At 43.6% G+C, this 129,581-nt stretch overlaps 2 protein-coding genes and 1 long non-coding RNA gene across 8 annotated transcripts; 2 read left to right on the top strand and 1 right to left on the bottom strand.

Annotated features, from left to right (window-relative positions):
• The first annotated feature begins 31,197 nt into the window (after positions 1-31,197).
• On the top strand, positions 31,198-58,486 carry LOC143146908 (transmembrane reductase CYB561D2). Of its 2 annotated transcripts, XM_076311650.1 has the most exons (4): positions 31,198-31,352; positions 33,054-33,309; positions 34,682-34,822; positions 58,334-58,486. In XM_076311650.1, exons 2-4 carry the CDS (start codon positions 33,067-33,069, stop codon positions 58,469-58,471), a joined length of 522 nt encoding a protein of 173 aa, XP_076167765.1. In that variant the 5' UTR covers positions 31,198-31,352; positions 33,054-33,066; the 3' UTR covers positions 58,472-58,486. The 2 variants fall into 2 exon arrangements, with proteins under 2 accessions (XP_076167765.1, XP_076167764.1); XM_076311649.1 differs by lacking the exon at positions 58,334-58,486 and having other exon boundaries at positions 31,199-31,352; positions 34,682-39,346.
• On the bottom strand, positions 57,899-116,631 carry LOC143146907 (lachesin). 5 transcript variants are annotated; one of them, XR_012992112.1, is made up of 6 exons: positions 116,090-116,631; positions 101,384-103,900; positions 88,513-88,715; positions 72,071-72,284; positions 60,603-66,662; positions 57,899-60,202 (listed from the first exon to the last, which is right to left on the bottom strand). XR_012992112.1 is itself a non-coding variant. In XM_076311647.1 (5 exons), the coding sequence occupies exons 2-5, from the start codon at positions 101,514-101,516 to the stop codon at positions 66,250-66,252; spliced, it is 963 nt and encodes a 320-aa protein (XP_076167762.1). In that variant the 5' UTR covers positions 101,517-103,900; positions 116,090-116,631; the 3' UTR covers positions 57,899-66,249. The 5 variants fall into 5 exon arrangements, 2 of the variants coding, with proteins under 2 accessions (XP_076167762.1, XP_076167763.1); XR_012992113.1 differs by having other exon boundaries at positions 57,899-60,964; positions 66,018-66,662; XR_012992114.1 differs by having other exon boundaries at positions 57,899-60,960; positions 66,018-66,662.
• Positions 116,632-123,300: 6,669 nt separating this feature from the next.
• LOC143147292 (uncharacterized) lies at positions 123,301-124,215 on the top strand. The gene is made up of 3 exons (XR_012992226.1): positions 123,301-123,626; positions 123,694-124,019; positions 124,116-124,215. It is a non-coding gene; the product is annotated as an uncharacterized LOC143147292 (long non-coding RNA).
• Positions 124,216-129,581: the final 5,366 nt, after the last annotated feature.

Genomic DNA, 129,581 nt, shown 5'->3' with positions numbered 1-129,581 from the left:
AAGAAACAATATAAATATCGTTCAAAAGTTCCAGAACACAGCACTGAGAACCATTGCTGCTGTCTCATGGTACGTCAGCTCAGATTCTTTACATAAAGACTTGGGTCGTACATAATATCGAAAAACATACATCGTCGAGAATCTAAATCATACATCGCGACACAAAAGACTGAAAAGGAACAAACCAACCGATTTGTGGAATTATTGAGTTGTTCGAAAAGTCATTTCGTTATTTTTGATGAAAAAGAAACACGTTTTTTTTTAAAAGTGTATAAACATTTTATTGAATTCTATATTCTCCATTTTGGAAAACGAAATGACTTTCCGAACAACCCAATAAATTAAAGAAGGAACATCACGTATATAATGTTAGCAGCAACGTTACGGAGCGTCTACCGCATTTACCATATTTTTAATTCATCAAATTTTCTGGTCAGCTCAATGAAGCTAACCCAACGAATATATCAAGAATCTAAATCATACATCGCAACACAAAAGACTGAAAAAGAACAAACCAACCGATTTGTGGAATTATTGAGTTGTTCGGAAAGTCATTTCGTTATTTTTGGTGAAAACGAAACACGATTTTTTTTAAAAGTGTATAAACATTTTATTGAATTCTATATTCTCCATTTTGGAAAACGAAATGACTTTCCGAACAACCCAATAAATTAAAGAAGGAACATCACGTATATAATGTTAGCAGCAACGTTACGGAGCGTCTACCGCATTTACCATATTTTTAATTCATCAAATTTTCTGGTCAGCTCAATGAAGCTAGTTGTAGACGTAATTTGGTATTAAGAAAAAAAAAAAAGAAAAACAACTTTTCACAACGTTGTTACGCAACGATCGGTGCGCGACGACTGTATCCCGATTGCGTAACTCCGCGAGGATCTTCGAGTTGCGTAATTCGATATAAGATCGTTACGCAAAGCGCAATCGTGCAACGAGCATCGAGGGATTCGAGACCGCGGTACTCCTTACGAGGAAACTCGAACGAAACGAGGGAAACCCTTTCGTAGCGAGGAAGAGGTTTAGAGCCAAGGAAAGGAGTAAAGCTTCGCATTGTCGACGCGAAATCCTCGAGGTTTCAGCGTCAATTAAAGCAAGCGGGCACACTCAATGCCCAACGAGTATCAATGGCGAGATCTGGTACGTGTATAGGCGCGGCAGACCAACGAAACCCAAAAACGATCGCCGCGTCGACGAACTTGACGATAAAGGATACCGACGTTCTTCGAGTAGACTTCGCAATGGCCGGGATTAAAGGACCCCGACCGTCGACGGCAATCGTAACAACAAGGCGGAGTGACGACAATGGAGGCGTAGCCGAGATTATGACCAATAAATTGGACTACGGTTCATTTCACTAATTCCCATAATAATCTAATAGATTAACGATTATCTGTTTAGTGCGGCTCGTTTACGTTCCACCTACCTTCCACCGTGGGCCGGTTCGTTCGAAATTCTGAATGAACGACGGGTATTCCCGTCCAGAACCGGATTACCGTGAACGGCGAAAGGAACGCGTCGTGTGAACGAAGTTTCTCTTTTTTTTTTTTCCTTTCCTTTTTCTTTCTTCCGAAGATCCTGTCGCGTTACAGAGTCGAGACACTCCGTCTCGAATATCTTATTTACCTCGTAGTCGCGATTGGTAACATCTTGTTTCGAAAACGAGATTCAATAGCAGAGTTTCGATGATTCCACGGGTAGTAAATCGGTTCTCGATAGGTGTTAATGGTATTCTAAAGAATACGTGGATCGTGGGTGTAAAAATCTACAGGTACGTGGATCAACGGGTGTAAAAATTACTCCTGTCGTTGAGTTAATGTTTTGTCCACCCTTCGTAATAGATTCTTGGTTTATTTTGGTTTTTCAAACGGTAACGGACGAGTGTTTGCAGAATTTGCGCGCGTATTATTGTCACTGTACAGTTGATAGAAGAAATACAATGTGGTATCATATTCACGTTGAAGTGTTTTGTTCAGCAATACTCTTATTGGATACGAGTTGTCCAAATACCGAAGAGTTGTTTGTCGGATACGGAGCTGTATTTAACGAACCGGAGTTAGACTCGATTTTATTTTTCGTGACGGAATTCTTTCGCTGTATTTCTTGGCGCGGTGTTTTGCTCAAAAATTTATGTGTTTCCGAGGACGTAGCACGGAATATTTTTGTTTTCTTGAAAATCGAAGGAAATATACATGGAAAATGTTGCGACGAAGCTAGAGCCAATATCGAACAGACATTTAATATCAGGCTGTAAGCTTTCCACCATTTGCGAGAAGAAATATTAACTTGTGCTTTCTTACTTTCTACGTTATTCCACATTGATGGTACACCATCGAATATTATTGGATCGAAAACCTCCCGTGATAAAATGTCCTTTCACCGACAGTCTCGATTCCAAAACTACCAATGTCCAAAGAGTATCGTTCCATTGATCGAGTAATTATCACACGAAAGAAACGTTATCGGTTTCCATTCCAGATGTCGAATAGAGTCACCGGCGAGAGTGTATTTTAACGAGTCAATAGCGAAAAACCGAATCGTAAGATACGTATCCGGACATATTGTGTAAATTTTATCGGTGTGTTTTGTAAAAACATCGACGCTGCCGCGACGGTGCTATTTCAATTAATCGAACGAGACGATGCCGTTAAAGAGAAAAGTGGGAATACGCGCTGTTCGATGGCTGTTGTCCAATCAAAATAACAGGTGCTTATTTGCGGGGGATGAATCAATGATACGAAAAATGGTGGAGAGCGCCGGTCTCTTTGTCACGGGGAAGAGGCGGCAATTTTAGGGTCCAATTTAATTTAATAACAGCAAGGGAGTGAACGATGGGGAGGGGGGTGAACCGTCGGCGTATCGAGAGGGAGTGGTGGCGGTTTGAAACGAGCAAAGACCGTCGATCGGTATTTAATGCCTTCTGCGATTGACACGTAAGAGTTAACCGTCACCCCATTCGTATTTTGGATAATCCGATGAGCACCGCAGATGCGTTTCACCTCGTAACGAAGGTCGCCCGCGGTACGCCTATGGGTGCGCGATCGCGCGACGCGCGTTGAACACTTAAAGAAATTGCGTTTCCATGTGAAACTTTCCGCCCGATTTGCACCGTTATCGCGATGCGTCACCTGCGTCCGTGGGCGAAAGAGCGACCTCTTTGAAAAGAACCGGTGATTTCTAAAAAAAAAGAAAAGAAAAGGAAGAAAGAAAAAAACAGAAGAGAAAAAGAAGGAAAAAGAAAAAGGAGGGAAACGAACAAAACGAAAGGAGAACGAAGGGTTGGGCGATGGAGAGAGGAGCATCAGCCGCCGCGACGATCGCGAACGAAACGGAGGGAAACAAAACGAACGCAAGCGACGTCGCGCGGTTCGACGGTGCCGATTGCGGGTGCACACCAAAAGAACAAAAAAGTGCTCTCCGCGGCGGAGGGTGGGCCATATTCTTGAAATCAAGCAGCCGCGCGTGTCGCGGTGCGCGAGGGCTCTGTGTGCACGCGGGATGTGCGTGACGTGGGTGGACAGGTTAACGCGCACGAGGGATTTCTGTGTCCCTGTGAAACGCTTAGCGAGATTGCGCCCGACAATACAACAATACAACGTGCATGACACGCCCGACGGGGATTTCGTGGGGTGAAGAGGCGGCAGAGCAGGAGGAGGCAGAGCGGAGACCAGGAGGAGGAACACCGGGGGAACCAGAAGGGGTGGATTTCGTGCAGACACTGAAATCTCGCCAATTCCGGAGGGATGGTTCGCCACACCCCTGTGCGGTGTGCACGCGTGTGCGACCGTGTAACGCCGCGAGGGGGCAGCGTTTCCATCCCGCGAACTTCTCATCTTCCGTGGATCGCGATCGTCACTCTTGTTTCCCTTCTCGGCCGTGATCCACGGTTTCTTACGAAATCGTTCTTCGCGACGGGCCATCGGCTAATCATTCCAAGCAAAAATGGGCTACGTAACGACCCGTGTTCGAATCACCGACGATATTCGATTCTGCGCTCGCTGCGCGGATAGAGAGAATCAGGGGTGTGTCCCGATCATCACCGGTCGATTTACTTTCAGGATTAAACGCAAAGGGTTCGAGCGATCTTGATACTTTTTTTTTATTCGAGAGTACAAACTTGGGAGTTAACAATGGGACAGGATATCTTCGACGTGGCCGTCTTGGATTTTTTTACCCACCACTGATGTTTTTACAAAATTTTTCACGATGTTTTTCCACGAACTCGGATCGATTTCACCAATGACACGTTTCGTGTTATCTTTCGGCTCTGGAATTGTCTCTGGATTGTAAGCACGAAACTTGGCTTTGACGCGATTTCGAAGAACGAGTCCAAAGATGTCAAATCGCACTATCTTAGCGATTAATTGACATCGCATGTTCGAGAAATTACGAGTTGCGGAAATTTTGTTCGCAAAAGTGTCGTTGTTTCGTTCGCTGTACGGTAAGGAGTACCATTTCTATGAAAGCAAGTATCGGCCAAGTCGAGACCTTTCGATCGATGATAAAAATATCCAGTCAACTTGACGCGATATCGGTTCCCATTAACAGTGATAATCGTTATCGTCATTCTCGAAGAAAAATGGCCAATCGTGCCTTTTGACCAAAAATCGCTCCAAACGGTAACTGGCTTCGAATGCATTGGCAATTGTTCAATCTGTCGTGGATTTTCCGAGCCCCATACGCGACAATTTTGTTTATTCACAGTGCTTATTGCCGACACACGATTTCGAGGGAAACGATTACAAAGTTCCCGAATCGTTAACGTCAAAGATCGCGATTTTTAGCGATACACCTGAATAATTTTCACGCGTTCTTTCACCGTGTACTTTTCCATGATTAATTTCCCATCTGTCTAGACGACGTATGTCGAGTTTCGGTTGAATTGGTTCGACGGTTTAAAAACAGCGCGAAATTTAAATCGATCGGTGACGATCGGGACACCCCGTGCGTCCCAAAATTTTCACCCCTATTTTCAACTACGAACAATTTGCGTCTCGAAGTTCGAACTATTGGATTTTTCGGAAAGTTATTTTCCAAAATGGAGAATGTTTATACACTCAAATGTATCAACATTTAATCAAACGTTTGTACACTCTAAAAAAATCGTGTTTCATTTTCACTAAAAAAAAAGACAAAAACGAAAGGACTTTCCGAACAAGCTAATAGTTTCCATTAACGTAATTTTCCAATTTTTCCAATTGGTTCGAACGGTTGTAAATGTTAGGATCGCGACAGCGAAGTTTCAGTTCGGCCATTGAAAATACACAAACTATACGGACAATGAGCCAGCCCCGATTTAGAAGCAAAGTGGCAAGCTGCTGGCACAAAAAAGTGGTCCCGCGTCTACCAAATGGTATTCTAGACCATCCTCACCCTTCGCCGGGATGCGTGCTCGAGTATGTTTCTCTGTGTACCCATCCGTATGTATCTAGCTCATAAAGTAACACACAATGCTGGCATTATAATGCTCGGAAGCTGCGCAAGTGCACGGCCTCTTGAGCTTCTGCCGAAGATTTTCTGTCTTTGTGTCGTCGTTGGGTCCCAAATGGGCAATCCTACGCGAATCGTTGGAAAGATTCTCGACCATCGTTACCAAATTACGCCGCTCGCGTTGTTCGATGATTTTTCGTTCGTCGTTGTTGGTTCGCGCGCGCGCACAATTATTTAATCTCGGAAATAGGAATCGTCGAGAGCAGGTACCGCAAGGTGAAGATTTTCTTTCGTTTGGATCGCTTCGCTCCGCGACGGACATTTTTGACGGAGAAAAACGATGACCCAATTTATTCGCCATTAAAAATCAATATTACGTCGCGCGAAGAACGAATCGCTATACGTCAAAGCGAGATCAAACTTTTTCAATCTCGATTAATTCCGGCGCGGTGGTATTGCCGTGACAGGACGATTGTCCGCTGTTAAAGAGCGCGGAAAACTGCGGTTGAGTGACACGAGCGCTTGAAATTTAAAAAAAAGAGCCCTATGAAAATAAATAGAACGCGATCTCTCCGCGTGACAGGTACCTACCATCGTTTCATACGTACCGCCGCCGCGGCAATCGGTCTTTGTCACAGACTCCTCTACAACAAGAGGAATTTGGAAAATAAATTCTGAAAAATTGTGGAAATTCCCGATACCTCTGAAACTCGATTTAAATCGAATACTCGGTCTTGCGCGTTTACTAATTTTACAACTTGTACACCGTGCACGTATGCGTTAACCATCCGTACGATTTTTGAGCTATTTAATCATTTTCCCGCGCCCGGGAATATTCATTTTTCCGTATTGAAAACGTCCAAATTTTGTTCAAGGATATACATCTGCTCTAAAACGAAAAGAATTTACAAGTTTCGAGAAAGAGATAAGATTCAAACTTTTCGATAGTTTAATTTAAAAGAATTTGAATGTAAATGAACTCTTTCATTGTCTTAGGAACAAATCGAGCAAAAGTATTTAATAATTTACTTCGACGTTTCGGAATGCTTCTCGAGAACGATTCTACAATGTATTATCTATATTACGTATACTATAATTTGTTTAATTTAAAATTTACAGTCACGACTAATGCACAAATAAACTAAGTTCAGTGTTTCGTAATGTTTTAAACGATCTTACGTGATAACGGAATAGAAATATATTCCATTAGTCAACTCTACACGAGTGACTTCAATGTCTGGAAATTACCGGTGAGTAACCGCATACGTATCACATTTCCTTGTAACAAAAGGAAATGTATTTTTGTTCCACTGTTACGTAAAACCATTCTGACCATTTAGATGCGAATGAAAAGAGAATCAACTTTATTTCAGCTTCGACCACTATAAATTGCTAGTTAAAAAACTGTTCTTTACGTCTCACGAGCAAACAACATTTTTCAATCGAAATATATTCTAATAAGGATCCGATACAATTTTTCTATACAAATTTTACATTACTATACTCGCATACAAACCACGCATTTGATCCTTACGATCCACATCGAATCGTCACAAAAGCCTTTCAAAGTGAACCGAAACATCCAAGTAAATCGTTAAATATTTTCACCCAATTCGCAATTCTCGACAATAAATCTCTGACTGAAAATTCCAAGATTGTCCAAGTTACGTAATTGTCTTCCAACCATCGAGATCTCCATCGTGATCCATTCTACCTTGTAAACTTTCCACCTTTACTCAGGGTAGGTTGTTTAACGATACACCCGTCAGATTATTTGAAAATTTAGGAGAAGTCAGCATCGAGTAACGTACGTTTTTAATCGCGAAGTTCGAAACATAGAACCAAGACCGCGAAGACACCCCGGGACTCGATCGTCTAGTATTTTTAGCCCATCGATTAATTTTACATCGAAGTTTCGGACGCACCGTACAGTGCGATGCAACGTTCCCATTGCGGCTTGAAAAGTTCGTGGCAGCACGCCAATGGGGCGTAAGAACGGTCTATAAATGGTTAAGCCGGGCTTAGTAAGTATCCGCCACTGGGGATAAAGGTTATAGGCCGATGATTCGGTGCGGTTCTTGGATACGTGTACACACTCACTCACGCACGCGATACATGTGTATCCGGCTGGAACGGCGCTGGAGCTTCTGAAATCTCCATGTAAGAGGCCCGACCTTGCGCTCCCGTAATGCCCGCGGCAACCGAGGGTGAATCCCTACGGCGGATCCTCGATGACGATGACAAGGGCCGACAGCCTTTCCAAACAGCCAGTTGTGTACGTCCGCTCCCGTTTCATGGCTATTCGTCACAGGCAGAGGTGACGATTCCGATCGCACCTCGTCCGACCACGAATCACCGTAATTAATCGGATAAGATAACACGGTGTCGCGCCAGGTGAACATTCCCAGATACAGATACAATTCTTTCTTCTTTTTTCTTCTCTTCAACATTTCGCGTACGTTCGCAACTATACACACGGAAATTAATTCCGTGTCTTCGTCGTCCCTCGATAAAGGAACGATTCGTTTCCTCTCTTTCCAGTGGAATTTATATTACCTTTCTCGGTAACTTCTTCGATCTTGTTTATCAAAGATAGTTCGATAAAATTGATTATTGAAATTTATTTTTCATTTTTGTAACCGTCCTTATTAATCGTATCGATGGAATCGTCGTTCGAAGTATCTTTGGAGTTTAATAAATTTGTACACTTGTGTAAACCGAGGGCAAGGTATACAGCATTTCGAAAGATCGTTCGATTTTTCTTCCGCGTATTTTTATTCGGTATTTACGATTAGATAACTAATTGAAGAGCTTACAGTGATCGGACCACCCTATATAGATATTACAGTTTGAGTACCTAGCGGGGAAAGGATTAGTTTAGCCCTCGTTTACTAGGTAGACGAACAAGATGGGCAAACGATCGACTTCGAAATGGAAATATTGTAACGAGTAAACTTTTTGGAAATTACATTGCAACAGCGGAGTCATCGATAGGAGGGACTCGATGATTCACGAAGGCTTGTCACTTGACGAGAAACGTTTCCTTTTGGAGAGAAAATTGATTAATTTTTAACGCGATATCGATACGGGTGTTGCAACCCGTCGATCGATACTTACGATCGCGTTATTAACTTCGAAATTGGAATGTTTCGTCCACAAGTATCGTAAGCGAGTACACGTGTACCGTTTTGTACGTACACGAAGAATTTTTTCACGAGTAGGGGGTTGCGAGGGGCATTATTATCGATGATTACAACGGGAAGTATTCGTGGATTAAAATGCATTTAGTGACTGCATTATTTTTTCTGCCAATAACGGGGGATTATTTTTATGATCTTTCGAGGAATTTCTTCAAGGGTGTACAATAATCCACGAAACGATCATTCCGGTTGGCTGGTAATTTTCAAGTGCCACTTCGATAAGAAAAATCGAGGTATCGAAACGATCATTCGTCGGGGATTTCCCATAGACGGTACAATAATTCGCGAAATAATCGTTCCGATCGATTGTAATTTTCAAGCGTCACTACGATGAGAAAAAACTTATTTCACAAAGAGATCCAACGATTGTACCTTTTATCCGTGTATCGAACCAACGATTCAACGAGTACCTCTTTTAAGATGCGCAACTATTCACGATGTAATCCCTCCGGTTGGTAATTATGAACATTTCGGCGTAAGATCCGATTCGTCGAGGAAAACTCTTTTAAAATTCCAAAAAGGCTATCCTGATCTCTGCCAGCGCGCTTCATCGATTTCGGCGAGCAAGTAATACCGGATCGTGTCCACCGACACGATTTCGCTCGTTTCGGCACCGCAACCCTTTACAGGCTCCATTTCCGAAAGTAGCTACACCAAAGCGACCACGACGACAACAACAACAACAAGCAGATTTAGTCCGGCTGCCTTTACGCTGCTTAAAGGACACGCGGCTTATCTCCCTAATACTGGTAATACTTTGGCTTTGCCCAGGTATTAAAAGCAAATACACTTACGTCGAACGACCCCATTTTCATGACGCTCTAACATAGAAGCACTATGGTATTAGAGCATAAAAGCGATCCTCCTGACCCCGTTTATGTTTCTCAAAACTTTTGTGCCTATCGACACAAATAACGTTTGCCGAAACTCCTCTACGCTCGACGATTGTATATTTCCTTGTCGGATCAGCCCACCGTGGTTGTAACTCGAATCGATAATTCGGCTTTAAAGTTCTCGAGATAACTTCGTTTCGGTTTCTAAAACAGTCCGAATATCATCGATGTTCTCGATGGTTCGTACACGTTGTTGATACGTCGTATAACGAAGATCGCTATCGAAGAAAACCAAACGCTAGTTAACCCTCGAGTACCGGTTTTGTGTCTTTCTACTTACCGTTTCTTCGAAATTTGTTCAAATCGTTGTTTATCACAAAACGTAGAAAACATTTCGTGTTGCAGTAATGGGTTTATTATTTCACGTTAAAATTGATTCACGCTAATACATTGCTGAGCCCCGTAACCATTGATGAAAATAAAATGTTTATTCAACGATGATTCACGGAACGAAGTAAAAGGGTTTGTTTTGCTCTGGCATATTGCAAAACAAAAGTAAAGGCAGACGATCATCCGCATTGTACGAGTTTTCGCAGGTGTTAACAAGAAGGAATCATAGAAACACACCATAGAACAATTATCGCGTACTAAAGAAGCGTTGCAAAGGTTGAGAAAACTAAAAGAGAAACCGTTTCGTTTAAGTATCCTATCGAGAACGATGAACAGAAGGAAAATTCACGCGGTAATATCGAGCTCGGAATTTTCGAAAGGGTATTTTCCTGTTCGATTTCTCCAACGTTACGAAAACGAGAAAAAAGAAACAACGAATCCGTTTCGAAACGATTTCGAGGACACTTGGAGCGATCGCAGGAAGAATCCAAAGCTAGCGAAACATCGAGTCGTCGTTCTCGGGTTTTCGTTGAAAGTTTTCGCGACGTGACTGGAACAGGATTACGAAAAAAGCTAAGGTGATTTCCACAGGAGGGGGTGTAGTGTTGTGTTTGCGCGGGAGGGCTTCGATTCGAGTTCCGCGGTTAGGTTTAACGCGGGCATATGTCAATGTTTGCCCTCCGGCAACACGCGTTTTACGCTCATCTGGTTACTTCGCCCTGGTCGGACCCTTCTTTTCGTTCAGATGACCGTGGATCGACGATCGAGTGAGTCCGTACCCTTCTAATTTCGAACCGGCAGGCGTGATAGAGGCTGGCCACGGATAGGGAACAGCGATTTACATACACCACTTCGAATTCAATTGGAAATTCGACGATCGCGGTTAGACGACGTTTCACGCGCGTGAAAACGATGAAACGACGAAGTTTAAACTCCCAGCCGGCGCCGTAAGTCTCCAACTTGACACCGACACCGCCTAACGAGACGAACTTTGACAGAACACGTTACCCTCCTCCAAACTATTTGCACTTGACATTTGCGCTGCCTTAAGTTTCGGCTTTCATCGGGCGTAGCTGGTACATTGTACCGTCTTCGAGTGCTGTACCGAGCGCATCGTAGTGTGGAGAAAATGTGGTTCTGTTCCACGGACAGACGAGAGAGCCATCGCGAGAAACGGTGTGCGATATTCGTCCACGAAAAGAAGGCACAGCGCGTTTAAGTTCACCATTCGTGATTCGTTGCTGTTTTTACGATCGCAGGAATCATCATTGGTCGAAGACGGCGCGACGAAGATAAACGATGACTCGCAGAGAGATCAACCGAGAGAGAATTCTGTGTCATTGGCGTAGCCTTCTGATCAAAATTAGCTGTTAGGAAAGAGAATGATTTTGTTCCTGTTCAGATGCTATTACTCGTTCAATGAGTTCCTCGTAACGAAGAAAAGGAATTATGAATACACTTTAATACGTCTAATAGTCGTTAATATTTTGAAAATTATTTATAGCGGAAGAATTAATTTAAATTTATCAAGAGTAATGCAACACCGTTTATACTCATTTCTATACAGATAAACTCTATGTAATTACAATTTACACGGAAACGAGTCGTGTTAGTAATAAAACAAGTATAATTTTCATGTTTCTTTACATTACAAATTTTCCAAGAAGCTACTGTCGTCTGAATCGCTCGAATCGTAGAAATCCAATTCAGTAATTTCCGTAGCGTTTCCTCGATTCGGTATTGAATTTATTATAAAACAAGTTTCAATAATTGGGATATACGATGCGGAAAATGCGGCTGTTTGGTTTGAGCCGGTGACGAGGAACGATTCCAAGTTGCGTCCCTATGAACATGTGTATAACTATTATACGGCAAGAAATTTCGATAATTTTACGCGTATCGAGTGACGGGACCGATTCGACTCAAAATTTTGAAGGAATTATGTACATTTCGACGAAGTGCAATTATTAGGCTTTGTAACTACAAATTTTGAAAACCTTGTTAACAATTGCACATTGAAGTCGTGTCGTTACATATACCACATTTTTCTTTCGTTACGTGTACTTTCGACAATATTCTATCACAATTATATCGTATACTATATTTATATATATAATTTACGCGTTTCCGATGTAAAGTCGTGTCGTTACATATACCATATTTTTCTTTCGTTACGTGTACTTGCAACAATATTCTATCACAATTATATCGTATACTATATTTATGTATATAATTTACGCGTTTCCGATGGACTATAAGCGATAATGGATTGTTCAGCGAGGGAACGATACGAGTACGTTTGAACCAAGTTCAAGCGTCGTTCGTAGACATCCGTAGATCTCGAGAGAAGGTGTGAATAGAGCGTTCTCGGTAATGAGGAACCCAGTGGCTAAGCAGCCAACCATCCAGCCGCCCATCTATCTAGCCAACCCCGTGTTTCATCCCCCCATATCCATTCTCCATCCGTTCCTATCCCTTGGCGTTCCTTCTTCACACCCAACCCCCGAACCAGCCTCTGGCACTGGTATGTTGCCTCTGCTACTGCGGACCCTCTTCCACGCCTCGGGTTTGTTCGCATCGCAGCCTCCATTTTAACCTCTGTTGGCTGAACGATGGTCTTCGTCCGCGAGTGGATAGTGGTGGCGTCGAAAACGCGGTGCTGTCGAGGAAATTGTGGATACCAAAGCGAGCGAAGTGAACATTCGTATTTTCGTCGGTTCGAGTAACAAATGGCGCGAAACACCGAATATCAATGAAAATGTATCAAATATTCTCCGAGAAAGATTCAATTCGCGTTCCGTCGATACCCCGTTTATCTTTCTCCAGTGATTTCCACGACACTGATCGACACGTTTCGATCAAGTTTGTGATGAAGTAAGAAGTGGCGCGAAACACCGAACATAAAGAGAAGAGTATAAAATATTTTTCAAGAAAGATTCGGTTCGCGTTCCGTCGATACCTCTTTTAACTTTATTCAGTAATTTTCATAACACTGATCGATACGTCTCGATCGAGTTCGTATTTTCATCGGCTCGAGTAAGAAATGGCGCGAAACACCGAATATGAATGAAAAAGTATAAAATATTCTCCGAGAAAGATTCAATTTGCGTTCCATCGATACCCCTTTTATCTTTCTCCAGTAATTTTCATAACACTGATCGATACGTCTCGATCGAGTTCGTATTTTCGTCGGCTCGAGTAAGAAATGGCGCGAAACACCGAACGTAAAGAGAAGAGTATAAAATATTTTCCAAGAAAGATTCGGTTCGCGTTCCGTCGATACCCCGTTTATCTTTCTCCAGTAATTTCCATGACACTGGTTAATGCATCCCGGCCAAGTTCCTCGCCGCGAGCGGAATGGAATAAATCGCGGCGGTACCGGCGGAAAGATAAAGAAGAGAAGTCAGGGAGGAACGATCGGAGCAAGGAACAGAGAAGCGAGGCAGATCCTCTCGGGACGAACAGGGGCGGAGGAAGCGGAGGCGGAGGAATCCTTTAGTTAGGTCGGAGAAGCGTAGACACGGCTGAAAGTTGAAAGGATTTCCCGGATTAAGACGCGATAACGAGCTTCGCTCGCTCTCGAAAAGCCGCCCTTAAGAGGATCACGAACGACGCCGATTCCGTGATTGGCTGATTATCCGGCAAAGTAATACGGCGGTTTATTGTTTTCCCGATCTGACACTTCAACCCCACGGAGAAGAGATTCTCCACTCGGTAACACCCTTCGCGAACATAAGAGAGACGAAAGATGGCTACGGAGGGACGGACAAAAGTAACTCCGGCGCATAGAAAACGATAGCAATTAGATAAATTGTCGTGCAAGAGAGACAATCGAATCCTTTTGAAGCGTTTGTTGCACGACGACTACGACTACGACGACGACGATGTCGCGTTAACGCGAGTACCCGTGGAGAGGTTCTTTTTTTATCCTGTCGCGCGGAGGGATCGTTCGCCGATAAATATTGGCCAATTGGTTACGGTTAGAATCGTTCGTCCGAAAATATTCACGAGATTGTTCGTTAGCGATGGAAGACGCGATCCCGAACGAATACGTGGGCCACGTTCGCGCGGCATGGGGAACGCCGGGCCAAGTGACGGTGGAAAAGGACACCCGATCGAAAGAGAATGGACTTCAACCCCCCGAACCGAGACCCTCGTATACACGTCACGTCACCTATTATCGCGATAACAGCTAATCAGCCGGGATCCCTTGTTCCACTCTGTTATGACACTTAACGAGAATAAGCCGAGAAAGGATGCCGCGTTCGACGAGAAAGACGATCCCATCGAAAGGTTCGACATTTCCTAAAAATTCCACTTTATTTCATCTTTAACGCTGTTCGTTATTCACCGACGAACATTAATCATTTTTGTAACGACGACCATGGAAAATTAAATGCTTCGAGATCGTTCGAGGTCAAATTTATCTCAGCTGTCTCCATCTTGGAAATTTAAAGTCGAGTCGGAACGACGATGGATCAATTTTCTTTATCCGTGACAGTGAGTCGTGCCTCGCTGAGAATGGATCACGGAAGACTCGTTTATTATACTTTAGGTTATACTTTACGTTAATAGTTACAACTAGTTCGATGATTCACCAACGCGTATAATTTACTTCTTTTACATTTGTAACTGTTAAGGACGATTTTCTACGGAACGTTCTTGTCGGAATCCATTTTTCCTTGGATAACTGAAGCAAAATTATCGAGACGAATGCGACAACGAAAGTTATCTTTATTATTTACAATAAAATATATTTTACGATCGGTGATACCTTCCCGATGAAAACGAGTCCAAACACGAGCTCGTTTTATCCACTTTTATTTTGATATTACTCGAATTATCCAATGTTGAATAACTTCTCCGCTATGATTATAAACAGTCCAAACTCGTGTCGTGTTCGGACTCATTCTCATCGGGTAAACCTCGCCCATCAGTTGGCAACACTCTCGAAAGTACAACGGAAAACATAAAATAAAAATTTTCCTTAACTCGCGATGCACCGATCCGATACTTGAAGATAATCCCTGAAGAAAAACTACGTATCTTCCTCGTACGAGCTGCCACGATACGCGATCGTTGCTCGTGATCCCTAAACCTCTTCTTCACCGTCGTTTCGGTTCTTCGCTTTTCGTTAATTTTCGAAAGGATCGATCGTTATCAAGTTACGTTCGATGGTCGATGTACACGTCGAGAGTAGAGCAGAGATTTCCGCGACGAAGGATCGAAACTCTGTCCAAAGGAGTTCAGAAGTCGTTTGGTCAGTCGGTCGACGACGAGCCCTGGAAGCGCATGTAAATTGAAAAGGAGGCCGTGAGGTAGGAGGGTGGAAAGGAGGGTACACCCGATGGGGTGAGACAGATTGTTATACCTAAACAAATCGGAGGGGGATTGTTTGCAGTGGCATCGTTTTACGCATGAGGCCGCGACCGTTCTTTATTCCTTTCTCGATTCTCGAGAGTCGATGCCACTTGAACGAGCTGGAGTGCAGGCGAACGCGCGAGAGGGAGCAGGACAAGACGCCTAGAAATAAAGCACGGGGAGACGGGAGAGAGTAAGAGAAAAGGGAGTCGCGAGTCGGTATTCTCGGTAGGTCGTCGGTCACCCCCGCAGGTTAGCTTTGATCTATGCCGGCCTCCAGAACTACCCTGATACACCCCGCACGCCCCACTGTTATTTTATCCACTCGGAGGATGCTTCAGAGAGTGGAAGGTACTCTTAACCGTGCATGCTCTCGTCCTGGTAGTCATCGTTGGTAAAGGAATGACGCCTGTGCAATTGTTTTTTCGTATTCGGCGAACCGACCCTCTCTCCCCGCTAGCCGTCCCTATCCCACGAGCGGAGAGGACTCGAGCGGCTCGCGACACTGCCGGCGGATCGCGTTCTTTTTTTCGGTTCCTGTTTATCAAACGAACCCGTTGTCTCGTTACGGTGGAGTCTGTATCCGAGTCACTGGACCAAAATGGCGAGCGTCCTTCGTACGAGTCACCGGTACAACGCACCGTATCGGAGGGGGAGGCACGGGCTGGTCTCGCGAGGAGGAAGAGGAAAAAAGAATCCCATACCTGGAGGCAACCGACGGACTCTCTTTCATTTTTCTTCGTTTCCTTTTCTTTTTCTCTTCTTTTTTTCTTTTCTTTCCATTCGCCTCGGAGAGTCATCGTTTCGTACACGAAGAGTGCTCTCGTTCGAATTTTCTTTCTTTCATTTTTTTTTTTACAGCTCCGCAAAGATGTAAATTACTCTTTCAATTCCGTTGAAACGGATTCCGTTCGTCGGTGCGACGGTGCTCACCGAGCGATCCCGAGCGACGACGTCGGGCGTCGCACCTAAAACCGGCTTAAAAGACGACAATTAGATGACGTGGTCGTAGTCGGTGTAACCTCGACCGACGGATTCTCCATATTCATGGGAGATCAGCGCGCGTTTAGTCGGGGCGGGGGGAACCACCGGTAAGTTGATCAAAGGCTCGACTGCGATGTCGAGGTCCTCACAGCCCCTGCGAACCTTTCGCTCTTTATTACTCAAACAACTCCCGGGCACCCGTAGCTCAACTGTACTTTTCAAATAATGACCCCGTCATATTGTATACCTTTGCATTTTTGCATTAACAACCGCGCGCTTTCTTTAATGTTTCGAGCTCTTCGCGAGGGCTCCGTATCGTTTTTGCTCCGTAGGTGAGGACAGAGGAGGGGTTTTTTAGGGGGCACGCGACGAAACGAAAGCCGAGTTTTCAACGGGACTGTCGTCGTCTCTTCTGCGCGACGAACCGATTCCTTACGGGAAACGAACTTCGTCACCTTTTCCGGTCGCTTTGATCCCGACGATACCAAATTTAACGTTGATCCACCATCGAGGAGGAACAGCAACATTTCGAGGTAGTTCTTGCAATTTTTTGGGAATTTTCCATCAATTGGAAAATTCATGATTTTCGACCCCTCGCCAAGAGCTCGAAGAAAAAGAAAATTTTCCAGCAATTATGTCATTGGAATCGAACTGTTCCAACGATTGTGACCGAATCTGTTGTGGAAACCTTGCTTGGAGAGATCGGTAACAGTGATCCCTTTTCGAAGATATTTACTGCTCTACCAAAAGCCTCTTGGATCTAGAATAACAAATTGATTCGAACTTTTGACCGTTTTCATTCTCGCGATTGTTTCACGTTTGGAACCGAGACGATCGTAATCTTTGTATTTTCGAATGTTCAACACTAGTACGTTCAATGGTGAACGTACTCCTATTTGTATCAGAGCACGTAGGTATCTTCGAAGTTAATCGAGGAAGGAGTTAATTAATTTACGAGTTTCATTGGTTGTCTACTTCGATAATTGTCCGCGAATATTGTAGGCTTAGTTAACGATCGAGTAACTTTAAAAGGAAGTTCGAAACAGGTTGAATTAACCCCTTTGGTAGTTCTAGCGTTAAACTATCGAAAGATTCACAGTAATCTCCCGGGACTAAAAATTATAGTCTCTGAAATTGACCGTTTGTTCGTTATCGTTTATTTACGATCGAGAGACAACTCTATCGTTGATACTATGCTCGTTTCATTTTCGACGCTATGCTAAAGTAAAAATAACGATACACGGAGGAAACCATCGATATGCGAATATATATGTTAATTTTATTCGTTTAAGATCTCGTCGACTTCAGATTCGCCTCTTTCTACCAATCGTGCGATTTCTTCGTACGATTATGACATTTTATTATCGCTTTTTTTTCACTCGTACTCTCTGTTTTCCTTGAACGTATTCTCGATAAAAGTTTCACCATTTTCATAGTACCGTCGGTATCGATCAACGTTCACTGATCGTTTCAATGTGTACGTCTCGTTCTGTTGAATCAACGTTTAATTACGCTGAAAATTTTACAGCGTTTCTAAAAAACGCTTCGCAAGTAGTTTTCACATTGATGGATGCTCTTTGAACGAAATACGATCCTGAAGCTCGTATTTACCTCTTTAACGATCGTATCGCGATACGAGTAATACAATCGTAAATTTTGTTATTGTACGTGGTTGACGCTTGTTAAGTTTCAAATAATATACCAATGGTTCGTCACCATTCGCTTGTATTTTATTTTTATATTCTTAAGAAGATGTTTGCTCGATTTACAACACAGAAGAAATGACCTACCGACAAAATATTTTCGTTGAGGTAAACTAGCACGCACACGTACATACACCCACCTATTTACGTTACGTATGTAAATAGTATAAACGGTAAAGCAAAGATGTTACGATTATGTCGTTTGTTCCAAGAATACCCACCGTACAATGGCGTAGTATCGTAAAGCTGGTGTATGCCGAAAATGTTTGTTAACGATGCGTTTAATTTTTATTCGCGATAACGTTTACAATCGTTACTGTACGATTCTCCCTCGACGATCCTATTCCGCTTGCGAACAAAATAATTATTCTTCTTCCTCTGGTCTTTCATCCTTTCGTTTAACGTTATAACTGTTAACGATTTATTATGTTCAAACAATGTCCAATCGAGTACGTCGATAAATGGAGATGAAAAGCTGCTAGTTGCCGATGAAACAATTAACGAGCTGTTTGTAGTTACTCGCGAAATTTCAAAGAGATGCGTTTTATTTATAATAACTGGCTCGATAAGTTTTGTCGTTCGATAGGAAATGAAGCTATTAGGTTCGTCGTTTTATTTTTCGAAAGATGGTTCGATGAACATGCGCAAAGTTTCGTGTAGATCTGTCGAATCGTGTGTACATTGTAATAGGTTGCTCGATAAATTTTGTCGTTCGATAAAAAATGGAGCTATTAGATTCGTCGTTTGATTTTTCTAAAGATAGTACTACCGTTTGATGAATATGTGCAAAGTTTAATGTAGATCTGTCGACTCGTTCGTATATTTACAATTGTTCAAAGTCGAAGTGTCATAGTACTTTTTTTACAATGGAAGAAACGACGAAACTTATCGAACAAGCTAATACATCCGATAATGTTGCATCGTGGCCGAAATAACTCACGTCGGTTATTATAATGTAACTCGTTATCGAGAGATCCGTGTAATGTTCTATCTTTCTCGAAATCGTACCGTCGGCACGAAAGAATTAACAATTTCGCTTCGACGTAGTCGTTTTTCTTGAGACACCAGTTACGTACATACAACGGGCGACTATAGTCGTTCGTCACGATCCTCAGTACATTTATCCCTAACGTTCAATTTTTCAACGTTTCGTTAAAGTAAGTTTAACTGGGAAATTAGAAATATCATTCCTACCGGTCAACGGTTTGGCTATTCTTTTTTAGGTTTTCTTTTCAGTTCCAAAAAGAACTGTCAGACACTGTCAATTGCTGTATATTTCTTTATCCAGACTTTATATTCTCGTACGAAAAATCACTACTGAATACGCGAGATATCGGTGTGTTATAATGAACTATATATTACGATCTGAACTTTATAACGCGTTAAAGTAAGTTTAACCAGGGAATTAGAAATATCTTTCTTCGAGGAAAAGTTCTATTTTTCCAAAAATCGTTGCTAGAACAACTTTTCTTGATCCAGATCTAAACGTTGATGACGTAATGTTAAGAAACTCTTCGTATGAACGATGAGCTTAGAAAATTCAAGATCGTTTCACACGTTGAATATTCGATCCCAGACGTCAATCATTCGCACGAAGGACGCTGCGTCGAACGTGATAAGTTTCAGCGAGGATTTAGAATAAATGGGAATTATTTAAATCATTAGTTTTAATGTGCTTGGTACGTATACGTGTTTGTCTTTCTCAATGTTCTTACAGACTAAAAAGAACGACTCACACCACAGGTTCGTGCAACGCTCGTTCTTACACACACACAAACACACATTCATACTTCCATACACGATACGTATGATAAACTTTAGCAAGAGTTTAGAATAAATGAGAATAAATTAAATTATTAGCGGTTTTAATGTACTTGGCACGTACACGTGTTGTTGTTTTAAATGTTCTTACAGACTAAAGACTAATGATACACACTGCAGGTTTAGGCAACGCTCATCTTTACACACAGACACTCTCATACTTTTATACACGATACGTAGATAACAAAGACAAGGATGTTACCGACCTACAGTTGATTCTAGTTGTATTTCTTCGCAACGTGTATAATAAAGACAAGAAGGATGTTATCGACCCACAGTTGATTCTAGTTGTACTTCTTCGCAACGTATATAATAAAGACAAGGAGGATGTTATCGACCCACAGTTGATTCTAGTTGTATTTCTTCGCAACGTGTATAATAGAGATAAGGATGTTATCGACCCACAGTTGATTCTAGTTGTATTTCTTCGCAACGTGTATAATAGAGACAAGGAGGATGTTATCGACCCACAGTTGATTCTAGTTGTATTTCTTCACAACGTGTATAATAGAGATAAGGATGTTATCGAGTCAGAGTTGATTCTAATTGTATTTCTTCACAACGTATGTAATGAAGACAAGGACGTTATCGACCCACAGTTGATTCTAGTTGTATTTCTTCCCAACGTGTATAATAGAAATAAGGATGTTATCGACCCAGAGTTGATTCTAATTGTATTTCTTCTCAATGTATGTAATAAAGACAAGGATGTTATCGACCCACAGTTGATTCTAGTTGTATTTCTTCGCAACGTGTATAATAGAGACAAGGATGTTATCGACCCACAGTTGTTTCTAGTTGTATTTCTTGACAGAACGCAACGACCGACCCGGTGTTTGAATCTTCAGATCGTGGAACGTATTCGAAATCTTTCGAAACGACGCGAGACCGTACGGCAAACAGGTGTGACGTTGCCAGGTTAAATTCGAGCGAACGAGTTTGACGGGCCGGTGTCGTTTCCGCTGTTCCAGGGAGAAAGAGGTGGAACGAGATCTTACATGTCCGTCGATTCTCCAGTGAACGCGAGACCACACGGCCGACACTCCGGGAACGGATTCAAATGGAATTAAACGCACTTTTCCCAGCCGTGGCGCGTTCCTCTGCACGTTTACACGCAGACAGGCGAGCACACTCGCGAAAAGGGCGCAGCGGCACGCCGCCATTTAATTACGCCTTGAAAAGGTTGGTAGACAGAGAGGTCGGGAGGTCTGTAGGTTGATACAGCGGTAAAGGCCGAATGTATACTTACTTCCGTCCTTGCGGACTACGACCGTACCTCCTGGCTGCTTCGCCCAGTGCAAACATGGATATGAAAGGTTAAGCTTGCCCCTTTGGCAAAAGCCTTCCAGGACTTCCGTCCCCGGTCGTCTTTCCGTCTGGCTGCGAATCCCCGGAATGGCTGCGATAAAATTTGCTCTTCTCTCGTGACGTCGGCCCACCGAGAAAGAGAGACGTACCGATTACAGTGATCCTGCCAAAGCCACACCGCCATCATGCAAATTGAAACTGTTCTCTCTGTGCACTCCGCCCTCTTCCTGGTTCCTTTCAGCCGCGTCTCTCCGTAAATATGTAAATAACTTTCCTCGCGTCGCGATTCCCCCCTCCATCGTCCCTCCACCAGCTCCGACCCGTCGCCGGGTTATCTCTATTCCTCTCTGTTTATTGTGACGCGCGCAAAGTCGCAATTAATTTGGGCCTCGAGTGTCACCTGTCTCTCGTGTCTCTTTTGTGGTCGTTTCGCGAGTAACTCGCTTCTTTCGTTCGTTTCGTTTAGGTCGAACGAAACTTCAACGTTCGAGTCGAGCACGATGGAAGCAGCGTTTCTTTATTCGCGGTTCTTTGCTCGCGATAGAAGCTACGTCACACCTGATCGATAATTCGAGAATCTTGGTAAAAAGAACGCGTTCTTGCACGACGTAACACTGGAACGAACGAATCGCCGCGAGAGAGAGAGAGACGGGGTGAATCGCAACCACGAATTTATACGATTCGACAGCTGTTCGGGCGTTCGAGCGAGCGATTATTCGAGCGGGTTCGAGAAACGATACTCGCTCGAATTAATCGCACGTCCTTTCGAAGAATGGTGTACAATAATCTGTACGCTCCTTCAAGATATTTCAAGTTTACTCGCAATTACGTTTTATCCTAAACGGGGATGAAACTACAATTCTTGTTTCCTTAATTCTGATTCTATTACTCGCATTTGCACTTTGGCTAATAAATACTCTGTATCCTCCGCTAAAATTCGTTGTCAGTTAAAAATCTCTTTTTTCTTTAATTTACCCAACTATGTTTATCTTTCTTTATAAATCAATGGATTTATTGTCTGCAAATGCTTCGTATCTCTCAACTTTTTCAATGTACCTTTCGCTAAATTTCGTTGTCAGTTGAACAATATTCTGTAATCTTTTTTCTTCAATTTAGAAGCACTATGTTTATTTTTCTTTATAAATCAGTGAGTTTATTGCGATAAATAGTCTGTACCTCTCGACTTTTTCAATGTACCTTTAGCTAAATTTCGTTGTCAGTTGAACAATCTTCCGTAATCTTTTTTCTTTAATTTACTCACTATGTTTATCTTTCCTTGCAAAACAATGGATTTATTGTCTGCAAATGCTTTGTATCTCTCGACTTTTTCAATGTATCTTTAGCTAAATTTCGTTGTCATTTAAACAATATTCTGTAATCTTTTTTCTTTAATTTAGAAGCATGTTGAGAATGTTTATTTTTCTTTATAAATCAGTGAGTTTATTGTGATAAATAGTCTGTACCTCACGACTTTTTTAATGTATTTTTAGCTAAATTTCGTTGTCAGTTAAATAATCTTCCATAATCTTTTTCTTTAATTTACTCACTATGTTTATCTTTCTTTGCAAAACAATGGATTTATTGTCTACAAATGTTTTGTATCTCAATTGACTTTCTCAATGTATCTTTCCCTAAATTTCGTTGTCAGTTAAACAATCTTCCGTAATCTTTTTCTTTAATTTACCCACTATATTTATCTTTCTTCATAAATCAATGGATTTCTTATCTGCAAATGCTTAGTATCTCTCGACTTTTTCAATGTATCTTTAGTTAAATTTCGTTGTCAGTTAAACAATCTTCCGTAACCTTTCTTTTTCAATTCACTCACTCTGTTCACCTTTCTTTGTAAATCAATGGATTCATTGCCGGTAAATAAATAAATAAATAATGTTCCACCGAGAATTTTGCCCGTACGAGGAAATATATTGATATTCTCGGCCGATCTGCATTCCTCGCGACGCTCCATCGAACAGGGGCGAAGAATACATCGAATTACGACAGATCTCGAAACGGTTGTGTCTCGAGGACGTATGAATTTTTACACGCTCCGATACCCACCTACTTTTTATCCATACTCCGTTTCACAATCAAGGTAGGCGATCGATTCAATGGAAAATATGATTTCGATGCACGCGAAGCGGAAGGTATTCGGCGTTTGTCGGATCCGGCCCACTTCGAGCGGATCCTTGCATTATGGGATTATCATTACGTGTGCCAAATACCTATTATGGCTCGTAGAGGTTTCTGGTACGGCATTCAAGAATATCGGCTAAGGCGATTACACTCGGGGCTACCTGTGTTCGATGTTTTCTTTTGTTACGCGTTTTCGACGAAATCGCGGTGTCGTCGATCGTGACCACGACGGACATCCGGACGTAGATTATTCGAAATGATGATCTCTCGCGATGTAATCTTCGTTTATCGCGAGAGGAGAGCAATTGGTATCATTTTGGTTGCACGCTCGTTTCTAAGACGTGCTCGGTAGATGTTTCTGGCAGAAATTTTCGCAAGATCAACGACGTCGAAGAGAAAATCTACCGGATGAACTTTATCGAAGAATTCGATCGGCAAATGTGGAACGAAACGCAGGAATATTACCACTCGCGACCAGACCTGGTATTGTTTATTACATTTCTCTGACGAACGATTATCATCGAAGCAGAGATAACTCGCAATACTGGAAAATGTATTTGGAGAATCCCTTCTTTTCTGATACTTCGAAAGGATGTTTAGCTGTCGTACTCACAGTATTCGTATTGTATTCATTTCAATTTGTTTCCATCAATTTTTATCCAAACGAATAATTCTGAGTGAAAAAATAATTCTAATTAAGAATTCGATTAAATTGTTCATTCGTTGCGCGCGAAATATTATTCAAAGAAAATCCGTGGTTAAAGCAAAGGCTTGGAAAATTATTCCTGATAACCGATTTGAGTGGATGTGGCTTTAAAAGGTTGAGAAGAGTAAACAAAGAGTGAACGGATCAATTTCTTTTGAAATTTTCTACCCCTCGTACCAGTCGAGAAGATGCTGACATCTGGTTATTCTGGAGGGTAAATTGGCTCGTACCGACCGCGAGAATTGGGGGTGGAACCACAGTCGGTAACCTAGGCAACGTACGCACCCTCCTGGAAGCATTTACCCCGAGACTTACTAGCAAACGGTAAATTTCCAACGAGAGAAATAGTCGTACCCTTCGTATCCGACGTTGACAAGACGAGAAACAGAGACCGATCGTCCGTAGGTACCCTGAAAATTGCTCGGAGCGAAAATGATCGTGAAATTATCCTATTTGGGTAAAAATAAAATCTTCCTATCCCCCAACCGGACGTAGAATCGTTCATTTGAATGACTCGCTCGGTAAGCATCGGTGTCGGTGATGCGCGAAAGGTACACGATTTCGAATAAATTGTTCAGTCGTCGTAAAAAAGTGAAATTTATCGTCGTTCCATTTATTCTCCGGCAACACGTATTTTGGAAATTGACTACCGGGCCGGTAGTCGATCGTTTCGAAAGTATTACGAAGGATTCACCGGTACGGTACGTCTTCGGGAACGAAATGGACGACATAAACGTAAACCGGAAGGGCCGGAGAAACTGTTCGGGATAACTGTCCGCTAGACCGAATGGAAACCTAAAAGTAAATTTATGTCGGTTGGCCACTCAAAATGCTAATGCTGAGCGGGAAATATTAGAGCGACCCCAGTCTGGCAAATACGTCAACATCAGGCTCGCATTTTCCCCTTACGTACGAGAGTATCTTATATTTCGTTGCTGCTCCTACCCGGCGACAGTAATAACTCGCGCATCGTAGATGTTAATTATGTCTCTCTCTCTCTCTCTCCCCGCTTCTAATTAAGAGTTCGTTAAGCCGGGTAATTAAAATTGATAAACCTATATCGCGACGACTCTGCTAATTAATTATACTTCCAATCTTTTTCCTTCCTTTCCCACGCTCCTTTATTTTTAGCCTCGGAAAGGGACACTGCGAGCAAGGAGTTACCGATTTCGATTTCCGCGAGACGAACACCGGACAACGGGAGCGCGAAAAGGAGGTGAGAACTGATAACGTTTTATCGTCGTTTCGATACATCGTCGCGTTACGATAAAATTTAATTGCGTTAGGGAATCGATCTGCTTATCTATACGTGAGAAAATTCATGTAAGTTTCGGACAAGATTCCGCCGCTGGTGATAAACTCTTCGGTTCGTTTAAATGCTTTCCTCTTTCTTCTGCACAGATAAACATCGCGACGAACCTCGCGTAACTCGATGTTTCGTAACATTGTAGCCCGCTCGAGATTCGATTGCAATAAAAACGTTAATAATATTCCGGTAACGAACGCTATCGATACTGTTTAAATTATCGCTCGCGTAACGGGTCTACAATGTTTACATTCGGAAAATTATTAACGGATATCGGAGAGGATCAACTATGCAAATTGTGCGTTTTATTTGAACGTAACGTAAAAATGGGACCCGCTCCCTCGATTTTATTCAACGGGACGGTTATAACTTTCGGATTCGATGCGTGTAAAATACTGGTGTACCCAGTCTGATGAATTTTAAACGAAATATCTGCCGCGGTTCCTGAAACGAAACAAATCTTTCAGGGATTTCTTTGTGCAGTTTATTTACGATCTGCGAAGCGTGCATTAGAATTTCTTGATGCGGTTCGTTCGGTTTTACGACGTCGAATGTAGAATGTAACGTTTTCAAGGAATGGAATTAACAACTTCCTGCTGAACGAAGGTAATGGTCGACAAATCGACAAGAAGATACAAGTGAGTTTCTAATTCGATGCAAATAGCTACATTACGAGCAAGTAGTATTTTTCACCGCGTGTTTAATCCACGGAGAACAGATTTCGTGGAGGTCGAAGCTGAATCATTTCTGACACATATCGAAATCATGCGTAAATAGATTCCAAAGTGTAATTTTCATTTCCTTGCATTTTATGAATAGGTTTATTATAGAGAAAATATATAGGTTTATTATAGAAATTACACATAAAAAGATTCCAAAGTGTAATTTTCTTTTCCTTGCATTTTATGAATAGGTTTACTGTTGAGAAAAGATATAGGTGTATTGAAATATAGAAATTAATAGAAATTATGCATAAAAAGATTCCAAAGTGTAATTTTCTTTTCTTTGCATTTTATGAATAGGGTTACTGTTGAGAAAAGATATAGGTGTACTGAAATATAGAGATTAATAGAAATATAGAAACATAATAGAAATTATACATAAAAAGATTTCAAAGTGTAATTTTCTTTTCCTTGCATTTTATGAATAGGTTTACTGTTGAGAAAAGATATAGGTGTATTGAAATATAGAAATTAATAGAAATATAGATACATAATAGAAATTATGCATAAAAAGATTCCAAAGTGTAATTTTCTTTTCCTTGCATTTTATGAATAGGTTTACTGTTGAGAAAAGATATAGGTGTATTGAAATATAGAAATTAATAGAAATATAGATACATAATAGAAATTATGCATAAAAAGATTCCAAAGTGTAATTTTCTTTTCCTTGCATTTTATGAATAGGTTTTCTGTTGAGAAAAGATGGTAGGTGTATTGAAATATATTTATTAATAGAAATATAGAAATATAATAGAAATTATGCATAAAAAGATTCCAAAGTGTAATTTTCTTTTCTTTGCATTTTATGAATAGGTTTACTGTTGAGAAAAGATGGTAGGTGTATTGAAATATATTTATTAATAGAAATATAGAAATATAATAGAAATTATGCATAAAAAGATTCCAAAGTGTAATTTTCTTTTCCTTGCATTTTATGAATAGGTTTTCTGTTGAGAAAAGATGGTAGGTGTATTGAAATATATTTATTAATAGAAATATAGAAATATAATAGAAATTATGCATAAAAAGATTCCAAAGTGTAATTTTCTTTTCTTTGCATTTTATGAATAGGTTTACTGTTGAGAAAATATATAGATGTATTGAAATATAGAAATTAATAGAAATATAGATACATAATAGAAATTATGCATAAAAAGATTCCAAAGTGTAATTTTCTTTTCTTTGCATTTTATGAATAGGTTTACTGTTGAGAAAAGATATAGATGTATTGAAATATAGAAATTAATAGAAATGATGCATAAAAAGATTCCAAAGTGTAATTTTCTTTTCTTTGCATTTTATGAATAGGTTTACTGTTGAGAAAAGATATAGATGTATTGAAATATAGAAATTAATAGAAATGATGCATAAAAAGATTCCAAAGTGTAATTTTCTTTTCTTTGCATTTTATGAATAGGGTTACTGTTGAGAAAAGATATAGATGTATTGAAATATAGAAATTAATAAAAATATAGAAACATAATAGAAATTATGCATAAAAAGATTTCAAAGTGTAATTTTCTTTTCTTTGCATTTTATGAATGCATTGTAGAGAAAAATGCTATTGTAGAGAAAAAACATGTAGGTTTATTATACAAAATTGATAAATTATTATAAAAGTATGGGTTTACTACAGAGAAAAGAAAGACCAGCATATTTATTCATTTTTTCAATCATTTCTACACAAAATTATCGTTATTTAAATGTTTGGTTATTCCAAACGTACGGAAAAACTCTTGAAATACTTCGACTGCTATGTTGAATATCTGAAAGATAATTAACGTAAGATCGGCAAAGCAGCTAAGGTTTGACAAACAGGTGACTTCTGCATCGAATGGTAAATTTGATAAATAAATTACTTTCCACCAATTTGGAGACTCAAATGACACAGATCTGCCGCTAAGTTTTCTCTGTAGTAGTTTTACAAGGATGAAACTTTCGATTTTAATGAAATTTACGTATAATACAGTTCTTGGAAAAATATTTGACACGTACTTTCTTTAATCTGCTATTATTTGTATTTAGGGGCTAAAAACCACCTTCAAAGTTGAGGACGAAAAAGAATTTAACGCGATAAAGTTAACATTTTTCTGAATTATCACATTTGTAGGAATAGAACAAATATAAGGAATATTTAATAATCGTTATAGAGAGTTTTCAGGCAATTGCGTTTTCCATTGTAGTTTCTGTCACGCGGTTTTAAAAATCTTCCCTGTCTTTTCAACGAGAAAAAATACCGTGCACCTTGTCTACCTGTGGCGACAAATTTTGACAGCCAATGATTAATTAACAATAAGTTATTCGTAGTACAAACAACTACTATGTTATATATTTTTACAACTGTTTGCGTACGCTTCAAAAATTCACGTTTCGCATTGAAATTGATTTTGTTGTATCAACGCCAAATTTTATTAAAAGGATCAAACAAAAATTTTCAAATATAAATATTTTCCGTATTAGTCCATGGTTTGTATTGGCAAATTTATAAAGATGAGAAACAATGAATTGTATAGAAAAAGTATAAAAAGAGAACATCTTTTTAATATATTATTTAAACAAACCGATGTTTCGCAAAACTGTTTGGAAGTTTAAATTCGTTATTCAAAAGTACGCAGTTTTTGTTTAAGCAACTTTTTTCTAGGTTTCATCGTTTTCGAAATATCGAGAAAAATACATGTCGAATATTTTTCTAGGAACTCCATTCTATGTAAGTTTCGTTCAAACCGGAGATTCACATTTATGCGATATCCCTTGTTAGTTGTAAAACTGATCAGGACTGGGAACAAGTTTTCAAAGAGTTTCCTTGAAAATGTCAATTTTATATCGAAAGATTCAAATTATGATTCGATACTAAAAATACTCTATTGTTATCGATGGCATTGCTTTAGAGTGCAAACGGTCATCAATTGTGATACAGAGATTTTAATCTACGAACCAATAATAACAATTCTTACGAACACAATTCTTCGAGTACGAAACGCGTTATCTTTCTCTTCGCTCGATCGAATACGAACTTTATCTACCACTATGAGGCAATCGTTTTGCAAGATCACCTTGATCTTTCCGTATCGAAGGACGTATCGATCGCCTCGTTGCAAAATCACACAAAAAAAAAGAAAACAAGAGAGAAATTCGATACGCGTATCGATTTTCTCGAAGACGAGAAAATTTGGAAAATCTCTTCTCGGATATAGAATCGCGATGTTACTTTCCGGGACAATGTTTCGTACGGAGCTTCGAGTACCAGATCGATATTGTACGTCGAATTCGCTTCGCGTTCCTGTACAAATAAAAACGAAATATCTCGCTACAGAATTTGGTAACGGTGATAAGTTTATTGACGCAACATCTTGAGAATTGGCCGAGGGAATCCTTCTTTCTCAGCGAAATTCTTCGGGTTTGTGCAACGTCCTGTTTCCCATGTACAGTCACGTGTTGTCCTGCCGGAAGAGGATCCCTCCTTTTGTCGAACGTTGTCGACCGTTTTGTCTCTGACGCTGATTTCAATCGGTCCAGTTGTTCACAAAAGACTTCTGTGTTGGTCGTTTGGTCGAGTTCTTATAGCAAAAAGGCCACGAATCCTTACATATCCTACCAAAATAAACAGCACGATCCACTACGGTTGCGAACTCGATTTGACCTGTAACGAGAAATTCTTTCGAATTTAACGCACCCACTCGTACGTTCAACGTCACGAAAAATTTATTTACTTCTCGTCCCTTCCGGCAACTCGATCCGTGAACGAACACGTTCGACTTCTGGAACAGTTCGCGTTACATTCGTCTCTTAATCAACTCTCTTTACCGAAATCGTTCGAGTGCCATTGGATGCCGGAATAGTGCGCCCTAATTTCGACAATCTGATCGTCGACACGTTCAATTTGTTTTATTAACGTTATTATCAACAGTTTGCCATTGTATCTCTTATTTCAGCTATACTATTTAAATCGATCGATATTGGCAACACCGACGATCATTATTTTAAACGCGATAAAGTCACGAACAAATAACCCGACGTGGGAGAAAACAATTTTAACGCGAAACAAACATAGCGATTCTAACAGCTGTATACGAAATGTTTCGTTTTCGTTTCGTTGATAAATTTTCGGAAAGCGGCTTTACGGCTTCCGTTGGACCGTATTAGAACACGGGCAAAAAATAATACCTACGAATACGAATAAAGAAGTCTCGTGTCGGCGATTCGATCGTATAACGCGACTCGAATCGAGTTTTCGAGAAAATTCATCGTGCTCGTTGAATTTTAACAATCACAGGTTTTATCCCGGAACGGGATGGTACGTTAGAACGAAACATCCGTGTACATATTTCATACCATTAATAGAATTTGCAAATCGTTTCTAACAAATTGTACACGGATATTAATTTGTTTCGTTACACGATTAATCCTATTAATATCCGGAACGAACAAATTGAACGCAGAAGTAAGTAAATATTTGATCGAAAATATCACTACGAAACGAGAACGCACACGTAACCTGTAAATTGAAGCTGCACACGTTCCCGAGCGACACACAGATGTTTCCCATTTATAGAAATATGCAGTTAAATAACGGTGTTCGCGTTGAATTAATTCATTCGTTAGTCGAATTTTCGTAAATACGTTGTTCTCGTATCCTTCTTTTCCCTTTTTTTTCTTTTTTTTCTTTTTTTCCACCGACTCGTCACCGAAATAATCCCGTTTGGTAATTAGCGCAATTATTACTAAATAAATTATGCCCGCTGAAGCCGTGTCCCGGCACGCCTCTACGCCGCGCGAGCTAAATACACCGGGTTGATTAAATCGAAATAAATTGCTCACCCGAACACAACGTGGCCCTCCCACACTCCTGTGACTCGCGATTTCGATCTCGATTCGTTTCGACGAAAGAACACGGATTAATCTCGATTAAAGGACGTCGAACCTTTCGTATAATTCTATCCCGATTGAATCGAATCCGAATTAAATAATCCGATTCGATGAAATTGCATTCGATTCGAGCGGGAAACGTCGACGCAGCGGGGGACTGCAACAGTGCAACGTGCACACATACGGAGACGGTCGAGGTTTCGGTGGAGGACGATTACGCGAGCGTAAAAATGACATCTGATTATCGGTGTCACGTACCCGGGGTTCCGTCTTTAATTAACGAGAACCATGAGCGTGTTGGAGGGGAAGGGGGGTGGTCGGTCACGTGAGCCCCGACGTCGACGCGTTCCAATTATCTGGGTCGGCTTGTGCAAGGAGAAGAAAGATTCTTCCGATACCACGGCACCGGCGTGTTTCGGTCGATTTGAGATTTCCTCGATCAGTATGACAGCGATCGTAGACGGATCATCGTCGTCGGCGAGTCTCGCGGTACGAAACAATCCTCGATTCCCCGCAACGGAACGTTGCCCGCGATTTGAAAAACGTCCACCGTGATTACGCGAAGAACGAGCTGGTGAGTTAACGAGTTTCCCTGGAAATTCCGCGAAATTTCGCTACGGGTTCTGTTCTGTTTTTTTTTTTTTGGTTTTTTGCGGGGTGGTATTTTTTTTTTTCTTTTTTTTCCTTTTTTTCCACTCTCTCGTACCACCGCAGTTCGGACCGCGCGTTGAAATTTCACGGCGCTCCGGTTTCCGCGGAACGCGAAATCGACGTTATCGAGACGTAGAAACGAGAGGAGAACGACGAGCGGTCTCGATCGGAACGAGAAGGAGATTCGCGCGTAACCGATTATGCGACGTCCGCGATAATAACCGCGACTATTATTACTGGACGATTCCAGCGTGCGTCGTTCGGAACCCCCTCGAGTGCAGGTCGTCTCGCGGGTTCGGAAAGCGTATTTCGGATAGAAGAAAAGTGGAGACGAAGGAAGCGCGCTAACGAACTACATTGTGGACAAAATAAATCGAAATAAACGTAACACAGATGCACCGTAGCTGCGCAACCTGTCCCCATCTTTCGACCGGAAACTTGTTTATTTTATTTACTGGCTTCAATTTGCCCGAACAGATTACGGCTGCCCTACAAGGAAAATATCATGTTCGGGAACGAATCTCTTTTCGTCTTTTCTATTTCTCAACCCGTAAGGAAGTAAAGTATTGTAATCGAGAAAAATCTTTGAGAAGTTCCCTTCCAATGCTGGTGTATATACGTATATACCGGACTGAAGAGACGGCCTTCGTTTAAAAATTGTTTAAAATTCTCTATGCAATTGCCGCTCGCGTGTACGTGCGTACGTACATTAGCGGAATTGCGTCTAAACGGCCGAACGAATTTCAATGCGACTTTGTATTTTAGTTTCACGTTCTCTTCTCAAGTTTCGATTCAATTCCTCGCAACATGGATGAACATGATATATAAATAAAAATTATATACGTATATTCGTACAAATATATAAAAAAAAAAAACGATTCGAATCGTTTTAAAAGTGACTAAAATTACACGCGAAAGAGTCGAGTAAGATTTCCTCGATATTCGCGATTTTATTCGTTGCGTAATTTAACCATATTTCTTTCCTCGCGGAGTATCAGTTTTCCTCGTAATAAATCCAGCTTCACTCGCGAACAGCAAAATACGTATGCATTCGCGTACACGTATTTGCGCTCGATCGTTTCGAATCGTCCAATCGATCGGATCGCGCGTTACTCGGTGATTGTATTTAATTCACGGTGCCGTTTAAATTTTCGTTTCCTTCGTATCGCGGGATCAACGTACTCGTTTCCGTTTCTTTCGATCAGCGGCACGATTTCAAAGGGGGTCAGTACCGTTGCGTCCCCAGACGTAATCACTCCGAACACACGCGCCAAGGCGTTTCGTTTGTAATTCTCTTTATCGTTGTCAGCAATTACTATCGCGACGTTGATGCCTTGACCGTTGGGTAAACATTTTCGAGCATCGTTGCCGAGAGTTTCCCAGCTCGCGCCAAGTTATCCCGGTCGCGTGCACCGTGAAGAAATTACGATGGAATATCTCGCAACGAGACGATACATCGATCTGTTAACGAACACGAGATATCAAGATTGGGGAATCCCGAGACGCAGGGGAAGATATCCGTGTACGGTGTTGGGAAATCGATCGTTGCATCGAGTTATTAGCCAGCCGATTTGCACGCTGTTGCGTAAGATCATCGACGAATTAACTATACGTTGATTTCTAGATTCGTGGAAACAATGGCGGAGATATCGTCGTACCCGTTGAAAAGCATAACTGTCGAGGCACCATCGGTGGATTCCTTGAATACTTCCACGGATATGCAGCCCTTGGACACGAAACGAAGCGTGTACACTATATGCGTTATTACGGCCGATCTTGTTAACCATATACTCGTTATATTTATGACGGTGTTCCTTCTGTACTACTCGATGCGATCTTTCTCGGTGATGGATCTCCATGTAACCCTCTGCACCTTGGGGGTATGTATACAAAATGGAATATTTCGCAAAGTACCGAGTCAGGTCGGGGCAATTCCGATCGTTTCTCAATAATTGAAATGAAATCCTTGATCGTTCACTCGACGAAAATTGCCACGATTATGGAGCAGACTCCCGGGAACGATGTATCAAAAGCGAAAAATTCTCAAGTTTCGAGGGAACAAGCGAGCGGTCGGAATTACCCCGTTTAGTTGCAATCGTGAATATAGCTAGAAGTGAAATGCATCTTCGGTTAACATCGATACAAAAAGTATCGAAGAAAAAAATGTACGAATTTAGTTCCCGTTCGTTTTCCTCTTGTATATATTTGATGGATTACCCCGTCCTTCGTACCGGTACGAATTTCGCGACATCCCGAAGCTTAGAAACGTATCCACCCTGTGAATGTGTTCGAACGTGAATGCAAGTTTCGCATTCGGTTCGGATATGTTTTTCGCGATACGGTAACGAACGCGGTAAGACTTTACCGGGTTTTATTTTTACGTACGCGCGAAACCACCGAAACGATCGCGCGGAAGCAAAACACGAATGTCCACGATGCATCGATCCACCGCTAATACATTCGACTGGCAAGATAGCACCGGACAAGTACAGAGTTGTAACTGTACAGAGTCGCACTCTGTGCTATTTACATCCGTAAACAACGACAAACCACCGGCGTGCAGAATAAAATGAACACGCGCGAAAAGAGAAAATCTAACCACCCAGTGTGGTAAAAACCCACGGTTGAAGAACCTCGCCGATCTTACCGTGCGTCGTATTTCGTGCACCTACTCGAACTTCCGTTTCTTTTTTCATCCCGTAGCATCGATGATAAACCGGTCGTATAAATAAAAGTAAATAGCGCGCGACCCTTTCGTCCGAACAACTTCGTTCCTCGGATATTCGTTCCGCTACATTTTCTTTCGACGAAAATATCCGGCGGTCCACTCTGCGCGGAGCCGAGGAATAGAAATTTTTTTTTCCCCCGAAAGGAAAAAAGAAAAAAAAAAAAAGAAAGAAACGAGCTGAGAAATTTTCGAGCTCCTCCGGTCGGCGGTGAAGAAAAAGCGAAGGAATACTCAACGGAGGGAAAAAGTTCGCGTAACCTTGCCCAAGAGTCTCCTCCGCAGTTCGGGACGATTGCGCGCGATTCAAATTGCTCCATTTATTTTCCACTTACACACACCCTCCCCTCCCTCCCCGTCCCGAACCGTGACGGTGTGCGCGAGATCGAAATTCAAGAATGACCGGGCTCGTTCCTCGACTCCTACCTTCGTAGAGGGTAACCGAGGTGGCCAAAGAAGTTCTAACGACTTGGCCAAACGACTGCAAGTTCCATCCCTTCTGACGGACTCGATCTTACCCCTTTCAGTACGTCCTACTGATGTCGGAGGCCATTGTCGTCCTGGCTGGTGAAAGCATCTTGACGAACTTTCTTACGCGGCGTGCCAAGAGACACATTCACTGGATTCTGCAGGTTCTCGGGCTGGTCTGTATCATCGGCGGTGTGGTGGTAATGTATCGAGTGAAGACATTTCACTTCCGTACCATTCACGCGATCCTGGGCATCACCTCGCTCGTCATTATGGTCTTTCTCGCCGTTTGCGGTTACCCGGTATTCGTCGCCGCGAAACTTCGAAAATTTATCAGACCGGTGATCCTCAAATTCGGCCACAACTTCTTGGGTATAGCCTGCTTCGTGATCGGAATGCTCTCGCAGTGTTACGGTTACGCGTACAATTGGCTGGCTAACATCTCCGCGGTGCCGAACGTTCAATTGATTTGCATAACCGTCACGGCTCTGATCACCGTACTTTCGTTGAGGGGCGCGTTGCTCTCGCTCTATAGACAGTTCGTGATATTGTTCAGATAACGCGTAACCGCGATCTGGGGAGATACGAGAATCGAACATCTCCCGTTGCATCGCGATCGGAGATTTTCAAACTGTCGTTAACGATCGAGTGAACGATCGAGGTGTCCTGTTTACGAAACGGGGTAAGTTTGGGCAGCTAGCGAGGTGTCGAGAGTATCTTGGATCTGTAATCGAGTTGTAACGTACGAAACGTTCGGTTTTTTTTTCTTTTTTTTTTTTCTTTCTAGGTTAAAACGCTAACGCACGAATCGCACAATTTGTCATCTATCTTTCGAAACTTTTGATTTCATCTGGAGCTCCGGTCCGGTCATTTTTCATATCCCGTCCGTGATTCGACCTAGATCCGAAGTTAGAGTTCTCGAATCTCCGTTGTTCATTTATCGCTGCAGTTTCTCCTCGTGCTTTATTTTTAAAAGCGATACAACCTTCGGTAATTTTCTTACGCGTTCGCTTACGTTGAACATCAAAGTTATTTCTGTTCTTACGAACGATTCAAATAAATGGTTTCGAAGTGTAACAACGAATCGTTCTACCAGGCTCGTTTTAATGATTTTTTCGAAGTAATCGACATCTTTTTGTACATTAACCTTTATTTCTCATAGCGTTGAAACGAATTTAATAACGTAACGACTTTGAGACGAGCTTGACAATTGAAAAATGACAGTTGAAGTTTAAAAATTACAGAAACGGTGTAACTTACCTTATTTTATTGCGAGTGCTCAAAGTGTCTACATCGATGCATTTTTTTACACGATAAGAGAAATGCTTCTACTGCATTTTTTATGGTATTTCGATGGTATTTGAAACGTGCTCTGCAACGAGTGCTAATTCGTGGATTATTTCTGACAGATTCCAAGACCCCTAGCTTCGATTTCTTCGGTTGTAGCAATTTTATATCCACTTCCTTCGTTAAGAAATAAATTTACAATTCTTTGTAATTGAACACGCGAAGGATGTTGTTTCGGTACATACCACTCTGCCTACAAATCGCATACTCCGATCACATTTTTTTAGCTTTACCACGAGTCATTATCGCAACAATTCTTTCCTTTTTCCTGTACCGATAGACTTTTCCGCCAAAGTTTCTAAGCGATATATCGAAAGTAATGTTGTTAGAGTGTTTATAACGAACTACAACGTCACACCGATCGACTTGAAGTGAACTCTTGGTAGAATTTCACGAACAAAGTGTTCTTCTCATGTCGACTTTGTGACGGATACGCAGTACCAAAGATACGAACGTTTCGCATACTATCGAAACACCATAAAAAATGCAGTTCGAGCACTCTCTTGTCGCGTACAAAAATGCATCGATGCACGCTGTTGACGCTTCGAGCACCTGCGATAAAATAAAATAAGATGCGCCGTTTTTGTATTCTTTAAATTTCAAGGTCGTCCCAAGGTCATTGTATCGTAGTTCATCGAACAACAACGTCGAACTATGAAAAGGTAAACGTTAATCCGCGTAAAATGTCGATGACCTTGAAAAAAATCATTAAAACGACCTTGGTAGTACGATTCTTCCCGACCAACAGATGCACACTTGGAAACCATTTGAATAACGCTTTCTCGTTTTTCCCTATCGTTCGTAACGACAGAAGTAACTTGTACGTTCAATTTAAGCGAATCGTCGTCTACGTGTGTATACACGTGTGTACGTATATCCTTGAAGAAAGACGACGCGATGAAAAGTGTGCTAGTTGGCCTCCGGTCTACTGCGAAGAGAAACGTTGTATATAAACAACGTCTGCGTTCGTACACGTAACCGTTCCAAGGTTACCTTGCGCAAGTACTTCGTACGTTACAGCCTGTTAACGTTCTCTACGCGTTGAACGTCCGCGAATAAAAGCGTGGCGGGAAGTCTCGAATCGAGGCGGAAACAAAAGCGTGTACGTGTTCTAGGAATGAATATCGTTAACGATAGGTCACAGTGCGATCCCTGATACAAACGCGAAAACGTTTCTCGGTAAACGGGGAAGTCCCGTCGGTCGAACGAACGCGCGTTGGAAAATACGCGTTGCGTTAGCGTAGCTCGCGATCAAAGCGCATAATCGAAGCACAGATGTACCAAGTAATTACCAGCCGATATTCGATGTATCGCGTTTCTGTTTAATCGAGGACCACGCGTCCCTCTGTATCGCGTTTCTTTTTTCTTTATTTTTTCGCCTCGCGATAAAGGTGAGCGTCGTCGATCGACCGTTTCACCGGTTGGGTTATTACCGGGTTGGATTCGAATTAATTAAAACAATTGTCACGGAATATCGAGAAACAGAGCCTTCGTTCGGATTGATGCGCGTTTGGTGGCCGAGTTGAAAGACATTGGACTTGTAATTCCGCTTTATCGACGCTAAACTAGCGAGTCCAGCGTGGACAATCGGATTCGATTAACGTAACGTGCTCGACGCTAGTCTTTTCGCGTCGCAATCTCCTTGCCCGGATGATTAATACGTTCGTTGACACTCGATATATCGGACATCACCGATAGAAGCGTTTCCCCGTTTCCGTGATATTCGCGCAACGATATTTATTCGCACGCGATACCGATTGCGACATCGGTATACGTAGAGGTTTCCGCGCGTTCGATTACGCGCGTGCGCACACGGCACGGAGTAAACACGCGAACAAGTTTTAATTAGGATATTCGATGTGAACCCTCCCTCGTCGTTGTCTCGGTTCGCTGACTCTTTTACCAACGAACCAGAAGGAGATTCTCGGCTTTTCGCGCGAGACACCAACGTAAACACGCCAAGTTTCATTTAATGCGAAACGTTTGTCAGTTACCTAATCTACGCGACCTAATCCACGCTGACGTGTCATCGTACGAACGTTGAAAGAAATACGTATCCTCGAATTTCTCACTGGACGGTGGGGCGCGGTGTTGGTTCGAATTAAACATCGTTATTTCGAAAAGCTTTCAACGGAATGCCATCGTGCTTGACTTATACCGTTTTGTGTCACGGTAATTCTCGATTCTTGTTTTACGCTCTCTGAAAATGTTTTGTTTTTGTTTGCCGCGTTCTTAAATCGCAACCACCGATTATCGCTCGCGGTGCACTTTCCCCGTGAATATTTCGTCGCGTTTTTAAAATCCGCGACCGTGGAAGTAAATAAACGCGAACGAATACTTTTCGCGGACGCGATTCGACGAGTTTATCGATTGGATGTTTCATCGATCGATTCTACGGTTTAAGGTCTTATCGCGTTAAATTGTCGGCACACAGAGCTACGAGGAAACGCAACGAGTAACGATATTTACGAAGAAAAAGTAACTCGTTCCTTGGACGAGTGAAAAGGAGTTTTTGTTTCGTGGCGTGCGAAAATCTTTTTTCTCTCGACGGACAGCGATAGTTTTAAAGTGTAACTAAGTTTATGGAAAACGGAGCTAATACTCTCTCGTTGATGTCGAGAATGAATAAATTCGACAGGGTCGTTAAATAATTCGTTCCGCTTGATTTTTTAACCATCTTCCGGAAACAGAGAACTCGAGACAACGTATGAACGATAATCACGACGGTGAAATGGGGAGAATCGGAAAATGGAAACTGAGAATTTTACCATTCGAGATGAGAAATTCATCGATAACGATTTCGAAATTTCGTCGTACCGCATTGTTATTCTTAGAGACACGAATTATGTAAATGTAATTCAAAGAACGTACAATTTACGTCGCGAACGAATCGTTTCTCAAGTTTTTATTTCTACGATTCTTTCTCTCGTTTCGTATACTTACGTTCGTTCCTTTTCGTTTTGTAACCGGTTCTACGATTAATAAATTATTTAGCGACATTGTAAAATTTGCTTCCTCTCGATACCAACAGCAAACGAATATACGTAACTCCTTTTTTTACGTTTCTTGAAATTATTTATTGAAAAAAAAATAGAATAAAATAAGATATTCGTTAAGAGTTATACATAAGCATTTAGGATAGAACTCCGATTTATTTAAATAATTAGTTTCTACGACACGACCGTGAACGTTGATCCGACAAGGCTTCATCGAAAGGTTCAATTCGCAAATCCGAAACGGTTTTAAAAATGCTGTCGGATCAATTTTCACAATTATATAACGTTGTTTACTTATTGTTACGAACGAATACACCTTTTATATACACAAAAGAGAACCGGTAGTACAGATACGATGTAAATAAAAAGAGTTAGCAAACAGATGAAATACGGCGAGAGCCGGATTAAAAATTTTCGATCGATCCGTTCGCAATACGTTCGATAAATGTACACCGAATTGGAATCGAAGTCGACGTTCTCGCAGAGATTATTGTCTCTATTGAATAATTTCGCGACTGTGTACACTCTTATCGTGTACGTAGTTTCGCGAAACGGTATCGATTTTGGATGTTTGGCGAGCGCGTTAAATTCGACGAGGTTTAACGAGCGTGTCAAATTTATTTGTGCATTAATTAGTCCGAAAGTGGAATCGGTAATTGTTCTACGTCGTTCAAGACTATGTTTAACCGCGCGTGACGCGGGGATTCTGGAAATAATCGCGAGATTCGCGGCTACATTCCCGATCCAATTTCTAATAAATGTACAAAACGAACGAGTAAATAAATTACGATCACGGTACACGTACGAGCACACATCGAAAAATCACAGACGTTTCCTGCAATTAATAACGTTCTCGGGCCACGGTTGTAACGCGTCGGCGTTCGTATGCTAAAATATGTAAAAATTTAATTGGGATTACACATCGAGTAATTGTAACAACGAAAACGGAATAAACGCCCTCGCAATTACGACGTGGCGTGTACCGGAGCGTTACGGAGCTCGTTTCTCCCTACACACACACACACACACACACACACACACCAGCCCCGCCACCCACGCCGCGTAAGTTATTATAAATATTAACGTTATTCGAAGAAGCTCGAGGTAGGTACGTATACGCATGTAGTTTAAACTCCGTTAACGGGGGTTCACGTATTGTATGAATAATTCACAACTTACTGCAAACTTATAACGCATTAAATATTCACGACGCGTCCGTTAAATTCGTGCGGCCGTTTGAATTTTTCATAATACTAAAAATTCCCGGTTACCCCATCGCGTAGCGCCTTTCCGTCGACCCCATGGCGAACTCGCCTCGTAATGTACGCGCAAGATGCTCGAGTTGCACGATTAAAGGAATCGAACACCAACGATTCGATTCGGTGTTAACACCGCTACGCGATACACCGATCCACGAACGAAAACGTTGCTCGTTCCCGACACGGTGTAAAAACTTTCACCGAGCGTATCTCGACGTGTAACCAATGGAACGTGCCGGGTAAATTAATTAGAAATTAACGGGGACAAAGGGAACACTCGTGCACGGTGTCTCGGGGTGGTGATTCTTTTCGAGGAGGAATCGTTTCCGCTTGAAAATGGAGTCGAAACGAAATTGGCCCGAAAACGAAGCCGGTAGGAAATTCGACGCGTTTTTGCGCGCGAATCCGAACGATCGGTAACACCGTTACCACGATTTCGATTATTATTGCTGTACCCACGAACTCGAGGATTGCCTTAATCCCACCGTTTCGTTACAAAAAAAATGTTCCGTTTACCATTGTTATCCAGTTCGTTCGTTTTTTCACCGTTCGATGGAACGATCGAATCGACGATTTATATCGTTGCATTTACGATCGTTGGCCGACCGTGTCCATTGTTTAACGATCGCTCGACGCGTCATCGTCACCCATGCCAGTGCATTGTACCCGAAATTGTAACGCGGCCATCGCGTTTTCAAGAACAATACTTCCCGCGAAGAATACAGGTCGATCGTGTCGGCGGAGACTCGATGCTCGTCGAGCTTATCGTCTCTACGTATGCGCGTGGAGGGTGTCTCGTTTCGCGAGGGGGTCGAAACGGTTGTTAGACCTAGAGAGGTACGATGAACCGTGCAATTTCTGGGAAACGAGTGGTCGTCGTGGCGAGGATCACCAACCAATGGTATCGCAAAGGGGCGTTCTCGACATTGACATTGAAGTTTTTTCCGTTGGTGTGCCGTCTTGCAACCGGTGGGGATTCGTGTCTGTGCGTGACATTGTCCGACAAATTGGAACTTCTTTTCTGCATTTCAATAACCGGTGAATGGTTACTCGTAGAGCAACACTCGCCGAACGAGAATCCGGAGGCTGGATCACCGTATCAGTCTCGATTTTTGGTTTTCGAAAAATACGAGTCTTTGTAAAAAAAAACACACAGGATTTTCGACGAAAATTGTGCATCGCGGGAAACGTTGAAAATGGAAAGTTTTAATTGATCTTCAAAAATGGAGGAGAGTTTCTCGAATACAGTGATGTACAATTTAGTAATTTTCGGTACCGAATAGTTATGAATTAATGTCAAAGTTTCGAAAAGTGCCGTTGCTCCGTGTAGTTTCTCTGGATTATTTTTGCGTTTTTACGAAAAGTTCTTTGTCTAGGGCGAGAACCCCTACCCAGAACTGGATTCTATAGATTCTATATTGCCGCCATGTGCTCCGTTGCTCGCTTGTCTCGATCGAGGGGTTCAATGGGCCATTCACTTTGTGTAAATAATGTTAACTGTTTTTTCAATACTCCCGGGTACTGTCCCGTTTTACGTATGGATACCAATCACCAAACTATGATGTACTTCTCGATCAATTTCAATTAACAGAAATTTCATTACAAATTGTCGAATAGTTAAAAATTCAGCGGGTGGGGAGCTCGTCCTGGGTAAAAAGCTTTTTGTAAAAATGCAAAAATAATGCAGAGCAACCACACGCATCGACACATTTTGAAACTTCGTTATACCGTTATATTCGTGAAACTCTCCTCTACTTTTGAAGATCAATTAAAACTTTCTATCGTTTCTACTTTTTGGTGGAATACCTCGTTATTAGAATACATCGAAAATTCGATATTTTTACAAAAACTCGTGTTTTTCGAAAAATGGGGGTGATACGGTAATTCGGCTTCTAGATTATTGATAGGAGAGTGTGGCTCTACAAGGATCGTTCACTGATTATTGAAAAAATCGTGTGTCGGATAATGTGATAGGTTGTTCAATAAGTTTTGTCGTTCTATAAACTTATCGAACAGTACTGTTCAATGTAGTACTGTCAATCTAGTACTGTTCAATGTACTACAATGTACAATGTAGTACTGTTTGATGTAGTACTGTTCAATGTAGTACTGATCAATGTAGTACTGATCAATGTAGTACTGTTCAATGTAGTACTGTCAATCTAGTACTGTTCAATGTAGTACTATCAATCTAGTACCGTTCAATGTACTACAATGTACAATGTAGTACTGTTCAATGTAGTACTGTTTGATGTAGTACTATTCAATGTAGTACTGATCAATGTAGTACTGATCAATGTAGTACTATTCAATGTAGTACTGATCAATGTAGTACTGATCAATGTAGTACTGTTCAATGTAGTACTGTTCAATGTAGTACTGATCAATGTAGTACTGATCAATGTAATACTGTTCAATGTAGTACTGTTCAATGTAGTACCGTTCGATAAGTCTTGTCGAACGAGATCGAACAGCCTAGTGATCGACGTTTGCATCGCGACAGAACGATTCTCGATCGTTTCTTCGTGTTGTTTCGGGATTAAACGAACGGAACGTTCGATCCCGTTGATTATTCCGCTCGTTTCCAGAACGATTATTTACACTCGTGTAATCGTAATTGTCCCGCAATTAGGATATCGCGTTTGTAATTGTACTCGGTGGCCATTATATTTGGAAATTTCCATTGTAATTGCTGCCAGCGGCAATTACATCTGGGAATTACAATCGCGATTGTGATCGCTAACGATTACATTCGGCGATTGTAATTTTAGTCGTAGTTAGCGTCAGGTTACATACTGCGGCAAAATGCGCCGGCAACGCTAGCGATTACTTTAATCGTATCACGTCTTACGACTAAAAGAGAACGAGAGCAGACATGGTAAGCCGGGTCGCGTTCGAATCGAACCTACGAGGAAATGCTTAACACGCGTCAAGCGTTTTGATTTTACTCGTGCACGGTTGTCCTTCGATCTCCGAAAACGGCTGGGAATTTTTTCCCGAATTTCTTTAAAGCTTCAAACTCGAGGAAAATACGAAAAACGAAAACTTTTTCGTCTCTTTAACCAACGAAGAGAGATTTATCGTTCATTGGTGTTCGAAATATCGGTTTTTCGATCGATACATTTTTCAAAGGGGTTTTCCAAATGTCCCTCCGGAGTATCAGAGCGGAATTTCTGAAATTTTCGTATACTCGGAAACACCGTTTGTGCTCACATTATTACATACTCGACTCAGCGTACAAAGGGTAACTACCACATATATCGGTTGTTCCGGTACTTGGTGAGTGTACGATAAAGTTTAAAGGTCTATTCATTGCAACGATGTTCTTCTTGCCTTTATCGCGTATGTATAAAATAAGTGGCCGTACAAGGATCACGTCAACGTCCACGATACTCTTCGTCCAGGTAAGTAGGAAAATTAACGCTGAAAATCGAATTTTACATTTTCCAGTGACCCGTTACCTCGTTTACCCTGTTCGGAACAATACCAAACCCCTTGTAAATTAACGGTAAACTTGAATCGCTCGATTCGGCTAATTAGGGACGGCTCGATCGATGTTGCCGGTTGAACCGGAACTCGGAACGCAACGTGCGTAGTGGTCTTTATCTCGTGGAATATTTAAGATAATTAGCCCGTAATTTGTTAACAACGAGCCGGAACCTGAATAAACAACATCTGTACGGTATCTCGATGGTTCGCGGTCCCGAAACGAGAATACCCTCTTGACCGCGATAATTGTCCGATATAATAACGATACGTCGTCGTCGGCTCGTGAAGCATTCTCACGGAATTCTACGGTAAACGAGAACCACCTACGTCTCGGTAAAGAACTCGGAAATAATTTCATTCGCGATTAAGGTGAGGTGGTGTACCGTTCCGTTGAAGTTTGACCCATTTTCGAATCACCTCGTACATCACGCACTGACGTCGGCTTCGCGGTCAACGAAAATCGCGGCAACTTTTATAATCAGTATCCGAGAACGAAGCTGCTTCCCAGGTACGAGTTTCCGGCCCGTGACGAAATTCCGTGGTTCCGCTCGATCGAACGTAACTGCACTCGGTCCTTTCTCGCGCACACGACGATAATAACGACGCAGAAATTTCACTGTACCGCGAATACGGAATGTACATTGTTACTCCTGCAAAACGGGAATTCGAAGCAAACGATAGCAAATTTCTCATGGGTTTTGGCTAGACGTCCTCTCCAATAAGTGCGGTTTCGGTTATAGGTAGATCCCGTTCGGGGACGATGATATTTTAGGATATTCGTTTCATCGTTGCTCGAGGATCCCGTAATCCTTGATGAAATATTAAATTCCATAGCGGTGACCGTTACGGAGGGTTTTAATTAGACGAGAACTAGAAAAAGAAAAATAGTAGAGAGAAAAAAGGAAACGGGGGAATTTTTGCGTTACATTTCCGCGACACGTTCCGCAACGCGACATTGTTAATTAAACGAATCGGCCGGCGCAACGTGTGGGAACAATATCGAATACCGAGGGTCTTTTAAGTTCTGCGCAGGGACAATCCATCGCGCGACGTATATATTCGTTATCCTCTTAATTAACATACGTCATAGCGCGTAATAAACGCGCTTTGTCCATTGCCAACAGCGCGGCAATATTGCCGTAAACCGAATTCATTTTTTCCTCGTAAATTGTCCACCGGTGACTGCGACTCGTATACATCTGCATGTAGATCGAATCTCGTCATAGTTATCGTTCGCTCGGCCACAGTATCGGTCGGAATCAATTAATGTAAATCAAAAGCGGCGAACGAAAGCGCAATCGTTGCGGCTCGAAAAGAGATTGGCTGTACGGGGTGTGGCGCGAATCGCGATGCAATCGAAATACAGAGCTGGGCTGCGATTCGTCCCGTACGAATAAATCGAGGAGTACGAACTTCTCTTTTTTTCAAATTTCCCGCCAAACGAGCGAGATCGTTCACAGGTGTTTCGAAGTTCGATTTTCACGGGAATCGAACGACTTTGCTGCGAAAGAATGTACATTCGTGGAAAATGGATCACCTATTCCTCACTTTAGAACCCTCGTAGTCGTTATAGTTTGACTCCTGGTCACTATTGACACAATAGTGTCAATATTTGTAGGGATTTCGTTCGATTACTTAATACACGAAAGAATACGGGAATCCAGTTTCTTGTATGTTTATTTTCTTTGTATTTCTATCTATTTATTTGTATATTTAGCGAAAGTTTACTTTAGTTACTTTTCCCTAAATCGAATTGTTTTTCCTAGTTTTTTAACCAACTGCTGTATTTCAGCATTGAAAGGAAATACAGATCGCTGGAGCTTGAGAGACTGTTTTTCCTGGGTTTTGGTACAAATCGGAAAATTTATAAAAATTGCGAAACGAATAATTTTTAACCGAATAATAATTTCCGTTTGACCTTAATTTTCGAAATTGATGTAAACATTTATCGAGCTAAAAACCGACAGTCTGTGATGGATTCCGGGCAGAAATGAAATAATTATAATCGTAAAATTGAGTACCTCGTGAACCGTTGTTAAAAAACGCATTAGATTAACTCTAAATTGTGAATAAAATACAAATAAGTGTTCGTACTCCAAAAGTATTCGTATAGCTTCTTTGAATATTTTAAATAAAAGTTTTAATCGCGTTACACGTAATTAGTTTCAATTTGTTCTATTACATTACATCACTTACGTATTTATTTATTCATACATTATCTCAAATATTTTACATATTTATGTTCCATTAATGCCTTTAAACTCAAAATGTTAATTCAAAATAATTTGTTCCTCGTCAAACGAATTTTATAAAATCGATAATCACTTTGACTCTCTATTATTGTACGCGTAATGAAAAATTAAAGAAATTTTATACCGCGTTAATAACAGTGTTCCACTTAGATCCGAATCAACGTTTTAAGTTTCACCACTCGCTTTGCACCGGTCTCACTTGTCACGACACATCTCACTTTATATCTTTATCAACACTGTTATTAGTAATAGGTTGTTCAATAAGTTTTGTCGTTCGATGAAACTTACTTATCTCGACATTCATTTCTTCGTCAACACTGTTATTAGTAATAGATTGTTCAATAAGTTTTGTCGTTCGATAAAACATATCTCGACATTCATTTCTTCGTCGACGCTATTATTAGTAATAGATTGTTCAATAAGTTTTGTCGTTCGATGAAACTTATCTCGACATTCATTTCTTCGTCAACACTGTTATTAGTAATAGCTTCTTCAATAAGTTTTGTCGTTCGATAAAACATATCTCGACATTCATTTCTTCGTCAACATTGTTATTAGTAATAGATTGTTCAATAAGTTTTGTCGTTCGATAAAACATATCTCGACATTCATTTCTTCGTCAACACTGTTATTAGTAATAGATTGTTCAATAAGTTTTGTCGTTCGATAAAACATATCTCGACATTCATTTCTTCGTCGACGCTATTATTAGTAATAGATTGTTCGATAAGTTTTGTCGTTCGATAAAACTTATCGAGCAACCTAGTACTATACCGTTCGATAAGTTCTCTCGAACGACGAAACTTATCTAGCAATCTATAACTATACCGTTACGATAAATTTGATCGAACGATAAAACTCATTGAAGAACCCAGTACGTGCAAATACTACCCTCGATCGTAGTAACGCTACTTTGAAAAAGTGCGTGCGAGACGAGGCGTGCAGTTTCCACTCTGCTCGAATTCCTTCGAAATATCGAGTCTGTCGCGCACCGATACACGTGCACAAATTGTGCAACGAATTGCGCAACGAAACGCGCAACACCCTGTACAGGTTAGCGAAGTTCGTGTCCGATATCGCGCGACACGTAGGCAAGATTACACGGTGGGCAGCGTGCTCGATTGTGCGCACGGTTGAATTATGTTCGTGGGACCGCAAGTTGCCGGACGTCGGGACGATAGCGGTGCACGAAATGAAACGGCGATGTGTTTCATTTCGGTATAGCCGGGGGACCAATGCCAACGGAGTGATGTCAATCGAAGGTAACGGCCAGGGGTTAAACAACGATCGAAAAGGCCTCGCGTGAGGGTGAACGGTTTTCGAGCAGCCGGAAAGCAAACACGCGGGCTGTTTCGTAACATTTTCATCGGCCGATATCAACCCGCGCCACATAACTAATGCGAATCCGATGAAGATGTATCGGTAACTACGAACGAACCGAGTCCAACTGTTCCGCTCGAAGGACCGTCTCGGAAACTCCATTGAAATCGTTCCACCGCGCATGAAAAAGCTCGAAACGACGTATAAAGTGGAAAGATGAATACCGCACGAATTGTCTGAAGAGAATCTTCACCGAAGGGGTTGGAGTGCACGAGTACCCTTCCGTACCGGATATCGCGACATTAAAAAGTTAACCGAGCCGAATGAGTTCACTCGTCGTCTCCATTCGTCCGTATTATCCGCTATTTTTTCAACCCCTCGTTCGTTTCTTCGCCAAGATTTCTCTCTTTAACCGTGTCGGGCCTGTTGGTTTCAAACTAACTCGTGCTTCGTTTATCGCGTGAAGTGTATTTAGTAACGAGTGGACGTTGATGCGCTCTCTATTTGTCAGCTGCGTATCAACGCTAGAATTACCGATCGATTCCATTGTATCAAGGTGTTCATCGTATTTCTTCCAGGAAAATCGATGACCGAGGAAAAGTAGGAACTTATGAAATTGATTGTACACGTGGAATAGAAAAAAATTATAACGTCTTTTGGAAATATACTATGGAATTTGAAGTAATATTTCTTTGTAAAAGCAGTTACAACCGGTGAAAAAGACTGGTCGGTGAGTCTAGTGTCAATATTCGTAGAATTGATTCAACACGAATTATATTGCACCGAATGATTCGTTGCACGTATCGTGCAACGTTACTTTCGACGCGATTGGATTTGATATAATTTTTAACGTTAATTATTTTATTTCTATCGCGGCGTAACCGAACTCGTTAAGCATACGAATATTTACGAACGGTGGTGTGTATGCAGGTATATGTATTGCATTAATCATCGTAAATTCACGGGTGATTAATAACCGTAAACAAGTGGTTGTATTACATCTTTCAGATACACGAGAGGAAATTTGCATTGCTTTTGGGACGACCCGACAGTTTCAAACGGTAGCGAGGCTACGTAACGTGCGTACAATTAATACGGCGGAACGCGTGCGGAGGGATGATTTTGGGTCAACGCCAAAATTTTAAACTCGTTAAATACGCACCGTTCCGACAGACTTGAAACGCATTTATCTAGTTGTTCCGCGTGTTTCTCGTATCCAGCGTTTCCCTGGAAAATTCGAACGCGACGATCCAACGGCCCGATCGTTTTCATCCGCGATGCTTCTCTGTTCACGTGACAGAATATTCGCACCTCCCGCTCCCTCTTCCGTTGTAACAGTGGCGAAATAGATTTAACTACAGGAAATGGGAAGTATAAATCATTTATACGCGTATAATTCTTTTATGAAATAAAATACAGCGCGATGTTTGCCGCGCAACTGTCGCCGGAGTCATTTCCTTTCGTTTCCAGAGTTCCTCTGAAAAAAATGTCACCTGGAACATTTTTACGGGAAAATCGTTCCCGTCTCGAAAAGGGCGTTAACGAGACACACCGAGTTCACATTTCTCTGCTCGTCGTAAACGTGACCGTTTACGAAACTATAGAGAAATCCGGAGTAACTCGGCCACGGTGAAATTAATTTTCCAGAAGAAACGTATATAGCGAAAATATCAAATTTTAATTTCCATATTGTAAGCAACTGTTATACGCTGGGAGCGTGTTTATCTATTCGTAGAATTTTATCTGCAGTTGCAGCTGCAGCGAGAAGATATATAATATATGTATACATGCATATTGTAGCACGTATGAGCGCTCATATTTCCCGTGTAGTGCGGTAATATAGACACGTACACGGAGAATACAGAGAGCGTGGATGTAATAGTATTCCATTCTAAACATAAAATGAAATACATTGCGCTATCGTTATTTATTTAGTATCTCTCAATCTGTCTGCGTGCACATCTGCATAGATACACGTTCACTTATTGCGCTTTGCTATTGCATTTCAAACGAAATGATAAACGATCGTGAAACGCAACGTTCAACCTGAAGAATCGTAAAGTTGTTCGGTGCGAATTAAAGTACTTCCGTGTAAAATAATTCCAAATATATTATACATCGGAAAACCAGTCGTTAATTTGAAATAATTCCGAGAATGAAACGATGGAAACGAATCGTAACGGATAAAAACGCGTCGAACAATTAGTCGATTGTTCATCGGATTCCCGGGCTAAGAATAAAAAGACGCGTCCAACTATAGATTAAATTATACGTAGATTTTCTCTCCCGCGATTCTCGCATTCGTGTTACGTCAATAAGTAATAGTCGAGGAAAAGATTGGAATTCTTGGAACGCGCTAACGTTCCAATCTTCGTTATCGTTAACAGCGGAACAACAGCGATAGCGATACAAGGGGAAAAAATTTACTCAATAGGAAAACTACAGTATAGAAGCGTATTTTTACGAATGACCGGGGCTTCCAGTCCCCTCCACGATCGGCGGAGCGTAGGATTGGCGGAGGTTCGAGCCCTGAAAAACAAAAAAAACTCGCGATCCGATAAACTTTCCGCTACGTTCATTTACGTAAGAGCGAGGAACTTCGAACTCGCACGAGTGTACCGTTTAAAATCAAACGCGCACGACGATCGAGTTCCGAGGAACTTTAACTTCGGACCGTCTGGCCGGCGAAAGTTCGCACCACGTATCCACGAGCCGAAACAAAGATGAAAAAAAAAAAAAAGAAAAAGAAAAGGAAAAAGAGAAAAAAGATTCTTCCCACAACCTTAAACCCACGGCCCCCTTTTACGCTCGAAACTTCGTTCCTTCCCTTAGATCCAGCCTTATGCAATCAACCAGGAATCGAAAACTTACGGCCGAACACCGTGAAAGGCAGCACAATCTCAGAACCGTAAGTAACTTAGCTTTTCACAGTGGTTTCCGCAAAACCGCTACCACGATACACGCGAGATATCCCCCTCGCGTCGACTCGAGTTATCCCGTTTCGCAACTTGCGAGAAGAAGGTGCGAGTTCGACGAGTCAACAATTTCCACGTAGAATCTGAAATACCGAGCCCGGTAATTATGACTTCTTTGGGCGTACGGTTAACAATGCGGGGGATATTCAACGTCAAAGTTTCGACGGTTATCCGTTAACCCGTCCAATCTACGGTGGTCTGGGTTTTGTGTGAACGAACTACCGCTGGAGGATTTTTTATAACATTTCACTCGGACGTTCGCAAGATGAAACGTCACGGTACAAGGAGCAAACCTAACATTGTCCGAGATCAACAACTACAAGATTCGTGCACTCTTCGTCTAGATCTTGCACTACGATTGGTACCTTGAACCAAATCAATCCACATTTTATTGCAACGTTCGCGAGACGAGTGTAACATTACAGTTACAGCTATAATATTTCATGTTCGGTGTAAATAGAAACAGCGATCGAAAATTATCCGAGATCGACAGCTGTCAATTTGACCCCGTAGTAGTTCGTTTCGATCCAGCTCGTGCAGCACGAGTGTGATTCGTAGTTCAGGCAAAAAGGGTTAAAGTACAAGTACAGTTTCCAAGTAAGTGTACAGCACGGATGATAAGTCCGTTTATCTCGCTCGTACTCTTTCGATCGTAGATTCCAATGTCGTTGGTTGTTCTTTTTTTCAACGATGTATGTTCTTTTCGCCGTATATCGAGCTAGTGACACCGCTGAAACGTCGCTGATCGGTCAGTTGCACATTCAGTTACGTTCTCTGTTGGACATCGACCTTAAGAGCTTCTCGTCAACGGACTTACCCGTTTATCCCGCTCGTACTCTTTCGATCATAGATTCCAATGTCGTTGGTTGTTCTTTTTTTCAACGATGTATGTTCTTTTCGCGGTATATCGAGCTAGTGACACCGCTGGAACGTCGCTGATCGGTCAGTTGCACATTCAGTTACGTTCTCTGTTGGACATCGACCTTAAGAGCTTCTCGTCAACGGACTTACCCGTTTATCCCGTTCGTACTCTTTCGATCGTAGATTCCAATGTCGTTGGTTGTTCTTTTTTTCAACGATATATGTTCTTTTCGCGATATATCGAGCTAGTGACACCGCTGGAACATCGCTGATCGGTCAGTTGCACATTCAGTTGCGTTCTCTGTTGGACATCGACTTTAAGAGCTTCTCGTCGACGGACGACACATTTTCGACGTCGCAGCTGTCGATTAGAGACAACGGAACACAATGGTTGTCGATTCTCGATATTCACGCTTGATCGGTTTCGTACACCGGTTATCCGTTCCGAATATCATCCGACAACGAGGCGTCGCGTACGCTGGTTGGCGCGTTTCCCGCGGAGAAGCGTGCCGGCGCGTGTCGTGGAGAGGAAGAATATTCCAGGGTTCGACGGCGTGGTTAAGTCTTTATTAAAAAGCTTCCGTTCCGAGGAGCATTCGCGCTGCCGGGAGCAAACACGATAGCATCACGGCCGTGTATAATTTTCCCGGATACATTTACAGGAAGACGTTTATTCGAAAGTATCCGCTTCCAGCGAGATTAGTTCGTCCTCGGCGTGTATCCGGCTCTAAAGGCAGAAATAAAGTCGATGGCCGCGATAAAGTCGACCTAAAAGCGAACTTCCCTCTTAAATTTCACCGACGGTACCGTCATACGGCGCAAAGTGTTGATAATGATTGCCAATACCGCGCAACCTGCCGACCGCCCGTCGACGGGATCGAATTTTCTCCCTTGTATTTTTCCAACGTTGAAAATCCAATTTATGCCCTCCCGTTCTCGGAGTGAAATTATTTTTGTATAAGGTCGAATACAAGCATTAACGGGTTCAATATTGATCCCGGTTACTCCATTTTTGTTTCGTGCCACGGTCCGCGCCCGTTCTATTAAAAAGCGCACGCTCTCGCGGCGAGCAGAAATACCACTGTCTTCATCGTACGTATAATCCGCCGGGTGCATTCATGGGAGGGCATTTATTTAAGATGAAACTCCCGACCGCACCAAGTCTCGCTTTGGGAGGAGCCTTTTTTCACAAACTGAAACTGCACCTTGTCTCGAGAAAACGTAGGTGAGTGTACACGCGCGCGCGCGAGTTCTCCCAACGTTCGTATAAATTTTCAAAACGAAACACAACTGTGTTCGTGCTCCGCAAATAAAACGAAAAGTAATAAACATCTTGATTTACTATTTAAATAGCTTCTCCGGGGGCTTTGTTCTTCAAAGGTCGGTGTATGCACACTAAGTAAGTAAGTAAGTAAATAAATAAATAAATAAATAAATAAATAAATAAATAAATAAATAAATGAATGGATAAATAATAATATTTTCTTCCTTGCATTTTTCCAACGCTAAAAATACGATGCGTTGGAGGGTGGATCGTTGAAATGAAAATATCTTCGTTGCGAGTAGATGTACGAAAATACAGTCCAGAATAAACTCAGTTTGGAATTTCAAGAAAATAACTTCGAGAGTAGTCTTTTATCACCGTGTTTACCACTTTGAACGATTTAACTTCGTTTCGTATAGTTTTTTCACGTTTGTACGAAAATGCGTTTTCACATTTTTGGAACAGGACCGACGATGATTGTAATTGCGTAAAGGAGTGGAGAATACGTGATTGTTTGAAAGAATATCTCGATATTGAAACGACGTTGCGAGAAATTGGAAATCATTTTTGCCTTTATTATAAATAGATCTTAAACAGGTAACGATGAACGAAAGGCGTATTACGCTTCGTCGAACCTTTCTTACCCTCGGGAATTGCTTCGTGCGACGCTTCTTTGGTAACATCCTGTATATAGGCGAGAGTAATTCGGTGATGGAACACCGCACACTGAACCAGTCTATACAAGAACGTCTGAAACTTCACCGGGGCATTTTCCAATTAATTTTCAATGATATTTTGCGCAGAGCCTCAAAGGGCAAATTTCCAAGCTCGCGAAACTTGAACTTCGAGCGAAATATTTTTGGAATTTGGACCGCATCTTGACCCGAAATACTACCGTGTACTTACTTACGGTGAGTCCTCGAGTTTACGCGAATCCATAGGTGCCCAGTTTTGGCCCACTCGAGTTCTTATATCTGCATACCTTCTACGCGCCTATGTGTTTAAATAGTAAATAAAGTTTTCGTTTTTCAATCTTTCCTTTTCACAGACTACGAGTACACGTGGATCCACTTAACTATAATTAATTTTTAAATCCGAGATCGTGTACCAAATATACGCTAAAGAGAAGAAAGATCAGTCTTTTCGTTGACCTGGAACGATATGTGTTCATACTTTGATTAAACGGAAACGAAATTTCAAAAAACGTTCGTTTTCGCGAGAAAACGATCGTTGAAAAAAAACCAAGTTCCGATATTCAGCGTAAATTTCGAAAGTTCCACGAGTCCTGGACAAAGCAACGCGTACGTCGACTTAATTCCAACTCGACCTGCAGCGACACAGTTATTTCGCACGCTCGCTAATCGGTTCAGTAGTTTTCGAGATAATTGTGCGGCTCGTTTGAAAAACATCGTCCTGAGAAAAAGGCGTTTAAAGCTTTCCGAGCGGTTACAGAGTGGATAACGACCGGTATATGGCACTTACCCTTAATCTGCTATAATCAGTCCGCGAACACTCGCCACGCTGGAACGAATGTCTTTTCGACACATTTTTCGAACAAAGGTTGCATCGACGGCAAAGAGAACGTGAAATGGTCGAGAACGAATGTCTCTGGATAAATTCGAGATCCATGAAATTTTCTCCAACCGCTGCAACGTCACGAATTTTCGAACGAATAGATTAGGGAACATTCTCGCGATCCCTCGATCGGGTGTAATAATTCAAAAGCTCTAAACCAGAATACCACCGTAAGTACACCACATTTCATCCGGTACTCGTTCACAAGTAGAATACGATGCGAGTATACCGAAACTTTTGATCGATACCACCGCACGTATGTACGGGAGCACGTAGCAGACGCATAAATATTTTTCTTAAAATGCATTTCGCGTCCAGGAGACCGCGGGAATATCGTGTATGCATACGTATTTCTCAGCGGATCATCCGACTGTTTCGTCAAAGTCGTTACACCTCGCGTTGAATGGGATATATAATCCTCCAACGGCACGGAGTAGCTCGTGTTGTATGCATAACACCGCGAACTTGTCAGACGGACCCGTTGACACCAATTTTTGTTCTCGACGAGATCCAATTAATCCGGAACAAATTTCTCCCGCGCGTAAAGGTATTTCTCTATGGGGATCGACACGCGTGCACGCGTACGTTTCCACGGCTCGCGTTATTACTTTTAAAGCCGCGCGTTCACGGCGCATTTTAATTTCTCCGTTCAACGGAGAATTCCATTCTCCTTCGACGGAGTTCTTCATCCCGTATACATTGCGCGAGTCCTTCTCCCATTCGTAATCTCGATTCGATCGTCGATTTCTAAAGAGTCGAGCCGCTCGCGAACGATAAAACGTTAAAAGAGATTATCGCGAAAAGAAAAAAGAGAAAAAAATGGGGGCGAGCGGTTCCACTCGAGTCTACTGGAAATAATCCATTCGGAAACGTACGAGATAGTTTCACACGTGAACGTCAAAGGCCAATAAAGATAACGAGATGTAAAAGCGTGATTAAAAACGAGGGGATTTCGAAACGAATTTTTTTAAAGTCCGAAAAGAAAACGACGTATCGGTTTGCCCGGCAACCTAACGTAATAAAATTCAAACGAGCGCTCACCGGGTCCTTTGTACTTTGAAATATTCATCAGCGACACGTTCAATGTATAGAGGCTTTTAAATAATGTTTTACCGCAATTACGTTACCCCTCGTGCACGTCAGCGTGCAATTAGATACGTTTGCGCTAAAATTTTACCCACCGTGTCCAACGAATGCACTGTATACACGCAGTCGTGCAAATTTACATGTTTCATACACCTGCAGCGTTTTCGCTGACGGCCGTATTTTCCAATTATTCTCTTCGTTCCTTTCCGTTTCTTTTCTCGTTTGTTTGTAATAACGAAAGGTACACCTGATTTTTAAAAATATATGCTTCGGTTCAGGGGAAACACGACGTGTGTACATTCAGAGTTTCGAGTCATTTGCACGTTACACGCTCCACATTCTTCTCCAACACCAACTTCTCTTTATACCTGAAACAGGGCCGTGAACAAATTTTTCTAAAACGCCGATCGATGACCGACTCCCTTAAGGGGCGGTCTGCTACTTTGAACCGAAAATTGAGAATTCTTTACAATTGTTTTTCCTCCGAGAAAACGTAATTGAATCAGGATGAAAACGAGTAGACGTACCGGGTTGTTCGATAAGTTTCGTCGTTTTTTCCATTGTAAAAGAATACTACGACACTTCAAGTTTGAATAATTGTAAATATACGAACGAGTCGACATATCTACATGAAATTTCGCGCATGTTCAACAAACCGTCTTTCGAAAAATGAAACGACGAACCTAATACCGCCATTTCTTATCGAACGACGAAACTTATCGAGCAACTTATTATACTCTCTATTTCTCTCGATTCGAATCGCGACGGAAAATAAAATACGGATGGTGTTCACGGTACATCCGTCGAGTGAAAAATCGCGAAGATAAAATTTGAAAAATCACGAAAGTGGCGTCACATCGATCGGAAATGTTTCATTTTTCGGTTTCGCTTCTTTGTCTCCGATCGATTAAAAATGAACGTGTTCGACATTTTCGGCCGGTGGTAAGTCAATCTTTGAACGATCGAACCGATATTTTATCCGCAACGTATCGTATCTTAAAATTTTTACGCAGAATGTCGAATTACGTAGCGTTCGATTCAAAGTTCAATACCATCCTCGAGCTTTACGAATTTCGCTAATTTCGTGTCGAAGTAACGCTCGTAAGATTTGTATCTCGAAGAAAATGTGGTTTCGTTCGAAATTAGCAAACTCGGTTCCAAAGTGAACGACGCGGTCCAAGGAGCATCCAAAATGAATTTGTTCTGGCTGGTGGTGGTTATGGACCGCCTCGTTTGTCGTGTATAACAATCAGGAGCTTATCACGGTTCGTCAGTAAAAGGCTGACGAGGCGTGGGTCAATCCCAGTCTGGTCGATAAGGTCATCGAGCCAGCAGAGCGGAGTCATTTGCCGACAGTGGCCAGATATGCCGTAACGTTAACCCTCGGTGACGAGCAGTCGGGGCTTAGCGATCGCATTAGGGACGCGAATTTCTTCCGGAAATTCACGTAAACTGCGGAGAAAACACGTCTCGAGTCGAGGACCGGGAAATATAGAACGAATTGGCCACGCTCGGCATAGAACCGGTCCAATTTCTGACGACCCTGATTAAAACTTTCGGGCAACTCGAACAAACGGTACCCCCCTGATCGAACGCGTTTCCTTTTTCTTCGATCATTACCACGAACGTGGAAACGCGGTATGGCGTGATTTGCATAACATCGACGAAGAAAATGATTTCTCGTTCGAGCGTAGAATTCGTTCGCGGTGGGATCGTCTACCGAGAATGGGAACAAAATTTTTTCGAAAAATCGCGCGAAACTCCACGAATTCAACGATTCCGATGAATTTTCAATATCCGGTTCTTCGAACGTGCTCGTCCGTCCTATTTACCGTATCGTCGATTCGAATGTCGTTAATTGGGAAAGCGTTCTGTGTTCCATTTGGCTGTAGCGGAACCGTGCAGCAAACCGCAAGCTCCAAACTATTTTATTCTACGCTCTATTATTCGTTGATTTGAATAGCGTCAATTGGAACATTGTCCCGCCTACAAGCCGGTTGTAGGCTAACCATGGAGCATACCGCAATCTCTCGATATATGTATAAACAGTTAACTAAAATGCAATTTCTCATTTAATGGTGAAATTGTGACGAATTGAAAAGGAATTGAACGTTGCGTGGAACAAAGTACCGATAGAATATCGTGAAATGGGGATTTTATAAAAGTGGGTGAATACTTTTCAGGTTTACAGTATTCGCTAAACCGAAGAGGAAATGCTTAGTCAGCACAGATCACCGAATCAATCGTTTCGGAGTGAACGGCGGTTTTCTGTTTCAACCGCGTAAATCATCTGTCTATATTTATTTATTGTTTACGGTAGAGAAGCGAGTGATTAGTCGCGTGTACACAGGATCATTTAATCGTTGTGTAATTGTGTTACGTCGTTAGGAAAATCATTCTACGAGTCGTTTTTTCGTTTCAGTATCGTTCGAAATTGTCGCACCGTAACCCGTAGATAATTTACATTATCGAAATGGAAAGTTATCGTTCACGGCGAAAGGATTGATCCACGGACCAATACTGTGTAAACTTTTTATTCGGTTTAACGAGTGTTTGCAGTAACGAGCCTACAAAGTTTGAAACCGTCGTTCGAAAATATTCTGCACGGCACCGTTAGTTCACACGAGGGTTATAAAAAAATGATTTCAAGATTTTTAAAGACGTACATATGTATACAGCTCAACCAAATAACCGTGACGAATTTAATTTTACGAGCACTGAAAACACTCTTTTTAACTCTTTTTTAAATACTCTGTACGAACACGCGTATCGACCGTATTAATAAATTACAAAGAAGTACACGTACACGTGCAAAAATAGGTGACCAGACCAAAAGAATATATGTTGGTGCATGTGGTTGGTGATTGATTGAATATATATTATACTACTACATAGTGTTATTATTGCAGTTGTAGTATTATTAGTATTAGACGTGGTATTGGTAATAGGTTTCTCTTTTCACTAAAGATAAATCGACTATGTATATTACTGAGCTAATCGTCTTGGTGCCTTCGACAGGCGTCTTTACCGTCTTTGTCGTCTACGTTTTTACAAGTCTTTCATCTTAGTGCGTCTTACCAACTCTCCTCTCTTACTAGGTTTTTCTCATACTCTTACTCGTACTGTCACTACGTCTTTCTTAGTCTCTTCTCGTGCCCATACTGTCCTCACGTCTTTACCAGTCTCTTCTCGTGCCCATACTGTTCCCAAACACGCTCCTTTCGCACCCTGTATCCTTAAACGCATTCATTCTCTTTCATTCTAATCCTCAATCTATCTCGTTTCAGAACCACACGTATTTCCTTTCGTTCTCGCGCATTCCCACGCTCGATCGTTCCGCACGACCCCCTGTAAAGGGTCGCTCGTGCCCTTTAAGAAACCTGGCGACAGATCGGCATCAAGTGTTTACTCTAACGCAGGCTTAGACTCTATCTTCTAGGCTTGCACTCGAAACAGGCGCAAGTGGGCACGGAAAATTCCGATACCATAAATATTGTACTCTTTGCGATAATAAAATAAATGTTACGTAAAAGTCTGCAAATATTTTCCTCTTCGAGTTACAAACATTGAAATCTGTACATTGGTAGTACTATTCCAGCATCCGGATAAAGCATCTAGGATGTTAACGAATTCTAACGTTAAAATGTTCCACGATCGTCCCTCGACGACCAATAATGTCGAGAACCTCCTCGCTCGAAGAACCTAATTCGAGTACCAATTTCTAACACGTGACAACAAAAAAGTATCAGGTCGTTCGATAAATTTCGTCGTTTTTTCCACTGTAGAAAACATACCACGACACTTCGACTTTGAACAATTGTAAATATACGAACGAGTCGACGGATCTGCACGAAATTTCGCTCGTGTTCGTCAAACGGTAGTATCATCTTTAGAAAAATAAAACAACGAACCTAATAGCTCCGTTTCCTATCGAACGACAAAACTTATCGAGCAACCAGTCATAATCGAGGAAGAGAACATTTCTGGACGCGTGTTATCGTTGCAACGAGTAGTTCGTGTCCCGAAAGATTGACCGACTGTTTCAAGAACACACGACGTACTCGATGAATTTTCGTATAGAACTCGATACACAGAGCCAGGTACGAAGTTTTGTCGTACAGTTTCAACTCTGGTATTGCACGAGGAATGTCCTCGTTTCCGGTTCTGCCACGAATCACACCCCACTTTACCATGTACTGGAAGAAGGGGACCGAGTATATTTAGAGAGGCGAATAAATGGATGCGAAGTGAATGACGATCCGAGCGAAGATAAAGTTTGAATAGCCTTTACCAGAATTGTCGCCTAAGTACATTAAAACTTCGGGTAGTCACCAACTGGGATTACGATGGAATGTCTCCTACACTGTCTGGGTTTTCATGCCTGGAAGTTCTAATCCGTTAGATTTATTCGACGATTCCCCAATCGATCTCGTTTCAGTTCCCGCGTCGTTCGTGTGTTTCTTCTTTCGCTGGTAACACCGAAGCTCGGAACAAGAAACGAAAAACAAACCACGTACAAACGACGTCGCCTCGAATTACAGGTGGCACGGTGACAAATCGACGAACGTTATCGCGATAACGGACAAATAAGCATTACCGGAACTTTCATTGAACGTTATCGAACGTTCGAACAGTTCTCAAGTGGGATCCACGAGGTGGGTCGGGTTCTTCGTGGTTCTCGTTCGATATCGTTCTGATTTATCATCGTTACGCGAATCATTTCACCTGGACGTTTTCTTTAACTCGGTCGTGGCCTCCTTGCATATCAACTAGGAGGTAAAATGATCAGTGGTACGAGCTCCGTCTCGAATTGCCGATGAAAACGCGTAAAATCGCGAGTGCACGGGAGACGGGTAGTCGGTTCGCATTACCGGAAAGTATCCTCTCGGTCCTATCGGGACTCGGTCGGGTCGTGCACGTTCCTACCCGGAATTACAAGCGTGCATCCTTCGTGGCTTCGTGGTCTCGAACGCTGATATCTGCTTCGCCATCACGACTCGATCGTTTCAACCAGATTCCCCGTCTATAGCTCGAAACTGCAAAACGTTCCTCCGCGTGTCTCGTCTCGAGAACTTTGGACAATGTATCGGTCGTGCGTTCGATTTTCAAGAATCGAAAAACAAAGGGAAAAGAAACCACGAGCTACCTTGAAAACTCTGCAAAGAAAATCACATCGAGAAACAAATTCCCTCCCGGCGCTACGAAGCAGTTCAAGTTAGGTAATCGCGTATTTTTGTCGCAATTATTGAAAATAATCACGATACCGTTATAATCGAACAAATTCTCGATTACCCGAACCCGTGGACCGAATTCTACGGCTTAGCCCTCGTTACTCATCGATGGGACACGTTGATCGCTTTAACCGTAATTTGTTCGACCTCGAACGTAAAGTTCGGTTCGCATTCAGATTCATAAATTCACGAGAAACGTAGGGTGGACGATGTACGCGGTAGCGCGAATTTAACACTATCCCGTTGTTAAATCTCGTACAAAGTTCGCAACGCGGAGAATATCGTTGCGGATGCTGATAGAATCGGACTGTGGTCCGCGACTAACCTCGTACAAAGTAATCGTTATCGAGGACACGAATCAGAAACGGTGGAACGGATATTGCGTCGTCGAGGTGGTAGGAATAGATTAGGGTCATCTTTCTGGAATAACGACGTCGGTACGTTCATTGTACACGATATTAACGATTCAAATTTAACACGCCCCAGCGCCAGGTTGACGACCACGGGCCAACGTCTACTCGGCTACCGAGGAGTTCTTCGAATCGGGTCAACAGGAAATGGTTCCTTAAAAAAAAGAACGACGAAACAAAGTTTCTTCGGGCCTTCGAGGCGCGACCTTTTGCACTTCCATGTTGAACTTTGGTCGACATCGTGTTTCGTTCCAGCAGCTTCTGCGTCGAGATCTACCTATAACAAGGAGAATACCAAAAGTGGAAACCTGCTTTTTTAACGAGTTGTATCTCAAATCGGTTGCAAACAACTCTGTAAGGAACACCTCTCGCTCGTGAACAGACGTACCCACAGTCGGGAGGTAAAAATGTTCAAACCTTCGAGTATTATCGTTCGCCGGTGTAATAATGGGAGAAGATTCTTTTTGCAATTGTTCGATTTTATGTGAAAATTCTAAAGGAGCGAATCGTTAATATTCGAGTATACGATCGCTGGTTTTTTCAACATTGCGGAACAACGACTCGGAACAATTTAGCTGCCAGATCTCGGATAAAAGGAACAGAAATTCTCTGCATCATTTTTTCTAGATATGAATATTTATACTCGAGAATGCGATTCTTCTTTCGTGTGACGCCATCTTGCCACATCCATGCATTCAATATCGTACGACGTCTAAAAAATGAATTGCATTTTCAGCCATAAATATTCATTTTATCTAAAACGATTCCAAGATTTTTTTGCGTTTTTCGGCAAAAGCTGCGGCCCGATATTAATATCTCGACGATGCAAGGTCTTGGAAATTTTAAATTCATTCGTTTCGAAAACGAGCGATCGCGCGCGAATTAAGAGCCGGTATTTCGCGAATAACTCGTCGAGACCTGCAATTCGTAGCACGACGCGTCAAAGACGCGCATTTCCATTTTTCGTACTCCTCTCGTAAGTGGAGTCTTGTACTGTTTGAATATAAAGGTGCATATTTTTGAAATTCATGCATATACCAACGTTTTTTTTTTGTTTTTTTTTCGAACTTCGTCGCGCGAAACGTTCGTTGAAAGGATACAAAACATGGCCGTTACGAAACTCGACGGGATGAAACACAAGTGTTCGAATCCCTATTAAAACGAGAGAACTTTGTCCGACTGGAGTACCTTTACCGAAAATGAACTCGACGCAGCGTGCAATATCAAAAATCGTGGACAATTGCAAACATCGCGACGAGAGAAAAGTTCTGTAAAATCGTCTACAACCGTAACGAACGATTAAATATAGTATTTCGAATTTTAAACTATCGAATCGTTTCGCAAAGACCCGACCGCGCTTATCGATCGTCGAAGATCACGCTCCGTTTGTCAATGTTTCAAAATAAACGACTCGACTGGTCGTAACGCGGGCAAAGTTGTTCGTCGTTTTGGTAATTTGTTAACGCAGAGAGTGACAAATGTAAGATCATCGCGATGTTCGAATATTAATGACGGTAGTTGTGTGTATCGCGTGTTCGTAAGTTTCATGGAATTTAGTTCGGAGCTGCTAGGTGCACAATGCGCGAAAAGTTAGCAAGCACGGAAGGATTAGCGGCGACGTCTCCCGATACTTCTAATGGAAAACACGAGCGTCGGAGAGACTGAAGCGTGCACGGCTTCGGGCGATAGCTTTGTGACGTTCTAAAATATGTTTACGCAACACCCGAGCTCCGAACGCATTTACCAAATGTATGTACGTATACACCGAGACGCGATTTTCCGACAGAGTCGCTCACCCAAGGTAGAAATTTCTACGCGACGAGAAGAGGGCACGGGTCGCACTTTGATTCGTTATCGAAGCACCCGATGAACCTCGTTTCACCGTGCACGCGGTAAACGTAATCGAGAACCGATTAAAATCGTCTTTAACGGATAGGTGGCTGTTACCAGTTTCAATGAAGGTTACGATTGCCACGAGCTAATATTCCCCTTAAATTCTCCACTCGTCGCGTTCGCTCGTTTCGCGGATAATTTTAAGAACAATAAACGGGCCGGATAAGAGACGCGCGCGTTTCCTTCCGAAATTGAATGAACGCGCGCAAGGTCTTTCCTCGATTAACGGACTCGTAATTCTCCGAGCAGTTCCGATGCGGCGTAATAATCAATTAGCGCCGATTGAACGAAGCGGTAATTTTAATGTGGCAAACAATGCCATTAGCATGCAGCTATTATCAGAGACCGGGACTCGAACTGTGTCACGGCGAAATTATTCTCCGGAGAGATACGAATGAAAGTGCTTATGCGCCATGAACCCATCGCGTTCCGTTGGTATTTTGCTTCGATAAAGAGGGCTCGCGGTATTATCGCGGAATGAAAACATCGTCTATTGTGTCGTGGAAAAGTGGTCAAGGAGCAATTCGTTACTCGTATCTTCGTATCGCGACCGTTTTACCGAAATTAAATCCGCGGAACACGACGAAAAAATATCGTCGAGAGTATGGTTTCTTTGTCGGTGTATTTTGCGTGGTTTTGAGCACCGAGGTACAAAGTTGCGAAAAAACTCGAGGGAATATTTGTTCCGGTTGCCATTCGACGTGATTCGTTTTTCGTAACGTAACCATAGGCCTGTACAATAGGTTGTTCAACGGTACAAATGGTACCGTTCGATAAGTTTTATTTTTAGTTCGATAAGTTCGAACGACAAAACTTATCGAACAACTACCGCGACCGTTTCATCGAAATTAAATTCGCGGAACGCGACGAAAAAATATCGTCGAGAGTATGGTTCCTTTGTCGGTGTATTTCGCGTGGTTTTGACCACCGAGGTACAAAGTTGCGAAAAAACTCGAGGGAATATTTGTTCCGGGTGGCATTGGGCGTGATTCGTTTTTCGTCGTTCTCGCGACCGCCATACGTCGTAACGTAACCACGAGTCTGTGTAATAGGTTATTCAATGGTACAAAAAGTACTGTTCGATGTAGTACTGTTCGATAAGTTTCATCGAACGACAAAACTTATCGAACAATTTGGTAATACGTTGCTCGATAAGTTCGATCGTTGGATAAGAAATTATTTTTCTAAATACGATACTGTCGTTCGACGTACGTGTGCGAAGTTTCGTGCAGATCCGTCGACTCGTATATTTACAGTCGTTCAAAGTTGAATGGTCGTAGTATTTTTTTTTTTCCCCCAATGGAAGAGACGACAAAACTTATCGAACAACTCAATATTCGTCGAAACGTTAACGCTCACGAAATTAATAGCCGCGTTATCGATTCCCGCGAGTTTACGAGTACGAAAAGGTAATATTTTCCGTGATACTTTTCGATTCAAAATATCGCATTTAAATCCGAACGCTCGCGTTACTATACGACCGTTGAGCGACGCGAATAATTGAAAACCACGTGCCAGTTTCGAAGTCGAGTGGAATTTATATGAAAATTTTATTCAACCGTAAATGAGATTAACATTGTGCGATATTCGTAACATATTTTATATATATATATATATATACACATATATATATATATATATATATATACACATATACGTATACGTATAGAAACACGTACGTTTATATGCGTATACGCGTATAACAGAGAGCGACAATATCATCGAACATCGCGTTAAATTATACGATCGTTCTAACTTATACACTTAAATCAAATCCCTCGTCAAGTATCGTACGCTCGAAGAAATATAACCGTTTCAATTTCCTATTACGACAGGTAGATCGGTCGACTTCTCGCGATCCATCTCGAATCGTTACAGGGATTTTCATTTAATCGGAGTACACCCGGAGGCACTCACACGCATATCGTAGAACTTCATCGTTCGCTCGTCGGTCGGTACATCGCTCGTACACGTAACACGATCGGTTTATTATTTGTAAAATTGGATTATCCACGTCGACGATGTGTACAATACGTGAAACAGCTGTCTACTATAGTGGATTAGTTCGAAACATGCGACAATACTAACACTGCGAGATATCGTGGTCCGGACGATCGTGTCCGTACTTTTCATCGGACAATAAAACGCAAACGTTCCATTAAAGGATCTACCGTATAATTTATCGATAACGAGTAACCGTCGTATAGAAAATATATAGCACAATAATAGTCGAATACAACGAACGATGGAAATCGAAGTGCATCGCGGCGCAACCGAGGATAACTGGATCTCTCTCCTGCACACATACGTATCACGGTACACACGTGAACGGCGAACTTGGTTCGTCGTTCGCGATACCCTAAAAGTTTAAACGTGCTCGCCAACGAAGTCGATACTTTACGCTTACGACGATTTTCCAAACCCCGATGAACGACGGTCCCTTCTACCACGTACACCTACACCTGAGCACGGATCATTTTGCGGACCTGGGATAGAACTAATTTGGGCATTACGAGCAAGGTCGTCTGTGCGGGGCAAGGCAATAGAAGATAATGTCGTTAGGCTGTGCTGCATTACGCCGGGATTATCGCGATTAATTACGCGCACCTGTACGTAGGCCGAGTACGGAATATTCCATTACTGTAACCGGCAAACTTTGCCCGATTCGATCCGTTATTAAACTCGTTAACCTTCGAACCGTTCCAAGTTGTCGCGAACGATTGGATCGTTACCAGGCTCTACGATACGATCCTTTTTCGCGAAGTAACGCGTTAAACCGTTACTCGGCGGAGCGACAGCGAAACGTTCGCGAATCCCTCGTCGCGGCTATTAACGTAACAAATTTCAACGCGGCGTTAACACCGCATCCGAATGAAGTTGTCGTTACGAGGGTGGAACATCGTGGAAAGTTTCGGGTCGGCAAAACGTGTCGGGATCGCGACAGGATTGTCGCCATTAATCGTGGCACTCGTCGCAGACAGATTACACAATTACGGTTCTATTATCGCGAAAGTACACATAGCTTACAGTCGCACACATATCACAACAGTTAATACAGCGGGCGTCCCGTGAAATGCCAGCTTGAGCAACGCAGAGATACCGAACGGTTCAAATTTATCGTCCGTCTGAACGCCACGAATAAAGATGAAATCTTTTCCGTTCCGCTCGACGGAATTTACATTGTTCGCGCGACGCGAGACGGTATCCGCGCGTTCGCGCGAGTTGCTTCGTTCCGAGTAGCTACTTGAGCATCCTTAACGATACGCTACGTCACCGTTTTCTTGCTATTTACAGAGATGTATAATCGTTCGAGCGTTCCTCGCGGAACGGTCTCGTTTGCGACGAGTTCGCGCGACTCGTCCACCCGTTATCGAAGGTCGTGATCTCTGGCCCTCCGCGGCGGAGAAAATAACGCGCGTCGCGAGAACGTCTCTCACCTTGCGTAGGATCGGTCCGACGAGACTCCGTGTTCGCGGTGGTGTCCGGTCACGGTCCGATCTGCTCGGTATCCTATCCTAGAATTTCGCAAAACGTACCACCGCACCACCCTCGCTCTCGATGGTTCTCGTTCGTGTTTCCTCGCGGCTCGATCCCCGAAACGATTCGTATCACAACCGTGTTAACCTTCTACGTGGTAACTCGTCTCGCGGTCCTACCGTCGCACGATGGTCAGTTGGCGGTGGTCGAGTGCAGAATCAGCTTCAACGTGGTGAACATCATCAATATCGCGGTGCACGCAACGACGGACGGCGACGAGGCGATGCTGTGCTGCATCGCGGCCGGTATATCTCCCTTGAACACGTGCACCAACACACGGCCCGGTTGCGCGTTACTGGCCTCGCAGGTGTAATTTCCGGAATGACGATCGGACGCGCGCGGCACCTCCAGCCAGCTCTCGCGTCCCGTCAGATCGGTGCTGACATTGACCCCCTGATCGACGTCGTAGTTGATCATCCGGAAGTTATGGTACCAGAATAGATAGGAGGGCGTCTCGGTCGATTTTTTCACGAGACAGTGAAGCTGCAGAGTGCTACCCGGCCTCACGAACTTCTCCGAGGGACCGGCTATCTCTGCCCTGGCCTCTGCAAATGGCAGAACGTGACGCGTCAGACGTGAGCTGCTTACCGTACCGTCCCCCGTATTGTTTACCAGGGTCCAAGGCGGTTATGAGGAAACGGGAAGGGTGAGGTATGCATCGCGGCTGGTTAAGGGTTGTACGGGGGCAGCGTACGAAAATTCTCTCTCTCTCTCTATATATATATCTATCTATCTCTCTCTCTCTCTCTCTCCTCCGTGTTCGCTCTCATTTGGCCGTCTAGCGGACGAGGCAACCTTCGCGCTATCCTTCACGATGACGGGGCTCGGAGAATTTTAAGTTACCCTCGTCCCAGAAGTATGACGCCACCCTCTTACCAGGCGTTCGTTTACCCGACCGTCGTCGCGTCCGCTTGTACGCTCACCGACGCGGACCGACGCGACGCCCCCGAGTCTGTTATAGGATCAGGTGTGACAGAACACTGTAAACACGGGGCAAAACCTTCGCCATTCTCCCGGATACGCTTTTGCTCATCCATCCCCATCCTCCACGACCCACCCACCCAACCTTCACCCTCCTACCACCCTGTCCTACACCCTGTTCCCAGACGAGCTTCCGTTCCCCGGGCGTCACGGACGAACGCACGCGAACGTGAGCGTGGATCGAGTTTTAAGCGGTTCCCCGCGCGGCACGGCCGCGTTCTTTTGAACCATCCACGCTCGGGTTGCTTCGCCCGGGCATTCAATCGGTTACGGAGCGCAAGCATTCGCTCTGTTGTACGAATAAAAACCAAATTCGAGTAGACGGGAACACGAAACGCGCGCCCGCGCGCACCAAATGTACTAAAACGTCACGGTTTCGAGGACGCCGACGGTTTCGCGCATTGTTCGTTTCTCGTTTCCGCCCCGGGACGCGGTATTCCAGCAATTGGGAACGTGTCTTCTAATCCCGGCTGTGAAACAGTCGTCCCATCGAGATATTCGAAGCTCTCGCGGCTCCTTTCCGAGATGAATAGCGTCGAGCGACCAAATTTTTAATTGTACCCCCCGTGTATCGACGTTACGACCCCGCCGGTACACGAATCTCGGTAAAAAACAGTCGGACGTCTCTTTGTCGGGTGTTTTCCTTCCCGATGGAACATTTACAAACGAAAGTGCAAATCTCGTCGAACCGTTGTTTCTCAAACGATGCGAAATAATTCCGGGCGGCGCGTTGTCACGCGACGCGGGAACGATTAACGCGGAAACTGCACGGGGTTTGCACCGTATAATGGATGCGGCGCAAAAATGTAAATTGGGAAAGAATTTCGTTCGATCGGTGATTATTTTCCCGCTCGTACAGTTGTTTCGTTGTATCGGAGTTTTACGGGTCATCGTTGCCGGGCGATAATAATTTTTCCATTAAAATTCACGTTTCGGTGCGTATCCCTGCTTCTCGGAATGGATTTGCTCAATTTTTTGGTCATTTCGTTCATTAAATTATTGTCCACCGTATCCGAACGCGATCCCGAATTTTGCTCCGTTTCTTTCCCTCGATCGAAACGATCGTTCCCGCGTATTCTCGTACGACGTGAATTCAATGGAATCGATAAAATCGATACGAGACGACGAACAAAGCAGAAACTACGTATCGATGTGCAACGTGCATTGCGGAACATGCTGCGCTGCGCGATTTGGAGCTTACGCCGAGCTGCGTCAACCTGCGCTCAATGTGCACCTAGCCCGATCGGTGACTAGCGCTCTATCTGTATCGCCATCTGGCTACCTCCGCGCAGTCTGGATCGCGTGTGACGTTCGAAAAAGAATTGCACTTTCGGCTATGAAAATTCGTTGCGGGAAAAAAAGCGACGAAAGACCCTTTCGTTCCCTTTTATTAAAAAATTTGACTTTTAAACCCGATCGAATCTCGGAAACGAGCACGCGCGAAAAAGGGGAGACGTTTGCAGCGAAAACGCCATTTTCAGTTTCGGTCCGTGCCTCGAAAATGGAGTTTTCTACCGATTGAACGTAAACTTACCCGTTTGTTTCGTTCGTACGAACTTATTACCGAACTTCATCGCGCAAGATATTCGTTAGAGGGGAGTATAAAAGGTATACAATTTATAACGCGAGTTGTTACGTATTTTTCAAGCTTTCGTTCGAGAATGTTTTTTTTTTTTTTTTTTTTTTACTCGGAACACTTTCAACGCAGCGGGCAAAGCAAAAGTTACACAGAGTTGTACAATCACCGACAACTCTGTACAAGTACCGCAATCAAGTGGAAGTTGTGCACGATTTTGCGAACCGAGGTAAGTGAATCAATTTAACGAAAAATAATTAATTTATCGTTTTCGTAATTAATTGTGTTTCGATGTACGAAACAACCAATGTGGAACTTACCGGGAGACAGAAGTAAACACGGTACAGATGCGCGCATCGCGATATTCCCACGGGTGGAAAGTAAATGTTGAAGTTAGACTTTAATAAAAGCAAATTCAATTACTCGTCGCCATTTACACACGATGAGCACTTTCCGCTTTATTTATTTACATTCCTGCGTCTGTACTTTTACGTTTGGGTAATAAAAACGTTAATAACGATATTAACGATCGTTTTGAAACCAAAGTGTAAAATCGTCGCGTTATCGAGGTATTCGAAGCTTTCGAGTTTTTGCAGCTGACGCTTCCCGAGGTTTCCGTGCACGTGCAAGCTCCATCCTTTTGAAAAAAAAAAAAAAAAAAGAAAAAGCGTTCCGTAGTTTCACCGGCATTGAAAGCAACCCCATCGAGTATTTGAACGACTCATCGACACAGGAGACTCGTCTCGTGGTCATTATCCGTCCAAAGGTAGCGATGTTGACAGCAGTTGACCAATTAAAAATCTATGGCCATTGAGCAACGATTCGTGACACGAGCATCGATGTTCCGTGCAGACGATAACCCGAAGACACGTATCGTTCGATAAAGCCGATCGTAATACCGACGAAAGGTTCGAACGCTGTTTCGAATGGGCAACGATTGCACTGTTGCTCGCTCGATTGGTCGGGACGAGGGTTTAATTATTCATTCGGGAAGAATCGGGCCGAGATCCATTTTGTAATTTAGCGTCTTAATTAGTTTCGGGGACGAAAGAAATTCTAGCCAGCGTCTAGATACCCCGTAGAAATTGAGTTGCTTATTAAATGTGGCGTGATGTACACGCTTCTACACTGTTGGAAGTTTTAAGGGTGATGTAGCAATATCGGATGATTAAAATTAGACACGCCGCGTCGAAAAGGTCAACGTGCTACCGTTGAATGGGACGTTTATCACCGAAGGAGAATTTCGCGTCTCGAATCGTTTAATTACGTTTTTTAATGAGACGTCATTAGGGCCGAGCTCCAAGACTGTCTTTATTTCGGGGGACAATACCGCGATATCGTATCGATTGAAAAGTTGAAAGTGAGTCCCTTCCGGCTCGGTGCCCTCGTTAAACGTGCCTCTACCTCGTGACTTCTTATTCTTTGTAATTCGATATGATTTTTCGAACGCGGGGGAACTCACGAGCGCTCGCGCGGCCCGATCGGGACCGTCCAACGATCCATTCTTCCCGATCGCGTCGTTTCGGTTAATTAACGATGGAAGATGGGGCACCAGTCTGCAATTTTTCCACGCGAAACCTTAATGATTGCAAACGACGAAAGCGCGCGTTAATCCAATTAACTCGAATCGATCGGCTAATCGCGTTACCGTTCGGGAACTTTTCTCTATGCGCGTTGTATACACGCGTTCGTAGCTCGCGGAGAAACGCAACAATGTTAATTAACAAGTTGATACCGCGCACCCGGTAACGGGGATCGATCGTCGCGATCCACGACACTCGTTCGTTCGCGTTCCTTTCCCGTTGTCGGTTCGCGGGTTATAAACCACCGTCCAGCTCCCCGTTTAAAAGCGTATAAAACGCTATAATCGAAACGTCCTACGGGGCGATCCCGTTATATATCATACTCGGATCAGAAAAATCTCGGCCCATGAATCTCGACCGTGGAAGAAGGAACGTAAATATTACACGTCCCAGATTCGGAGAACATAAATATTAAAAGTACCTGAGAAAGGCTCCCGTACGTATCCGTCAGATGTCAGAGGCAAAAACACGTTCCCCCGGAAACCGGGACAAAATTAGATAGCGGCTCGCATACAAATCTACTCGTGCACGCGCTCCTGTACGCGTGTGTGTATCTGTATGTGTGTATATATATATGTGTGTGTGTGTGTGTATATATATAAATATATATATATATGTGTGTATGTACAAACCGGGATACTTTCAAAAACTGGGAATCTAAATGCAAATACACAAATACGAACGCGCTTAAATCGCCGTCGCCGAGGCAGGAACCCGTAATTCACGAAACTTCTGCCTCCCAGTTCTGATAAAAAGCATTTTCTCGCTATTGATCGGCCGTCTGCTTAATAAAATCCAGATAAAAATGTTCTCCTTCTCGTGGTCTCTGTGAAAAAGAGAAAGAGAGAGAGAGAAAACAAGAGAGAAAGCTGGAGAACGGTGAACCGTTTACGCTGACACGTGGAGCCTGCGTAAATAGGGAGGAAAATGTAAACACTTAAATCGTAGTTCAAGGCGGGTGCCACTAAAGAAGAAGTGGAAGAAAAAAGGAGGCACAACGGCTCTTAAAGCGTCTATCCCCGAGCCACTGCCATAAGGAAAAAGCGTCCGCGCTGTATTCGCGCGCTGTCTCTTATCGGGTGCCGGACAATAGTGTGTAGTCCTCGAGTACACAACGATGCTCTTTACGCGTCCCTTACGGAAACAGCTTCGGCACGCTGGCAGGTTCGGATCCATTGTGCGCTGGTACGCGTTTAAACGCGGACGCGTAATATTCGTTATTGCGGCCAACGTAATTGCGAACCGTTGCAAATGGACACCGAGGAGAGAAGGAGAAAAGAAGAGGAGGACGGTGTTAACGCGAAGATACAACCGGCCGCGACACCGACGTCGTACTTACACCGGTTGCACGAACGTCGCGACGATATTAACGGTGAAGATCGTTACTCGAATCGATACTTTTGCCTCCGTTCCCGGTGACGAACGAAACGTTTTCTGTCACTATTTTTTTCCTCTCTCTCTCTTTTTTTTTTTTTTCGTTTCGTTTAATCGTACGCACTCGCGCTCCCGTTCGCAAATCGTTTATTTCAATTTCATTAACCGCTCGACAAAATAAACCAGAATTTAATTTATTCGACCGATGGTTGTGTTCCAATGGAAACGGGGAATTCGAACGAGACGCGGGGTTAAAATGTATTAAAAGCGGAGAGAGAGAGAGAAAGAGAGAGGGAGCTCTGGAAAAATTTGATCCTCGATGCGGGCATGGAGGGTAGACGGGGTTAGAAACTCGAACGATGGTCGATATATCGGGTTATCGGGTGAAGAGCGGACAGCCACGCGAATAGCCTACATTGGTGTTTAATTTCACGCTTACCGACAACCTCGAGGAACAGAAATATACTTGTGGGCGGATGGGTGGACACTTGGCACTGGTACAATCCGGCGTCCCTCGGTTGAACGTATTTTATTTGAAGAGTCCAGTCCTCGCTGTGGTGGAAATGAATCGCCTGGAACCGGTCGTCGTTCGCGTACGTTGCTAGCCCGACGGTCAGTAACTCCTGACCGTTCTTCCGCTTCATCCACGACACCTGAGAACCGGCAAAAAGTCTCGTTAACGAGAACGATCCGTCGCCAATGGCGGAAATCGGTGGCGAAACCGAGGAGACCGTAGGCGGGATCGATCGTTGCCCCGAACGACAGGATTTTGATCCGTTCGCGGTGTACCCGGTCCTGAAATTTCGCGAAATCGGCGGCCCGGACGACCGCCTTTATTACAGATCGAATTTTCATCGTTCACTCGTGGAATTGGGAACACGCTCCGCGTGGAAAAATCCCCGCTGGAGAAGTAATTTAGTTCCGGCGATGCTTTATTGCGCCGATAAAATGTGTTCTCCTTGCTCGAATCGAGGTTTTAATTAATTGCTCGGAGGTGTGTACAATAATCCGTAACTATCGAGGGTCCCGCGCGCTACAGGGAACGTTTCTTCGAGAACCGAGGCGACGCGACGACCACCTGATATTGTTCCTGCAGGAAACAAACAAGCACCGAGTCTGCTCACGACGGTCGCCATTCACTTTCCCGTAATACCGAGTCCCGGACTCCATTGTCCGTCTATTACGGTCAGTAACTACCGTGCCGGAGCACTAACACCGCCGTTAGTCAGTATTTTCTATCCACAGTCAATAACCAGTGTCCGTTTCGCGATGTTCATTAACTTCCCGTGGTACCTGGGGATCGATCGTTTCGATTCTATCGTGAAAAGGATCCCTTCGGTGAGACCTGCCTGGCTCGCGTTGCCTCTACATCGATTCCATAAAGTAGCGATAAGATCGGTCCAATAACGTATTGATTAATACCGATACGTATCAATTGCCGAGCATCGTGTTACGGTATCGAGTAGGTATCGAAATTTGGTACCTATATCTCGTATTTGCAGTTTCTAGACGAATTAGTGCTTCCTTTGGAACACGAATCGCCGAAACGTCTCGTAACGGTTGGTTTATCGACTGGTGTGTCAATCAACGTGGAAGTTTATACCAAGTACCTAGACACACCATCGTTCAAAGTTTTAAGCACCCTTCGGAACGAACGAGTCTATTTTCGTACATACGGGAATCTCGTTACTCGGAATAATCGTTTTTGGATTCGAATACTTTGTCGTTCTGTATTCCCAACGATTACAAAATTCTTCCGCTTTGCCCTTTGGGATGGGAGCGACGAATAAACCACCGTATAGTTTGTCGTTTTAGAAACTGCAAGTGTACAAAACAAATATTGTAATTCGATCGACGAAACACGTATGGCGCGTGGTTTACGCGTTGATACAAATTTTGATCGGTTTGGCGTATCAATTTTACCACTCTGTTCGCGCGCAAACGTAAATACCCAATCTGATTCGAATTACGATTAATGTGCAATTTGCACTAATCGTTTGTTTTCCTCTTTTTCGCGTCCTGCACGATAAGACTCCATTGAGATACCAGGACGAAGAAAGTGGACAATAAATCGACGAGACGATCAAAATCGATACTTTGTATCGTTTCGAGAAAGACTGGTCTCTAAATTTTTCGCGTTTTCCCGAAGAATATTCGCAATTTGCAATTCTCATTCCGCATCGTATCCGAGTAATGCTCTTTTAATACGAATCGGTACAATTTTCGACGAAACGAATATTACAAATATGTGTATAAAAAAGCTTGAATTTTGAGCAGAAAGGTGGAAGTAGTGCTCCGAATTTTTCAGCAACGTACACGGAACGAAAAGCGAAATTGCAGGACAATAGAACAAAGTACGAGTTCGTGTAAAAATAAATCGAAAAATTGGGATAAAATTTGTTTGGTTCCGAGCTTCTATTTCGAGAAAATCGATTTTGAAAATTCATAGGGTCCGCGTGCAATCGAGTACGACCTGGCTAACGCGTGCATTCAATGCAGGTTCGTTCTACTTGGATCGGTGTTCGTCGATATTCGTTATTGTTCATCGATTTTGCTCTCTCGCAACTAATTAAAATCTGTGGGCAAATATGGTGGTAAAACAAAAGTTCTGTTCGGATTTTCAATGAATTTTTCCACGAAGAACCGGTTCAATTTCGATTATACTACAATTTCCCGATCGAACAAAGACGAAACCCGATCACCCATTACGAACACCCCCACGGATCGATAGATGCCAAAAGGTATCGATTTGCGACAGAAGGAAACTGTCTCTAAGTCTGTCGATTGGTCTCGAACGTTACGCTTGTTCGTTTTATTTCCAATGAACGTAAACTCGTGGATCGTAATTAAACGGTAATTAAAAGCTGTAATCGATACGCACGAATCGATGCAATAGTCGAGAGCTTCGATGCAGCTCGAATCGTTCCTCGATGCAAAGTACCGATAATGCTGTGGAAAGTAGATTACGAACGAATGACGATCGTTATTATTTATTATCAGAGTATACGCGCAACGTGCAATCGTGACGAGATTGAACATCGATCTACAACGCTCGTTGACAATTATCGAAAACGAATCTCTCCGAGAGAGACACCGTTTGCCTCGAACGATACGCTGCGCAAAAATTCTCTCCGATCGTTCATTCGTTCCGTAATTTTCGACAATACGATACGAAAACGCGTCTCGTTGCAAAGTTTTCGTTTGCTTTCGCTTCTTGTCGCGTTATCGGTCTCTTCGCGTCGCGAGTCGACCGTTGCATCCCGGCACGGTGCATTTTATGTTTACGTTACGAAGCGAGTTTCGATGTATAAATGGAACGCGAGTTGAACCGTCCCGATGAGTAGTCGATCGTTCGTTGAAAAGTTGGCGAAAGTGGTGACTACCAAACACCGATGGAAGTTCGTAACTGATGAAAACTCGTAACGGCCTGTAAACAGTGAGAACATATGACGCACGGCAAACGTAGTACGTCAATAACGATCGGCAATTGCCGTACGTTCCCTCCCACTCGATTCCCCGTACCTGAGAGTAAGCAAGAAATGCCCTCGGTCAGAATAATCCCAGGACTGTGACACAGGATGATTGCACAGCTCGTGACCGGAATTGATCGCGAAACCTATATCGGCCGGTACGTTCAATAGGAACTCGCCTCGCAGATGATCCGTATTTATTCGGAGAATTATTACTCCTATTTACTCCGCTGTGGATTTCCGCTACGCTAATTATACGCCGCGAGCTTAATTATGAGACGGTGTACCGGATGATTCTTAACCGCGCGTTAATAACCGAAAGGGTGAAACCGGAGCACGAAACGTGGAAGCGATGGATCGCGTGAACTTGTGTAACTTGTGAACGCGTGTATCGTGCAAATCGTGACTAATCGTAGAGAATAAGATAAAAAAAATAAATATCGTTCGTTTCGTCGTTACCGAATGACAAATTATTTCGCGACGATTATAATTTTGCGACGTTGTTTGCCCGTCGCGAGAGATTCAATTGCGAACATTTACTCGCAATTTCGTCGCTCATTTCCGTGTTTCGAAGTAACTCAACGACTCAACGTATACGCGATAAACGCATCGTACCGAGACCAGACGGAAATATCGCCCAGGAATTGTATAAATCGTGAAATTTTTCATCTGTATTTGAAATTAAAATCGACGAACCGATTTCAATATATTTCGGATATCCGTTGTTTCAAGTGAATCGATATTCTCTTTAATATCGCGTCAAATAAGGTCGGCTCGAATAACAAACCGGTCGAAATATTATCGCGAATCGTTAATTCCTTTCCCGGGTTTCCAATGAAATCTCCCCCTGCGTCGTAAAGCCAACCACTTTACGGATTTACCACTTACAGAGAGAAATAATTAATCACGGCTCGAGTCACGATTCGGAAAATATAATCCAGATTTTCCACGTTCGCGTAATGCTCTTCTGTTCGTTCGTTGGCCCAGATTTGTGCGGATACCGACGTATAGAAAAATAAATCCCGCGTTTCCTTATTCCGTGGCAGAATTCATGCAACGTGCATTGGACGTAAATACACGAATTGCTCAATGTGCTCCGACCTTTATGCTTTACATCGGCGATTCAGTATCCATCCTCGTGTTTCTAGGCCGAGCTTCCCGCATTTAAAAGCGCGAAAGCCTATTGCAAGAAGTGCTATCAACGGAGATAATCCAACGAGCGCGGTGCGGGATGATGGCACGGCTCGCAGTTGGAATTGGCCGTGAAACACGGAATCGAGAGAGAAAGAGAGAGAAAGAGAGAGATATGTATCTCATCCACCACCTCCCTGTCCCTTGCGATAGGATCTTAACTCTCTATACGTCTTTATGTCCATCGTAAAGTTTAGGCACCTGGTAACGAGGGATACGAGCGCTTTCACGGTGAAATTGAATTCTTGATGTTTGTCGTTACGGAAACGTTAATCTTTCACGGTACGTATGGACCGTACTCCGTAGGGAATCGGCCAATTACATCCTTATACTTTTAATCCGTTGATTCAACGTTTCGAAGAGCAGAGGGGAGCGGAAAGAAAAAAAAACACACACACACGCGCACACGTAACGCGGCACTTTCGTACGAAACGCGAGGTGCTCTTCTCCTCGTCTACTTCGGAAAGATATCAAACACTCGACGAGAGATTAAATGGAACGATTCGTCTGCCACCGCGAGAGAAGGATTACGAGAGCCGTGGAAAAATTGACCGTGGAATTGGAAAGCGAGAGATTTGTCTTCGACGATAAGATCTCCCGCGACCCTTGACTTCCCACCGTGTCGCGAGCTAGCCACCGAAATTACTTCCACTTATCGCGCGTTCATCGTTAAGATGCAACGCGAGTGTTTCATCCGTGAACGGTTGAACGTGGCTAGCCGTACACCTAGACGAAACGTCTGACGTGCAAGCAGCTAGCATAGTTTATGACTCACGGGTCAACGAAAGCTATTTGCGAGGAAGCATATTTCTTTGGAACCTTCACCAGGCATGTTTTACGTAGCTTTCCCGACGCTGCCTCGATAGCTAATTGCAGGAGTCACAAACCAAGGGCTCTGGACGACACGTGAGGCTCAGAGGGCTGCACACGGTTAGTCGCGCGTAGCAGGCCGGAAGGAAGCCTACGTCGCCAAACTTTCTCGGTCCCCACTCGAGCTGGTCCTTCCGAAAAAGCGCGAAAAGCAGCGCTAGGAATAGGCAAGGGTGAGGGAAGCGAGGCGCGACATAACAAGGAGAAACCAATCTCCAAAAGGGCTTTTTCTGACGAGTCTCTATCTAGTACAGTTCGCGCCCGTGACAGTCCGCATTCGCGAAGCTGCATCATCCGTGCACAAGTCCGACCGAATACTGAACGCGCAGTTATTCGTAGCAACCTATAATAATGACGAGATCCTTGAAACGTGTACGATTCGGTTTTCGAGTCTCGCGCGATTCGCGTTTACTCCGAGCGTCGAGCGGCGCGATGTTCGTTCCACGTCGAGCGAAACTTTTACGTAAGACGTCGCTTCGCGACGGCGTGGCGTTTAAAAAGCGGAAGAGGATGCCAAGAACCGAGAACGGCCGAGACGATTACCCAGTCCGTGAGCACGGGCATTGGCTGGATCTCGCGGAATAATGAGAAGCGACGGATAAACACCGGCGAAAGAACAGCGCGGTAAAGGGAAGGAGGAAGCTGTCGCCTGCCGCGAGTTCTCACGTTTCACGGTGGCAATTCGCGCGCGAGTACCACGGGAACGTTTCACCGGCCGTGGTGTACACACGAAAACCGAAGAACGGAAATTGCGATGGGAGTTTCGCGAACCGTTCACCGTAACGAATTTCAATCGAGCTCGATCGAACGAACGTGGAAAACGAAGACGATGAAACGCATTCGTCTCGCGTTTTCCCTACGAAAGGTTTCGCGGGGGGGCCGAGCACCACCACGCCCAGCCACCGATCGATTATACTTCGCGTTTGATTAATGGTACAGAAATCTGTAAACGTTTTCGAGACGCGTTACCCAAACATTCGACGAACGCGAATTCCACTCGGTTCGCTTTCACGATTCCGCTTTGCGTATCCACTTCGGTATCGAGCCGTGAGTCGAAAACACTCGGCTTTGGCCAAGTCGGAATCGGGTCGAGTAACGGTCGTTTACTCGGAGGCGAGTATCTCGAAATATCGCGTATCGAGGATCGGTGGTCAAACGTTTGCGCGAGAAACGGGCCCGTAAAGGCAACGGATCGGAAAGTAGCCGCGCGATACGCTCCGAATCATCGCCGCGCGTTGGCTTCGATGGGTTGGCGCGAACCTCTCCGCGCGCGTGTGCAAAATTCGCGCCCTTCGGTAAAATTGAATCGAACGAAACTCCGAGCGCGATAATTTTCAACGAATTCACGGGCGGACCGTTCACCGATGAAAGTACACGCGAATATCGACGGATAATGGTTTTCTATTTTATTTATTTATTTATTTTTCTTCTTTTTTCTCTCTCTCCTCTCTCGAACCATTTTTACCGACCCACCCCGTACGCGCGAGCCTACGTAACGAAAAAACATTTCTCGTTCGCGGTACTATTAATTCAGTTTCGCGTCGGCGTGCCGCGATAAATATACGTTTGTTTCGTAAAAGCACGGTTTTAATTAAGCCACATTTCACAAGGTTGTACACCCGGCGCCTCCTCGTCCTCCGTTTGATTTACATCGAGTTTAAATTATTATAAAGTCCGGGGGCGCACGCGCGCATAATGTATGTCGCGCGAAATAACTCTTTAGAATTTAATGAATCGAAAATGAGACACGGCGCCGTATAGAAGTACATCGGTGCGCGTACGTATGCGCCTTGAAAGGCGACGCCCGTGTACGCGGTGTGGATAGATAGATAGGTAGGTAGGTAGGTAGGTACGTGTTACCGTTTCCAGGAGAGAAACACCGCGTTGCGACGCGTATCACCGAAGCACGCCGGTCCGAAATCTGGCTCCATTTACGTGCCCCCACGGCTCGCCGCCGGTCGTGTTTGTGTTTCGTTTCTCACGAGGGTGATGCCTGTTGCGTAAACGGAATCTCGACCGTGGTGTTTCCTTCCACTCGACTCTCCGGTGTGTACACCTATTCACGATTTCTAGACTCGTGGCCCGATACATCCGCGAGAGACCGGTTGTTCAGTCGCGAGCCACCGTTTCGAGACAAGTTGCTCCCGAGTCTCGTATACAAGGTGATTCAGAAACATCTGGCGGTGCTCCGTAAGAGCGGTAGAGAATTACGCGAATAGGACCGCGGAAATATTTCCTTTCCCGTGTTGCGAACAGTTGAACGCGATGAGAGCACCCGAGATATGCAGTTTACGTTCACCGAGACTTCCGGGTGCTAGGACGCGTTGATGCACTCGGAGGCCTCGAACAGTGTAAACCGCACAGTGTCTGTCTGTGCGTCGTCGGCCTCTCGACAACGCTACCGGCCGTTGAAACACTTTTCCGAAAGGCCGGGTTTACGTCCGGAAGTATAAAACTCTGAATAACCAGGATGCGAGAGCCTCGAGAGTCTCTACGGTCCGTGCCACTCGCCCGGTCTGGAGACGTTTCTCGTAAATAAAGCCGCGAGAACATCCAAAGCGAACGATACCTACGGTTTACGTCGATCCGACAATTAGACGGACTTTCGACGCTCGAATCTGTATTCGTTTGTTTGTTCAACGGCCGCTGTACGGTGAACCGGCACGGATGAAATAAAATACGAGGGAACAAAGAAACGAAACGCTCTACAAATAACGATTACCCGACGGTAGAAGGTTGATGTTTGGTCAATGATTCGCGTCACGAACTTGGTTAAACACACGGACGTATAGGATTTTACGGTACAACGATCGGAGTTGAAAATTTCCCAACCGACGCGTCGATTAATCGTAATTATTCGGTGTATTTCAATTAATGTATCGTTCTCCGTTATCGCCGATCAAACAAACAAACCAGAATATTCCAACTGACTCGTTTAATCGATGTTTACTCGCTACGCTTCCACTGACTGCTCGCAAACGATCGTCGTCGTTTTCGCGCAAGATTCTTTCGCGACGCGTTCAATTTTTGGAAGAATTAAGCGCACGGAAACTCGATCCGTCGTGGACACGGATTTTTCGCCACGGATACGCACTCCGTAAGTTTTCATTTCGTTCCGGATGTTTTGGATGTTGCTCCATCGCGTCGAAACACGCGTACCGTGGAAAAAGGTTCGAGGAACAGGGTGGTATTTTTTATCAGAGCAGTCGATGCATCGCTTCGTTTTTATCTGGCAAGCAGTTGGCGGGCGATCCGCGAAACCTGTATTTTCACGTGACTGGTAAGCAGCGAGTTAAGGAACTCTCGGAGCACCGCGACTAAAACGCGGTGAAATTTTTATAACTCGGAACGAAAGCGGCGTTGGATCAATATTCGAGTAAATTACCGTCGTTCGAGCGTACGGAGTGCGGTCTTAAAATTTGATCATCCATTTTGGAATCGTCTGGTATGTTTATCCATCTCGAGACACCGTCTCGAGGAGGTTCGCGTTTATCGAGCAGCTATAAACGACAATTACACGAACTTCAACACCTGGGGCAACTTGGAAAATCCTCCTCCACTTATCCACTAATCGGTCTAATTATTATTAACATTAGAACCACCGAACGAGATAAAACGATTCCATTGGCAACTCCGCAAAAGTAAACTTTCGCCACCGGTAACTATCCATCGATCGAAACTTTCTACCTTTGTTCCACCCGAACGTTTCCTAGTTTCCAAAACAATAAGAGACCGCTTCCTTTAAACGTTTTAAATTACACGAAGCTGTACCTGAAAGGACCGAACAGGTTATTTTTCCTCGTGTAACATTGCGCGGGACTGTTTCCGTTTAATTTTTCAGTGACATACTTTGTGCGCGTATCGTAGCATTGTTATTTAAAAATTGCTCTTAAAATTGACGAACATTGTTACCAAAACGCGTTGTAATTCCTGTAAATATCAACTCGGAATGCTGCTTCGACGAGTTTACCTCTTCGAGGGAAGAGACTTTGTTTCGCGTTTATCGGAAGTGTATCATATAACGATACCGTGACGAGTATCTCGAACAAGTTTTCTTCTTTGAAGATGTTAACGAAACAATTTTAGGAACGTGAAATTTGTCGAATCAGAACCGGAGGAAATAATTGGAAAGAATTACCACTCTGTGGAAAAACTAGACAAAAGGGAAGTTTCAAAGTTAATAACGAACGAAAGAATACCTTAACGAATAATAGACACCGTGAAAAATACGCGCGAGTCGGTACGATTGGTACGGTCCTTTCGGATAGGTAAAAGTTCCGTACGGTTTGAACTTTCCTCTTTGTTTATTCTTTACACTTTAACGGTCCGTTTTGCGCTACAAAAATTTGAAACAACTCGAACGCTAAAGTCGCGCGACCGCTACCGTTGAGAAGTACTCGAACGCGTGTCCGGTGTAATAAAAATTTATCTTTCCGCGCTAAAAGCATTCGTAAGAAAATGTGTCGTTTCTAGTCACCGTGGCCCTTAATGTAAATAAGGACGGTGAGTAATGGTTTCACCCGTAGACAGTGGTTTTCTACGTTGAATACAACATTATTTATCGCGTTTCGACCTTTATTTTCGATCCACCCCGATATCACTCTCGTTCGTTGTTCTCTTTGTCGGAGGCGCGTTGAATTTGCGAATATTTCAACCGCGAATAAATATCCAAGCCGCGAGAACGGTGAAACGACACGTATTTCGTCGACTCTTTGAAAAAATAACAATTACTCGAGCTCGTCGTACCGCCCAACCGCCAAACGATCGATTAATATCAACGGTGGGCGGTTTGTATAATGCACTATCCCCGAAGAGGCCGAGAAACTCTCGAGCACCGCGGTTGAATTGTCCCGACGTTTGTAACACGACGAGTAGGTCGTTCGCCGGTTAATTCATGCGACTCGGTCATCGTCGGAGCACGGTTCTAAAGATCGGCCCGTCGTTTCGGGACGTACTCCGTACGGTTGTTCCGTTTCAAGAAACCCTTGTAACGGTTCACGCTTATCGATCAATTCCTCGATATGAATGCAGAACCGAGGTCCCTGCGCGATGCCGTACGTCGCATTCACGTTCTCTCCGCTCCCATCGAGGTCGTGCATCGCGAGCCCACCCAATTACTAGGATACAGATCGTTAGCGATTTCCAAAGAGGCTCGGTGTACAATGCGAGCCCGGCCTCGGAACTTCCCTTTCGTTCCAACCCTGCCCGTCCTCTTCTTTTCGTTCTCGTGGAAAACGCTTTCACCGATTCGCGGTAACAAATCGCGCATGCAGAACGGGGACCGTTCTTGGGCGGTACCGGTTCGAACGATTGCTCGAAAATGGAACGCGAACCGGGTAAAATTTAATGTAAAATTTACCGAGTGGAGTTACGCGAAAGAGTCGTTGGAAACGCACGCGTCAATGGCGATCCTGCTTGCCTTTGACTCCGACCGGTAACGAAACGTTGCGAACACGCGGTATCGTAAAACTCTTGTCCCCGACATCGATGCGCCGAGCGGGTAAACACGGGCCCGGATTCGTCCGGTCGTTTCTCCCTGTCCCGTGTGAAATCCTTTTTCGATCGATGGTAACGATCTCGGTCGTTGCGACTCGTTGAGTTTTACACGGTGCTCGAAACGAACGTTTTCGTTGCGCGCGAAACGATTACGGAACGATGTACCGGGACGCGAGCGATAATTTCGAACGTTCGAGACGTTCGTCACGGAACCACGAATCGAGAACCGTTGCGAAAGTATTGTTTTCTTGTCGTTGAATCGCCTCGCTCGTTGTTCAATCGCGAAACAAACGAACCGTGGTTATCGTCCACCGGCACGGGTCCGTTCTATCGGTCGACCCGATCGTTGCTTCGTATCGTTGGAATTCGCGCCGAGCAAATTCAACGTTCCACGTCCCGTTCCCCCGAGTCTCCGTTTCGCGGGACAACAACGGGGTTTCCCCGCCGATTCGAGGGATCTCATTATTGTCGTTAATTCGAGAAATTCCCCGGAAATTTCGATCGAGGAGAGATTCTCCCGTAGGAGAGAAACAAGAAACGGGACGTTCGGTGCACCGCAATATGACTTCTCCGATATAATTAGATTTACGTCGCTCAGCTCGTCTCACTTGAACGGATTCCAAATATTCCTGTAAATTACGGGCAAAAAGGCGGCCGCGACCCGATTCAGTCCCATGATTCCGTTCCCACCCTCGCCCGCAACCGGTAACCCCCTTTTTCGGAACCGTTATACCGCGTTCGCTGATTTCAACGGGCTGTAACGGCGTTAAAAAAGAAAAAAAAAAAAGTAGGAGAGAGAGAGACGAAAAAAAAAAAAAAGGGGAAACCGCAACGACACGCATTCATAAACGCGAAACTTTCGAGCATCGCAATCGGGATAAAAGCTTCAAAGACTGGCAAGTACTGTCACGTGGAGCAATGGAACGCGGATTATCAGAGTACCGTTTAACAAAAATACCCATTACCGTAATACCGGCTGCACGAAATGGCAATTCGAAAGAATGGGAGGCACGTGATTGCAAAAAAAAAAAAATAAACGGGAGAGAGAGAGAGAGAAAAAATATGGAAAGAGGAAACGTCGTCGTGTTTATTACTTAGCGCAGATGAGAGGCTCGAAAGTAGGACAAAATGTAGTTTCTGAAATTAACGATTTCATGGAGAACCGTAAGCAGATGAAATGCGTAGATGTTCCCGTATTTCCCCGACGCTTCGACCGTGTAATTGTACACGCTTTGAAAACCTTGATACCGTTGGTGTTCCGGCGAAGAAGAATCGATATCGCGATAAAACTCTGTCCCGGTAATGTAAAATGCATTCGAGTTAATATCGCGCCTCGGGGGATTCGTGTATGCATTTTTTACGCGTCGTATAGATTCCTTCGGAAATGGAACCGATTCGAGACGACGTCTGGGACGTGTTGCGTCAAAAACTGTTTATAATATTGCCGGTCGCTGAGAAACGCGGCAATTCTATTTAAATCGACGGAATACAACACGGACCTTCGAGAGATGGAAGCAATTGAAGCGTACGAAGTAGTTCTCTGGTTTTTCCTCGTCAACCTTACCGATGGACCACCGACTTAAAAGTCCGGAAAAGTTTCTCGTGGAGAAGCGACTGGTTCGTCAAGAAAACGTGAAAAATACATTCGAAAAACTTTTCCCGACAGTGAGTTCGCGAGCAGGAAGATATTTCTACGAAAATGAAAAAAGCTCGTTGTTACTTGCCGGGGTGAAATGCTCGCGAAGTTAATTCGTACGTACATCATCGATCGCTGAAAAATTACTTTTCCAATTTCAAAGAAAATATTTCAATTTCGTATCCCGCGTACCGCACGATCGCGACTCTATGGAAATTTCTGTGCGTTGTAAAGGGTGGGCGTGGCAACGGGAAATTTAATTATGTTGCATAACCCAAAGTGTATGCAGAATTATTTAGTTTTATACGTGCGTAGCTTTGTGCGAACGCGTGTGCTCGCCGGGGGTAGAAAAATGTGTTGGTGAAAAATTGGGAACAAAATTTTAGTCGCGTGACAGAGAACCGGATAAAATTGACCCACGAATTCCGGCCGAGTATTACTATTTGAAAAATGGAAAAAAAAAGAAGAAAAAAAAAAAAAGAAAAATAGAGCACGATGTCGAATAATACATTCGGTTTGGAAAGTACCGTATCGATTTTGTCGCTTAATTTAAAAGCAGCGTGCGCATAAAGGGGACGATGGATCGTGGAAAATACGAGTGTCGTCGAAGGTGGTCGAAAAACAAAATGTTTCCTCCGGTAAGCGTTAAATAAAATGCTCCGTATCGACGAACGAAGAATATCTATTTCCGGTTTAAGCAGTAACTCCATTTGCAGGTTTCTTATCCCGGCGATGTATTTGCCAGTGTTTTTCTATTCCCTCGCGTATACCACGTCTCACGCGTCTTCATCGATTTCTTCTACTACTCCCGCTACGTAGTTCTAGCATGTAATACCGGTTGAGGCTGGCAGCGAGTTACAGTGCATTTCAGGCATCGATACGACGCATACGAGTCTTCCTTTATTCGCCTCCTCCGCCGACATAAAGGAGATTTCGTATAAAGGACAGCAATCTCCAAGGGATAAGTCCAAATGTACATAGACTTCTTTCAGTCCGAAGACGTCGCATTCAATTAGAAGGCAGCCTTCTCGCAAAATTGCAAAGGACTGCGCGATCCTTGGATGCACGGCCAGCGACACGGTTTCATTATCCCGTTCTCTTTCTTATCCACGGTGCACGCAATGAAATTTTATACGAGCGGTCCAGGGAGCACGTAGCGACAATAGAAGTAACGTGCGAATTGTTCGACGGCGACCTTCCTATTGATTTCCACCTGCGTCGATTTAACTCGACCTCTCTCCTCTCTCTCTCTCTCTCTCTCTCTCTCTCTCTCTCTCTCTCTATCCTCTCTTTCTCTCTCTCATCTCACTCCCGTCTCTATCCTAGTCGCGACTGCACAATTATTGCGTAACCATCTCGTCGAGAAAGACAAATAACGCGGTAATAATACCGTAAACGTCACGAGGAAGAAACGAGAACGAGGATCGGGGATCGCGCGTGCGCGTGCGCGCTCGCTACACCATTCGTTTCTGCTTTTTCGACGACCGATGTCGTTCGCGCACGGCAAAACAGCTTTCAATGCCATTGTTTGCAAGACCGTAATATTTTTGCACGCGTACGTGCCGACGAACAAACCGACAGCATCTCGTAAGATTGGATGGGAAAACGGGATCACCGTGAACTTTCTCGCTCTGATTTTTCGTTGCGCGAATAACGATGCTTTAATGGCATCCATTGTTGCCGGTGCTCGTTCCCTCTCTCTCTCTCTCTCTCTCTCTGGTTTTAGATTTTAAATCACGGATCAGGAATTGTTATCGTTCGTTGTATCGCGTAATGTATCTCGATGATATTAATATTTACACGTGCCTCTTTCCCATCCCCATCCTCTAACCACCCTCTCTTTATCGCCCCGCTGAGTTAATTGCGCGTGATGCGAAATGTTTACCGACGAAACGTATAATCAGCGATAAAGTTGTGCAAACGATGCTCAATGAAACGGTACACCGTACACTTTCCATCCTTGATAAATAAACTTTTGTCGGCACTCGGTATTTATGACAGGCAGCAACAGGATACTTACGTATCGTGGAACTTTATTACGATGCACGTATTAATTTATAACCAAGGATTCTCGTTCGCGTCCGTCTCCCTTTGACTCGCCGTTTCTTTCGCTCGTGCGACAACGACACGACGATATTGTTTCCTCCGCGTTTTCACGATGCTTTTAAATCGAAAGATCGTGTCCGTGAGAAACAACGGTGATCGATCTTGGTGCACGTCCGGGAGGAAAAAAAGTTGGAAAACTTTTCCACGATGTGTATCTGTACATCGCGCGAGGAATCGAAAAGCAATCGCTATTTAATCCACGTGCAATGGGAAAGTTGCAACAAACGGGCGTAAAAGTTGGAACATCGCGGCGCGAGTGGAACGCACTTATCTAATGCGTTCCGAGCTAATATTCGTCGGGCGACGGCCCGTTTCCAAAGTTATAATTATTCTTCCAAGTTTTCCAGCGAGACTACGGAGAATCGTTCGGTGAAATCGTGAAATCGATAACAGTACGAGAGCAACAACTGTTACCCCCGAGAACGCAACCGCGCGCTACAGTGGCAGATAAACGATACTTCGAACAATAAAATTTTCACGAAACACGTTCGTTTGGAATGTACAATGATTAGATATGTCGAAACACGCGCGCATGGTAGATCTCCGTACAACATCGGCTGGCTCGCGTAATGCGGCAAAAACACACATACAGCTAAGACAAACACCCGTATAATACAGACATAACGCGGTTTTCTAAACTACGAAACATACCCTTCGCGTTGTACAGGGATCTGCCGCGTACCCGCGGCTCTGTCTACAAATGGATATTTCTAGTTATCGCAAAGCCCCGACATACGCGATCCGTAACAATTTTTTCGAGAAACTACCAGAAATAGCACTTTGCGACGTTTCCTTGGCGAACCAAGTTCGCATCCCTTGCTTAATTAACGAGCCGAGTCGTAGTCGTTGCAATACTCCGACCTTTGCTCTCGTTTATTACGATTTCCTCGTCGTACGTCGATTCGAATAACTGTAACGCACTCCAGATTTCTTAAGAGACGCGTGTAAAAGCGTTCAAGGTTTTTTTCACCCCCATGGGACGAGTACCGAAAATGTTCGTTTCTCAACATCGAGCTTTCATCGAGGTTCGCGTTACGCGTTTAATATCTCGTCTCGTGACTCGGAGAGGTCTGTGCGGTCGGTTTACAACGAGCCAAAACCAACAAAATGTTGGCAAGACAGGCGACTTCGGCTAACGAAGGAAAACGCAAACATTTTATTCCGTAACTTTGAAACTTCTCGGGCTAAACGAAAGGCTAAGCTCGATTTTTCCTCGACTTTTTCTCCTTTTCGACCTCTCCCTCGCTCGTTCCCCTCGCCGCAATTCTGCGGCTCTCTCCTTTTCTGGAAAATTACATTACAGATCCCTGGATCCCTTTTGTTGTTTTCTGTTCGCTTTCGTACGAATTCTTCCCGCTCCCCTCTTACCGCGGGCAAGGTAAAACATTCACGAGTACACCGTACTGCACGGGATATAATAAAAGTAATTAGCGTGTTATCGCGAACCGTGAAAGTCTTCGTTTTGAACAATTCGTTGGGAAATAGTTGAGGGAAAATTTGAAAAAATCCCGAGGACCCGTGTCGCTGAACCCTTCAGATTTTAATTCCATTTCATCCGCGGTTCGCGAATAAACCTTCTGTTAGGATCCGTCGTACCGAAACCCTCCCCGAAGCAAAGCCCTCTCGACTCCCTCCTTGGTTCAATTAAATCTTTCGGTCGGCCCTCGTTTTGTACGTGTCTCCTTCCTCGCTGTCCTCCGTTCGTAATCATAATAGCGACGCAAATTAAATATATCCGTGCCGCGAGTGAATAATAACCGTCGATGCGAGAGAGATCGGTAACCGTGGAAACGTTTAATTTGCGCATAGCTGCGAGTTCTCGTGGAGCACGATTCTTTTCGAAGAAAACTCGTCCTTCTCTCGTTTTTCTCCACCTCTTTCCTTCCAGTTCTCTCTTCCCGTCTATCCATCTAGCTATCTATCCATCTATCTCTCTTCTTGCCCGGTTCGCCCCTCGGCTATCCCGAATCCCCCAGGAGGTCACCCCTTCGGGTATTACGTTGATATGATAATAACTTTCCACACTCCTGGGAGCAGAGATCGTAGCAGAGCCCCCGCCAGGTAATGCTTTTTCAAAAACTTTTCGAAGAACGGTTCCCCGACAAATCTCACCATTCCATCCCCGAGATTATGGACGACGCAGGGCAGCAGCGCCGTGGATCCGGACTGCGCCGAGACCACCGTTGAGTTCTCGGTACCAAAGGTCATCGGTACGGTCGGCGGCAGCTCGATGTCCAAAGGTTTCCCGGTGATGCTGGCGTCCAACGAGTTCGCATTGGCGGTGACTATCTCCGCGGTAACCGCAGTCGGACACTCTGAAAAATAGGCATTAAATCAAACGAGTCGTTACGAGGTCGAACAAGGTTTAAGCGGCCGGTAGCGCGAACATCGTATCAACGGAGGATCCTCGTTAAGAGGCTTTCCTCTGGACTTTACTTAACCCCTTTTCGCTCCTCTATCGCCCCCTTCAAATATTTATGCGCGCCTCGTCCTGGATAAAGAAGATTGTCGGGAACGACTGTTCCTTTTTTCTTATTTCTTTCTTCTTTTATTTTTTATTTTCGGAGAAACATCGGAGAATTCGGTGTAACGGTGCTCAAACGAGTTCCGATTCGCGAGAATTTTGAACGTTTACTCCCGATTAACGATCCGTTACACCGAACAATACGGTTCGGGAAACATCGAACGAGATTCGATCGATCTCTCTTCCTACGATAGTTCGTAGTTTCAACGCGATACCTATTAACCGTCGTTCGAGCGAGTGATCGAAGTATGAATCGAAACAAATGTTGATAAACGACGACGTGAACACGCCGGGGTCGTAGAAAATTCCCAACTGCGGTCGATAAAGCGTAATTTCAACGACGCGCAAGATGGATGCGTTGATCATTTTTACGGAAAGGCGCGAACCGTACCCCGAGCAGCGTTCGGAAAGTCGAGAGGTTTTGTTTCTCCACTTTGAAGAGAAATATGATCTTCGAATCCATCTAACGATAATTTAACTTCCTCCCGACGGCGTTCGCGTTGCTCGCGCGAACTTCCTCGAACTTCGTCTTCCGTGGAAAAACTCTTGTCGCGGACCGCGCGCTTATGTTAGTGGCCGGTTCGTGGCTTTCCTACACCGGAGAGCCGGCTATATTAACCGAAAAGATTAAAACCGCGAGATTGTGGAAACTTTCGCCTGTATATTAATTACATTACTCTTTCCTTTATGTGTGCTAAAGTAGTTTCTTCCTGCCGCGCGATACGCTCGAGAACGTCTTGCGTGAACGTCTTTCTAACTCGAAACTGTAAAAATGAATCAACAATCGCGAATTTTAATAATTACCCGCTTGTACGATAAATTTCGTCGTCTTTTCCGGTGTAAGAACAAAACACTACGACACTTGGATTTTGAACAATTGTGAATACTCGAACGAGTCGACGGATCTACACGAAACTTTGCACACGTTTATCGAACGGTAGTAACTATTTATCTTTGGATAAATAAAACGACGAATCCAATAGGTCCATTTCTTATCGAGCGACCTACTACACTGCCAGGTGCATAATTACGGGCGATACGCTCGTGAACGTCTTTCTAACTCGAAACTGTAAAAATGAATCAACAATCGCGAATTTTAACAATTACCGGCTTGTACGATAAGTTTCGTCGTCTTTTCCGTTGTAAGAACAAAACACTACGACACTTTGATTTTGAACAATTGTAAATACACGAACGAGTCGACGGATCTACACGAAACTTTGCACACGTTTATCCAACGGTAGTAACATCTTTGGATAAATAAAACGACGAAACCGATAGGTCCGTTTCTTATCGAACGACGAAACTTATCGAGCGACCTATTACACTGCCAGGTGCATAATTACGCGTGTCTTTTGCATTCCACCCGGTCACGGATTTAACGTGCTCGTCCGGATGAACACGCGATTGTGCCACGTGCGCGCATTAAATTCGCAAACTAAATGTTAAAGAGCTTGCCGTCTTCGGTGTCGGGTCAGCGTTAAAAAGTGTCCTCCCGTGAGAGAAGTCGGATTTCCATGAAAGTTCACCGAAGTAAAAGTTAGCACGGCAACAAAAAAACGTCGTAAAATGTTTAACGAATACAGCGACTCCGAAGAAGAGTTCTGTCTTCTTTCTTTCTTTCTTTCTTTCTTTTCTTTCTTTTTTTTTCTTCTTTTCTTCACGGAGCCATTATTCAGTGGAACCGTCGAATTTAGAGCCCGGAATTTTTTCTTTCGTTCTATCGCGAGTAACTTCGGATCCCTGATGTTGTTAGGTGTATACATATGGAAGCTTCGCGGCACGAGACCGGTAAAAACAAATAGCGAAACTTCGGAAGACTATACGAAAAGTTTCATTATTTTCGAACGTGACCGTGCCAAGAATTTCTATTAAAATAATAAGAACTTAAACGAGCTACCGTAGCTACGAAACGTATACCGAACGCTATGAAAGTAATTCGTGGCAAAGTAAAGAATCCACCGACGCTTACGGAAAAATTTCGCTTCGCTTGCCGATGTTTCTCCCTTCATTATCGGACGTACATTCCGAGCGGATGAAAATATCAGTTTTCCCGCATTTCGCTCGTTTAATCGAGTTAATTAAATTACCCACTCGAACGAATGTTTCTCTCGTGTCATCGATTAAACGTTGGGTACACGTTCTATCTTCGTGTAATCCTTTGTCCTTATACATCGAAACGCGATGCCAAAATCCAAAGTTACGGCTACAGTTTCCTACGATTCCCCCCGGATCGTTCTTCCCTTTCATTATTTTATTCCATCGTTACTGTTATCTTTTACCGATACAGTTTACAAATGTATACGAGCTAAACGCTAACAGTATTTTAGCCGCGCGCCGTCTCTTACGCTTCGTGGAAAAATGTCAAACGAACGAAATAAATAAATCCAACAGGGACCGAAAAATTGATAGAAATATAGCACCAAAATGAAACGTACAATCAAATTTTTGTCAATATCGGCGAAAGAGAATGTTTTTTTCCGTTTGATATCGCATTTGGAGATATTTGTATTTGGAAAAATTCACAACTTGCGACGAATCGTGGTTAAAATACACGAAAAATATTTCAGTTCGTGACATGTCGAAATTTGTTCACAAGTAGCGTCAATCGAATAAAGTAAATTGCCGGTGTTTCGATCAATGTCCGTGCGTGTGTTAATGTTGATACATCGATGGGTCAATGTTGATACGTTGGCAAAGGTCCGTATATTTTTTTTCTTTTTTTTTCAAATTCGTACGCACGGATCGTCCAATTATTTTGAAAGGTATATCGAACTATAATCGATCTTCATTCCCGAGGAAAAAAGAGAAGTATTACCTCCTGGCAGGAATAGCCCGGTCTCGATAAATAATGGCTATAAGGTGCCGTTATTACTGAAAACTTGGAAAATGAGATACTTCTGGGCTTAAGCAACTGTAATATTCCTAAACTCCCATGCGCTAAGCGTCTTTCGGGGCAATTTAACTACGAACTTTGCCTCAATGCTCGCTAAAGTGGAAATAAAACAGCGAGAGGCCGAGCCCGTTTGTTTTACCATAACTTCGGTGACGGTGTGTCGCAACCATATCGCGAGTTTGTGCAAATTTATTTCCCGTGCCGTGGTACGATTCTACGATCGAAGAGAGCACGTTTCGAATAGATCCGTCGCGTCGTGTCGTTCGAGTGAAATTCCTGGCGTTGCACTCATCGTGCTTCGTATTAACGGTGTCAAACGTCGATCTAACAAAAGTATTTATTTTTCAAAGACAGATACCGAATCGATCCATAAGTCACGTTGCTCTCCGTTCCACGAGACTCGTACCTCGTTTATCGTTTCGTTCGACGAGTGTAATCTGTTAATAGCGCGATTTATAAAAGATACTTTTTGTCTTTCAGTGGAGAAATAACGTCCGCGCCAAAATGGAAGGCAAGGAACGAACAAAACCCAAGTCGCGGTGTCGCAATATTTCTGAATTAAAAACTTAAAACGCGCACGAATTTACGACCGACCTGGCGTCCACGTAAATTTGTCTTCGACGCGTTCCGATGCATTTTCACCGCATTTCCGGTGCATTTAACCGTTGCACTTTGTAGTGCGTATTCACTCTTCCAGAAGACACGTATTTTCTAGAGATATTCGATCTCGGTGTATCGGGATAAAGGGAAAAGGTATCCGCGTTTATCCGAAGTGAGTAAAATTTGTGTAAAATTATTTTCGGTTCTGTTCCAATAGCAAATGTCACGACGCAGTAATTGAAACGGTCGGTAAACGTAAGTCGCTATTAATAAAAGATGACTCTAATTCAGGGTCGGCGGTAAGGCAACTTTCAACGTAGACGTCCTCTTTTAACTCGGTTTATAAATTAAACATAAACCTCGATTTTTAAATTCAATGTAATATCGACCGAACAGGATACAATAATATTTTCTTAGATAACAATATTACTATACAGGTTACGATCGAACGTAGATACAGTCTTTATAAAAATTAACTTCCCTTGTTCTTGAACTGGAAAGTAGGTTAATCATTTTCACAGTTTCTACTCTGTTTGTACAGAAAGTTACACTCGGATACCGTAATCGTATTTTTTGGTAATTTAAATATCTTTTCTTTTCTCTCTCGTCAAAGTGCCTCTAGCAGGAGCCCGCTTCGATGCAGTTTGCTTCCGCGTAAACTAGTCTACGAGTATATTCGTTGAACGGAGAATCTACATTGAAACGCATCACCGAATCTTCGATCGGTCGGAATTTTTCTTTTTTTTTTTTTTCTTTTCGCTTTATATTGTATCTCGTTTAATGTAATATTCGAGGTTAGATTTCGAAGCATTCCTCGATCGTAGCTCTCGTTTTTGCACATACGGAATTACTACTCCGGCTCCCGGAATGCGTGCGCTCTTCTATAATAACTTCGAAATAAAGTGCAATACGAATAAAGACGCGTATACCGCGCGTATTCGGTGGTACGCGGTGCTAGAATTCTTCGTCGAGAATTTTCGCAATGTCGGTACACCGGATAAATATTGTTCCGATAGTTTTGAAATATTTTAACCGTTTTAGATGAAAGAATGTGTAAAACGTAATCGCGCAAAAAATTTTGGCACCGAGAGGTACAGTTTATACATATAACGCACGGGGAAAGTTTTTTATGGATCGCGAACGATCTAACCCGAACCGTTTGCGTTCTTGCGTACGAAAGTTGATGAGTATCGCGAGTCATAAACACATTTCGCTGCATAGATACGAATTTACCTCGATACATAAACTCTATCGCCCACCAGTCACGAAATTTATCGAACGTGCTGCATTCCGTGCAGTTTCCCGCGCATCCACCTGGTACTGTGTAAACTATCTTTCGGACAGAAATTCCTTGAACAAACAAAACGAGCGTTCGACGCTACCAGACGGACTTCGCAGATGTTCACAGATACGTAGCACGAAACCGAGCACAGATCGCCCCTACTCGCGTACAGCTTAGTATATTTAGCGTATAGACTGATGAACTCCCGCGCGACAGAACGCGCGAGTTGTACCACTCGTCATCGTGCGCATCCCCTTTTCGTTGTCCCTCGTCGTATTCGTGTTACGTTGAACTCGTACCGTGCCGGTGGCTTTCGTTTTTTCCTTTTCTTCGTAACAAATTTCGTCCCGTTTTCGGTCCGGCTACGGTGCAACCGCGGTAAATCGCGCAACGCCCGAAAACGAGCTCAACGGTAACGAGAAAGCGAGACAATTTGTAAACGCGCCTTACCCTTTATTGAATTCGTGCTTGTTATTTCGTTGGAGTTGTTTTCTATGTAAATCATTCGCCGCGAACGTAGTTTCCGCGGCGGTTTAAGCGTGCGTCTAGAAATTTGCATGAACGATACATCTCCCTGTGTTGCTAAATTGAACAAGTAACTCCGTCGGTATCGCCTCACGTGGGATACATTAAATTGAGTTACACCGATGTAGTAAATAGAGAGTGTCCGGTAAATCGTGGCACAAGTAACGAGAAAGTGACGTCCCGGGGGAAACATAAACCGGCGGAAAATGTAGAATAAATTGCTTTCGAAATGTCGCGCGCTATTTCTCTGTCTCCGAAGAGAATCGAAGACTGAAATCGTGATCGACCACTTATCCAAAAGACGACGACGACTACGACTACTACCCGAAAGGATCAAACTCGATTTAACTACTTTGGAAAGATTCACGAAAGTGACGGTAGACGTGCTCGATAAATTCTTACGAATCTATCTCGAAGAAAAGATTCGCTCGATTCGATTGCTGGACCGAGTCTTTTGTTTGCTGAACGACTACTCTAACGAATTGAGCCATTCGAGTCGCGGATGGATTCCTCACCCCCTGTGCCCGGTATTCGAAATGGCGGCCGCCTGTAAAATAGTGTATAAATCCACGTGGTCCACGAAAGCGCATAAACTAAAGGGTTTCAGCCCCGACACCCGATAAACCTCGACTTTGGCTCGGAGCCTTAACACCCAAGTGCGACGAAAAACGGTACTTTGACTCGGTGACCTCTATCGGGAGGAAAAATAATTTTGAATTCGATACTGCTTTGCATCTTTTTGAACATCGTCGAGTGATTCTTTCGTCGCGCGAGCAATAATACGGAAAATTCATTTTCCGCGTTTTCGTTTGTCTCGCGGAACCCGTGAAGCGTGTATTCGATCGTTGGATAATTGTTGCCCATTTTACGTTCGTTATCCGTACGAAGTAAGAAATACAATGCGATTACATCGACGCGATGGTCAATTTTTCTGAAACGCGAAGCGGCGAAATGTATGCTGAAAATTTCTCGACATAATGAACCTTTTTATATGCACCAAAGGTATATACGAAAGTGTGAATATATAAAAAGTTGGTAGTCCAAAGGAGCACTGAATTTAATTAAACTCTCCGGTCCTATATTTGGGTTCTCTTCGGGAATGCAAAGTTTTGCAATTAATTGAAAGATTTTCCATCCAAAAAATAGGACGAATGTTACCACGGTCGTAATAAATTGAAACGTTTTTCAGTTTTATCGAGAAACGTTTCGTATCTAGGTACGTATAATGATTTGACGATAAAGTTTCAGTCCCCCTTCGGTATAAGTACAACGATGATAAACATTCCGAAATAAAATTATTTATACTCGCGCGTATAATTTTCTACTTTGTCGTGTATTTTTGTAACTTTTATCGTTGCACGTATCGCATTTTTTTCGTATCCCTCCAAGGATACTTTGTACATAAAATACTACATACGAGCTATTCCAATTACACTTAGTTTTCTTATTCCCGTATTACGTTCGGTGTACACGCGTTTCCACGAGATTCTCTCGACAAATAACTTTATTTTAAGTGCTTCGTCACCATTATACAATATTTAAGCCCTCTTAAGGACGCGTTTAAGTCCTCTTAAGGATGAAACTAAGAACATTTCATCGTAATCGAAGCAACAGAATTGCGAGGAGAATTCCACTATTATTATACAAGTGGAATGCTTTTAATTCGTGTATTTACAGTACGTGGCACCGTTACGGCGAGAAGGTAAGGTCGTTACGATAAGTTGCGCTCCGATGCACCGTGTCGTGACGGTGTGTCCCGCTTCAAATGTGCATCATTTTTTTAATTCCCGTGTAACGGGTGCCGCGTGAGAGTGGATCGAGAAATTAAAGACGTTGCGCCACGATGCGTCTGGCCAGCGCGTTAAGTCTGCCTAGGAAACAAATCAATGTACAAGATAAGCAGAAGTAACACCTGGCGAGGGCGCGAAGCACGAAAGTTATGTGCCACGAGATTTCATGGTATACTGAGGCACGAACCTCACCGTGCTTTATTACCGTGCTTAAATGTTATATTATACTTATACGGAGCAGTCGGTTACGGATTGTCCATGCCGTGGAATCTACCGTGAAAATATTTAACCTTGCGGATCGGCTCGTACGTTGAACGGCGAACGTGATTTACGGGCGCGTAGAAATTTTATTTACGCGCGTGCACGACGCTCCGTTTGCATCGCGAGAAAGTTGCAACCTTACGGTGCCGTTGGTCTCTCAATAACCCAGACCGAGGATAAAACGGAGGACGATAATCGAACGCGAAAGAAGAACGATCGAGCGGACGTTATCGGAACCTTTCGAAGAAGCGAACGAAATTAAACGAAAGTGCACATCGACCCGTAGCAAAGACTATTCGCTTCGGTTTACGAAAAGTCAAACGATTGGTAATGCGCTCGTTAAAATATGTCACTCGAAATTATCGAGTGTCGCGTTCGATTTCGAAGCGACGGAACGGTAATTCAATGGGAACAATGGTGCCCGCGTCAAGGGTCCTCTACCAATCGTCGCCGAACCAACTATTTTATCGTTCGTTGCAAATATTATAATCGTCTAACGCGTACTTCGTTCGAAAGATATATTTCCTCGTAACTTACGAGGTCTGTCCCCTCCCCCACACCCCAACCCCCAACACACCCACCGGGTTTAATTGCGTATTACAGGCGAGCCGATAATTTACGCGTTCAAACTCTTCTTTCGATTTGCATAGTAAACGAGCAACGCTCGATCACACTTAGTCATCTTGGAAACGCGGATATACAAATTGCAGCGAACAAAGTTATCGCGGAAAAGGTAGAAAGAGATAAGAAAAGTTACGATTAATGTTTCACCGGGTGAAATAAGAAAAAAAAAAAAAGAAATCTGCGAGAAACGTTAAAAGACTGTAAAGGGAACGTCGCTAATGAAATACCAGCGCTAGAAAGAAGGTGCGAGCTCGAGCTAAAGATCGAAAAGGTTAGAAACTACTTAAAACAAGTAACAGAGACGAAGCTCAGCGAACCGCGTTAGCACGTTAAATGGGTACATTAAGAACTTTATAGTTAATTCAGACTGTTTCGGCCCTGCTATTGTTTCCGGTAAATTTCATCGTATACCACGGTACGCCATCGCGTAAAGACACGTTCGTGAAGTTTTACATAATCGAACGCATTATTCGTTACACCGAATAACTGTAATTAATACCTTATTCGAGCGAAAGGCAATTGATTATGCGCGTCGTGAAAGTTTGCGCCGGCATTATCGGGACATTAGCTCGCTAATAGAATTACATCCAGAATTTACTAATTATAATATCTGGCGATGAATGGCAAATGTTTCGAATAGTAAGTTTTGCAAATTGTGAAACTTTACTTTTCCGGGTAACTGTAATGAAACGAAATGTTGCCGGAGAGCCGAGTTAATAAAGTTCTTTATCGTCGATTTTAGCAACGAGGTAAAGATTTATTCGAGTACCATCCGCCTTGAAATTATGCGATACTATTTCTCGCGTCAGGCTCGAAGAATGTTTCAGTATTTAAAGATTCACGGTCGGAATACCGTTTTATTTTTGTTGAACTTTATGCCAAAGCTTCGATACGTTTCAACGTTTACGTCGTATAATTTTCTTTCACCAATAAGAAGAAAATAAAATTAGAATAACGATTTACTCTTTTGTCATCCTATTCGCAACTATTAACGTTAAGTTTCGTACATTGATCTTCCAATTAGAGTTTTTCTACTCTATTTATGATAGATGATTTATGATGAATATTTTTCGAGTTCTTTCCAAATTTTTGGAAGAATATTAAAAAATATCCTTTACTCGAGAGATCAAAATCGTAATACTTCGCTGTACGATATACAGCTATATTATGTATCTGTTTCAATTTTCTTCAAATTCGTTGCATCGTTCGAAAATTTGAGTAACAAAAATTTAACGGAACACCGTGAGATTTTTACGAAATAAGCGACAACAATGGAACCGCTCCATAAGGTGATACGGTTATTCTGAAAATTGCTCGTACATCAAAAGACGTCCACGTTAATGTATCAAATGTTGATCGATTCACAGTCGAGAAAGACACAAAGTAACAATTACAATTCTTGTTATCGATATAGAAGTTAACAAAGTGTCGCGTTTCGACTCGAAACCGGAACGTATAATAATATATTGGGATAAAAAAGATTACAGAAATTCCTTGGCATTTATCCGGTTTTATGCCAAGTTACCCTTGTTTGTTTACGGCCGTAATTACAGCTTCGTAGAGTTGCAACTCAAGTTATTGACTCTCGAGCAACGTCTTGCGATTGCTAACTTACTCCTTGTATACGGACTAATAAATCAGCCGATTACACGCCCCGATATTCCGAATGAACTAAATTTTCATTGTTCCGCCAAGAATTCAAGGAATTGCGTTCCTTTTTCAGAAAACCTCATTGAAGACTCTACTCCGAATTCAATTGCTCGGGTCGCATTTTTATGAAAGGAAACCTAATTTGTAACGTCGTATACTTTTTTATAGCACTTCTCCTGTATTTAAACTCTGTAATTTCGACAGTACTCGACTCTCGGCTAAGTTCCCCTTTTGTACACACCACTTATGCTTTTTCCATAGGTGGTTTGTTCCTTTTCTTTTCCTTATTTTGTTTCGTCTACGTACACACGTGTACACACGTTCTCCAGTTACGACGATACGCCACGAGGAAAATATTTTTCGACGTTATATTTGTTGGACTTTTCGCGATCATTCCTGTCTTTTTTGCACGAAAGTACACATTCTTTTCCCTCCTGTGTGCTTTACCTCGCACGAAAATGCATACAAACACGTACAATAATATGATCTTAAAACGGCTTTGGACTCCGAAACTTAAAGGGAAATACGAAGCGTATTTTAAAGTAAGTACTTATTTTTACCGAAAGTGCATTACAAAGATAATCAAAAGATAATTAGGTGACCCGTTTGAAGCGAGGTGCCCTACATTTCTTTTCTTCCGTTCTCTAACCCCTCTTATGCGCAGTATCAAAGGGTTCGTCTCTTTGAATAAATGAAACGAAGTTAAAAATATTTCGAAGTGTGTACTCTCGACTGTAGTCTCGACGCATTGGAATAATCTCGAGGTTAATTCGGTCGATCTTCGACCGAAATTTAATTGAAACCGAAGTGCGTTCGTTCGGCGAACGTCTCTTCGGATTATTACACGTTAAAGTCTTTATCGTTGATTGAAGTCGAAGCGACGCTATCGTTACGCCAAGGGCAGTAAAAGTGGATTTCAGGCCCTCGCTATCCGAAACGATCTATAAAAGTGATCCTAGACGTTCAATTCTTAACGAAGGGTCGACACGGGATAGTCCGTTATTGGCGATACAATCGAGAAGAGAACGATTTTGTGAAAAAGTAACTCGAGGGCGTCGAATAAAATTTCTGCGAATGTGGGTCTTCGTTTTCGTGATAAACGACGTTGAAAATTCATCGGGTGCGCTCGTTCGAGAATTAATGCGGCAAATCTCGTTGCGAACCACATCTTGCTTCTTTGCATTCACAAATACACTACCTCCCGGATTGTAGGAATAGCTTTCGCTGTAAGCGTAGGATTACCGCGGAAGAGATTAATTTGGGAGACCGAACACCCTGCGTATAGAGGCGTTACGGTATTACCCGGTTAACTGAAACCGAATCTGGTCCGCTCCAGTTCGGTAACTCGCGAAAGGTGACTTCTTTTTTTTTACAAATTTACCAATTCTATCGCAAACCGGTGCCGAGTTTCGCGTACATCGTCCAACGAGAGGACGGGTGCGCGATAAAACGACAAAAACCGGATCTCGGATTGCCTTCGACGACCAACATCGAAGGACGATCCTTTCGGGCGCGAAATCAATTATTTTCGAATAAAAATGTACATTTTTACAGTTTCGAGTGTCCCTTCGTTAAACTACCACCGATACATCGACGAAATTTTTCCAATGAAAAACGAGTCCAAACTCGACTTTGTTCAATTTTTAATTGTACGCGATTGGAAGTTTTTCGAACGCGAATCGAGCAACGTACATAATTAAAACCATGGTCCAAACGCGGTCGTTTCCATAGGAAAAACGTTCTCGATCCATTCGTAATGCTTACAAGAAGACACGACGAAAAATATAACAATTTTAATTTTCGTCAATGTCGGTTTCACGATTTACGCGATCGGAGAACAAATTCGCTTCGTTTCGCGCTCTGTTCGTAATTCATAGAATTAAAGAAGTTTCGTTAAACCGAAATTCGAAGGATCGAAGTTACGACTGTACAATGACAACGGTAGAGAGTAAACGATCGCAAATTTTAAAGTCGTTTCTCTCGTAACCAGACTTTCCAAGATTATGGAAACGGTGCTCGAACAATTAACGAAGCTCTCGACGTGAAATTCCAATATCTCGTAGGAAACGCGTACGCCCATCCATGGTACCGAAATTAAAGCGATATCTGTCATAATTGTTTCGTAATTGTGAATGAAAAACGAAGACGAGATCTTATCGTTCCTTCTCGGTTGTTTCTTTTTCGTTTTTGTTTACTCCAAGTATCACGGACACGGTACCTAGCACTTGACAAAAAAATTTACGTTGTTCTCCATTGGATAGCGTTCGATCGGTATTTTCTTCCGTAGGTGAAACAATTTCGTTCGACGTACTTTAACAACTATTTTCTAAAAAAAAAAATAAAACCCCCCATCGATCGTATTCCCCTTATTCCGGTACGTCCAAACGCAAAACCCCCTTTAAGGCATGAAACTCGATTCCGCGCTTCGACGGTTCGCTCGCGTCGAGTAAACAAAAACAGCGGGGAACTCCGGATTAGTTATCGAGAGAAGAATTCGTTCGGTTATCCGGTAGACAGTGTATCGCGAATATCGGATTACCGGGAACATAATTAGGATAGATCAGCGCGGGAATGAACCGTGCTCGGTTCTCACGCAGATTTATTAATCGACAAGGTAGAGGACCGGTATACGCGTAACGTCCGACAAAGCGGCGATCACGATGCCTGTACGACAGAATGGATTTGCCGTAGGTAGGTAGGTAGGGGTGGGAGGGGGTGGACGAAACGGTGAAACGTTACAACACCGAGCGAAACGCAAACACTCGCCCGAGGTCCACCGTGGCGAAACACACGGGCGCGGAGGAAATCGAGAACCGTGTGTACATACTCACCAGTTCGCACCAGCACGTTAAGTAGGATGGATAGCAGTAGGGTGGTGGCCCGGTATCCGTGTATTATGATCATCAGCCACCTCGATACGTTGAATCCCGCGTCGTGCCATAGACCCGTGCCCTCGTGTACCATATTTCTCCACCTCGCCTTTTCTCACCCACCTTGCCGCCAATTGCCTCACCGTCGACCGGCCTCATTCACCGCTCGTTCACGAATACGACGCGATCTCTGCGAGGTAGGATAGACGACGCGCCTCGGGTTTTTATCGGTGATCGAAAGAGGGTTCTCGAACACCGTGGAAACCCCGCCGCGTTCCGGCTGGTCGACCGAGTCCGAAAATTCTACGATGAAACTCGCACAAACACCGAGACGAGAACGACGACAACGAGGCGAGTGGCCCCCGATGCTCGAGGTTTCTCTTCGCGCCAAGATACGGTGAAAAGTCCTTTCCCGTCGTACGACTACCGTACCGTTGCAATTGTTGTTCGTTCGTTCGTTCGTTCGTACGCTCGCGTCGCGCGTGGATTGATTAGTGTACCGTAGACGGTGGAAAAGTTTCCTGTTGCCGTGGAAACACGGGAACAGCCGCGAGCTAGAAGATCCACGCTGCGAGGAACTAGACGGGATCAATCCGGGCAGCAGATATTGCTCGAGTTTACGGAGTTTCCGGTGGGGCGAGTCGTTTGGCCGCGCAACGTCTCGGTAACAATCGTTAACGACGAATATATAAAGTCGAGCCGAGCGTTTCTGGCCCTGCTGGCCTCCTCGTCAGCGGCCGGTTTCGCGGACCACGATCTCCGCTCGCGTGTTATCGGGATCGCGGACGGTATAGCTCACCGAACGAGCTCTTCGTTCCTGGCAAGTTGCTCGCCGATGTCGTCGCTCGCTATTGTTCCGCGACTATAGACCGCGAGCCTGCACGGAACATTCGGAGACACTACGGTGTTCCTTTTCGTACCGGATGCGGCCTTCCAGAGGACAAACCCCTGGAAGATACACGCGTCGAAACGCTCGACGGGCTACGGCTGTCTCGAGATATTGTTGGAGTTTGCGGGACGTCGCGGCAAGCCGTTGGACGATATCCTATGGCGGTAAAGTTAATGGCGCGCCTCTGGCGAAAGGACTTTCTTGCTAACCGGCTCCTCGTTCAGTTTCATTCACGGACGTTCCATGGTGCAACCGTTTGTCGGTCTCCGTACGTTATCAGAAATACAGGACGCTCCGGGCCATAGAACGAAACGTTCCGTCCGTGTTCCGGGGCCCACTCTTTCTCGAGTAGCTTTCAGCGTTCCTCGTACCCACTGTTCCACAGCCAAAGGCTACTTCTCTAGAAATCTCTGATTTTCTTTTTTAACGGAAAACGCGGAGACACGCCGACCGAGAACCGTGTACGGTTACCCGCGTTCAACCACCGGAAGATTCCTCCTCCGTTGGTCGCTCGGGTTATTAGCGCGATCTCGTGCAAGTTTCGCGTTCCTGCTCCCCGAGTGCACCGGGCATAAAGAGAGCGCGTTTAATTTCAACCGTTAACATTATCTCCCGCGAGTTCCATCCTCGCTTCGAGGGTCCCACCGCGCTCGTTTCGCCTACGCCGATGCCGGTTCGCGCGACAACCGTTGATTCTCCGTGCTCGCTCGCGGGAACAACGATTACGCGCCACGTTTCCGGGATCGGTTCCGTACCGTCTTTCGTCTTCCGTTTCTTTTTTTCTTACTTTTTTTTTCAATTGCCCGACGCGGACCACGTCACGCCGCGAACACGGAAATACTAACCGTTGAAAATTCACGTGGTTGGACGTACGAACAGTTTCCAAGTGTACAACGGCCCGATGAAACGGCGCGAAACTCGACGATCGTTAAGCGACGCGGTTAATATTTCGCTTCGAGCGGAATTCGTCCTTCTCTTCCCCGGTTTCTCCGCTTTTTCCGTCTCCCGCGGACCTCTCGAGCGTTTCAACGCCCACGATCGCCCCTCGAAACGTCGTACACCTTCTTCGAACCGGTCCACTCCTCTCGTAACCTCGCGTTCTCACCGTTCCGTTCCGGTGTATCTCAGCCGTTTCGCGGCACGAAGAAGAACGCGTGCACGCGCCGAGATTTACCAAACAATCTACCGGATATCCGATTCGCGAACGTTGCGCGAGTTTGCGGAACGCTGCGGAGAGCTTGGTCACCAGCTCGACAACCGTGTCTCCGAGCTGGAGCGTAACGCCTTGGGCGACCCACCCTTCGGTCGAGTTTACGTCCGCTTGCGACGCGGCGTTCACACACACACACACACAGAGAGAGACACACGCTGACGCTGACGCTCAGGCGCGCGCGCGCGGTCGCGCGCCACCGCGTGGCCCTCGACGACACACGGTCGGTCGGTGTCTTCGTGGAAGATCGTCGTGGTTAACCCGCTCCTTTGAGGAATTTGAGCTGTCTCGCGGTTGGTATCCGTACAAGGGCTGGTCCGAACGGCCCGCTTCAGGGATTACGGTTGACTCGCTTCCTTAGGGGCCCGTTCTGGTACTCCTGAAATTCGAGCAAAGTGGATACAGTTCGCGGCGGGTAACGGGGGACGCCAGAGCGTCTTGTACAACGGATACGACGGCGCGGTGTCGCGAAAAGGTGAACACCTTTTCGTTTAAATCCCGCGGAAACCGGTAAGCGACGAAGACGGGACCAAACGCGATGTTAATTTCGCACAGAGGTTTGCTTCTTCTCGCAATCGTGCGGAAGGTACACGTTACTCGGCCGCACGCGCGGCTTGGCCAAATACCGTGAAACACGAAGGAACACGAACCCGACGAACGCACCGGAACTTGGTTTGTTGCACCGTGTTGACAAATGGAAGGGTACGGACCAGGTACGCTCGGTGGAACAGATACAGCGATCTCGTAAAAACCGCAGAGTGCCAAGGCGGTGGCACACTTGACTGCGTCGTGCCAACGATTCAACACCGACACGGAGGGATCTTTTTCGAACGCTCGGTACCTTTATCACGGGGTTTTTTGCCAATGTAATATACCGTTAGATTTTTCCCTATATATTCGCTATTCGCGTTGCTTCGACGCGAAGGAAAGATACCTTTCGGATTTACGTTTCTCGTTCGCGTCGGGGAAAAAATGGGAGCGATCCACTTTGGGGAAACTTTCATTTTTACTCGGAATTAGACCGATCGAGTAGAAAGAAACTATTCGGGGGATCGTATCCAACAAGTAGTCGACCGTAGTAGCGTATATAATAGGTTATTCGATAAGTTTCGTCGACTGTCAAAATCTACTGTTCAATGTAGCACTGTTCGATAAGTTTTATCGAACGACAAAATGTACTGTTCAATATAGTACTGTTCGGTAAGTTTTATCGAACGACAAAATGAACTGTTCAATGTAATACTGTTCGGTAAGTTTTATCGAACAACAAAATGAACTATTCAATGTAGGACTGTTCAATATAATACTGTTCAGTAAGTTTTATTGAACGACAAAATGAACTATTCAATGTAGTACTGTTCAGTAAGGTTTATCGAACGACTAAATGAACTCTTCAATTTAGTACTGTTCGTTCAGTTTTATCGAACGACAAAATGTACTGTTTAATGTAGTACTGTTCGTTAAGTTTTATCGAACGACAAAATGAACTGTTCAATGTAGTACCGTTCGTTAAGTTTTGTCGAACAACAAAATGAACTATTCAATTTAGGACTGTTCAATATAATACTGTTCAGTAAGTTTTATCGAACGACAAAATGAACTGTTCAATGTAATACTGTTCGGTAAGTTTTATCGAACGACAAAATGAACTGTTCAATGTAGTACTGTTCGTTAGGTTTTATCGAACGACAAAGTGAATTGTTCAATGTAGTACTGTTCGATAAGTTTTATCGACAGACAAAATGAACTGTTGAATAAGTTTTGTCGAACGACAAAATGTACTGTTCAATATAGTACCGTTCGAGAAGTTTTATCGAACGACACAACTTATCGAGCAATCTAGTACTATACCGTTCGATAAGTTTCATCGAACGACAAAACTTAGCCAGTAAATAGCGGTGATACGGCCATGAAAGTGACGCACCTTCCTAACGAATTAGTTGCCTCGATCGTTGAACAACTGCAGGAATTTGCAGTCCAGTTTCCCCGCAATTATCGCGGTAGCTCTGTATTTTCATCGAATTCGGTCCGTTCGTTTGGAAAATTTCACTGAATAACGCGCCAACCCCGAGAACGTCGAGGCGCGTACGCAGAACGGCGAACGGCGTAAAATAATAAACGGTAAATTTCTAGCGCGCGCGGATTAATTCTAACGGAACTGTTGCACGCGGAAATCTCGATCGCCGGGGAATTATAAACTGCCACGGTCGCGGAAACGGTTTAACGAATACAAGGCTGGAATAAAGGTTAGCCTCTTGCGCCGCGTGCGTCGTCGAGCTCTTGTTTTTCAACGCTCGCGAGAGGCCTCGCGAGAATTACCGTAGAGACAAGGGGAAACGTTTTTCGACGATTCATCGCGGAGACACTCCGGGACGAGTGGTCGGCATGCGAAAATTCCGCGACCCCGAGAACCGGGGACGTTGGAGACCCGACAGAGGGAAACATTTATTAAAAGATCATCACTTGTTCGAGGATCCTCGAGAAACGAACGAATCGTGACAGCGCGATACGTTCGTGAAAAGGGACTTTTCCTCGGCCACGAGTGGCTCTTCTCCTATCTTTACCACGCGGAGCGTTAAGCCCCCCCGTGGAAGACGCCGCGAAATTTAACGAGCGACTAAGATCGCGGGCAGGTCGGAGCAATAAAAAAGATGAGGAGAAACGAGGCTGAGGCAAACGGGATATAAACGATGATGCAGCCGCGCTGGAAACGCCAACAACGACGTCAGAACCGGCGGAAATACTAACGATAAGCCTGAAACGTGCGAGATACAGGAACCGCGTAGGGACAGCGGAATTATTGGCAACTGTCTACAGGGTGTCCCGCTGGAAACAGGTCACGTTCGATATCTTTCGTATTTCGAACAATGGGAAGAAACGTTGCCTGGCAAAAGTTGCACTGCTTGGAGGCAGACGTAATTAACCGACAATAGTTTCTTTGTAAATGAAAGCGTAGATAAGACTCGATGGTGGAGCCTGTTTTATAAATGGAACGTCTGCTTCTTTCGTGATCAAATTCGACGGAGTGTGCGTTACTTTGAGCATCGAAACGCGTCTATCGTTGATCCAATCGTTTCGCGAGTTACGAAGGTGATTCTTTTCAACGCGACGTTCTCGCAAACGAACACGAACTTGGAGTAATATAGTATTCTTTTCCCGAAAACTCGTATCATTGCACTAGCCAGACTGCACGATAACGGATCCGATGAAAGAGCAATTTTGCTTTTTGTAATTGTACAACGCTGTATCGGAATCTGCTTGGGTAGAAGTTCACGGAATCGATTACTTTCTTCTTTTTTACATTGAAATCGTTGGAACGAAATTCGAAGAATTGACAAGGTTATAGGAACCGAACGATAAAATGCTCGCGCAAAGACGAATCGGATTGTTTTACTTTCCGCTGTTCTAATTCTACCTTAGCGAAGGGCACGGTGTAATTAAGCCAATCGCTAAATTTTAGTAACGAACTTTATCACGGTATACACCGCCGGATGAAACCGTCGCGTGTCGCGGTCTCCAACTTCAACACCATTTTCCTCAAAACTACTTTTTTCGAGTTGGCATCCCTAAAAACTCCGACATTAATGAACCAACCTTTGCGCAGTTTGGCACGCATATAAAATAAAAGTATCTCGTTCACCGAGGCCAGTCTCGCGATATCTGTGATCACTTTTCTTTTTTTTTTATAAAATATCTCACATTCTCCTGCAACGTTTCGTTACCTTTCTTCGTAGAATCATCGTTTCGAAGGAAATTGCAATATTTCATTGTCAGTTTCGAGGGTTGGAATGTAAAACATCGTTTACATTCGACAACGTCTCTTTCCGCGACACTTCGCTCGGGACGAATATAGTAACTCGGGTTTATTATATACTCGCAAATTCCTTGCGAAAAAAATGAAGGTACGTGGAACAATGTTTTTCGTTGTAAAAACTCGCGGCACTGTTCCACGAGAACGTAGTAAGTGTGAAGGAAATTTTGATTTTTATTATCGCGCAACGTGCTTTAACAGTAAATCAACGAATATTTGTATGTGACGAAACACCACCGAGAATTCCACAAGATACGAAGTGTCCCTTGATTTCTACGAGCGAGATAAACTCCGATGTCGAGAAAGTCGTACTTTTGTAAAAAAAAGAAAAATTCTTCATCGTTCTAAACGACGAATGATTCCGAAATCTTTCGTTGTATTTCGAATAGAATTAACCGATTACCCTTCGTATCCATGTCATCTATAAAAGTGAGCAATGAGCGTGTATAACGTCTGTTCGGAACTTTTCGGACGCGATCAACTGCCCCTCTCGAGTTAACCAGAGCTTCTTGAACCGAGACCGTTAAGATCAAAGGACGTCGGGCATGCTTCCTGTTCATTTTTCTAAACTCATCCCTCGGACTTGGCGAGAAATTTCAAGATTCTATAGAAAGAACTTTGCAGAGTGTTGTCCACTCGGTGACTTCCGAGTCGCGAGATTACGAGGTTCGTCCAAAAAGAGGAACCGAACTTTTTAAACGGCGTACCGGAGAGAACCGCGTTGCGGCGCAGCGGTGGAGCAGGTCTGGGTTAGGTAAATTTGTTTTTCAATTTGAAACAAAATTTCGTGCAATTACATCGCTCCACGAGACCCTTCGTTTTTCAACTTGCACGAAATCGCCAGAGGCGCGAAACACACGTACGCTCGACCGCGTGCAGTTCGCCGTGTAATTGACGTAGCGTAATGAGGCTAGTGTCGGATCAGACCTTAAAATCCCCGTACGGTGTCTCTGGCAGGAGCGAACCAGCCGGATTCGCTGGTGCGTGCTATTTGTACGATTCGTTTTTTTTTTCTTTCTTTTTTTTCTGTCGAACGAGGCCGGTAGGTTCGTCGAATCCCTGACCGCGAAGTCACGGAGTTCAGCCACGTTGATACGTATCGACGGGAAATATGGTGGATTAAGGATTTAAGATCAAGAGCAGAGGATGAACGGCGGTCGACTTTATGAATACTAATTGGTATCTGGGAGAACATTTGCCGGGTGGAATTTATCGGGTTTATCGGATGTGAACCCTCTTCGTATCTCGACGAAGCTCATTGAAAAGGGGCATACCCCCTTGTCGGGGCTCGGCGAAAGATGAAGAAAAAGCTAATACTGGAAGGAGGGAGTTCGTGTCGTGTAAAGAAGCTCTCGAGGAGTCGGCCGTTGAATAATGTAGATCCCCTTTTCGCATAAACACGTATCGTTCGTACGTGAACGGGATGAAACGGTTTGCCCTGGATTTGGCATCCGTACTTGGTAATTAAGTTCACTCCGCTATGTACAGACTCCTCTTCCCTATCTCTGTCCCTCTGTGTGCCTCGTGGTACACGAAATTGCACCATTGCCGGTGCCGATTAAAGTGCCGATAATCCTGAGCATCGATTTAACCTATGGCTCGGTATCAATTATCGGGTCAATCGTCGTCGGATGCCACGTCCTATTTGGCCACTTGACCGACCCGAAGACATTTAAATGAAAATCGTTGCCCTTTATTCCACGGTATGGCGATACCCCGCGAGGGCAGCTCGCCGCCGCCAGTTACGTTTCCGGTGTGTACACGCGCAAAAACGAGAGGATGAACCGAATACCGAAAACAGAAGAGCCGGTTAATTGAAAATCTGTACGATCCTGTTTAGTATTCATTCATATCCACGCGGCGCGCATTATACCTACGGATATCGATTCGTATTACGTATGTGCATAATTTCGTGGCGCGTGGCGTACACATACCGCGGGCGAGTTTTTCGTATTCGGTGGGTTCTCGCGCCGCGTTACAATTGATTAAACTACTCTCGGCAAGATTTTACCGGAGGGGCTACGTCGGTGTTGCGTTCGAGCCCGATACGAATTAATGACAAGTTGAACGCCGCGACGGAGAATTCCGAATACAGCCGAGCCTTGTCGCGATAAATTAATATCGTAAGAGGTAACGGGAGCAGCGTATGGTAAATCGACCCTTTGTAAGTACGATGTGTATCGATACACGCGGTTGGAAATTCGTTACGCAAACGTACGACGAGGAAAGTTCGTGCAAACGTTTCTCTTCTTCGAACACGTTTTCAAGTTATAAGCATCTTTCCGTTGCGGTAATAATAACAATAATAATAACGATTCTTATTATTCTTGAGACTTTATCGCGCATATATTACCCATACTGGGACAAAGTGTTATAACGGAAGCAGCGACTAATTACCTAAAAGCGAAGTACAGCCGAAGGCGGTTTCGGAACTTAACCTCGATTCTCGTTACCGAACCGGCGTCACTGATTCCACTTCGCTGTTTACTCTCAATGATTCCTAACTCTTGTGCGACCGCACCGATTGTTTATAAACACCGCTTATGCAACATTCTACGAACGGTCTCTAGCAGAGCTCGGCGATAGTTTCCTTTCGAAGCGATAATAGCCGACTACGCGAATGCAGAAATAGATATGCATTTATATACGTGCACGATCTTGTTGATTGCAACTCGCTGTTTTGGCAAGACACATGCACGCGGAATGCTTTCCTAATAGACGTTTGCCAAATAGGAAAACATTCGAAAGGATACACGTACACCCGCGGGATACTGCCCCATTTCGAAAGAGTACTTCTATCGCCGGTGAACCTAATACAGTTAAGATTTGGTAAAGCGTGTCGTTAAGCGTATCGGCCAAAATAATAGGCACTGCGAGAGAGGAGACCGTGGGACACACGATTGTTTCGAGAAATCTGTACGATCAACATCTGTATCGAATGCAAGTCCGATTCGTGTAACGCGTTTTCTTTATTCTTCGTTTACTCGACACAGAGCACGCGTTCGTTTACCGCGAACGAAACGTTCTTTGGTATTACAGGGAGAAAGAAAGATCGGTTGGGAAAGGTATTGCGAATCCTGTCGAGTCAAACATTTTAATCAGCCCCCGTTCGCGAGTATGCAAAAATTACTCGACACTATCGCGTATTCCACTTACTCGTAGTATCGCATTCCCTTTAATCCGGGAGTTCTCTCTACAATAAATGGCTTTTACAGTTTCGCGTTACTAATCAGAATGTTCCACGTCCAATATTATTTACCATTCCACGTCGATTTAACATAAAAGTACGGACAGGAATCATTTTTGACGTTAATCAACGAATATTGCGCAAACTTTTTAGAAAACGAGTTAGCGAATTATCGGAGACCGTCCCGCTCGAAATAATACGCGGAATACGGTTTATACGCAACGGTGCTCCACTTCGATTCAAGTTCATTCGACATCGTTGCGAATAATTTTTCGCGCCGAAAATAACCGAATCGCTGTGACGAGTTACGACACGTGTAACGACTTTACGTATCGCGCCAGAATTTCGTTCACGAATGTTTCGAAAATGTACCAATCTCTAGTTTCTGATACGTGAAACCTCGGGACGAGTCAGACTCGTATCACAGGAATTAAATGTCCTATTTCCGAACAAATGGATCGCACTCCACGCGGGGGAACTTCTCGTCCGACCACCACGATCCCCGGATTCGAGTCTAACGGTTTCTTACACAAAGACTTCCCTAAAATCTATGATTTACGGTACATCGATCGAGAACGTTCGACTACTCCCCCAGTGTATTAAAGAAGGCTCTCGACGAATCAGTGCGATCCCTAGAATGTTGAAACGTATCGGAAGGTCAATGAGAACACGTACGAAAGCTCGCGTCTAAGATGAAGGCAGTGTATTTTCGATCCAAGTGTATTCTTCGAGAATAGCGTTTCGCGAGAACTCTGCGCTGGGTCAGTCGGTAAGGTGATTAAAAAAATAGAAAAATCCTCGTAACTTGGACGGAAGATCGAACGGAACAAATCCTTGTGCGAACTTGTCTCGTCGTTTTTGTTTCTCGAATTCGTCGCTAAAGATATGCCCGCGTGTTCCGATACATCTCGCATGCACGAGTTCCAAAGGATCCGATACGTAGAGCGATTCGAGGAACCGGGTCCTGTAGCCTTTTCCTTGAGAGACTGCAGAGAAAATTTGTTCAGGCAAATGTTGCCGCGGTTCTTCGAGATTTATCTCCACACAACTATGTTTTATTTAAAGGACGCATCGATGCACCCGCAAGGTGCAACTGCGCATCTCGTGCAATAAGATATTCGCCTTTGAATCCACCTTTGTCGAATGCGTTCGTGTTCCGTTATTAAAGAAAAGGACAATTACGTATTGCTCGCGCATCGGTGCATCTTTCGATGGAAATACACACGATCGTACGGAATCATAGTTTGGCTCTATTTTTATCGTCGCGATGAATGCGTATATTACGCTGGAAGGCTACAACCGTGATTTTATCGCGTGGTACACGTTCATTATTTCGTGAGTTTTACCGAATATCCGAGTACTTCTCTCGCGTGTCTTGATATATTCTAGCGTGAGATATTAGATCGTCTCATAAGTTTCTGTCGTTTATTTTTCTACCATACGAAGTAATATTTTAATCTTATCTACGAAACTAACACATGTCCAGCTTTGGCATCATTCCCGTTTCCTTCGAATGTTTATGTACACGTAATTTTTACATGTTTAGCAATTGCGACATTTCTCCTATCGACAGACTCCTCGTTTCAAGATTAAAACTTTCCTTTCGAAATCTATCAGACCATTACAAATGCTGTTCGCTGCAGTCGTTGCCGTACGCCCTTTTCAGAAGTTGTGAAACACGAGATGACGAAAATGGACACGCATTTCGCTCGTTATTTTACCGGATGTTAAGTATAAAATTTATATTTTTTTCGAACACATTCCACAGATTAAACCGAAGCATAAACACGTCACGGCACGAACTTACGAAGCGACCCAATGCAATGGAATCTCCATTATTCGAATCAATGGGGAGAAAAAATTCGAGTTCAGATAACGGAAAATATTCTATTTACTTTCTTGGCGGTGGTGGTTATGTATTTCGGTTGAAACGACGATAACATCAACGATAGGAATGCAAATGTAATACAAAGAAACGATTTTTTTAAATGTTTACATATCTCGTAACTTTTTCGTCCGTCGAATCTCACAAGTTTCTTTTCAGCGTTCATGGATTATATTATTTTCCGCTTCGGGCCACCTTCGAACCTTTTTCCGTAATCCCACGAATATTTCGCAGATTCCCATGAAAAATGTTCAATGCCTGTGATCGTAGCTTTCCCGACACCGTAGTATTTTTATTCGTCGATCTGCGAATTGTCATTGATCGTTACGAAAGAATGTTCCGATAATGAAAGGAACGATAAAACGTTCGAACAGAAGAGTACAAATATCGATAGGTTTTATATTGCGTTGATAAATGATCGGTAGAGTCCACGTTTCTATTAGCACAGTAGACGGAGCAATGTGATTCCACGAAGGGGGACGATTTTTAATTTTCCCTTCTACGTATTTGTTCCGGGGTTCTTGTAAATTAGTCCGCGAAGATTAAAGGTTAAATTAATCCATAAAATAATTGCCGAGGTAATCCTCGTTCCAGCAGCATCAGCGGTGAATTAAAAACACTAGATCGCGTTTTCACGGTCTTCGTCAATGCACCGGTTAATAAAACACTCTAGCGACAGAGGAGAACTAAAGAGATTTCTTATAAAAAAAAAAAACATTTTCTTTTTCTCTTCTAAGCGCACAGCATCCGGAACACAAAGTTTCGAAGAATGAACGCGGAGGCTCCGCGTCGTGGAAAATATTATACGACGATATTAACGTTGATGCGCATTGTGCGGCTATTAAGCGGGGAGAAAAGCTTAGAATTGAAGCACGAACAACGTTTTGTCTTCTGGAAAGAAATACTTTTCGCGAAGAGAGAGAGAGGAGAAAAAAAAACGAAACGGAAGATATAAATGCAGCAGCGTCGAAAACCCCGGGCGCGTATCGAGATTTTTGCGAGGAACTGTTCCGAGAGCGAAACGTTTTGCACTTGATATTTTCTAGGAGGCAATGACTCGCGCGAAATGGAAAACGACGCTTTATTAAAACGACTGGAGCGGTAATTTTTGTTCTACCACTTTCGCGCGTGAAAATGTTTAACAGTTGTACCGCTCGCGTTGTTACCAACATATTTTACGTAAGTTTATCCGATTACGTCGAGGCCCCTTTCGCTTAAACGCGAATCGCGTGCATCAAATTCGTTGTATTCCATTTCCGGAGGCGAGCCACTATAAATCGTTACTATATTCTCGTTTCTCGATGAAGCACAGTCGCTCGTTTGTTCGGCCCGCGATAAAACTCGCTAATGGCGCGATATTTATTCGTCCACGGTTATGTTATTGCAACACGACGCACGAACTTCGATTATTTTCCGCGTAATTATTCCGTTCTGGAAATTATCACCGCGTCCTGTCCGCGCTCGCCGCTCGACCGAAAATCGAGCTACGACCGCGTTACATTTTCACGCGAAACAACGTTCCTGCGAGAACGATCCCGTATGTCTCGGGATTAGTTCGAATCCGATCTAATCCGGATGACCGATCCGAAATTGCAACGCGAATTCGCGAAGGTTACGGGCTCGGGGGAAATCGCGTTAACCAACGGGCAAGGGGAAAAATATATATTTTCCGCAACTCGTTCGTCACAATCGACAGCGATTATCGATCATCGAGGGTAGAAACGTTGAACCACGGAGAAGAAAGCAATCAACGGCGACGTTCGATCCGTCTCCGCTGGCGAAGCGTACACTTGTCCGGTGTCAATGACAAACGCGGAACACGGTGTTAACAGCAATGAAATCCTCCGCGAATGGACCTTTTCCGAAGTTAAACGACAGACCGTAAATCAAACAAACTTTCGGGTTCGAGAGAATGATATTTACCACGCTGAGAGACGGGGAGGGGGAAAAAAAAACACGGACGCGAGAGAGAAACGGAGAAAGATAACGCGTATCGCGGCGCCACAGAGAGAGAGAGAGAGAGAGAGAGAGAGAGAGAGAGAGAGAGAGAGAGAGAGAAGAATTTCCGTTGTTCCATCGGAAACTAATTTCGACGCTTGGAAAATCTCGTTTCCCAATTCAACCGCGTAGTTTTCGAGCGTCATTTAATCACGTGTTTACAAACTAGTTTTTACAATGCGATTCGGGACGCGAGAAATTTCTTCCCGGTCAACAGCGAGCGTTTTCAACGAAGTCGAAGCCCGGTCCCGCGACGAGAACGATTCGCTTCCGAATCGTATAAATTTAGGGTGGTTCGCGGTCGCGAAATCGTCGCCCGATCATTGCCTTTAATTCCAACCGGACCGGCCGAAACCCGCGCACACACGTCGGTTCTGTGTATGATTTTATTATTGAACAATTATCGGGCAACGTGCTGAAACGGCGAAGCAATTAAAGTAATCGTTCGCGCGTCGATCGAACGGGAATGGCGATAAAATTAATGCGCCAAACGAAACCTCCGATAACGGGAGTTTATCGGTTTGTACTCGCCGCAATTATCGTGGTTTAATTGGTCGGGAGCAGTGACAGGTGTCATTCGCGACGAGTACACGGGGGTCTCGCCTTTTCGCAGCGACGACGAGAAGTGGCCAACGAAGAAGCGGGTAGGTAAGTTCGGGCCGAGTTTCCATTATCGTGCACGAGAAAACAGAACTAACGAGTCCCGCTTTTACCGAACCGACCTATTCACGATTCGGGCCGCGGCGAGAACACGCCATCGGCTTTTCAACGATCCCGCGTAGAGGCCAGCTCGGACCACGCGTCCTAACGTATTTCTTTTCACGCGATATCGTTTCCCTCGGACAGCCGACGTTTCGTCGCCGACGAATTATCACGAAATCATCCGCTTCGTTAACCCAGCGCCCGATCGTTCCGGATAACTCGACCGTCCTTCGACGATGAAAATTTATCGCCCCTCCCAACTTGAAACGTAGTTTAGCCGAGTTTCTCACCACCGGAGAATTAATACCGTATCTGGTGCGTGTACGCGTCTGCTCCACGAGCGTGATCGTGCGATTATACCGAACACTTAACAAAATTTACGAAATTAAACGCGTTCGTTAACCGCATCTGAGCCGACGGGGAACTCGCGCCCGTAACATCGAGTGAGTTTCGACGTTCGCGAACGAACGAGACGTCACGGTTACCGTTTCGTCGGCCTTGTTACGTACGCGGAACAGTCCGACGGTCGGGAAGCATATTCAAGTGGAAGCGGACGTCGTTACGCCGGACCAGAAACTCGGCGCGATACGTCGAGAAACCCGTACACGGTGCCTCGGGAAAAAAAGAAACGGAAAAGAAAAAGAAGAAGAAGGAAAAACCGGTGCGTCGAATGCGCACTCGTCGAGTTTTCTCGCAGCCCTTAAAAAAGAGCCCGCGACGAGAGACGGTGGAAAGAAAAGGGGAGGAAATTTATATTCGACGGATCACGAGGTTATCCGAGTTATAAATTCGTTGGAGCTTTCCCGGACGGCTGTTCGCTCCTTCGGAACCAATTGCTCTCCGTTCGACCGCGAATAATTACGATTCTCGGTGACTGGAGCCGAGCCTTTTTGCAACCGTCGTTGCGGAGAGAATCGAAATGAAAAAAAAAAAAAAAAAGATACAGAGGATGACCGATGGAGAAAGACACCGTTGGCTGACTTACGTGTCGTCGGGGCATTCCGCGGCGTCGATGGATTGCAAGATCGTCGTCACGGACCGCCGACAGCCACGATGTTGACATCCCGCCGATATGTTGTCGCGCGTGCTTAACGACCCTCGAAGTTACGTCGTCGTCGTCGTCCCGAACGTATCATTTTCCAGTTACTCGACGCCGTGGGCCGCCACCTCGTCGAAGTTCGCGCCTCGACTGCGCGAGCTTAACGACGTTCGAAGGATCATTAAATCGGGACTACGCGTTGATTAACTCGAGGAGAGAAACGAATGTCCTCGGGGCGGGAGAAACGACGCAGCGCGTCTATTACCGCAGCGTTCCGACGCGACTCGTTCGTACGGGAAATAGACCGAAACCGTCGTTACGCGACAACGATCAAACGCGGAGCAATGTTTTCCGATTACCGTGTGTCACCGTCCGCACAATTCGACGACAGTTCGCCCGTCGAGGCGCGCGCGCCCGCGACAAGGTCGCGGCGAACGCGTGAAAAAAATCACAGGCGAAAGGACGCGGCGAGACGCGCGGACTCGACGTCTGTGTCGTCGTGAATTGCACTGGCCGGTTCAGCCCTTTACCGACTCGTAGGGGTGGCGGCGAAAGCGAACGAGGAGAAGGGATAACACGGTGGAGGGAACGAAGCGAGGGGAAACGGAGCAGCGGGACGCGAGGGGATCGACGATGGTAAGGGGAAAGAGAGATGGTGGGAGAAGAAGGACGGTGAACGCTGCCAGAGGAGGACGAAGAATATATACCTAGCAGCATCCACAGCGCTGAAAACCACCGTGGAACGTTTCGCGGGGCTCCCGCGAGAGAGGGAGGCGCGAGTGGAAGAGGGACCGAGACGGTCAGAGGGGGGAGAGAAAGAGAAGGTGGGGGTAAGAGAGAGCCGGCACCCTCTACGAAATTAAAACAAAAAGCGTGGGGAAACACACATCGTGTCGCTCGAAACGAACCGGTACACACGCCGTCACTCTCTCCTTCGCGTCTCTACGCGTCTCTCCGTGTCTCTCCGTGTCTCTCGGTCCCGCGCACTTAGCGATGGGAACAATCCGATGACACACTCGTTAATACCGACGCGTATCAATTCCCGTGAATTACGTCCGAGCACGGAACGAGTATCGAAAGTAAATTTTCATCGGTATTAATGAAACGTATCCGTCGACGTTTCGTGCGCCACCGGTACAATTACTGGGTATTGCAGGGAGAAAGAAAGAGAACGGTCACGAATTAAAGGGAACGCGATCCTATGCGTAAGTACAATGTGGACAGCGACGAGTAAGCTCGTTTCACGAAGGCTGACTGCAACGTCTGACCCAATATGCTCACGCGGACGGTCGTTTTTTCTCTGGAGAATACCATTGAGACTTCAAAAGGACAACGATGTGTACTCCCGTCCGCGTACCGACATCCAGCCATCCGACACTCGGTGAATGCAGAATAGGAACGAATTGATGTTACGAAATGGAACTAATATTTATTAATTCTCGACATTGTCCACGAAATTATACCTTCTTTTTTTCTTTTCTTTCCTTTTGTCGAGGAAACGATCTCTCGAACCTGAAATTCCATTAATTTTTCTTCCGGCATTTCCGGACTGATTTCGTTCCAGTGATATTCTCCTAATTGAGTCTTTCTTTCGTTTTAAACGCGTTCGTCTTGGAAGATCACTCGCGCGTGTAATGTTATTCGTTGCACGTTAATTTAGATTACATTACCGTTATAAATGTTACGGTTAGACGATACCTTGTATCGAATATTTGATTCGCGTTTCCTAAATCTTCGAACAAATCTTCGCCCAGACAATCGGTAGAACATCTTTCGTCGCTTTGAACCTGGTACACTTGCGCGAGTATTCGTTCTTGGAAATCGTTCCTCAAACTTTGTACGAATTCCTCCGAATCGTGTAAAGTATCAGCGTCAATTGATCGCAATTGCGATAACGTATAGTACGATACAAATCGAAACGTACCGAGCTGATCAATTTCAGAATTATCGAATTATTTTTATTCGAGTATTATTTCTCCTGTACAATTGTCATCGTTGTTGTTGCATTCGTCACGTTTGTTTTCCGTATAGAAGAAGAATTTAACGCTAACAATTATCGAGGTGTAACGAAACTTTGATCTTAAAAAGTTGCCGATCGCGTTCGATCGTCTCGATGCGATCTGCGAGAATCGAGATTCCAGTCGTGAGCTTCGAATCGTTTGAAAACATTCCTTGGAACGGTTCCTTTGCAAGAGTCGGTACCCATTTTAGAGACAAAATACGTTTCAATCCCATCGCTACACGCGCGAGCTTTCTTCTTTTTTTTTCTTTTTTTCTTTTTCTTTTTTTTTTCGTTCACGCTAGCCGGAGTGGTCGTTTTTACTTCCTTTTATCGTTTGTTACGCGTCGGCGTACGCATTCGACGTCGGAAATTACGCGACGCCAGCTTATCCGAGAGCGTGTAACAGCATTAAAAAGATTCAAACGTCTTTCACGCGTTCGACGTTTCGGAAAATCCTGTGTCGGATGGAACCGAAACCCGCTGCGTTTCAACCCCGTACCGTTATCGATGCACATCGATTTCGGACAATTTTCATCGATATTACAACATCGACCATTTATTTTTCTTCGCGTGTTATTTCTCAAGGATCGTACTTTATTTACAATTCCGTTCGGTGTTATTTGTCACGATGACGATAAAGAGTCTTGGAAAATTTTTAATTACATTTCGAAATAAACTCTTCTTTGAAATTTCGTTATACTTCCGAGGAAAGAAACCGGCGCGCGTTAAAAGAAAATAATGTTCGATACGTTTAAGATGGAGACACAAAGGAGACACGTTGACCACCGCACGAGTTTATCTACAATAAGAAAGTCCTCCGATATCACGCTACCGTTTCGTGTGCAACTTTCGTTGAGTGAGCGTAAATCGGTACAGAACTTGGAATTTAATATTTTTCCGAATTATTTGTCAGGTTTAGCCAGTGTAGAGAAACATACAAACGTGGATAGAAGAAATACAGATATTTATCGTTGCCTGTCCTTTTCGCTACCGTTACGATTACTTCGATAACGCGAATAAAGTTTCTCGAGAGACATTCTTATCATTTGGAAATACTCGAATATCGCTTTCCCGCTCTAGAATACTATATAATTACATTTATCGCGAAACGTCTGCGACCAGGTACGCGCAGCGAAACGTTTAAAATCATTTTCGTATCGTTACCAGCTACGGAAATACGAGTACATTTTCCGATCGAATTTCCTTTCCATTTTTTCACAATCCTTCTACAAATTCGACCGATCCGTTCCAGAGTGTGGGATGCACGGTAGAAAATAAATTTACTTGTACAGCGTTTCAAATTCAGGAAATGGAAAATAATACAAAGAACGAAAAAAAAACCGGGGAATAAATCTGTATTCAAGTTGGTGCGCGCGGCGCGGCGCGTCGAATCCGCGTAAGTGCGTATTCAATCGGATACAGAACGCGTTAAAAACCCGAGACCGAAAGTGGAAGTGTATCAGGGATCGATACGGTGCGTGGATGGACGATTGGCGATTCGTTCGAGCACTATTTCGAAGATTTATCCGTTCGTCGTTCGCTTCGTTCCGCGTCGTGTTTCTTTTCTCTCGCGAGGCGAAGCCAAAGGGATAACACGTTCCGGGCGCGAAAGTAGCCACGGATCCCGATAAGTAATAAGTCCTTGTAACAACGTGGAGCGGTGTCGACTGCGGATTCGGAGGATCGTCCTCGTATTTCTGTCAGCGGATCCGTCTCGCCTTTTACCGTTTGTCGTCGGGTTATTCCCGGCCCTCTCTTCGCGTTTAACGCGTACTTTATCGGGTCAAACCCACCAGCGTATCGTTTAATTAGAAACCCTTTCGGTCTGTCTCCTTGGAGCGAGAAACAAACCCTAAAAAAAAAAGAGAAAAGAAAAAAGGAGCACGTTGGGAAGTGGCGCGGGCGCATAGAGCAGACGCGGCATAGAGACGCCTACGCAATTACCTCGACGGAGCGCTTTAAATTTTCTCCAAATTACTGGGCCGTGTTTCACGTCGTACGCGGGCATCCCAGACCCCCTAGGCTTTCCCTCGCCCCTCCGCCCTATTTTTACCCTTAGGCACGGCCTCGACTCTGTTTCGCTCTCTCGCTCGACTATCCCTTTTCCGACGTTCATCGCCTTTTGAAATAAAAGTCGATCGTGCGGAGAACGCGAGTGGGGGCCAACCGGTCGAGCAGTTCGTTCATCGCTCGTAGATTTATCACTTGGTTCTCTTTCAGCGGTCCGCCGTGAATCGGTGGTTCTGGCCGGAGTGTAGAAATCGGAAAAGGTGCCGGATAAAAGGAACGCAACGGAGAGAGACAGAGAAAAAGAGTGTGTGCGCGGAGCAACACGAGCGCATCGCTACGCTCTGAAACGCACCTACCGAGACTGTACAGAGAGCGAGAAGAGACAGGACGCGGTAACCTGGCTACTCCCATCGGCGAAGGGAGGCCGTGATTAATGATAAGCCACCGCGATTCGAATTTCGTGGTAATAGGATAGCCCGGATATTTTAAGGATAACCCAGGAGACACGCTCCTGGATATCTCGTCTGACGCAGGCGCCCCCGCGCCGCGCCGCCCCACCCAGTTTCCAGCAATCGTCACCGATACGAACCGGCGACCATGAGAGAGAATACGAGTAGCGACGAGCTCGCGATGTGGATGTACCGAGACGTACGTGCACGTGGCCACGGGTACCGGTTGAATTTTATCGAGCAGTGGAAAAGAGGGGAACGGTGCCACGTTGAGGACGGGGGCGTAAAACTTTATACAAGCCCGCATTAATTCGACGATAATTTACGAAACTTTCCGCTGCGTGCTTTATTACCGCGCCATTACGCGGTAAAGGGTGTAGCCGGCGGTTCTTGAAAACACGGGAAACGAAATACAGCGAACCGTCCATCGATGGACACTTTTCGTTCTTCCTTTCTTTTTTTTGTTAGTTTTCGTTTTATTTCTTTTATCTTTTTTTTCTTCTTCTTCTTTTTCTTTTTTTAGACCAACGATTACGAAAATTCGCTCTACCGTGAAAGCGTTAAACGCAAAAGCCACCCTCCCTCCCTCTCTCCCTCGCTGATGTTCGATGCACGGCCCGTGCTCATGGACGCAGGTACGCGGGATGGTTCTTAATTGCGCGCCGATAGTTCGAGGGGTGATTTTACGGGGTCAAAGAGGAGAAAAACGTTGCACGATCGTCGATTCACCGAGCTTTATTTTTCGAGCCGTGACAAGTTGAGGAAGAATGCGCGTGACGCGTGCTGTGTCGCGGTTTGACCTAATTTTCCGTAATCTGTCACCGATATTACAATTTCTCCTTGCGCTGCCGACAAAGCACGGTATCGGGCATTCTGCGATCGATTGCCATCCGTTGGGTTTGTTTAAACCGTTAAAGCGGCCGGAGAAACATACTCTGCAACGGGGGACACGAATTTTGTACAAACTGTTACAAACAAGACTCCAAACTGTGCACAGAACGCCGAGCTAACGCACCGTGTCGACCATAAGTCATCGAGCACACTCGCACTCGGTTTCGAAGATGCACAGTGAGATACGAATAAAATTTGCTACTACGATTTTTATTATTTTACCGTACAGTCTACAACGGCGTGTTTCAGGACGAGTGGTATAAACCGGACGGGTAGCGATTTTACGGTAAAAATAAATTGTTCGAAGTCGTCGAATAAAAATTTCCTACGCGAGACTCTATTTTCGGGAAAATCGAATTTAAAGCACGAAACGAGTCTTCGAAACTATAACCCGTCGTTACGTAATACGTTACTTCGCGTTAATTGTATTTTCAATTTCCTTATTCGTGGAAAATCACCGCGTACCAGGTCGTGCTAACCTTCCCGAAATACCCGCTGCAATTAATATCGTACGCGCGAGTAAATTTCTAAAATAAACACGTCGAAAATAAAAAATGGACACGTAGCAAGTATTCCAGACAGTTTCGAATGAAATTAGTTCGGAAATACTACAAAAATTATCCGACAGCGTGCCAGAATTAATTCGAGCGACTATTTCCAAATATACATCGCACAAGTTGATTAAATCCTTAACGTAGAATTTCATTTATACATCCTTCGTGACGTCGATGAATCTTAATTTCGTTTCGTAATTTCGATTTATTTTTATTACACATTCGCCAAGTATTCGACGACTCGTGGACGGGGCTGTAGTTGAAAAAGTTAATCTCGATGGAAGTAGAGTCACATCGAACTCAATTGACCGCTCAAGGTCGTTTTTCCCATCGCGCTGGACTTTTGCTTTCGCACCTTTCTCCAGAGACGGAATATCGTAACTACGTTCTCTCGATTTACCGTGTATGAAATTTTTTCCAAAGTTTCGACCGCCCATTTTTTTTTCAAGATTTTACACACACGGTACGTCGAATACTTTCTCCGATTCGTAAGCCGGGAAATCGAAACTCGTACCAATTACGTTCGTTTCCTTGTTCTGTGCGTCGGAATTTGCTCCCTGAATTACCAACAAGGTTCGGAAGTGTATCTATCCGTACGTTTATCGAATAATCGTGACGTCACGAGACTCTGGAACGTCGCGCGAGAGAGCGAGCGACCCATTGAAAAAGAGAAACCGGAGAGATCTAAGAGGGTGCCATTTTTAAAAAGTTGCCTTTCGCGCGAATTTTCTCCTTGAACTGACACCCCTCGGCCACGTTGTAGCGTCTCGTTCCCCTTTCCTCGTTTTATGGCTATTGCTCTTTCCTTATTCCCGTTGCCGGTTAATCGAATCACCTAACTTCTATTCTCTTCCGTCAAACGTTCACCCGTTGTCAGCGAAGGGGAACGAACTCGGCTCGATTAGCAAAAAACACCGTGGATAGTGTAATCTTGTTACACGCGGCTAGACGGTAGAATTGCTCCGAAAGTACTATGCAAACGAACCGACTAAAGTATGGGTACGTACGAAACGAGGAGCAAAAACGTAGCTCCGTTTAGAACGTTTTAATTATCGGAGAGTTTCGAAAATGGAATGCAAATGAAGTGTTCAGAAATACTTTTCGTATACAAGACACAGGGTCCAACAGAGTAATGCCGAGAGCGAGATTGTAATCGATTTTTTCACTACCAGCCTTTCCCCTTTTTTCTCTTATTTTTTTCTTTTTTAATATTTATCGCTCGGAGTAAGTAGAACGATAACATTCTGCTCACACGCGGGAAATACAGTGGAAATCGATAAAAAGCGAAACGCTGGAAGCTGATATTTTCTTCTTGGCGAAGTGACTTCTGAAACGACCGAACGAAAACAATGTCGGATCTATATAGACGAACCGAAGAAAGAATCAACTTTAAAGGTCTTTCTACTTCGGAACACGACGGGAAAATCTTTCTTCGCTGTGTCGAGTTTCGGTTATGGTGCCATCCAACTTCATAGGCTACTCAAGGTCAATTAAGAGCCACTCCCACCAAACCGTCGACCGACATCAGCGGATCGAACCAAATCAGTGACAGACTTACTTTTCTGTCTACGTTGCCGGTGAGTGGATAAATTGTTTAAAATTGATAAGTAACGAACGAAAGTAACGACCGATTAAACGAATTAGAATAATATGAGGCGCCATCGAGGAACTAGAGTCTGTGGCGATGCTTGGTGGAAGAAGAGGTCTGGACCAAGCTTCTCTCGTCACAGGAATCTTTTCCAAGTGGTCGATCTATACATTTCTATACTTGGAATACATTTTCTAATCGATCTTCCTATAAAACCACTCGAGAATCCTATTAGACTTTCGTATTCAAAAATACGAAAAATGTACAGGGTGGACAACCTTAACGGCGCATCGACAATTCAATTTTCTGTATTTAACCGAATTTTCAATTCGTAAAATATTCTTCGCTACGGATCGATAATACAGAACTCGAAACTACACAGGTAAGAGGAAACTGAAACTACAATATAAAATTGTTAAAATTGTTACAACAACGTAGAAATTTCAAGCCTTACGCATCAAATTACAATGAATTACAGAAAAATGTACTCGATGCTGATCTGACTCAACCCACGGGCATTCCGCGACATTGTTTTCAACTCGACATAACTCGGCAAATAACATCAGCAGTTATACCGCTATCATATTTACGTAACATTTTTTTTCTTCTATTTCACGCTGCAGTGAAATATACTCGATATTACATTTTTATCTTAATTCCTCCGTTCACCGAATGCTCGATACACGATTAAAAGCACAAAAAGGGGGCGTGTCCGAAAAGGGGGTGTGTCCAAAAGGGGCGTGTTCTCAAAAGGGGGCGTGTCCAAAAGCGGAAATGTCCGAAAAGGAGGGGGGTCGAAATGAGAGCATTCCCAAAAAGGGAGATGTCCGAAGGGGGACATGTCCGAAAAGGAGGGCGTGTCCAAAGGTGGGCGTGTTTAAAGGAGTAGGCGTGTCTGTAGAAATGGGTGTGTCTGAAGTAGTGGACGTGTCCGAATGAGTGGGATTGTTGGGAGTGAGATTGGACAATGAAACGTGTCGGCTATCGGAAGTTCCTTATTGAACATTTGTGAGCAACGTAGATAGAAAAATAAGCTGATTTCTAAGCGCGAGGAGTGGGAAAAGTAACAAGTGTTCCAATTGTATTGGTGCACCAGGAATAAGGTACAACACGGTATACCTAACTACAATACAATAGGTACATCCGTTACTTTTCCCACCCCGCTCATGCAGCCTTGCCACACTCCTTGCACATGGAATTCAGCAGATACAGTAGGGCTTCGATTATCCGGGGTAATTGGTCACGGATAAAAGAAGTAAAGTCGAAATAATGAAAAGAAATTATTTATTTTATCGTTTCGTCGAATAATTTTACCTTTAACTTTCGTTACTATTTCCTTCGCTGATATTACGTCATTTTCGTCTGTTATTATCTGTTTGGGGACGAATTATTTCGCTTCGCACGAAACAAAAGAAGCGTGGTCCATCTACTTGACACTCGAACGTTTACAGTTGTACAATCACGAATAATCGAATTAAAACCATATTTTATTACGGATTATCTAAACACGAATAATCAAAGTTCTCTAATGTATCGATATAACGAGTCATGGGTGTTAGCGAGATAGTGTTGTTAACATTTCGTGCGATAACGATATGATTCAAACGTCAAGTGACTGTAGCTAGTCCACTATCAAGGTTGCAAATAACGTTGTGTAAATATTTATCTCGATAAACGATTGAACATTTTCGGTGAGGAAAAATGATAGGTTTCGAAATAAATTATTTTTATGCACGAATCGGTAATTCGGTACAAGTTTATCGTTTTGTTGTACTTGTTTTTTTGTTGCGTGCTTTTAACTTCAGAAAGTTTCCAATTATATTCGATGTTCAAACTGATAGCAAAGTGCTTCCATTGCGTCTTATATCTCCGTCGAGCTTTGAATGTAATCAAGGAGGTATCGAATTTAATTCGATCGACAAGTATCGCTACGTTTACGTGCGTCGATAAGTCTCGAATGGTACGAAGATATTCGTTGAAACGTTTCGAGACACGATTATCAATTTCAAACGTAAGTATACGTATATCAAAACACGATCTCGGTGCCATCGTTATCCACCGGTGTATTTATCGCCCCTTCGCGTAAGACCTGCAGGCACGCGTTCTCCGTCTCTCAAAGACAGGCGTGTGATTATACGGCTCAGAAGTGGAAATGGTGTTTAGCGTACTCGTAGCCGGAAAATGTGGTCTTGAGCGATCGATGGAATTTGGCTCCGCTTAAACGATGTCGATACCGAAACAAACGATACTTGTTCGACCGTAACTTTATCTCCACGAAACAACAAATCTAACTTTAGATAGGATTTGTTGCATAATTATCCTGAAATCGAAAGTCCAAGTACAGCAATTACTTCACGGAGAGATTTTCGTGCAATTCGGTGAAAGGAAACTCGTAAAATGTTTGTTAACGATACTGTGATCGCGGTGTCTGGAAACAATTCGAGAACGAAAGTATAATCGGTGATTTCGATTATGGAACTTACGCGATTCATTCTTACGTCTAACTATAATAATTGCGATACCTCGATCGTAATCTTCGCGCTCCGGCAAGTACGCACGAAGAAACTTCGCAAACTTATTACCGAGTGACCTAAAGCCGTAGTGGCTTAAGGCAGATTTATCATTCCGGTGTGTGGTTTAATTAGAAATTCTAACAAGCTTCTACGGCAAATATGGCGTATATACCGAAAGTTGTTCCCGATGTACCATTTGCTCGCGCGAAAGTAAACCGCGAGCTTTCGCTTAGGAGATTCGTTCGTTATTCAACCTTCCGTTATTTATGAATGTTGCGAAAACAATGGCGCGGCACAGAGGAAATTTGCATATAAATTCATTTACCGGGATAAACGATACGTAGAAAAGTTAATCGAGACGGATACACGGATGAAATACGTAGAACCGACTCACTTTGCGAAATCTAATTGACGACGTTGCTTTAAAATGATAAAATATTCCGTTCATCTGTTGTCGTATAACAACGTCTAGGATAATGTACACTCCCAGAAGTAGTTACGTCCGAGGATATTATTTTTTATTTGTAGCTGGGTACACATCCGGCATTTGTATCAGTTATCCTCTCATGCGTTCTTGCGAAGACACCGCTGAAAGAAATATCAACGCTTCGAAAAAATTCGCGACGTACGCTCCATAACTCGCGAGTTAAAATTAATTCGTGCCATTCGGTAATATCAGCCTTTTGAAAAAAAAAAAAAAGAAAAAACATGTAACAAAATACAACGAACCGTTCGTTTATTCCGCCGCGAAGGAAATTTCAGCTTCGTTTGAACAGGAGATATTAACGTTCCGCGTAAAAATAAAAAGTTGTGCAATTATTTACAATTAACCATCGAAAATCGGTCGCTGGTAAAAACACGATATCTTCGAACCATGGACTGGCGCTCACGTTTCCACTTGCGTTATTGATTCAGAGCTAATACTCCGATATTTATTTTCCACTTCTGTTAGAACAGCAAATACAATCAAAATGGCAACTGAAAGCCATTGTCGAAGTTTTCCTTCACTACAGACGTTTGACCATCTCGACCACTCCGACGAGATGTAAAAAAAAGAAGAAAAAAAAGGTACAGCGTGAGAACAGAAATCGTGCTTGGATCCATGTTGAGTAATAACTTGGCTTCGTCCTGACGATAGACCTGCATCTCTACTTTCACGGTTTATTAAAGTCTGATAAATTTAAGAGAGATAAACTCCGGCTCTCGCGAATTTACTTCCGCTCGATTCGAAGTACAGTCCCCACGAAGCGAACGCGTCGCGTTTTATTACATCCCAAAGTTCTCGTCGAACCAGTGTTATTTGATTCTCCCTGCTTTTGTTTTACAGCAAGCGTACGCGACGCCCGTAGGATTTATTGGCGCTCGGTTACCTGCTGGCTCTTTGGTAAGCACGCCGTAACTGCAACCCCTTTTTCTCTTACCAACAGTCCAGCTAAGCCCGACACGGATAAGGATTCGAAATGTCTCATAGTACCCACCGATACGTGACGATTGCAATTATTTTGCATAGGTCAAAGATAAAGTAATAAATCGTAGCGAGATAGGATACCTGCGATTAACCCAGTTCCTTGTCATAAAATCTTCGAGATAGTCGGGAGCTCTGGGGTAAAGGGATCTCAGGTGTTGGAGTACCACGGCTCGTGCTGTGACATTAATATTCGGTGTGTAGGTACAAAACTTTCAATTGTCAACTACTATTGTTACGGTTTACCCATTAACCCTATATGGACGACCAATCCAGCTCGTACGAAGAAATCAAGCGTAAAGTGGACAAACTACCTCGTACGAGTTCTTTGGGTTAAACGAAGGTAATGAAAATGAATTGGGTAATTAAGAAATAATACGCGGTATTAATTTGAACATTTTCCCCTGTGTAATACACTGCGATTTGCTGACAAAACGTTTCTAGTAATACAGATTCCATCTTTTATCCAATGACCAGTGAAATTGAATTGAGAAAATAGAACCGACCGTAATACGTGTATATATAACTGCTACATATTCGGTATATATTTCACTTAAATTTCCCGATAAAATGTTCGGCAACCGCACCTTCTGTAGAAATTGTCCATTGAAACACTGCTACGTATTAAAGAGTATACGAACTATAGCATATTTCTCTTAAAATTACAGCGAATGTATAATTTAAATATCCGGCCCTTTCATAATTTACAAAGCCGATGTGATACTTTAGCGTATAATCTTGTTTGTGCATTTAATACTGATGAATCGAAACATCCGTACGATTTGTGAGAGGGTCGTTTTCATTGGGCTCGTTTCATTTACCTCGATAATTATCGTGCAGAAATATCTTTCAATTGTTCAATTGTCTTTCAATATGTGGCGACACGGTCGTCTAGATTGTCGAAACGACAGCAAGCGACATCTAGAAAAGATCACTCGTATCGACGTTGATCGCCATTTAAATTATTCCTCGACAAACTTGAGCGAAGAGCCACAGATGTCGCGACGTGGACCATACGCGTAACAAAATTAGTTTATTAAGTAATTTTGCAAACAATTGTTAGAAATTCTCTGTACCTCGCCCGTGCTGTATTATTGTTGCGTCAAATATATTTTCTATACCAAGTTTCATAATACAGAATATATTTTTAATGTAATGCAAGAATTCATGATAAATTATCGAATTTTTCAATTGCTAGTGTTTTTGTAACACGAATTTATTCATCCTTGGGGTGCTAAGTACTTCCTGTACTTGTTTATTTATGTAAAAAAGCGAATTATAGCTGCTAGAAAGTGAATATAGTCCTTGTCTTGGCATGTACCGACGAATGTAAAAATTGTTCCTCGACAATCTTGGGAGAGAAGCAACAGATTGCGCCACTTGTACCATTTGTACTGTTAAATTCTGCGCAAGAATTGAAGCATCTCTGGTGTTCAAAAATATATTCCTAATTTAACGCTTTATAAAAGTCTGCCGCCCTCGCTGACACTGACGATAGCAAAATGTTAACTAAAGATATAGAAAATTCAAATGTATATTACTTAAGGAAAAACAAAAAACAAAGTATCGATACTGACTTATCAAAGAAGAATGTTAAGAATTTTACAATACGAGATAAAACTCGAATGAAAAAGTAGTCAAAGGAGGAAATAGTATAAGTAGTGAAATTAAATCTATATACATGTATAATAATTTATATAATCTCTTAGGAAAATATAAAAATTCTATTTTGGTATACATTATATTTATAAATTTGACAAAGAAAAAGTTCGTACTAGATTATGTATATTAAAAAAATATTCTAAAATTATAAATTCTAGACGATCTTCGAAAGGATTGCAACAGTTAAATCTGTTAAACAGTTTACCTGTTTATCTGTTTATCTATTTATCTATTTATCTATTTGTCCATTTATCTATTTACCCCACTTCACCCCGCTTCGCCACGCCCTGACTCGCACCACCTT

This window comes from Ptiloglossa arizonensis, chromosome 5, assembly GCF_051014685.1.
Source record: "Ptiloglossa arizonensis isolate GNS036 chromosome 5, iyPtiAriz1_principal, whole genome shotgun sequence".
In the NCBI taxonomy this organism is placed as follows: domain Eukaryota; kingdom Metazoa; phylum Arthropoda; class Insecta; order Hymenoptera; family Colletidae; genus Ptiloglossa; species Ptiloglossa arizonensis.
Note: the sequence above shows the minus strand (reverse complement) of the source record. Positions and strands in the feature narration are given on the sequence as shown.

Coding starts and splice junctions, on each gene's coding strand:
- LOC143146908 (XM_076311649.1), top strand. CDS start 33,067: ATGGCGGAGATATCGTCGTACCCGTTGAAAAGCATAACTGTCGAGGCA. Junction 33,310..34,681: donor TAACCCTCTGCACCTTGGGG/GTATGTATACAA, acceptor TACCCCTTTCAG/TACGTCCTACTGATGTCGGA.
- LOC143146907 (XM_076311647.1), bottom strand. CDS start 101,516: ATGGTACACGAGGGCACGGGTCTATGGCACGACGCGGGATTCAACGTA. Junction 88,716..101,383: donor TAACGTGCTGGTGCGAACTG/GTGAGTATGTAC, acceptor CCTATTTTTCAG/AGTGTCCGACTGCGGTTACC. Junction 66,663..72,070: donor TCTGTTCCTCGAGGTTGTCG/GTAAGCGTGAAA, acceptor TGCCATTTGCAG/AGGCCAGGGCAGAGATAGCC.